The sequence below is a fragment of the Podarcis vaucheri genome (assembly GCF_965113315.1).
Source record: "Podarcis vaucheri genome assembly, chromosome: 9".
NCBI lineage: Eukaryota > Metazoa > Chordata > Lepidosauria > Squamata > Lacertidae > Podarcis > Podarcis vaucheri.
Window position 1 is genome coordinate 78,413,962 of NC_138767.1, and position 101,331 is coordinate 78,515,292.

Genomic DNA, 101,331 nt, shown 5'->3' on the forward strand with positions numbered 1-101,331 from the left:
TAAGTTTTAAGGAAGCTCTGTGATGTGAAAATCTAATAATAAGTATAAACAATGAAATTGAAGCTACCAGAATAAATAACAATAAGTAGGATTGTGTTAAAAGTTATAAAATGAAGGAAGTTCAGACAAATTGAGGGAAGTCAAAAAAATGGAATTAAGAGGTAATTAAGAAGTTTGAATGTACAACTTTGTTTTCTTTTTTTGTATTTGTAAACCAATAAAAATATAATTCAAAAAAATAATAATAACAGAAAGTTCTTCCTGATGTTTAGTCAGAATCTCCTTGTTCCCTCTTCCACGTGACAGTCCTTTAGATATTTGAAGATGACAATATACTTCTGTTGATGCAGCCTTGAACAGCAGTAGGTTTCCCCTGTGCTGCACCACACTGTTGACTCGTGTGCAGCTTGTGGTCAAAGACTCCTAGATCCTTTTCACATGTACTACTGGCAAGCCAGGTATTCCCCATCTTATATTTGTGCAGCTGGTTCTTCTTGGCTAAGTACAGAACCTTACATTTGTCCCTACTGAAATTCATTTTGTTAGTTTGGGCCCAGTTCTCCAATCTGGTTTTCTGTGGCATTGGCTACCCCTTCCACTTTGCTATCTACAGATTTGATTAAAGGTAAAGGTAATCCCCTCAATTCCTCAGTCCAGGTCCTTTATAAAGATGTTGAACTACAACGGCTTCAGGACAAAACTCTGTGGCACCCTACTAGTCGCTTTTTTCCAGCACTCTTTGGATTTGGTCAATCAAGAAGCTACAAATCCACCTAACAATTACATTGCCCAGCCCACATTTTACCCTATAAAGGTAAAGGTACCCCTGCCCGAGCGGGCCAGTCTTGACAGACTCTGGGGTTTGTGCGCCCATCTCACATTTATTGGCCGGGGGCCAGCGCTGTCCGCAGACACTTCCGGGTCACGTGGCCAGCGTGACAAAGCTGCATCTGGCGAGCCAGCGCAGCACACGGAACGCCGTTTACCTTCCCGCTGGTAAGCGGTACCTATTTATCTACTTGCAGCCGGGGGTGCTTTCGAACTGCTAGGTTGGCAGGCGCTGGGACCGAGCAGCGGGAGCGCACCCCGCCGCGGGGATTCGAACTGCCGACCTTTCGATCGGCAAGCCCTAGGCGCTGAGGCTTTAACCCACAGCGCCACCCGCGTCCCATTATTTTACCCTATACAGTATCATAAAAACGTCTCTGCTGTTTGCCCTTTGTAATAGGAATTTAATGGTCTTAGATATATGGTAATGTTCATAAGTGTACCAACCAAGCACATACATAGATCAGCACAGGAAGGCCAACCTGGAACCAATTTGATTCCTAAACTGACTCTCTGTAAGGTCAAAATGGAAAAGCCTCCCCATTGTCTTTTCTTTCACAAATCCTGTCTGTGTTTGAACAGGGTGTGAGCCTGAGACCTGGGCCCAGGAACTAAGTATTTATCAATACAAAAGACTAGCCAGGCTACCCAGGAAATCCAATCAAGTAACCTGCCAGACAGGAGATAAACAAGGACAAGAGATAAACAACATTTAAATTTCTGTTTAGACCGCCTTTTCTGTGATGTAGGTATGATGTATCTGAGGGGTGGTCTTAGGTTACACCCCTTCTGTGATGTAGGTATGATGTTTCTGGGGGTGATCTCGATCTACAGGGGGGCAATTTCAAAAGTCTTTATAAGGCCTTGCACACCATTTTTCTGGGTCCTCCTCCTTTTCTGCGTGTGAGGGGAGCACCCTGTTGCAACAGATCAATAAAGATCAAGCCTACAGGCTGCTTTGCTTCTCAATATTCTCTGGTTGGCCTCTGTTATTCTCTCCTACCAATAGGGAACCTATGTAAGGACTCTATATGGGCTCTTGGATACCCCATAAGGGAAAAAGGCAATTTTTGTTTACAACACCTTCCAAAGGAAACACAAACCCTGGGTAAGCTCCTGGAACTTCGTATCACACAGTGGTGTCCAGCAGTTTTGAATCATTCGCCTTTAGATTTCATAGCCAAGTAGGATTATATAGTTTAATTTAAAGTTTAATTATGGATGTGTGAAAAGCTGGTTTGGCACCATTTCTAAAACTCCCCAAAGCTACTGGCTTTATCGTTAAGGCCTTGGTATAGTACAGGTTAGTGATGGCAGCGGTTGGAGGAATCAGTAGTTTGGATAAAAGCTGGTTCTCCCCATATACAGTGGTGCCCCGCAAGACGAATGCCTTGCAAGACGGAAAACTCACTAGACGAAAGAGTTTTCCGTTTTGGAGGTGCTTCGCAAAACGAATTTCCTATGGGCTTGCTTCGCAAGACGACAATGTCTTGCGAGTTCCTGCTGGTTTTTTCCCCTCCCCCCTTTTTTCTAAGCCGCTAAGCCGCTTATCAGCTGATCCGATCAGCAGATAAGCCGCTAAAAGCCGCTAATAGCACTAATCCTTCAATGGGCTTGCTTCGCAAGATGAAAAAACCGCTAGACGAAGAGAATCACAGAACGGATTCTTTTCGTCTTGCGAGGCACCACTGTAAGACGACAGAGGAGTGGAGTGTCTCTCCACATTTGGTGGGGTTCTGAAGAGCGGGGCTGGGGGAACCTGTGACCCACCAGCTGTTGCTGGATTGCCGCTGTCCTTCCTACTTGTGAGTGACCACTGGAGATGCTGGAGGTGGGGGTGCAATAGGTTTGCACACCCCCTGCAGACACTATTATTTCAGCCTTGCTCTCACCTCCCACCTTCTAGAGTACTTTGCAGTACTATGCTGTGATCCATTTTTCTCTCTCCAAGTCTCAGACCTCCAACCTGGAATATGAGGATAACTTTGTTGCTATGTTATGTATTGTTAAGGAAAAATCTAGGTGTGAGGCTGCTCAGTCACCCAGCTCGTCGGGCAGAGCCCGCGGGTCCCTGCGGAATAAAGGAAGGAGTCCAGCCAACTGGAGCAAATAGCTGTAGACCAAAGTTTATTCCGCAATAGGTTCAAAGAGCAAATTCTGAACCCCGAGGATGGGGTGACAAAGACTTTTAAAACTTTCCTGCCACATCCCAGAATACAGTTCGAAGGGGAGGGCTTAAGCTTGGCAAACATGTCCAGACAAGTCCTTGGTACAAGATTAGCATAAGCAGACATGGGAGGGCAAGACTCAGGTATAAGATGAGCATAGACAAATATGTCTTAAGTTCCCACCACCCAAAAGTACAATAGAAGTTCCTTTGCATGTCTGGAGCCTGAGGCGAGTCAGGTGATGAGATTTGGCTTCCTTTGGCTAACAATGAGCCCAGCAATTTTCACCTCTGAGAACTTCCTGGAGTCCTTTTGCCAGGGGAAAATAGCTTTGGAATGGGGGGAACTGGGAAAGGAGATGATTTTATATTATTTTTAAAGTTAGGTGACTTCCCTGAGCTGTCAAGTTGGAAGGATATATTCAGGCATAATATTTGTAATATTTAACTTTAAAGATGTGCCCCCCCTGTAATTTCCGTAACATGTATTCCGTGTTTTCATATCGCAAACCACTTTGTGATCTTCCGATGAAGGGGTGGTATGTAAATTTAATAGATAAAAATAAAACAATAGCTACACAGCGGGTGGAATTTGCGGAGGCCCATCTTTCAAAAAGTATGTTTAGGGACGAAAAACTTAAGCCCCCAAGTGGAAAATGAGCGAGGTCCCAAGGAAAGAAGAATGGCAACCTAAGCTGATGGAATATGCGCAGCTTGCAGACTTAACACATAGAATAAGGGAACAGGAAGAAAATACGTTTAAAGAAGATTGGAAAATGTTGGACTATATGGGGGGGGGAATTATGTACACCTGGAAATGTTGGCAGCATTAAGATAAATTCAACAGTGTAAATAAGTTTTGATGGAGGTAATAATGGAATACTGAATGGTATAGTTTATATAAAATATGCAGGGATTTATGACATGCAAAATGAACCATGATATCTTAAGGATGTTTAAATGAATATTCTAAATTGTAAAACAGAAAATTGAATAAAAACGATATATTAAAAAAAGAAACCCCAAACTTAAATGTTTAACCACAAAATGAAAACTGATCTCGGAAGAGCTGGAACTTCTCTGTTCACTGGGGTGTGGGTGTAGATCCCTGGATTGATTTCTTCCCACTTCTGCCCTGGGAGACATTGAAACAAACGAGGGGGGGGGGGAAGAGAAGGCTCCTCCATGACACACCCGGAAGCGGCCTATCCAGTCCGCGCGTCTCCTCTACCCTCCGCAGCTCTCGGGTTTGTCCTTCGCGCACGTGACTCGGCGGGTGGAAGCGGGGCGCAGGCGCAGAAGGGGCAGCGTCTCCGGCCGCGGCTGCCGAGCAAGAGAGCGCCTGGTCTCTCTCTCTCTCTCTCTGTCTCTCTCTATATATATGGGGGAGAGAAGATGGCTCCCTTCCCTGAGGAGGTGGATGTTTTCACGGCCCCGCACTGGCGGATGAAGCAGCTCGTCGGGCTTTATTGTGACAAGGTAGGAGAGGGGAGGGGGAGGTTTCTGAGGGGGCGACGCGCCGGGCATAGCGGGGGGGGCGCGCGGGGGGAGGTCGCGCGCCGGGACACGCCCCTCGGCCCCCTCAGGCCTCGCTCGGCCGGCGCTCGTTTGCTGCGTGAGAGGGGATGCGCGCGCACCCTCGGGGGAGCCGGAGGAGAGAGGGGCGCCTGCGCAGCTGCCACCGCCTGGCGCGCGCCGTGACTCCTCTCGGCCACCGTCGTCCGCACAGTTGTTTCCACCCCCCCCCTCCGCGCGCCGCCTTCCTCCGCTTGCAGGTTCCCCCTCTTTCTTCCCCGGTTTTTTTTTTGCGCTTGGTTGCGAACCCCTTTCCTTCGCAGGGCTCTGTCGCCGGCTGCGCTTCCTTCCCGATATTAGCGGAGACGTGATGCAGCTTCTCCGCTGGTGGTGGGGTTTTGTATCTCGGATGAGGCCTTCTCGCCACACGTGTGCACGCACGCACGCACGTGTGTTCCTGGCTTAAGAATCTTTTCCAAAGGCCCCCCCCCCCCCGAACGAAGCGCGGCCAAAGTGCCTTAGGCGCCGACTTTCCCTCCTCCTCTGCGATTCCCAGCTATGCTGCTACATGAAGGCAGAAACTCTGTAGAAGACATTATTGGACTTTTGATGACACGAACCATGCGTGTCGAATATGGACAAAGAAAAGCTCGTTCAGAAATCCAAATGTCAAAAAACATAGGTGCTTGGCATCCCTCTGTGCGCCTCCGGGGTTGAACTCTCCTAGAGTTACAGTGCCTGCTGTGACTGTAGAGACATTGGCATTTCTTTTCTCTGTGCTTCTCCCAGCAGTCCTTCCTCCTCCGGTCACTGCTGTGGATGAACAAGGATTCCCACATGATGAGGTTAATGTTGCCAGCCTTCATGTCACATTTGCAATGCAGAATTGGTGTGTCAGCAGGCGCAACTTAAAGGCAGCTTTTTCTCTCCCTGTATCATTTTAGAGTGCACGTTCCTTGAAGCAGGTGTCTTTGCTTTTTAAGTTGGCAGCTTAATAAGTAAAGGAGAGCAAGGAAATGCAGAGATCGCAGGGGCCAAAGATAACGTATTGCTCAATGTATTTTGGTTATTACAGCTTCCTGATGGCATGTTTGGCTTGACCCAGTCAGTTTAGCCAATGATCAGGGGTTATGGGAGTTGTAATCCCAACAAGCTTTAAAAGCTCAAGGTTGAAGCAAGGTGGTCTAGCACACTCTGTAAAATAGGCAGTCCCACACTGTGAATGAGGAACATAACTGATTTACCTGGCAGCTGCGCACCCCTCTTCGCTCAAAAGTAATTTGCAACTACAGTGGTACCTCTGGATATGAACGGGATCCGTTCCAGAGCCCTGTTCGCATCTAGAAGCAAACGTAACTAGCGACGGCAGATCTGCACACGTCGCTTTTCGTCGCTTTTGGGCATGCGCGTGATGTCATTTTGACCGTCTGCGCATGTGCAAGCGGCCAAACCCGGAGGTAACGCCATGGAGCACAACTCAAATGCGCTCAACCCGAGGTATGACTATACAATTTTTGTTAGCAGTTTTTTCCACATAGCAATGCAGGTTTTGATTATTGAGTGTGTTCATGTGCCTTTATTACAAGTTGCCAGTAAAGAATAACTTAAAACAATATAAACTGTAGGTTTCAGGTGGGTACTATCAAACTGTAGGTCAGGGCACATTCCAGGCTAGCAAGACTTAGTTTTTCACTAGATTCCTGAGGCCTAGTAAGTGGAGAGAGGTACAAAATACAGGTACTTAGAATTAAATCTCAGTCCATGAGCAGTTTTTTTGAACCAGAACTGAATTGAACTCACACACCTTTTTTGAACCAGAACTGAATTGAACTCACACACCAATACACAAATATCCATTTCTGTGTATGCCTCTTCTCCACCCTTCTTCATGTCAGTAGCATAATTGTTGCCATTGCTAATTATCTGGGAGTAAGAAAGACTTGATCTATTTCAGGTCACTCCCACATGTACAGGTATATCCTGATCTACCTCCCCACACCCTGCCCCTGCTCTACTACAGGGAAGCCTTTGTAGAAAAGAGCAGCTCAGGGTAAACATTATTTGCAATTTAATTTTTTTTTCAGGTGAGGGGCCATTTTACTTGGCCACAGAATTTACTGAATATGATCACATGTAGTGTGTGCTGCTATAGTACAGCTCTCAACCCCCAGAGCCCACTTGAGATGACTGAAAAATACTGAGGCCCAACAAGATGTTGGTGCAGGGCAAATGGTGGCAGATGGAAGCGAGGTTTAACAAAATCAACATGCCGTTATGGACATCATTTCCCACTGATATTTAATCCAACTTTTGAATTTGCTTTTTTTTTGTCACATTTCCTTGTGGCAAGATGTTCCGTAGATCAGCTTTTTTCAGGCTAAGTACAGACATTTTCTCTGAAGGGACTGTGACTCAGCCTCTGTGTTTTAGGTAGAACTTCCTGATCCAGAAGCTTCTAGTAGAAACATTTTCTTCAGCCATGGGTATTTCATTTTGTTTTTGTTTGTAGACAGGCGTCACTGTCAAAATATTATGATACTGTAGTTAGAAGTTAACATGGTGTACTGGTCATATTTACACTCTTATTTTGGTATTATATGAAAAGTGTCTGTGGGAAACTTGATCTAAATTAATGGTTTAAATTTGCCTCCCCCCCCCCTTGGTGTTTTAAATCACCACCTTGCCCCTGCACTATCCTCTTAAGTTATGTCGTTTGTTGTTGCCAGTACTAAGGTCACTATCAATGTGGGTTGATATTTTCCTTTGTTTTCCTTTGAGTCATTTGATGGAATGTGCGAGTGGAAAGGAGAGGAGGAGGAGGAGGTCCTCTGAAATTCTTAGTCTTTAATTAGTGCCTTTGCGGGGCTTACACAGTTATGTCAGAACATGCTACATAATCTCTGAAATAAACCTTTGACCTTAATTGTGTTGTTTGCAACTTGCGAAAGGATTTCTCTCTCTTCTTCTTCTCCCTCACCCAGTGTGGGTGCCATTTGAGAAACAAGAGTGCTGGATACTAGTGGCAAAGTTGGCATTGATCCCTACTTTGGGGGTCCCAAGGCGGGAAGAAGTCTTTGTTGTCTGGCCAGATGTTCCTGGTCTGGGTGATGAGGTTTGCCTGGATGTTGCCTCTGTGGTTGTTCTGGGGCTTGTCCTTTGACTCTGGTTGGGAACACTGATACCTCAGAATAGACCATAGTCACATATTTCTAGTGTAGAAGGATGGTTACCAACTTATTGTAAAAGAGCATCATCCTGGGCTATACTCCTGAGTGTAAGAACTGAATTCCTTGAACTTCTTTTTCAAGACATTTCATTTTCTGCCTGCATTGGTGCTAACATTATAGCCTCACTAGCACATCTTAGAGAGTGAGCTGAATGTGGTATCTTTCCTAAGCTAATGATTGAGTCTGTCCTGGATGTGTGGCGATGCCTAGAGAGGGATGAAGCATCCAGCCTCATCTGTTCCAGTATTCTGTCCTTGTATTGTGGGATGACCCCTGTTGAGAGTCAAAGGATGCCAGAGACTGGATATCCCAAGACACTTCATCTGTTATGGAGAGTTTCTGTGACAAAATGAATTTGCAGTCCATAGCTGAGGGTCACTTCAGCCTAGTGGGAGCAGTGTGTGTGTATATATGAAAAGTCTCTGAACCTCAGCACTGAATGACAGCACAACCCTAAAAGCACTTTAAAAGCTTGTGCTCTTACCAGATTTATGAGCAAAACCTTTTTTCCCTATAATTACAACAAAAATAATGTCAATAATAATAATAATAATAAATTTATTTATACCCCGCCGATCTCGCTGGGTTTCCCCAGCCACTCTGGGCGGCTTCCAACAAAATATTAAAATACAATAGTCTGTTAAGCATTAAAAGCTTGCCTAAACAGGACTGCCTTCAGATGTCTTCTAAAAGTCTGGTAGTTGTTTTTCTCTTTGACATCTGGTGGGAGGGCGTTCCACAGGGCGGGTGCCACTACCAAGAAAGCCCTTTACATTTACTACTGAAGTTAAAACTGAGGTTTTGCTATATTTGCCATATGTTAAAATAACTTTCCAGGACTTTTTATCTGTAGTAATAATGTGTTGTCAGGTAGGTTTTGTTTTGTTCTTAATCAGAGTTAGAAACACCTGTGGTGGGGAGGGGAAACACATTTGACCAGGAAAGTGGGATGGTGTCAAATACCTTTTTAGAGGATAACATGGTTTACTGCAGTGTTTCCCAACCGGTGTTCCGTGGCACACTTCTGTGCCGTGAGACATTGGCTGGTGTGCCGTGGGAGGGAGGCGGGCGAGTCGGGCTGTGAGAGGCGGCGGCGAGGATCCGCGTCGAGCCAGGGGCGGCTCCGCGGTGGTGGTGCCGAGCGGCGGGGCAGCGCGTGCAAAAGGGAGGAGCGCGAGACAGCGGAGGAGGAGGAGGCCGGCATGTCCGGGCAGCAGCAGCAACAACAGCAGCAGCAACTCCCGGCGACGGCTCCTCAAGCCCCGCCGCCGCCCCCTCCGCCCGCTATCGCCGCCACCACCACAACAGCCGCCGCCGCCTCAGTTGCCGCCGTCCCTCAGTCCCTCGCTCTGCTGCCTCCTCCCACCCCCAAAGCTTGGAGGTTCCCCGGCAAGGGGGAGGGAAAAAACTTTCACTTTCGTGCGTCCCTCCCAGCGTGACGCTGCGCGCTGACGTCACGGGGCTGTGCCGCGGTGGTGTGCCGCGAGATTTTTTTCATTAAACAGGTGTGCCGTTGCCCAAAAAAGTTTGGGAAACACTGGTTTACTGAGTATTAGCCCAGAAAAAACTGATCATTTTTTGTTTCTTCCCATCAGCTTTCTAAGACCAACTTCTCCAACAACAATGACTTCCGGGCTCTCCTCCAATCCCTATATGCTACTTTTAAGGAATTCAAAATGCATGAACAAATTGAAAATGAATACATAATTGGATTACTTCAGCAACGCAGCCGGACTGTGTATAATGTACACTCAGACAATAAACTCTCAGAAATGCTTAGCCTCTTTGAGAAAGGGTTGAAGAATGTGAAGGTGAGCTTTCTGAAAGAAGAGTGTTTGGTTTCTGGGTGGTACAATGCAAAATCACATTTCTGAGATCATGTGTGAATTTGTGCAATCTCAGCGTAGTTCTGGTGCCACAAGGCTGGTTGTATATATGCTTGCTTAGAAAGAAGCCGTGCTACGCTTAGTGAGGCTTATTTCTTGTAAGTGTGCTTTAGAATTTCCAGCTTAGTCATAACTTTATTGTGCATCCTTGACTCCTCCATGTAGAAGGGAAGCTCTCTAAAAATATGGTTTACTTCCTAGCAAGCAGCTGCTTTTTGTTGAGAGCAGTTTGGGCGATGTCAGCAGCTGACACTTCTGGCAGTGTGACATGCCTGAATAAAGGTAAAGGTACCCCTGCCCGAACGGGCCAGTCTTGACAGACTCTGGGGTTTGTGCGCCCATCTCACATCTATTGGCCGGGGGCCAGCGCTGTCCGCAGACACTTCCGGGTCACGTGGCCAGCATGACAACGCTGCTCTGGCGAGCCAGAGCCGCACACGGAACGCCGTTTACCTTCCCACTGGTAAGCGGTCCCTATTTATCTACTTGCCCCCGGGGGTGCTTGCGAACTGCTAGGTGGGCAGGCGCTGGGACCGAGCAGCGGGAGCGCACCCCGCCGCGGGGATTCGAACCGCTGACCTTTCGATCGGCAAGCCCTAGGCGCTGAGGCTTTAGCCCACAGCGCCACCCGCGTCCCTATGCCTGAATAACACACCTTATAAAACAGGAGTCACATGGGATGTGGATGCATAAGAACATCATAGCTTTAAGATTTGATGGGTGGGGAATCTTTTTCAGTTGGAGGGCTATGTTCCATCTTGACCACATCTCTTGGGGGTCGTATGCCATTGGCAGGAGAGGCTAATTCTGGAGTATGTGATTAAAGTGTCCATGGGCACACCATGCGCTTTCTCCTCTGCACCACCAGAATGCACATATAGCACACTCCTCACACATGTATGTATGCAGATTCTTACTCTTTCTTCCCTCCACCACACTAGGGTGGAAAAATAGCTGCATGGAGGGATGCGTGTGATCTTCATAGGTATTAGTTAGGAAGGGGAAGTTTAAGCCTTCTTTTCCTTGCTGTACTTTCTTTAAAGATAGCCAATTTTCCCAAGTGGCAGTTAGCATTGAAAACAGCCCTCCATTAGCACCAGTAGAAGGTTTTTCCCCTCAAGCCTTATTCTGGCATGAGGGATTCACAGCACAAAGAGGGCAAGCACTTCCCTCGCCAGATGCAAGCCCTGCCTGATTCTTCCCTTCCAAAATTAGACTTGAAAAGCCCCCCTAGGTGTTTTTTTTAAAAAAACCCTAAAAATTGTCAGGGAGGAAAAGGGGGTTCTGCAGACTGAATGGAGGGGCTGCATCTGACCCCTGGACTGCCAGTTTCTGACCCCTTTAAATGTATAGGTATATCAGAGAGACCCATGAGTTTATAGGCTTCTGACTGACTGTATGTTATCTTTACAAAGTGGCATATGTAGTTACTTTTCCATGCTTGTGACATGTCAGACGGTAATCCTTTTAATCTTTTCATTTGTTGAATTCTACTGGTACCACTGCTAGTTTTCAATGCCTGTTAAGTACTTAAATTATATAATGAAATACTCCCAAAATCTGGTCACCTACAAGTTCTTTAAAATTAATCTGAAGCTTCATCTGGGGAATTATTTCAAAATCTACCTTACTGTAATTAGACATCCTGACAACAAGTATTTACATTTGCACTAAAATAATAGCATTTTAGAAATGAAATGCTAACATATTTTATATAAGTTGGTCTCTGGGCATCTGTTTTAAGACATCTGATGAAGAGGTGTGTTGTTTTTGATGGCTTGAACTTACTGTGGAAACTAACACAAACCAATTGGTATTTCAATATTGCTTCATATTTAATTTTAAGGATTTTAGAACTTAATAATTTCTAACAATTGATCATAAGTGTTCAAATGGCACAGATGCTTAGTAATGGTATTTTTTATCATTCTCAGAATGAATATGAACAACTAAACTATGCGAAACAGCTAAAGGAGAGGCTTGAAGCTTTTACCAGGGATTTTCTTCCTCACATGAAAGAAGAGGAGGAGGTGAGCTGTACTAGGAAATGGTTTCTGGCCATTACGTTCGATTGTACCCAGTGAATGGATGGGAATTGGATGGTTAATTAAGCTTCAGAATGCCATGTGTCCAAGCAGGCTTTAGATGTGCTTTTTGAACAGGAGGCATATTTACTTTGTGGCAAATGCTTGAAGCTTTAAGAGCAGTTGGTGGTATACGGATTTTGCTATTCAAAGCAAATAAAAAAAAGGGGGGAGCCTCATTGTATTATCCTAAGTACCGTATTTTTTGCTCTATAACACGCACCCAACCATAACACGCACATAGTTTTTAGAGGAGGAAAATCCGTAGGCATGCCACCCATATGCATTCCCTCCATAACACACACAGACATTTCCCCTTTCTAGGAGGAAAAAAGTGAGTGTTATGGTGCAAAAAATACGGTAACTCTTTCGATTCTGACTGTAGTAGTCAAGAGCCTTTAGTCTTAGATTTGAGTGTCCTCCTCAAAAGACAAAACTGGTCTGCTGCCAAAAATGGCAAGCTCACGTCTGCTTCTCTTCTTTTCCATTTTCTGCAAGGATATTTGGAGCACAGTGCCATCAGTATGTTGAGGACACACAGCTCTATCTCTCCATTCTGTCACTTTTTTCGGGAAAGGCTGTGAAGGTGGACCAGTGTCTGGAAGCCGTGATGGGATAGAGAGGGACTAATAAACTAAGGCGGAATTCTGATAAGATGGAGGTGTTGTGGTCCAGTAGTTCCTGGGTCTAGGAATTGGATGTACAACCTGTTTTCAGTAGGGTTATACCCCACTGAATGAGCAGGTTCGTAGTCTGGTAGTATTCTTGGGTTCCAATTTGTCACTGGAGTCTCAAATGGCTTCCATGGCTGGGAGTTCTTATGCCCAGCCTAGGCTTCTTCATCAGCTTTTCCTGAATCAGGATAGCCTGCCTGGCCTCAGTTGTCCGAGCTCTGGTGACCTCACACCTGGGTTACTGTTATGTGCTCTATGTATAGCTGCCCTTGGAGACCGCAACTAGTGCAGAATGCAGTTGTTAGATTGGTAAGTATGACAGCCCAATGGGACCAGTACCTGGATCACTACACGACTGTCATTGAGCTGCCAGACCCAGTTCAAGAATAGTTTGAGCATTTGTTATTGTTTAGTCATTTAGTTGTGTCCGACTCTTCGTGACCCCCTGGACCAGAGCACGCCAGGCACTTCTGTCTGCCACTGCCTCCCGCAGTTTGGTCAAACTTATGCTGGTAGCTTCGAGAACACTATCCAACCGTCTCATCCTCTGTCGTCCCCTTCTCCTTGTGCCCTCCATCTTTCCCAGCATCAGGGTCTTTTCCAGGGAGTCTTCTCATGAGGTGGCCAAAGTATTGGAGCCTCAGCTTCACGATCTCTCCTCCCAGTGAGCACTCAGGGCTGATTTCCTGAAGAATGGAGAGGTTTGATCTTCTTGCAGTCCATGGGGCTCTCAAGAGTCTCCTCCAGCGCCATAATTCAAAAGCATCCATTCTTCAGCGATCAGCCTTCTTGATGGTCCAGCTCTCCCTTCCAGTTGGAGCATACAGTGCCCTAAATGGCTTGGATCCCAATTACCTACAAGAGCACCTTCCCCAGGCCATACGACCAGCAGGGGAGGCTCTGTTGGTGGTGTCCCCACTGGGGGTTGCTGAGTTAGCCGTGACCTGTGGCAGGGCCTTCACACATTGTAGGGGGTTGGACCAAATGACCCTTGGGTGCCTTCCAACTCTACCATTCTATGATTCTATGTCTCAATTTTTATGAGTTATTGTCTGTCCAGGTTCTAATCTGCAAAAGAACCTGCAGAGCTTGGTGATATATCAATACATTGTCTGAAACTGGTTGGAAGTTCAGATTGTGATAATGGCTTCAGAATTTTTGAGCTAGCAATATATTGCACATCTCCATTTGCTCCCTAGCTGCTGCCAGCAAAGCATATTTCACCCCTGGGCACCCAGTGCTCCCTCGCTCCCTCTGTAGTCCAGTTGTCGAAATTGGCAGAGGGCGCCCAAGAACCTGGGCACCTGTCTGCCTACACCTTTGTTGGAGCAAGCAGGCTGCCTCCTTTCTCCTGGTTGTGCTTCCTGCTTGCTCCCTCCCTCCTCAGTCCACTCTCACCCATCCTTCTTTCAGACATCATGATGTATTGCTATATTGCGATGGTTCGCTGGTGATATTTCATGTTAAAAACCAGATATCGCCCAGCCCTACTGCAGCTAATCCTATGTGTATGTTGTTTCTCATCCTTGTATGTGTATCATATGTATTTGATGATCTTAGACTGAGAAAGTTAAATGTCGTATTTCAAAAACAAGAGCAAGTTGGAACAATTGCGTTATTCAAAAAGTGACGTTTGTTGTGTATCTTAGGTTTTCCAGCCAATGTTGATGGAATATTTTACTTATGAGGAATTGAAGGACATAAAAAAGAAAGTAATTGCGCAACACTGCTCCCAGAAGGAAGCTGCAGCAGAAATACGTAAAGGTATTAGTCTCTGGAATCAAGCCGAGGAACTGCAGAAAGCTTTTAAATATTCTGTGGATGAAAAAGCAGATCAAGGTGAAGGTAACCTTTTATTTGTAGCAATCTTCTGAATTTCTCAGCTGGTTTTCTAGAAAATAATGTCACAAAACTCCATGGCACTTAAAATTATGTTCTTGCAACTTGTAGAGCTTTTGATGTAGGTTGCAGTTACTTTCGGTCTCTTTAGCGATCTTGTCTCTGTTATACTCAACTCAGGTCTGGTCAGTCTTACTCATTGAAACATTTTTCATACCCTAGACTGCACATTTTCACCCCAGACTAGCTTTCATTTTCTGATTGAAGGTAGTGCCGAATAATAATAATAATAATAATAATAATAATAATAATGCTGCAGAGCAGAGTCCTGCAGGAAAATATCTGGGTTGCCAAAACAAGTAGCAGCAGTGCTTTGATGAGCTTTCTTGAGAATAGCAGCATTTATTTCAAAGTACATCTTTTACTTTGTGGTATAGAGATTAATAAGGAACACCTGCAGGATGGTAAGAAAAGGTTGGGAAATATTCTAAAATGGGTTGGTTATGTTTTTAATTTGAATTAAGTCTATGGTGGTTTAATATTCTGATTTTATCCTGTGAACCGCCCTGAGACCTGCAGGTATAGGGCTGTATATAAATTTAATAAAATAATAAAAATAAAGAAAAACACAATGATTTTGCCCTGCATGCTTCTTTGGTTTTGGATGAAGTGGCTAATATGAAAGCCCATTAGATAACTGGCAACAAAGAAATCAAGACTTTAAAAAGTGATGGCTGACTTGACACCAGAGAGCTTGGGAAGTAACATCTAGGCTTCAATCCAGGACAGCTGAGTGTGCTTATGTTTGTTGGTTTTTCACTAGTTATACTTGTTTAATTGCTTAATGTTTGTGCAATTTAGTAGCAGTTGAGTTTGGGGTATTATTTATGTTATTCTTCTGGGAAAGGATGTCAACACTCAGTGCTATGGCTCTGAGAGAGAGATGTAAAAGTTGATGGGCTCTGCCCCTCTCCCCATTTATACATGCTGTCAGCTTTGCTTTTCTGCCACAGCTTCAGTGATGATTTTTTTATTGTAGCATTCTAAACAGAATAATACTCTCCAAGCCACTGCCAAAATACTGAATGTATTCCCATGTATTTCAGAAACCGAAGAAAAAGGGCAAACCACCAATATTGTTGATCTTCCTTCTGAGGTTGTGCTGACTATTTTTAGTTACCTTAGCCCTCAGGAGTTGTGTCGATGCAGTCAAGTAAATAGCAAATGGTCTCAGTTGGCTAAAACTGGATCTCTTTGGAAACATCTTTACCCCGTGCACTGGGCCAGAGGTAAGTGGTTGAAATTCCCAGCTCTTTAGAAGCTTAGATTACCATCCATTTATGTGTAAAAGAAAGGCCATTAAGGAAGAAGGTATATAATTTCTGAGATCAAGCACTCTAAACGTAAATTACTCTTTTTTATGGCATACCTATATTATTTGGCTTGTGTGCACTTGTGAATAGCCCTACATTGACCCGTTACTGTTGATAAACTACATATAAGACAGACAGAATTAATTAATTATGTTCAGTCTTAGTTATTTTAAATCACCAAGTTAAGACTGGGCTTAGAATTATTTATCTTGTATCTAACACATTTAGGGTGGCTAACCTGTGGCCCTCCAGCAGAAATTGTTGGATTCAACTTTCAGGGATGATGGGTGCTGTAGTCATACTATATCTGGAGGGCACCTGAATATAGCAGTTCGAAAGCACGTCAAGTGCAAGTAGATGAATAGGTACTGCTCTGGCGGGAAGCTTAATGGCGTTTCTGTGCACTGCTCTGGTTCATCAGAAGCAGCTTAGTCATGACCCGGAAGCTGTCTGTGGAGAAATGCCGGCTCCCTCGGCCTATAAACAAGATGAGCGTGCAACCCCAGAGTCGTCCGCGACTGGACCTAACGGTCAGGGGTACCTTTACCTATATTACAAGATAATATCACCAAGGCAACTATCTGTAAACAAACAATAAACATCCATAAAAATGCCAAAAGTAGTTTCCTTCTCAAATAGGTTTTATCATAAACAATTGCAAATGCAGTAAAGAGTGTAGTAAGGAGATTAAAATAAGTGTTTCGGTGCTCATTTCTTCTCTTTCCAAAATACAGTCGTACCTTGGAAGTCGAACGGAATCCATTCCAGAAGTCTGTTCAACTTCCAAAACGTTTGGAAACCAATGAGTGGCTTCTGATTGGCTGCAGGAAGCTCCTGCAGCCAATTGGAAGCCCCGTCAGATGTTCGGCTTCCCAAAGAACGTTCACAAACCAGAACAGTCACTTCGGGTTTGCGGCGTTCAGGCGCCAAAACATTTGGAAACTAAGCTATTCTAAAACCAAGGTACGACTAGATTTTATTTTGAACAACTGCAATTGCAGTAATAAAGAGTCCACTTGTGATTAAAATTAAAGAAAAATTAAGGATTTTTAATTTTAATTTTCCTTATTCTACTTGTTAATTCAGTGCAATTCTATTACAACTGATTTTGACACCTCGATGACTAAGCTGTAGCAATAAACGCGTGATTACGGGAATGACAGCCGAGCACTGAACCGCAGGTCTGTTCTGAAAAGGGAGGGCCCTTTTCAGAACAGAAGAGGGGAGATACAAATTCTACATGTGCTACTTTCCCAGTCTCCAAGGATTAAGGACAAGGAGAGCAACATGCATTATCTTTGTGACACCATTGTGTTTTCTGCTGGCTGACACTTCTTAAAAGAGCCTACTCCTTCCTGATAATGTGTGGGTAATTCAAAGGTTGCTGTAACATCATTAAATGCTTTCTTCTTGGCTACTTAGGAGACTGGTCCAGTGGCCCACCTGGTGATCTTGATACAGATCCTGATGAAGAATGGGTAAAAAACAGAAAAGATGAAAGCTGTGCTTTTCAGGAATGGGATGAAGATGCTGATATAGATGAGTCTGGTAAGTTAAGGGGTGAACTGTATATCTTCCCTTTACAGTTTTGTCTTGGGTCGTCTAGAGCAGTGGTTTCCAACCAGTGTGCAATGGAACCCTGGGGTGCCTTGAATGATGGTCACAGGTGCCATGGGTGACACTGGCCTCTGTCCCTCTTTTCTTCCCTCTCTCCTCTGATGCCCTCTTGCGTCCCTGCCTCCCGAAGGATTGCACAACTGTTGTAGCAGCCCTGGCTGCAAGCTTCCCAAGCAAATGGTCCTCTGGGACTGGTCAGGGGTGGGGCAGCTCAGAAACCAGGGGCGGCAGCTGTGGTTGCCCAGAAGACTCCCAAGAGGAGAGAGGAGGCTAAGGGAACACTCCACAAGGGAGGATGTTCAGAAAAGGGCGAGAGGCTGCCAGGTCTGCAGGGAAGGGGTGACATAACAGGGCTCCTGAGCCCCACAGGGGTGCCGCACAAAGTGTAGTTGGTCAAGGGAGCCAAAGCTTGAAAACCTCATCTAGAGTATGATACTTGCCAAGGATACCTTGAGAGCATGGCTTGTTTTTGCAGAGGAATAGGTCTGTGTGTCTGAGGGATGTAGACACTAGTCACCAAAAAAGCAAGTCACCAACAGCAGGACATTTAAAGGGGTTATTCTTTGATGATATTTATTAGTACTGCTGGTCTTTTTGACTGATGTTTAGAGTTAAGTAAGCATACTTCGAATCCCCGCGGCGGGGTGCGCTCCCGTCGTTCGGTCCCAGCGCCTGCCAACCTAGCAGTTTGAAAGCACCCCTGGGTGCAATTAGATAAATAGGGACCGCTTACCAGCGGGAAGGTAAACAGCGTTCCGTGTGCTGCGCTGGCACGCCAGATGCAGCTTGTCATGCTGGCCACGTGACCCGGAAGTGTCTGCGGACAGCGCTGGTTCCCGGCCTATAGAGTGAGATGAGCGCACAACCCTAGAGTCTGTCAAGTCTGGCCCGTACGGACAGGGGTACCTTTACCTTTACATTTTTAAGCATACTTGTACACTTGTACATCTATATAATCTTGATTGTCATATTTCTCATAGACAGTGCTCCTTTTCTGTCAGTTGAGTTGTGCTTGACACTTTCGTTAGAACTACCATGCCCATCAAATTTAAGGCATAGTTTCCTTGATGTTTTGGGGAAAGCTTGGTTTGTATGTACAGGTGAAACTTGAAAAATTAGAATATTGTGGAAAAGTTCATTTATTTCAGTGAATCAACTTAAAAGGTGAAACTAATATATGAGATAGACTCATGACATGCAAAGCGAGATATGTCAAGCCTTTATTTGTTGAAATTGTGATGATTATGGTGTACAGCTGATAACAACCCCAAATTAACAATCTCAGAAAATTAGAATATTGTGAAAAGGTGCAGTAGCTATTCAATCCATAACATCTGCAATGGGTTCCTGAGCCTTTAAATGGTCTCTCAGTCTGGTTCAGTAGGAAGTACAATCATGGGGAAGCTGTGCAGAAAGCCATCATTGAGACCCTCCAAAAGGAGGGAACGCCTCAAAAGGTAATTGCAGAAGAAGTTGGATGTTCCCAAAGGGCTGTATCGAAGCACATTGATGGAAAGTTATGCGAAAGGGAAAAGTGTGGAAGAAAAAGGTGCACAAGCAGCAGGGATGACCGCAGCCTGGAGAGGATTGTCAGGAAAAGACCACTCAGACTTTCACAAGGAGTGGACTGAGGCTGGAGTTAGTGCATCAAGAGCCACCACACACAGACGGATCCTGGAGATGGGCTTCAAATGTCGTATTCCTCTTGTCAAGCCGCTCCTGAACAAGAAACAACGTCAGAAGTGTCTTGCCTGGGCTAAAGAAAAAAAGAACTGGTCTGTTGCTCAGTGGTCCCAAGTCCTCCTTTCTGATGAGAGCAACTTTTGCATCTCATTTGGAAACCAAGGACCCAGAGTCTGGAGGAAGAATGGGGAGGCACACAATGCCAGATGCTTGAAGTCCAGTGTGAAGTTTCCACAGTCTGTGTTGATTTGGGGAGCCATGTCATTAGCTGGTGTTGGTCCACTGTGCTTCATTAAGTCCAGGGTCAACGCAGCCATTAACCCGGAGATTTTGGAGCACTTCATGCTTCCTTCCACAGACGAGCTTTATGGGGATGCTGACTTCATTTTCCAGCAGGACTTGGCACCTGCCCATACTGCCAAAAGTACCAAAACCTGGTTCAGTGCCCATGGGATTACTGTGCTTGATTGGCCGGCAAACTCGCCTGACCTGAACCACATAGAGAATCCATGGGGCATTGCCAAGAGAAAGATGAGAGACATGAGACCGAGCAATGCAGAAGAGCTGAAGGCTGCTATTGAAGCATCCTGGTCTTCCATAACACCTCAGCAGTGCCACAGGCTGATAGCATCCATGTCACGCCGCAGTGAGGCAGTATTTGATGCAAAAGGGGCCCAAACCAAGTACTGAGTACATATGCATGCTTCTACTTCTCAGAGGTCCAATATTGCTCTATTTGAAATCCTTGTTTTGCTGATTTCATTTAATATTCTAATTTTCTGAGATATTTAATTTTGCGTTTTCATCAGCTGAATGCCATAATCATCACAATTATAACAAATAAAGGCTTGACATATTTCGCTTTGCATGTCATGAGTCTTATCTCATATATTAGTTTCACCTTTTAAGTTGAATTACTGAAATAAATGAACTTTTCCACGATATTCTAATTTTTTGAGTTTCACCTGTATATGGTAAGTTAGCTTCAGGATAGAAAACTACCGTATTTTTCACCCTATAGGATGCACCGCCCTATAGGACGCACCTAGGGTTTTTTTTGGGGGGGGGAAATAAAGAAAAAAATTATTTCCCCCCCAGGCACGGGGCTGGCGCAGGGGAAGCCCGAGCTTCCCCCGACCCCAGCCCCCAGAACAGCCTGCTATCCACAAGCCTAGGGAGCCGCACCGGTCTCCCCAGGCTTGCGGACAGCTGTGCCCGAGGCGTTGAAATGCAGGCAGCTCTGCGCAACCCTCCGGAGCCCGGCGCGGTTTCGCGCTGGCCTCCGGAGGGTTGTGCAGAACTTCCTGAAGCCTGTATTCGCCCCATTGGACGCACCCACATTTCCCCTTCATTTTTGGAGGGGAAAAAGTGCGTCCTATAGGGCGAAAAATACGGTACTTTTGCTCAGTGTCGGATTAAGAGAAGGCTGACCTCTTGTGGTGGTTGGCAAAACATGCAGGGAGATGCTCTGCATCTGGAATTTGTCCTTTTGACTAAAGTACTTAGGCTGCAGCTTTTATTATACTAATTAGCATTTGATATATAGATGTTTTTAAAATTAATATATTTGCATACTTTGTATATATGTCCATTTTTTATTCTTAAATTTGTCCTTTGATCCCTTTTATAGAAGAAAATTCAGAAGAATCCTTGGCTATCAGCATTATTCAAAAAGAAAAGGACTTTCTTCAGGGCTTAATTCATAATGTTCTCCCACGTGTAGGCACCTCAGTGAAAACAATTGTGCTCGCATACAGCTCAGCCATATCTAACAAAATGGTACAGTATACATAATGAATACATCTGGGGAATCTGTAAAGAATAATAAGGGTGCTTAAGTGGGTGTTTTTCAATAAAATAATCTCTTTGTTGCTTTTCTGCCTGCTCTGTACTCAAGGTGGATTAACAGTATAAAGACAGCAATATAATCTCTGACACAATTTTTATTGCAACCATAAACTGATACTCCATTTTCTTTTAAACCTAGGTCAGACAGATCTTAGAACTCTGTCCTAACTTGGAGCATCTTGATCTCACTCAAACTGATATTTCTGATTCCGCATTTGAAAGGTTGGTAATCCTTTGGGGTGTCTGTTGCTTACTTTGCCATTGGTAAATTACCAACAGTATAGTAATTACTAGAGCCTTGATAATGTGAACTGTTTTTGGCAGGGAGAAATGTTAGTTTTGGAAGTTGTTACGTATCAGACGCTACCTGCAGAATGAGGAAAAAGAGTTCGACAAGGGTTATTATTCTGTCTAAGACTCTACATTCCATTGCTCCTGTCTCTGATAAAGTGTAGGTCTTTTGCTTCTGCGGCACATTGTTTCTGCAGAACAGACCAGCAATACTTAGGCATTTTGCTATTAATCCTTAACTGATTTCTTTTAGTATTTGATGCATTTAGGGTTGAACATTCATTGATCCGAATATGACTACTTTATCTGCAATAGCTTGAATATGCTGGTTGGGACAATATCAAAATATTGGTTAACAAATATGTTATTATTTGTTTCAGTTGGTCTTGGGTTGGTTGCTGCCAGAATCTCCGGCATCTTGATCTCTCTGGATGTGAGAGAATCACAGATGTGGCTGTAAAAAAGATTTCCAGAGCCTTGGGAATTTTGTCACCCAGTGAAGCAGGATCTCTGAAAAGTTGTCAAAACAGGAATGGAAAAACTGTGTGGAAAAACAAAGACATTGCCATGCAGGCCAGCAAAAAGAATTGTAGTTTGCATGATATTGCAAATGAAAATTTGATTAAAGGAGAAGGAAATGAAAGCCATTGGATTGCACCTGTCAGATCAGAGAGCTTTAACTCTGCCTATATCTGGATGTTAGATGCGGAAGATCTGGCAGATATTGAAGATGCTGCTGAGTGGAAACACAGAAATATTGAAGGAGTTTGTGTGGTAGAACCTTCATCAAATTTCACTTGTTCTGCATCATGCTGCAGCAAAGACATTTTTGGACTAAGGACTAGTATTTGCTGGCAGCAGCACTGTGCTCCTACTGCCTTGACCTACTGCGGTCACTCTTTCTGTTGTGCTGGGACAGCTTTAAGAACTATTCAGGCACTCCCAGGATCCTCTGCACTATCTAAACATGCACCAAGGACTAGTAAACAGTCAGAGGGGAAAGACTTTGCATACTTCAGGAGTGCAAAATCAGACCATGAGACAGCGCGAGTTCTTCAGTTCCTCAGTCTGTCAGGATGTTACCAGATAACAGACCACGGTCTCAGGTATGTAGCCTCTTTGAAACCCCTGCCAAAATCCATTAATGCCATTTAAAAAACAACACAAAATCATATTGTTATCTCATCATTACTTAGCCACTGAATCTGGTGGTAATGCATTGACGATTGGAGGTGGAGAAGTGCTTTGCCCAAAGCAGATGCGATTCTTCCTCTCCTCCCTGCCTTTGAGTTCACATTCCTCTTTTTTGAATTTTTCTTTCTCTTAGACTACAATCCTCTGTAAAGTTTTCTCTTCCAAAATCCAGGGTGGGGAGCGGAGCTTTATTTTCTAAAAAAAACCCCCAACCCTACACTTTCCCCCCTTCTGGTGTCTCCTTGCCGCCCCCCTAGGTATATCTGAAGACAATAAAAGAAAACACGTTTGTCATTGGGAAGAAAGCTCCCAACCAAACAGTGGATGCTAATCTCTCCCTACAACTCAGGATGACCTTAACTGCTCTTCCATCTCAACTGGATCTGGGCATTATCATGTTGCTGATATGTGCTCCCACTGGAGTTCCCATGACTACCATCTTCTATAATACATGAAACCAGCTTCTGGCTTGGAAATTGAAATAGCCTTTGGGATGGATGTGTGCGTCAACATTCACCAGACATTACAAGTTAGAACTACACACATAAACTCAAGCGGTCTTCAAAAGAAGGGTATTCTAGAACAGGGGTCAGCAACCTTTTCCACTGTCTCTCAGACCATGTGGTGGGCCGGACTATATTTTGAAAAAAAGATATGAATGAATTCTTGTACCCCACAAATAACCCAGAGATGCATTTAAAATAAAAGGACACATTCTACTCATGTAAAAACATGCTGATTCCCAGACCGTCCGCAGGCTGGATTTAGAAGGCGAATGGGCCGCATCTGGCCCCCAGGCCTTAGGTTGCCTACCCCTGTTCCAGAACATCTTGCCACCAGTTTAGACAGCTACATTCGTTCTGCTGGGATTCACTGTTAGATGTGACATAGCATGGGAGACATCCACTTAGAGTATGTGCAAAAGCTAACTTGAGAAGGGAGCATTGGTTCATTTACCTTGAATAGGCTTTCTATATTGGCACAGGAAGACATCCGCTGCCTTACCCCTGTCTCTTAATAACTGCTGTCTACTCTCATGCACTTCAAGCCTCATCAAGTTTCTTGATACCAGGTTACTCCTTTTTTGTTATTACCATGGTCAATTTTTTGTGTGATCTAACTCTGATTTGTTTGCTTATTTACCTATCACTACTATGGAATCTCTGCTTTCCTCTAAGCTTGGTTACAGACAAAAGTCAAACGGGATCCTATGTGACTGTAGTATCCCTATTTTACTCCATTGCCCATCTCTGTTCCTTGCATTTCATCCACTGTATTATCTATGGTAGGGCTGGGTGAGCAAGGTAGGTGTCTAATTCTTAAAAAGTTTTTTTTAAGTCTGAACAAACCATATATTCCAGCAGGGCCCTACACTAATAGTGGCAGTCTAGAATTCATTTTGCATGAAGCAGGGTAGTGTTTAATGAACTTTATGGCTGCTATAATGAAGGTCGAGGAAAGAAATGCTCAAATATCAAAAGTTCTGAGTGGTTCAAATGTGTATATCATCTTGCTAAAGAAGCAGAATTCTCCTGCTACCTGTTTGGTTCCTGGCATGGTCTTAATGTGCCTTTATTTTCCACATTAGGATGCTGACTCTGGGAGGAGGGCTCCCTCATCTAGAACACCTCAATCTCTCCGGTTGTCTGACTGTAACCGGTGCAGGCCTGCAGGATTTGGTGTCTGTATGCCCTTCTCTGAATCATGAACACTTTTACTACTGTGATAACATTAACGGTAATGTCTTTTGAATAAAGTACCTTTTAAAAGCATTAATATTTAACCCTTGGAATGTTCAGAATTTGAAGCCACTTCCTTTCTGTAGTTGTAGGTCCTCTGAGTTACGTTAGCCTTTCATTGTTAAAAGTTTAATATGTCTATGAAGGCATAGATTTAAATATTACAAGTTCTTCTATACTGCCCGTTGTACCGTGCTAGCTGAAGAGAGCTAATTTTACCATTATTGAGGAAATTATCTGGCGGTTCAGAGGAAACTTATGTTAAATACCCTTTTGCTGATGAAGATTTGGATATCATCAGGCCTGTTGCGAAATTCTGTTTTATAGCAGCGAGGACAAGACAGGCAGTGGTGACAGTGATAGCCAGGGAATGAGTACTGATTATGATCTCTGGAATACAGATTTTAGCTGAAAGAGTGTTGTTTTTAATGTAAATAAGTTTATAGGGAATTCTTAATTACATCTGCTTCTTTATGTGGTTGTGGCATATGTTGCTGTTGTTAACTTTGCTGTCTGGTCTTAGACCGCAATAAAGATTGATTGATACTATTCTAGACATAGAACAGGGAAGCATACTTGTGGTGGATCATTTAAAATCCCATTTCAGTGAAGTAACTGGCTCCACCTCTTGATAGCTCTCATTTTGATATAAAGAGATTGAAAAAGTTTGAATCAGTTGAAAGAATAATGTTAATATGGAGTGTTGTGTATCTTGAGCAGTGTTCAAAATTCCCATTGTTCTAGGCGCATTTTGTGACAGGGAATAACATTAGTGTGAGCAGTTTCCAAGCTCTGGGCACAGTACTGCGCCTAAGATTTCAGATTAAAACTGCAGAGTGGAAGGCAAGGAGGACCTTTTTCTGCCTCCCCACTTCCAGCTACTTCCTGAAGACTGGAGAAGAGACCCTCTTAAGAATATTAGGGGAGTGGGCAGGGGAAGGACTAGGCCTTGTGAAAAATGAACATGGTATTTCAGCTGCATTTCATTCATTTTCAGCTATGGATTCTTGTTAAAGAAAAGCACACCTAGACATTCTGTTGTTGCACCTGTAACTTGGATTAAGGTGCCATTTAGCTCCTAGCTTTCATATCTCAGTTTCTAACACTGATCTTGAGTTCTTGAAAATGGATTGATTCTGTTTAACATTTGCTGCTAACTTCCTAACTATTGAAATGCCTTTGTTTTAATATGACAAAAGTCATGGTAGTGTACAAGGTTGAAATCCTATTAAGCCTAGCCTACGCCTCCGTGTTCTGTGGGAATCTTGTTGGCACAGGTACTTTGACTGGTTTGTTTCACAGAAGAGGAGCTGTGATACTGGATTAGTTATTGACATGAGAAAACTCTCAAGCTAGTAGACCGCAACCTAAATTCCCCCTTCCAGGTCTGCCTCAGATAAGATTATTGGAACAAACTCTGAATCATCCTATTACTTCTGAACGTTTCACAAGTCTGTATCCGTATTTCTTCCAGTAGTGTTAGCTTTGTGCTCCTCTTTGAAGTTTCTCAGAGCATAATTGGAGAGTTCTCTTTTTTTTAATAATTTGTCCTTAGTGAACAGTAGATGCATGAATGGTTTGTCTTAAGGTAGCTATTGGAGGCTGCTTTTTAGGTTGTATTTTAATCCTGTTTTTATACCTGATGTTAGCCGCCCTGAGCCCAGTCTTGGTCGGGGAGGGCGGGGTATAAATAAAATTTATTATTATTATTATTAATTAATGAATAAAAGGAGTTTGGGGCCAGTTGAAATTAGCCTAAGGAGCAGATTTACACCAACCCTTTCAGTAACAACAACAACAAATCCTCATTGCACAGTTTATTACCTCCCAAAAGATTATGCTGTTTGGCTGTTTCAGGAAAATAAGACTGATTTGTCCTAACTGGTTCATTGGAAACATCCTGGAGCTTATCTGCTATTGAGAGTGGCTTGTCCAGGTTTTGTTTTATTTTGTTCCTCTTGCATGGTACAACAGCGCATTTTGCCTTGCTGACAACCTAAAAGTCCAATTTAACGTGTGTAAGTGACCAAATGTCAGCCACTGAAAAATATTTCACCTTGGCTAATGTTTGAATAAACTGTAACTATTTTGCTGGCATCATCTTTAAGAGTAGATTGTGAAGAACTGCTATAATGGATAGCTCTTAACATAATATCTCTTCTCAAAATGTAAGTACTGGATGGTTCATGCCTTAACAAACATTTCCTTATTTGGATGTTGTTTCCCTTTGGGATGGGTGTATGGGTTTGTTCACTCTTAAGGAGGGGTCCTAAGTGCTAAAGCCCTTCAGTGCCTTTAGGCCAGGCAACTATGGTATTCAATTCCGGCCATGCCTTGCCCTTCATTTTTGGAAAGCCCATATATGCTGCAGCTTCTCACCTTGCTGTATAAATAAATAAAGCGCCACACTGACTGCCATACCTCCCTTATTTTCTCTGAGGGTGTGTGCTCATGCTGCACTTACGACAAGGAAAGACAAGGAAATAATGCTATGCTATCCAAATTTGCTTTGATAAGTACGAATAAGGCTGTGCTGGGGGTGTGATGCTCTTCTCAAGAGTGCAGAACAAGGTGATGGCAAAATGGGGGGGGGGGAACCTCTCTTAGCTGTGTGTTGGAACCAGAGGTCATCATATGCACTTGATCTTCTGGGAAATCTATTTCATCATTATTAGAAAGTAAGTTCATAAACGAGCTCCAAGTTGCTGGATACAACAGGAAGTTAGTTGGTGAATGTGGTAGTGCACAGAAAGTTGAAAGATAATTAACAGATTAATTCAAGTTAAATGGGTGGCACTGTGGTGTAAATCACTGAGCCTTGGGCTTGCCGGTCGGAAGGTCGGTGGTTCGAATCCCCGCAACGGGGTGAGCTCCCGTTGTTCAATCCCAGCTCCTGCCCCCCTAGCAGTTTGAAAGCACGTCAAGTGCAAGTATATAAATAGGTAGCGGGGAAGGTAAACGGCTTTTCCGTGCGCTGCTCTGGTTTCGCCAGAAGCGGCTTAGTCCTGCTGGCCACATGACCCGAAAAAACTGTCTGAGGACAAATGCTGGCTCCCTCGGCCAGTAAAGCGAGATGAGTGCTACAACCCCAGAGTCGTCTGCTACTGGACTTAACTGTCAGGGGTCCTTTACCTTTCCCTTCCTTTCTCTTAACCCTAGTTTCAGTACTAATGGTGACAGTACCTTTTGAAAGAATTTTTCTATACTTATTCCAAGTTGTTAAATTTCTGTAAAGCTGTAATATCACCAACTGCTAGCGCCCTACTACTCTCTGGCCCTTTAGTGAAAGATGATAGACTTGACGGGTGACAGGAACAGGTCTTCCTTGGTCACACATTTTTTGAATGCCCTACCCCCAGATAGTACAATACGCGCTGTCATTGTTGACTTTTAAACAAGCTTTTGTTATTTATAGTTTGACCTGAGTTAACCAATTGCTGTGTTTTATTATTACAGCTCACTTGAAGAGAGATGTGATATGGTTTTAATCTGATGGTCTTATATAGTGCACTGTTGTGAATCTTTATGTGCTGCCTTGTGACGGCAATGTGCCTGAAAAGCAGTTCAAACATTTGCAAATAAATAAAACAATTCCAGCTCTATAGTGTAGGGCTTTTGCATTCTCATAGTGAAAATGTGAAGCTAACTAGCCGAACTGATGAGCTTCATAATACACCCTTTAAATTAGGTACTGCCAAACAGATGTCATCCTTTTCTGTGAAGTGTTAACATTTCCCCCTCCCAAAGTAAAAGGCTTGCTAAATGGCTTTTTTCTTTTTTGAAATATGGAGATAATGATAACATTCCAAATATATATATATCTGTAACACTACCTTCTTACCTGTCTATATTCTTGCTGACAAGGTGTAAGTGCCAAAAAAATCCCTCTCCTGATGGATGTGTTCTGTAAGTTGAGAGTGACTAATTGGATACTACTCTTAATTACATGAATCAAAAACAGGAACCAGTATCTCCTAGAAAGTTTTTTATAGTATACTTCAACAAAGCGTTTGGTGCAGGAGATTTCTTCTTTATTTCAATTTATTCATTCTAAAATTTCCTGTTTATTACTAAAGTGGTGATAAAACCATTCCTTAATAGAAAATATTCTGTTAAGCATACTTCCATCTTTTGACCTCTGAATTGTAACAGCTTCACAAAACCCTTAACTTCATTCCTTTAGCTAAATTGCCATTGTTTAAATGGGGGAACTTATTTTTTTCTGTCACTTTCTTGTTAAAAGTTTATTTCCCTATTTAAAGTGCTTTTTAAAAGCCAAACATTTTATACCTCTAAGGGTATCCTTCTTACTCAAGTTTTTTTGCTGTTTTTCTAGATCCTATTTCTTGAAACATCTGTTTAGTTTTTTCATTTCATTTTATCATTTGTGAATTGGTATCGATTGGATGAAAGAGATCATTCAGTTTTTCCCTGTTTATTGTTTTGCAGCAGCAAATAATTAAATTCTGCCTGCCCAGATTTTCCTGAACTTCTTAAAATTGTAGCTTGAATATAAGATTTGGGATTACTTACCTGGAAAATGATCCTACTGCATTTACCGTATTTTTCGCTCTATAACACGCACCAGACCATAACACGCACATAGTTTTTAGAGGAGGAAAACAAAAAAAATATTCTAAATGAAACAGTGGATGTATGATTTTTGTGGTTCACGCTGTGGCCACAGACATGTGATCTGACAGTGAGTTTGGAGTAGCCCAATGCAAAAATCCTGAGGATCCATGTGGATCCATGCTTTGTAACCACGTTTTTGCACCACTGCGACCCTAGGCAACAGTGGGTGCGTGATTTTTTTGGTGCAGGCTGTAGCCATGGACATGCTATGTTATCTGATGGTGAATTTGGGGTGACCCAGTGCAAAGATCCTGTGGATCCATGCTTTGTAACCACGTTTTTGCACCATTGCAGCCCCAGGCAACAGTGGGTGCGTGATTTTTTTGGTACAGACTGTAGCCATGGACATGTAATGTGATCTGATGGTGAATTTGGGGTGACCCAATGCAAAAATCCTGACGATCCATGTGGATCCGTGCTTTGTCACCACGTTTTAAATGGGGAGGGAAGGAAAGCAAAAGCCCCCCACCCACCCAAGCCAGACAGGATATACGAAGTATGATTTCTTTTTTATTTACAGTATTTCTTTTTTGGCCACCTGTGTCACTGCAACCTTTGCTCTGTGCTTGCACACTTTTGGGCAATAGGGCATGTAACACACTTTTTTTTCATCTGCCAAGATGTAGAAAATCAATTTTAATGTCCCTATATAAAATGCCTAGTGAAGCTGAAGGGTATTACATCAGCCACTGTATTAAGGCTAAACGTTTGAAGAACAGCTCTCTATGGGGGGGGGGAGACTAAATTCCATTTTCAATCAATTGTTATTGTGGCAGCAATTATCAGTGTATAGCACACAATGAGGAAAAGAACTTTAAAATATATATATATATATAAAACATTCTCACGTTATACTTCTTCAAAGAAGAGTATTAGGCTTTTAATGAAGGGGAGAGGAGATTTCCATGTCTCACTCTGCAATCTAGCCTGCTGTTACTTACGAGCAGGGAAGCAGGGTTTCTCTTCCAAACAAGCATACTGTCTCCCTCCAGCAGTACATTGCTTGGAGAAGCTGTAATTTGGAGGGGGCCTGGGGGCAGGGCTCTCTGCTTTTGGAAAAGAAATGAGAAACCTACCATTGTAAAGCAAAAGTCGTTCCCCCCACCCAAGCCAGCCCTCTCTCTCTCTCTCTCTCTCTCTCTCTCTCTCTCTCTCTCTCTCCCTCTCCCCCACCTGCATGCTTTTCGGCTGCCTGCGAGTCCCTAGACTAGAGCACAGAGAGGAGGAAGTGGTGGGCTGGAGCCTGCACGCAGTGTGTGTGACTAGGGAAGATTAGAAGGAAGGACGTGATCATTTCCTTAACCCTCTGCTTGCCAGGAGGGCAGGGGATTCCCTGCTCTTTGTTGAGTTTGAGCAAACGCAGCAACAGAAGCGGGCGGGCAGTAAGACCCTGAGGCAGAATGCAGGAAAGCTTCCGCCTTCTCTCTTCCCTCCGCCCGCCCGCCCGATCTTATTTTTGCCTGATTTTTGCCTATTTTGCCCCTGCGCTCCGGCGAATGAGCTCCAGGGACCACACATTCGCTCAATAACACGCACAGACATTTCACCTTACTTTTTAGGAGAAAAAATCTGCGTGTTATAGAGCGAAATTTACGGTAATTAAACTTAATTCTGAGTTGGCATGTATAGAAGTGCACTGTCAGAGTACTTGGAAAACTAGCAAACACATTGAATATGATTTGTTGGGTAACAGGGAAAGCATTTGTGGTTGGTCTTAAAAAATGCTTCAGTCAACTAGGCTTTCATTCATGACCAAAGGTTTTTTAGTTAAGATTTGTGTTTTGGGGTGGGGGAAGATATATATTTAGTGTTGGACTCTCAGAGAAAAAGAAAATCATTCAACCCTTCCAGAAGCTAGCTAGTTTTCTTCTTGATCATGGAAATTCTTTAATTCTGAGTTTGGGGCGCAAAACCACAGTTTTTCTGATCTTCCAGCATATACTGTATTTTTCTGTGTATAAGACAGAACTAGGGACTCAAAATTAAGAAAATGGAGGGAGATTGCCCCCGTGTATAAGACTATCCGCCCCTTTTAACATTAGGTGTTTTTTTTACTAAAAAAATAGTCTTATACATGGAAAAGTATGGCCATGATTAGATGATGATACATAGCCTAACTTGAACGTATTTCTTAAAATTCTAATTCAGAATTGCTATTTCTCTAGTTTTGTCTCAGTAAATTTCACCTTCAAACTTCTTAAATTAAGGAACTGAGTATCCACCTAAGAAGCAAACTGCATGTTGATTACTGTCACTCACACTTTTAAAAAGCACACTCAACTTTGCTTTTCGAGGAAAACCAGTTGCACTCTCCCAGTCTGAAATGAGACACTGCCTTCATTTCCTGCCAAGAATACCTCCCTCTCCAGTGCTTTTGCCCAAAGAGATGCACAAGGAGCAAAAGGCAGGTTGGGAGATCAAATTTTGGCAGGAAACAAGTGTGACACTGGAACAGGACACTTTGCCTTCAATATAAAAACTGTACTTTGGCCTTATGACAGAGCATGCAGAAAGAGAGACACATCTCTTTATGAAAATTGGTCTATTTAACCCAGGTACATGAAATAAATGATTTTACTTGCAGCCTTATAGAAGGCAAAGCACTGCTGATCGATTCATATGATCCTAAAAACACATTGTTTAGGCAAGCCTTTCCCTGATCTTATGTCTTGGTTATTTTAACTGTTGCTGTTTAAATTGTTGTGCATTTTAATTACAAATGTGCATTTTAATTATGGATTTATTTTATAGCTGTAATCTGCTTAGAAGCCATTTTGACATATAAGCCGATAATTAATTAATAATAGTATTCTGCTGTTACTTGAAGGTGCCCTTCAAATGAATCCTACAAGATGAATAGCCAGAAGTGTGTGTTCGGTGTATTTCCAGAATATTAAATTGTACTAACAGATGTTGGTTTCAGTAATGAAAGAGGTTCATTTTCCCCTTAACTGTTTTCAGACATGTTATTATTTGTTAACACACCCTCACATACTTTCTGTCCAGTTTTGATTATATAAAATACCCTGAGTATTGCAAGGAGACAGCAGGGTTGGTCTGGCCAGTTTCATGGCTTTAATTCATTAAGATGAATGTCCTGTGCCTGAAATAATGTAGGACACCTGTTTTTAAATGCATATGTGGCTTTTGCCAATAGTGCAGTAATTTCACTGTTTATTAAAATTACTTGCAAATGAAGGTAAGTGATGGTTGCTGAAACTTGGTAAAACTTTGGTATGGGACTTTAAAAAATAAATTATAATCTTCAAGCCAGAACTCATCAGAGTATACATTTGGGAAACAGATAATCTATTCTGGAGGCTTTTAAAAAAGTTAGGTGCTTTATCATTTCTTCCAAGTAAAATAGGTAGCTCATACAGGAGCTACTTTTGTTACGCCCAAGGAAACTAACCTGGACCCTCCAGATGCTGCGGACTCTAACACTTATCATCCCCAGCCAAGGATGATGGGTTTTGTAGTCTAGCACCTGGAAGGCCACAGCGCTGCTGTGAAGTCTGTTGGACAAATAATATTTTGTATATTTAAATGTGGTATAATCAGTTGTATACCAGTAAGATATTACAATTGCAATGTGAGACTTTGAATGAATATGAAATATCCCTTGATGAAAAAGGCTATGAATGGCTACTGCACAAGATGAACACCATGCCTTTTTCTTCCTTTCACATTTGTTCTGTCTTTACACAGGTCCTCACGCCGAAACCGCCAGTGGATGCCAGAACTTGCAGTGTGGTTTCAGAGCCTGCTGCCGCTCTGGTGAATGACCTGACTACTTTCCTTTTCAGTCTACTTCATTAGCTCAGCAGGCTTCCTTTCATGCACTTTACTTACAGTCCGCATCTTGTGTTAACAGTTCCCTTCTGAAGTGCAAATTGTAGGTCCTTTCTGCCCCATAATTCAGAATCTTATAAGCAAACTGTGTAGGGTCACACCATTCTCACAATGTTTCACTCTGATTTCGGAAGGTGAGAGGTTTAATTCTTTGTGCCGTGAAACTTACTCAGATTGTTTTTGACACTTTCCCCCTAACGTTTGGCACTTAATATTCTTATTTTGTGTTTTGTGCTAAGCCCTTAAGATTATTATTTTTTAAGCTCATGCTTCAATATAAATATTAAATACATCTGGATAACAATATATATTGTTCAGTAGTGATTTCTCCCATAACCTCTGATCCCAGAATTGTCTTACTGCAGAATTACAGATACTTTGTCTTAGCACTGACTTCATATGTTATAAGCGTAAAGAACAGCACATGGAACATTCCCATCAGCATCTGAATTTGTTAGAGTCTGGATAAGTTAGCAAGCCAATGACAGTTTGCCACATCTTTTTGTGGGCTTCACAAAGTATTTGCTTAACTGTAGTTGCATAGCAACAAGGACCCCCTGTATTGTCTATAGAAATTCATTAAAGACGCTGAATTCTGAAAGGGACTTTCCAAGAAGTGATTTCTCTGCTGTAAGAGCAACTGAAATAAATAAATTTTCAGCTTTAAGGAACTTGCTGGTGGTAATCTGCTCATTTGAATGGAGGGGAAGTTCAGTTGCATTGCAAAATAACAATATTGTTCCAGCAACTTGAAAGCTAAATGTGTTGGTAAACTTTTTAATGCAGTACGGCCACAACTTACATGTGTTTAACGTGTGCAGTTTCAGCTTAACACAGTTGAAGGTTGGTTGAAATCACATAAATGCCTGGAAGGAAGATAGCTTCAAAGTTCTTTTAGCGCAGAGTTTTTTTGGGTGCACAAAGCTTTTAAGCTCTCTGCTTTGCTTATCAGGCTCTGCAGTGCTCTCACGAGAGCATCCCAGGAGAAGAGCAAAACAAACCAGTGTTTGTGGCCAATCCAAGTTGTCCCCTGCATTTTTTTTTGGGGGGGGGGGGCGAGGTGGGCAAGGCCGACTCAGTGCATGGCTCCGGAAAGGTAAGCATGCTTGCACAATGGTTCCAGGGGGGTGGTTTGAGTATACATGCTTTCCCCTGGACGTTTTACCCCAGGAATGGAACCTACGCACAAGACACGGTCAGACTGTACTGCTGCAGTATGAGTAATTGCTGTGTTTGCACATCAAGTGAACTAGAGCTCTCCAACTGTGTATGGCATTAAGCTGAAGATGAATTTGCACAAAACTTTCTGCCACGACTGGAATGAAATTTAGGGACAATGACAGACGTTTCATCCCATCTCTTTAATTTTGTATCTTGACCCTGAGTTTTAATTGTTAGCATATAAACAGGAAAGGTATATGCAGTACAGACACTGTTAAACCAATAGACAGATTGGTCCCACCTCTTGTGTAGTATCTTTAAATGGTCCTTATTATCAACCTTTCTGCATGTGGAAATCATATGCCTGCCCTGTTACGTTTTAGCTGTGTTCCAGCTAAAGTAGCATTCACTTTGTGCATCAGAGGCCCTGGGTAGAAAATATGAAGATGTTCCTTGATATGGGGGAGGGCCAGGGATTGGTTTTACTTCAGACTGCTGCCATGACTAGGCAAATACCTTTTGTGTGCTGATACTGCCATATGGGAGCAGTGAAAATAGGATGCCAGAGCCACATAAGAGCTACCTTGACTTCCTAGAGCATTTCACATGTCAAGTTGATGAGTGAGTAACCCATACAGACATGGCAGTAAGTCAGGAGGAATTTAAACATCTTACATATTTCCTTAGCAGAGGTAAGCAAGTGTTTTCTGCAGCCTTTCTTTGCTATGGCAATTCTTAATCACAGGAAAACAACCTGCTACGCTGCTCAGCCTAATTGTGAATACATAGCACAGCATGGCTTCAGGGGTTTTGAGCACATGATTTCCAGTGTGGCTGGAGCTGAAAGGTTTTATACAACTTTAATGGGGCATTGCAGAAAACTGATCAAATTAAGAGACTCCTTCCGGCATTTTAATCTGCACATTTTAATGATCTAGAGTTTAATACAAAATCATAACATGATACTAATGAATTTAAATACTACAAGTAAAAAGTAAGTCTGAGTAGCTCTTACCTATTACGAACCAGTGAAGCAACATAAACCCACACTGAAAGAATGTTTTTAGGGTAGGCATGAACATACACAGCTAATGCAAACTCTATGTTTGGAACATCAATGCTATGAACTCCAGTACTATATACCGCCTCCACTAAAGGTGTAACTTCTGAAAATGCCATGTGGATAGGAAATCCTGAGACCTGCAAGTAAGAGGGGGAAATGTAAAAAAAATGTCAATTTACCCACAATACCACCTCTGGACTCAGTTGGCCACTAAGAAAACTTCCAAAACGTTCAACTTACAAGGCGTGGCTTCTGATTGGTTGCAGGAGCATCCTGCAGCTAATCGGAAGCTGCACTGGAAGTTCAGCTTCCGAAAATCATTCAAAAACTGGAACAATCACTCGGGAGCAAAAATGTTCAAGTTTAGAGCTGTTTGTCTCCCGAGGTTCCACTGTAGATGCTATGAATGAAATGATACCATATACATTCTGCAATTATGGGCCAGCCCTTCCACTTAAGGCAGGCATGGCCAAACTTGGCCCTCCAGATGTTTTGGGACTACAATTCCCATCATCCCTGACCACTGGTCCTGTTAGCTAGGGATGATGGGAGTTGTAGTCCCAAAACATCTGGAGGGCCAAGTTTGGCCATGTCTGACTTAAGGTAAATTGAATCTCTTGGCTCAAGATGACTGAGAGAACAACAGATCAACTGCATGCCTTTCTCCTGACCACCCCTGCCCTAGGGAAGACCTCTGTTGACTGGGGTATCTTGACAGCTAGCTTTCTCTTAGATTGAAGCATTGTTCACCATTACACTTCTGTGCTTGTCATCGTGGTACAATAGCAGGTAGCACACTTTCCCCCTGCCCAGGTGGACCACCCATGCTGCTGGCCAGTTGATGCCCTCCCTCCCAGCAAGAAAAACTTGTCACGCGTTGGAAAACTTACTGTAAGAGACACATTTCTAGACTACTTTCAAATAAGTCAGCAAAATGCTTTCACTGTATCACAAGCTAGAATGGAGAGATTTCATCATTCACGTGGAGTGAATTACTGCTAAGCCCCAATACAAACATCACCCTGGGGGTAGGCAGGGAAGCACTATCCTATAATCCCACTAAACTCCCAGTTCCCTAGGGGCCGTTACTCTATACATTACCCTGTAATCTCCTAGTTGCTTCTGTAATTCCGTCTGGTGGTCATCCTCTACATCTTTGCCCTGATTTTTTTCCAGCAGAGGTAAGAAGTGTCGAAGGGTAGAGGTACAGTATCTGTTCCAACGTGTCAAGTGTCTTGGCCTCCAACCCATAATCTTTTCTTTCAGTATCTTCTCAAGTCTGCATTTTAAAATGTTTCAAAAGTTGCATTTGAAATTTTGCTGCTCCAGTGCAACTGTGGCTTCACAAGCACACTAGAGAGCTTTAGAATTCCACAATTACAGCCAGATTTGAAATGCCACAGGCATTCCATATTTCAATGACTTCTCCACAACATGCTTACGTAAGAAACCGAGGTGGCAAACCTAATTCTCAAGCATCATTTCAGACTGGAGGAGGACCAAGCCTTACATTATTGAATGCTCCTCCGGTAAAATAACTTATATCTAAAAAACTAGATGCTTGGGAAAAAAGTTTTAAGCTCGTCTGACTTACTAGTTTTCTTCTGCTATTTGTTAGAACAAAGTCAGGATGTTATGGAATGTCAAACTTGGAGAGGGCCAAGCTAAATATATTGCAAGGTAACCAAAATAGCTGCATAATAAAGTACCGTAGTCCAAGTCACTAGAATTTTCCAGATCCCTTTAGAAAGTATTGAACTTAAAAGAGCTATGAATCCAACAATTTCACAGTCGGAACCACCAAGCATTTCAATCCAATTGGAACTGACATTTGATATTGCTGGCATTCATTTTTCTTCAGAGTGTGTGTATGGAGGTGCTGGGCTGCCCAAATAACAAGACCCCCCCCCACCCTTGGCCTCGCTGATGTGGTCCAAAAGTGGACAAACTACCCCAGAAGGATCAGAGGTACTGACTCTGGTCTTAAAACCCCATACACCTGAGATCTGATGTATGTCATGGTTAAATGCGGTTGCAAAACACATTCAATAGACATGGGTACCTGTTCTGCAGTTCTAGGGCAGCTGTCTTGTCCACCCGTTGATAGACTAGTTCGTCAGGCTAACAAAATATGAAGGGGTAAGGTATAATTCGGTATTTACATAATGTGAAATATGCAATCTTGCTTTTAAGATGTACTGGGATATACTGATACTTCAACCCACCTACTCTGCCGCCCACAAGACCTGGAGGAGGAGAAGAGGAGGAGGAGGAGAAGAATAAGAAGAATAAGAAGAATTTATTATTTATACCCTGCCCATCTGGCTGGGCTGCCCTAGCCACTCTGGGCGGCTTCCAAAAAAAATATTAAAATACTGTAATACATCCAACATTAAAAGCTTCAGATGTCTTCAAAAAGTCTGGTAGTTGCTGTTCTCTTTGACATCTGGTGGGAGGGTGTTCCACAGGGCAGGTGCCACTACCAAGAAGACCCTCTGCCTGGTTCCCTGTAACTTGGCTTCTCGCAGTGAGGGAACTGCCAGAAGGCCCTCAGTGCTGGACCTCAGTGTCCAGGTAGAACGATGGGGGTGGAGTCGCTCCTTCAGATATACGGGACTGAGGCCGTTTATACTGGAGAATTGTACCTGTGGTAGGCACCTTAAAGTGGGCACTCTTGCAGCAAGCAGGGAATCTACAAACCTACACAGGAACCCCAGAGAGTCCCTGTAGCCAGAGTTTTTTGTCTTCATCCAACTTGCAGTTCTCTGATTCTCAGTACTGTGCTAAAAGCTGAACTTCAGATTGTTTCTCTACTCCTTCCCATTAGCTGGATAATGTTCCCAAATTCTGATGGACATTAGACTCGAAACGTAGGAGAGAGATTCCCAACTCCCTGATTATTTGGAATAATCTGTATATAGTAAGAAGTAGGCAATGCAAATACAGCAACTGAAGTTTTTCTCTGGATACTTAAGAAGAAAGATTCCCACACTACAAAATATTACCTCATCTCCTTGTTTGAAAAATCATCTCAATGTTAACCTAGGCTTAAGCATCTGCATACTATAATAAGCATTTTGCAATGCTATTTGAAACATTCTGATTTTCCATGCTTATGAATAAGGTAGAAATACAGTCTTAACTGGTATCCAGTTTGTGGAACAAACCACATGTAAATGTTTTCAGCAAGCAAAATTCATTATTGCATTTCCTAAAATAGTAAAATAAGTTTTACCTCTCATTTTGTTACAGTTCTTTAACGTATCTGTCCTGTAATCTCTCCCTTAAGGTCAAAACAATTTCAGATACAGATGAAAGGATGCAGATATTATTTCTATGCAGCCCTATAAAATTAAAAATCCTAATACCTGCACACTGGAGAGACCAGGAAATGGTAAACTTCTTGAAAAAAAGGGTTTCCAGAATTTTGGTTTGCTGACATCAAAGTTTATTCTTAGTGGAGAATCATATTGTTGAATATTGAACCAAACCTGAAAGAGAATTTTTTTAGTTACTTTCTTCATCTTAACCACAAATCAGTACCACTTCTGCCCTCTGTTTGAGTTAACTTTGATTCATGGAAGAGCCAGTGGAATTTCCCCCCACTCTCTTTGAACAGCTGACCAGAGCACCTGCTATCAGTCAACAATCCTGGCCTAAATGAATGGAATGGTCTGACTCACTATAAGGCAGCTTGGTAAGTTCAAAGAATGGCAGATAGAGAGATGTGAATTACTTACGTTGTCACAGGAAATGAGGCAGCCCACACTCTGCAAGGGGCAGAAAGCATCATACTGTCCGTAAAAACGGCCACAACTTGGATTCCAGATCATATACTGATTCTGCTCCCAAGTTAGTACATATGCTGTTGGTCCCTGGAAATAATTGTCAAGTTCCTTAAAACCTTGCTTTTCCAATGCAGAATATATTTACATTTTACATGCCTTTCCTCCCCCTCAGAACTTAGTAGTGGGTGCAGCTGATGTATGTGATATAAGTTTCAGCTCATTTTCTCTGCAGTAGCCTCTGTGAAGGCTACCAAGCACACACTTTGGGGATTATATCCGCAATTCATACGCTGAAAAAATATTATTCTTGCTAAGCTGCTAAACAGGATGAACTATTTCCCCAATTTGCACAGTGAAGAATTCCACGTAACTGGAAACCTGTCTCCTCCATTGCCAACAGAAGTTTGTCCAATGAAACAATACTATTTTGCATATTTTATATCCAGTTCTTTGGTATTAATGAATTCTGTCCAATGCAAGATCAGGACTTTCCAATTACTCACAGCCTTGCAGTTTCACGCTGACTTGGCAGGGGCTGCTAAATGTTGCATAGAGTAAAATCTAGGAGATTCTACAATGTAAGGATTTCTGTAACAGGCTGCATGCACCAAACTTCCAAGTTTTTTAAAAATTAAGTTTTTCTTTAGCAGGCCTCATGTTGAAGCACAAACTGCCTACTAAGATTTAAGGTGTTTTAACTTGGAGGGTGTTGTAAGTATAATGGATAAGGCTCTTAGCTACAGACCAATAATTCCTTGTTTTGAATTATTTCCTCTTTCATGAACTCACAAGATGGCTTTAGGCAACTCATCTCTCTTAGCCTCAGCAGGAGATAAGTATTATCTTCCTCCTATGAGGGTGTATTTGAGAACTACAAGAAGATAGTAAATGTGAGGTGCTTTGAACACCTGAGAGGACTATGTACTTATCTTCAACTCTAGGCAAATATACATATTCTCTGGGGAAATTTGTAGGGCTGAGAACAAACAGTAAATTTGCCATGTAACTTAGACCAGCATTAGGAAGCAGGGGAAAATATCTCTATCTTATTATGGGTCCTTGCAAATAGCCTAGTCTAGTACAACCAGGTATTTGATCCATGCAATACCATTCAATTCCATCTGAAGAAGATTAAGTTGCAACCACTATTTTTTTAATTGATAACAATATCAAAACCAGAGTTTTGCTTGCATCATGCCTTTGTCCGACAAAGTTGCTTTAAAAGTTTGACTACAATATAAATCTGACCATTATTTGTGATGTAATTCATTCAGCGTGTGTACTGCATTCTCAGGCATGTGGAAGTTTGTTGGAGTATAAATAAATTACTGACTTACCTCAGGAATAGCACTTCCAATTAAAAGCCAAGCCTTTTTGCCAAGAGCAAGAAAATAATTGCACAAGAGTACAGCGTGCTCTTCTTCATCTCCAGCCAAAAGATCAAGGAATTGCTAATGAATGCAAGCAAACAAGTTGCATTAACAATATAGCCAATGTTTCTAGTTTATCTGCACTGTTCAGGAATCTTCCTCCCATAAAGTATGGCTCTGTTTGTCTGGAAATACGTTTATGTCCCCAAAGATTTTGGCTCAATTGAAACTACAATCAAAGAAGATGAACTGTGATTTTACATGATGTCTGACTTGGCAAACCATTGCTCCAAACTCCATTCATTTTGAAAGGGTTAATTTAAGAACCATGAAAGGCATATGAAAACTATGAAAAATAAATATATAGAGGAAGAAAAACATTTTCTTATTAAAAAGATACACACCATTTTTCTAGTTCGTAAATGAACCAAACAACTAGAAACAAAAACAGACAAGCAGCTTTTGAGGTTAATGAAGTGCATGCAATGTTCCCATCTCCTACAATTCAAAGTTCTGTGGAGGTGGACTGTAAAAACAGACTGGATAAAGTCTCTCAGATGTCTGTGGAAAGAACCTCTGCCTGCAGTTCTGATATGGAACTTCACCATAATGACAGGATTTGGGATCTATTTATATTTAAGGCATTAGATTCTGGTTCTGACCTAAGAGCATTTCTGGCATAAAGAACCCAGAACCTTTTAAAGAGGATTCATTGCCTCAGCAATTAGCTCTTCATTCTATCTAATCTGGACCTTGAACTGTGCATTCTAGGCACACATAGTAGCCGAAGGATAGTTCTGTAGTAAAAAAAAAAATCGCAATGAACTCAGAAAGGTCAACCCCACAGAATTTAAAAAATCAATTATCAATTTTTCCTCCCAAAAATTTAAATTCTTGTAAGTTTATTGATTCTGTTCTGAGACTCTACTACAACAGCTGATGAATTAATCCACAGATGATAGCTGACATTAAGAAGAACTCTGCACATGTGGTGGGGGTGTAAATATGTACAATTTTTTGGCAAAGGGTTTCTAAGGAGATATAAGAAATCACCGGGTTAAAGCTTACCAAAAGTCTAGAGGTAGCATTATTATCAATTTACGATGGGGTGGGAGGTTCCCAGGCTATGAAGGAATTGCTCACAAATTTATTGACGGCTGCACGAGTTATTATAGCTAGGAAGTGGAAAGGGCAAGCAGAATATAAAATGGAAGAATCGTATAAAGAGGTGTGGGATATAGCTATTCATGTTAAGGTAAGACAGGGAATATGCAGGATAAATGATTTTGAGGAGATATGGAGGGTGATTGTAGAATTTGTACTGTTAAAACGGAAAAGGGTCAAACCATTGCAAGGGGTGTTGAAATTTTGGGAGGTTGGATAGTTACAATGGAATGGTCTCGGTGGTGGAGTGCACATTTTCATTCTTTTCCCCCATTTTTTCCCATTTAGTTCTTACCATATCACAGTATTACAATGATGTGAACAAAAATAGATCAACCTTCTTTTAACATTCTAACAAAACATTCAACATACGTATCTCCAAATACTTTTACTTATTTATCACCCTCTGTGACTTCCCTCCGCCTATGTTTAGCACTATGAGCTTTGTTACGGTATCTTTTAAATTGTGTTTGAACGGTATATTATTGCTATTAACCGTAAAATCTTGTCTCTGTTTCCTTTTAACTTTGTGGATCTCAGTCCAAACATATTAGTACATCACTTTTGGAACATCGTTTTAACATATATTCATCAACACGTACCCATTCTTTCCTTAAATTTTGATTAGTTTGTAGTCTGATTGCCGCCGTCTATTTGGCCAATTCAATAAATTCGCACATTTTCATTCTTATTTATTTATGATTAGTACTTTGTAAATAAGTAAGTAAGTAAAATAAATAAATAAAATAAAATCTAAGCCTTTAACTTACATCTGATGTACTCCACAAGTCACAGATTCCAGCAAATGATACACTGTCAGGTAAGAAAGGAATCAAGGCAACATAGCGAGCCACCAACTCCTATACATAAACAAGCAGAGAACACTCCATCAGTCTGGTGCTGTAGCTGCCAGCAAAACCCAGAGCCTAACTGACTGTATCACGGCAACCACCAAACTCTTAGACATACCGTATTTTTCGCCCTATAGGACGCACTTTCCCCCCTCCAAAAATGAAGGGGAAATCTGGGTGCGTCCTATGGGGCGAATGCAGGCTTTCGCTGAAGCCTGGAGAGCGAGGGGGGTCCGTGCGCACTGACCCCTCTCGCTCTCCAGGCTTCAGGAAGCTGTCCCCCCAGCCTGGCAAACTCCGGGAGTGATGGCAAGGTTGCGCGCAGCTTTGCCATCGCTCTTGGACACGTTCTGGGGGCTGGGAGAAGCTCGGGCTTCCCCCGCCCCCAGCCCCGCAAGTTCTGAGAGCAATGGCGAAGTTGCGCAACCTCACCTTCGCTCCCGGACCCCCAGCCCCGAGGCTAAAAACGAAGCCAGGACAGCCAGCGGGATCCATCCCGCTCACTGTCATGGCTTCTTTGCTCTTTGGGGCTCGGGGGGGGGATTATTTCCCCCCCAAATAAGTGCGTCCTATGGGCCGGTGCGTCCTATAGGGCGAAAAATACGGTATACAGTACACACACTTATTGGATTGTGTGAGGATTCCTAGCCTGTTTTCTGACCCATCACTGAAAACATATTCCTCTATCGCATGAGAAACACTTACTGACGTTTCTTGGGGATTGTCGGCATGAACCCGTAGGAGCTCATCTGGTGGGTTCAGAGGTTTGATGTATCGAGTAATGAAGACTGTTTTCCCATTGATGTCAATTACAGTCGTCAGGCACTGGCGACCTGGAAACTTGAGCGCGCAGTCAGCTTGGTACCTCTCAGCTGCTTGGAGAAGTTGTTCATCTTCCTGGGTGTCAAACTTGGGGAAAAACAAGTTAAGTGCATGTGATTTTGCTTATGAATTCTCCCTTCCACCACCACATCCCCACTTCATGAATAGGACAAATATGCCCTCCATTCAAGTACAAGAAGATGATAACACACTGTGATTTTGGTATGCTGTCTAGATGGAGCCTTCAAGGTTTTTGCGTGCAACTTTCATGTCTCTCAGAATTCCATATTATACCAGGAAGTACAGTATTACCAGTTACAATGAAAACACTGTAATATCTAATTTGTTCTGGTGTTAGGTGGTCAGGAATAAACTGGTAGAACAGCTGACAGGAAGTGGGTGCTGTAATTCTAGATAAAGAATGGGCATATTCCATACATCTTCGTACAGAAAAAGGAAGGAAATGTATATTTAACTATCATAATATAATATTTATCTGGCCAGACATCTAAAAAGGTACTGATGCTTTTCTAGATTCCCATTAAAATAAATACCAATTTACACTTTTCAAATTTTCCAAACAGCAAAAAATGAATCTATGGGATGCACAAAGCATGAATTGTCCAGAGACCTTTCTATGACTGACTTTCACTGTAACATGGTGGCCCATGGGGGGGGGGGAGCACTCAGAATTTCATCACTCCCATCTTTCTTCTAGCTGGCTCTAAACTTTGCAGAAATGTTTGCACCTTTGGTTTAAAAACAGTTTCCTACAGATTATTTGGCAACAACTGTTGCTCATAGTAAACCCATTGAAATGAATGGACCTAACTTAGTCATGTCAATTAATTTCAGTGGGTTTACTGCGAATAAAACTACCACCCATCATTTTTTAGTACAACAATTAAGCACATAGGAATTTGCCCTATATTAATTCGCACCTTATAGATAAAATACTACATTAACAAAAATTGTTAGGCCATGGACACATGAAACAATTCTAACAGATCACCACCACTGTAAAATAAGAAGTATGAACATTTTGTACCTTCTTAAGCATTTCATTCATCTACAAAGATTCAGGAAGGTAAGCAAGAAAAGAGATAAAGGTGTGAACAATGTAAAAAAAAAAGCAACATGAAAGACTATCAAAGTTAAGCAGCTGAGAAAATACAGGCACACATCCAATTGTTTTGTATTAGTGGAAAGCTTAGAAGTACCGTATTTTTCGCCCTATAGGACGCACCGGCCCATAGGACGCACCTAGTTTTTTTGGGGGGAAATCAAGGGAAAATTTTTTATTTCCCCCCCAGGTTTGCGCAGCCATCCCCAAGCTAGAAGAGGGAGAAGGAGCGCTCCGTCTCCCTCTTCTGCTTTCAGGGACAGCTTGCCCCGCTGTCCCCCGTTTGTGGGGCTGGCGGGGGGAGAAGCAAGCTTGCTTCTCTCCCCCCAGCCTCCAGATCAGGTTGGGGAATAGCGGGATGGTGGCGCTCCGCCTCCCCGCTATCCCGCAAGCTTGCTTCTCCCCCCCCCCAGCCTCCAGATCAGGTTGGGGAATAGCGGGATGGTGGCGCTCCGCCTCCCCGCTATCCCGCAAGCTTGCTTCTCCCCCCGCCAGCCTCCAGATCAGGTCGGGGAATAGCGGGGTGGCGGCGCTCCGCCTCCCCGCTATCCCGCAAGCTTGCTTCTCCCCCCACCAGCCTCCAGATCAGGTCGGGGAATAGCGGGGTGGTGGCGCTGCGCCTCCCCGCTGTCCCCCAGCTTTTGGGCTGCAGGCTGCTGCCCGCAAGCCTTGCAAGCGCCCGCGGGACATCCCGCCGGGCTTGCAAGACTTGCGGATAGCTTCCTGAAGCCTGGAGAGTGAGAGGGGTCGGTGCGCACGGACCCCTCTCGCTCTCCAGGCTTCAGCGAAAGCATGCATTCGCCCCATAGGACGCACACACATTTCCCCTTCATTTTTGGAGGGGGAAAAGTGCGTCCTATAGGGCGAAAAATACGGTAATAATGGGGGTGGGGGGAGGTTTAGGTATTCTCCATGGTCTCCATGCTCTGACACATAGCAGGGATTGTGCTTGCATAAACTAGAGGGAAGAGACCTTCTGGAAATTTCAGGAAACTATGAGGTTCTATCAGATATCAGATTTAAAAAGAGAATAATCACATTAAAAGAACTGATGCAAAAAAGAAGTTAACACCCACCGCCCCCTGCAAAATATATTCTATTCTCATTTTACCAACTTAAGGTACAATAAATAGCCGATCTGTGAAATTTCTTACCTGACTTGTTCACTCTGAGTTACTTACTATTTTTAATAGCACTGTCTAGCTAGCATTTTGATAGTAACTGTCTTCCAACAGACTGAAATTTTGGTTCTAGCTACTACTTTTAAAAAGGTTGGTAGTATAGCTTTTTGCTGCAACTCCAGGATCTATGGTACATCCTTTCCTTTCTAACTCTTAAGAGTCTGGATTCTGTCTTGAAGGAAACTAGCTAACATTGTTTCTGAAAGAGAACAAATGAGGTCAGTGAAATCTAAAGAGCTTCTTTTGTTGCTTACATTACTTGGTAAAGGGCCACATATATATGTAAGCATTTATGCATGCATGCTAACAAACTGCCATAGATGTCGAGAGGAGAGCTAAGCTGAGCTCATCTCCTGTGCTTGGCTTGTTCAATTTCTTGCAGTCAGCTACTCTCTCTAGGACCTCTGTAAAGAGAGGAAGTAGGAATCCACCATGTCCCGCCTTACAGCACACCTGAGAGCCTTAAGGAACAGCAGCGCCAGACTTGTGACAATTGCAATTACTTATTTCAAACAATAGCACTGCCACAGTTAATTAATGCATTTGGTCAATCAAATCACCTTATTTACAGTAGTACCTTGGGTTAAGTACTTAATGCGTTCCAGAGGTCTGTTCTTAACCTGAAACTGCTCTTAACCTGAAGCACCACTTTAGCTAATGGGGCCTCCTGTTGCCACTGCGCCGCTGGAGCACAATTTCTGTTCTCATCCTGAAGCAAAGTTCTTAACCTGAAGCATTATTTCTGGGTTAGCGGAGTCTGTAACCTGAAGTGTATGTAACCTAAAGCATATGTAACCTGAGGTACCACTGTATTTCTAATCAAGTTTCCACTCAGTCTAGTTCTAAAAGTGATGTATTTCCTACTTTTTTACTGCCACGTACTCTTACACATGCTTACAGTCTATTAAAATAAGTGTATACACATTGGCTCAGAAAATAAGTCACTCCAGCAGGAACTCACAGGTCATTTATATGACTATTGGCTCCACTATCTTTGGTCAAGCTCAGCAGTTAAGGGGTAAGTAAACTATGCTGTAGATTTTAAAAACATGCCCAGAAGTAAAACGCGAAGAGATTTACCTTTTCGCGAACTGATTCTCCAGGAATGAGCTGGGGTTCAATGGTAATAAACAGTGATAGATATGACCCTTCACTCAGATTTCGAATGGAATCATAGGTTCTTTCAAGTCCAAGATTTTTTCCCTTACTGTATCCAAGAAGAACTGGAGGAATATCTACCTTAAATGTACCATCTATCTACAAACAAAAAACAAAAACGCCATGTAACAATATGCAGTTGAGCATAAGCAGCCACGAATGGCAACAATATTATTTTATTAATAATAAAAAGGATGACTTATTTTGATATATTTTTTTATTCACTGCTTAAGGCTCGAAAAACGTTAATGCTCCTCTGCCTGTTCATGCTTACTTACCCTTGCTTGAAAATATACGGTTGTAAATGGAATCCGAACAGAGCCGAGCCAATGCTTCTCGACCCGCGTATGAACTCCGCCGGATTCTCTTTCACGATCATCCTAAGAAAAGTCACAAAACTCTTGACAAATTCTTCCAGAAATGAAGTGACTACTTCCCATGCCTCTCCCTTTTCAACACAGCTACTCTGCATTATTAGGGACGCGGGTGGCGCTGTAGGTTAAACCACAGAGCCTTGGGCTTGCAGATCAGAAGGTTGGCGGTTTGAATCCCCACAATGGGGTGAGCTCCCGTTGTTCGGTCCCTGCTCCTGCCAACCTAGCAGTTCGAAAGCACGTCAAAGTGCAAGTAGATAAATAGGTACCACTCCAGTGGGAAGGTAAACAGTGTTTCCGTGCTCTGCTCTGGTTCGCCAGAAGCGACTTAGTCATTCTGGCCACATGACCCAGAAGCTGTACACCGGCTCCCTTGGCCAATAAAGCGAGATGAGCGCGCAACCCCAGAGTCGTCCACGACTGGACTTTAACGGTCAGGGGTCCTTTTACCTTTACTCGCCATTATTGCATTATTCTCCCCATTAGAGTGAGGAGGATAGTTTGGCTGGGTGGGATGAATTATAAAAACTTTTGCAGGGGTTGTGCAATGTTAAAATATGAGGTGGCTCTGGGTTTTACTGAAGCTGCTTTAAGCAGTGCCCTGGCTCCTCGTTGCGTTCCCTGAAACAGAAGACTTCCACAAACTGCACTGCATCATGATGCAAAAGCGTTCTTGGGTAGAAAATATTCCTAACCTTATAGCACCAAACCACACACACACACGAGAGACCAGACAAGAGCAGAGCATTTCTTTGTACTTCACACTAGCCATTTAAACGGTAACACCTCTTTGTAAGATCCTTTGCATTTATAACTAAAAGCTAAAATGTTGCAACGTTTGCAGAAGCCCAGTGTGGTTTAGACATTGAACTTAGGCGTTCAGAAGTCAGAATCACTGAGCAACCCTTCCAGGTAAGTTTGCTCTGTATAATAATCATGCCAGACACAAAAGAAACCTTTCGTTAAGGCAGCAAAGGCCTGCTCCTTTGCAAGCTGCCTGCCTTCATTTTTTAATAGCAAAATGTCTTATAGAAACTAAAATAGGCACCTTTAGGTTTGCGCCAGAAAATATTTGAGTTTATACTGAAACCTATGTATCTGGGTCTAAGGGTGGGGGTGGGATTTGTCAAAAGCAGTGGTCCATCAGCCTGCATAATGCAAGTGTCATGTCACTTCATCAGGTACTGTCTGCAGTGAGAAGCACATGCAAATTGTGTCGCACTGCCACAGTGCGACTGAACCAGATTGAGAGACGAATGCTTGGCTACCAAGACTGCCCAACATTTGTTGGCTTCTGCATGACAGACGCTGCGTTCTCTATTTTGGCTCAGCCCTCATCTCTTGCCCCATCTCTGCCAGAGACCAGTGCTTGACAGTTCAGCCCACAAAAGCTGATATGGGCTGGCCACAAGGAGCCAGCTGATGAATCCTGGGCGGATTCCAGAGTCTTTTCATCACTGGACTCCATTCCGGCAAACATGTCAGGCTCTTTATACCTTGACCTCCTTATTATGCACACACAGTCGACATAACTCTTGAGATTTTGGGTTTTTTTACCTCTAGGACATCATACAATACTTCATCAAAAATGTTAATGAAGATATCATCCTTCACTGACTGCAAGCTGGAGGTGCTGTAGTCACCATTTGGGGCTCTGCAACATTATAAAAAATGAGAAAAATGTCTGAAATAAAAACTCTGTACAATTTGCAATCATACAGATATAGTTCCAGTTTATGTGCCTCTTCCCTCTCACTCCTCCCTGCTCCCCCCCCTCTTTCCTTCAGTTCAGTTTATTTATTTGGTACATAGACCATAAACATCAGATAGAGTGTATGAGTACAAAGGCAACCAGAACAAAGAAAGGAAAATATATATACCGCATTTTTCGCTCTATAGGATGCACCAGACGATAGGACGCACCTAGTTTGGGGGGGGGGAGGAAACAAGAAAAAAAAAATCTGAATCCCAGAAGCCAGGACAGCAAGAGGGATCTGGTTTCTGAGATAGCCTCTTGCTGTTCTGGCTTCTGGGATAGCCGCCGGGGTAGCTGGTCTAGCTTTGCGTGAAGCCTCCACAGGGCATGAGGAGCCTTCATCCCCATGCCCTGTGGAGGCTTTGCGGGGCCACCCAAAAGCCAGAATAGCTAGAGGGAGCACTGCGCAGCGCTTCCTCTAGCTGTTCTAGCTTCGTGCGAAGCCTCCACAGGGCACAGGGAGCCTTCATCCCCGTGCCCTGCAGAGGCTTCTGGGACAGCCCGTGAAGCCTCCGGAGGGCAGCGGGATGTAGGCACCCCGCTGCCCTGCGGAGGCTTTGCGCAGCCATCCCCAAGCTAGAACAGCGAGACGGAGCGTTGCGAAGCGCTCCGTCTTGCTGTTTTGGCTTTGGGGACAGCCTTTGAAGCCTCCGGTGCGCACTGACCCCTCTCGCTCTCCAGTCTTCAGTGAAAGCAATGTGTAGCCTCCGGAGCCTGCATTCGCCCCATAGGACGCACACACATTTCCCCTTAATTTTTGGAGGGGAAAAAGTGTGTCATATAGAGCGAAAAATACGGTATAAACGCAAACAAAAAGTGGCTTTTCAAACAAAAGTATAACAAAATCCAACTAGTTAAAAATACAGATAATCTACTCAGAACTCATCTTCCCTTTAACAAAGGTGACCTGATTTTCATGGCTATAGAAATAATCTTTCTGAGATCTTGGTTGGAATCTGTCATTAAAATTGAGACATAAAATTAAACTCCAAGTGAATCTTCCCAAGCTGAGATGAAACAGGTTCTTATGCCCCGCCAAAAAATTGCAGCCGAGAATCACCTGAGCTAACGTTTTCACCAAGCTGCTTTAATAAGGACAATCTGTCAGGTGCTCAGGTAGCCTGATTAACTTTTCATAAATGCTGATGGCAAAAAAGCATTTAACTTAGCCAGTGAAAAAGTTCTCCTGTGTTCAGGAGTGAAATATACTTGGGAGTCAAGTGTGGATTTCATGCTCTTTATTCAGCTCATAGTAATGAGGAATTGCAGTCCCCCCAAAATGTCTGCTTTATATACATTATTTAAGCAATGGGCCCCACGTGATTGGCTAATTCCAGGATTCTCCTGTAGGCCAATCAGGTTGCGGATTCACTTCCACCTGGAGTTGGATTGGGTGGCTCCTGCAGACCAATCAGACTGCTGCATTCTGGATCCTATTGTTCTAGGACCAATCAGACTGCTGCATTTTGGATCCTATTCAACTCAGTACATATCAAGGAATGTTTCATGTTGCTCAAATATCGAGCACATTGATAATCAGTGCTAGGTTGCAGACCAAGAAGGAGCAGTGGTGCGCAAACTCCATTTGCCAGAGCTCTTCCTTCAGGTACATCAGCGCATCTCACTAACTTCTATGGAAAGCAGTTCATGGAATTGCTATCGGAATGCTTATGAGATGGAGTAGAGCAAACCCCCCGCATTTCTCTTGTAACTGGGATTAGCAGAGCTTGGGGAAGGGGCAATTCTATTGACTGCCCATCTCAACTACACATCTTTTCTTTCTCTCTGACAAGCCAATGGAAGCCATCTGTTTTAATAAGAGAAAGCAAAGCAAGTGCAAACAGAGACCTCATGGTGGTGGCAACGAGAAAGCCGGACTCTAGCACCACCATACACTGGTGACACCAATATCAGAAAAAGGCTTGAGGCCTTACCTTGCCGCCTCAACAGTGTTCCTGAATTCAGAAGTCAAAAGCTAGCTATTTACAGTGGTGCCTCGCAAGACGAAAAGAATCCGTTCTGTGATTCTCTTCGTCTAGCGGTTTTTTCGTCTTGCGAAGCAAGCCCATTGACGGATTAGCAGATTAGCGCTATTAGCGGCTTTTAGCAGCTTTTAGCAGCTTATCGGATCAGCTGATAAGCGGCTTAGAAAAAGGGGTGGAAGGAAAAAAACCCCGCAGGAACTCGCAAGACATTTTCGTCTTGCGAAGCAAGCCCATAGGAGATTCGTTTTGCAAAGCACCTCCAAAACGGAAAACTCTTTCGTCTAGCAAGTTTTCCGTCTTGCGAGGCATTCGTCTTGCGGGGCACCACTGTAGTTATATGGAGAGAGCGAGGAGTACTTAAACATTTACACTAGGCTATCATTTGTCATGCCATGAGGCAGAGAATTAAACATTTCAGAAGATGCATTCATACCTAAATGGAAGTTCAAGCTCCTCATTCCAGTTTGGGTTTGGTCCTTCAGCAGTGGTTGTTCGGCAAACCGTTCGCTGAAAAGAAACTTCTACAAAAGGCCGGACTAAGACCTACAATGAAACAGACAAAGCACTCACGTTTTTCCAAAGTTTGCAGAAGGATGCTTGCAAATTATTTAATGGCAAGTACAGTGGTACCCCGCAAGACGAACGCCTCGCAAGACGGAAAACCTGCTAGACGAAAGGGTTTTCCGTTTTGGAGGCGCTTCGCAAAACGAATTTCCCTATGGGCTTGCTTCGCAAGACGACAGCCCATAGGGAAATCTCCGGGGACCTCTTTTAAATGCTAGCGGTGGGGAGCAAAGCCTTCCCCCCCCCTCCGGCCTTCAGAAGAGATCCAGGAAGGCTGGCGGGGGCCGAAAGGCTTTGCTCCCCACCGCCAGCATTTTAAAAGCAGTCCGGGATAGCTTCCCGCTATCCCGGACAGCTTTTGAAGGCAGGAGAGGTCCGCGAAGCCTGGGCGCGCTGATCTCAGTGCGCGCAGGCTTCGGCATGCCGACAACTCTCCGCAAACAGCGGCAGCGCTGCCGCTGCTCGCGGAGAGGTCCGCGAAGCCTGGGCGCGCTGATCTCAGCGCGCGCAGGCTTCAGAATGCCGGCAACTCTCCGCAAGCAGCGGCAGTGCTGCCGCTGCTTGCGGAGAGGTCCGCGAAGCCTTGGCCGGACAGCTTTTGAAGGCTGGCGGGGGGCGAAAGTCTTTGTCCCCCCTGCCTGCCTTCCCAGGGGCTTTTAAATCGCCCCGGACAGCGGAGAAGCCCTCCGCTGTCCCGGGGTTTTTTAAAATGCTGGGGTGGGTGGGAAGAAAAGCCCTTGTCCCCCCCCCCGCCTTCAGAAGAGGTCGGGGGACAGACTGTTCCCGGACCTGGTCTGAAGTCGGTTTCCCTAGGAACGCATTAATTGATTTTCAATGCATTCCTATGGGAAACCGTGCATCGCAAGACGAAAAATTCGCAAGAAGAAAAAACTTGCGGAACGAATTAATTTCGTCTTGCAAAGGCACCACTGTATTAACTTTCCAACCTGTAAGCCACGACGCACCTTTTACTCTCAAGGGGCCTTTTAAATTATTTTATTATGGATGTAATAACTATTATTAATACATTGCTACAGGGGTACAATGAACAATCATTGATAAATAGTTGTTTTATCAAGTTATATATTGTAATTGCCTGCATAACAAAACGAAATCGAACACAATAGTGACCATGGCTCTAGAAAAAAGTGCCAGTCAAGAAAGGCTATAACAGAAATGGGAAAGAATGTGCTTAAGAACAAACATATGGAAAACTTTCAAAAACTGGAAATAATTTGACCCACCAGCCCTAAGGACCTCACCATAATTTTATTATGCTGTCTTAAAAGATAGACTTGGGATTGGTTACCCATCATCTGATTATTGCTAAAGTGTATGAATTATGCTTTCCAGAAAAGGATAAATATTCCATTACTTTCAGATTAGTATAAGAAGATATGGAACCAAACTGAATTACCTTGAGGAGTTGTAAGGAAACAGGAGACAACAAACCCCATTTTTCTATGGTTTTTTTAAAAAAATAGCTGCAAACTCATGAAATATATTTCTAAAATAAATGTTTTGGGGGTTTTTCTATACTGATAGTCAGAACTGAAAGAGCAGTTTCCAAACTTGCGTCTGGCTGGTGCTTGGTGTTACCTGATTAAAGGCCCAGTCGACGCTGTGGGTTGGGCTCTGTGGGGGGGCAGAAGCAGCAAACATCTCATTGAATGACCATGATGATTTAGATGGCTGCTGAAGCTTGCTAGAGAGGAAGAAATTTTTTAAATCACAGTGAATTTCCAAGAAGACCATGAAAAAATACAGGTACACTGAAAACTGAATAAAATATAATTCTGCAAAAAAATTATATATATATATATATATATAAAATTCACTACCTTTGTAAGAAAGCTTTGCAGGGCAGAAGTTTTTCTGCTGCAATGTTTTTCCCTGGGATTTTTTAAAAACATTACTTACAGATGTAATATAATTCCAATCAAAATGAGGCTGCCTGAAGTTGTAATACACTTTTATATAAATATAATACGGTAAATGTATTGTTAGGCTTGCTAACAATAATATGAAAGTATTAAAATTAGCATGTTATATAGCTTTTGATGTCTTCACTTTTTCTTACTATTCAAACAATATAAGGAAATGTATGCTATTGAAGTATGCTCTTCCTATAATAACATTGTCAAGGTAAGCAATACAGGAGTTGTCAAGAGTGTTTCAGAAGCATGAGTAGGCCCTTTAACCAAAATGGGCAGATCACAAATCTCACCTTATGGTGCAACCACACTAAAATCAGTATGGAAGCTACAGAAACCAAAGGATGAGCATTCCCCCACCAGCTCTAAGAGACAGGTACTCCATCTGCCGCTCCTTAAGAGGAAAAGACCCTGGTTGCCAATGGTCTGGACCTGCCAGTTCTGGACAAAGGATGTCAGTGTGGATAGAAGTCGAAAGCCAAAGCGTGGACTGTGAAAAGGCCATTAGACATGGAGACTCAACAATGTACTGAGAGCTCCACAGTGTGTGCCAAGGGGACCCTGAGTAAAAGGAACATCTGTCCTAATCATTATCTTATCATGCCAGATATTCCAGGCTAAGTGATCACACTCTGCTTTTATTTAATTTTATTTAGTTACACTGTTTATATAAAGGGTAAAGGTAAAGGGACCCCTGACCGTTAGGTCCAGTCTTGGCCGGCTCTGGGGTTGCGGCGCTCATCTTGCTTTATTGGCTGAGGGAGCTGGCGTACAGCTTCCGGGTCATGTGGCCAGCATGACTAAACCGCTTCTGGTGAACCAGAGCAGCACGCGGAAATGCCGTTGACCTTCCCAGTACCTATTTATCTACTTGCACTTTGACGTGCTTTCGAACTGCTGGGTTGGCAGGAGCAGGGACCGAGCAACGGGAGCTAGTTTGTTGCAAATGCACCTCTCATAAATGAGACTTTGCAGCACTAAAGACTAAGGTTCTTGATCTTATTTGAAGGAATAGCCATAATCCAGATCAAGTCTCTTCCATGCCCATCTCCATCTTTCAGAGTGGGTAAGTGAGCACAGAGCATATGGAAACGGGGGACTGAGAAAGGTGTAGCACACTCAACTCTCTGCCAGGAAAAGAACCTGTGATTCATGCACCCAAAATATACACTCTGTGAAAGGAAATAATTTTAGAAAACATGGAATTTAAGGTGTATTCAGTCCAAAATAGGCTGGATGCTCCAATATGATACTGATGCATCCACAATATCTTTTCGAGGTGAGTTGACCAGAAGGGTACACATGATTTCAGGTGTGACTGCACCATTGGTTTGTATAGTGGTGTTATGTCATCAGTTTTCTTTTCAATCCTTGTCCTACTGACCACCCTAGTGTGTCATTTGCCTTTTTCAGAGCTGCTGCACACTGACTCTTCCTAGCAGGCAGGGGCTGCAGTCTCCTAGTGCCCCTTGGTGCTTTGGCTAGTGGCAGATGCCAACGTGTGCCTTCCCCTTGCTTCTGCAGTCCTAGGGCTACTGCATTTTTGGACCATGAACAAGAACCAGTTTGAGCAAATAGCCAATAAAACAAAATGGACTTGGATTTTTTTTTTTTTGAGGGGGTCAGAATTGTTTGGACCCTACCAAGAAGCTCAGAGTACAAGAAACTGCTCCATTTTTATCTTCACATGTTATGAGGTTGGTGTTGGTTAGAGTTTAGAGATAGAAGCCCCAAGGGATTTGTACTTTATTTACATTAAGATAGAGATGGATAAATAATTTATACCTTTTTGATAAAAACATCAAAACAGTATACAAAAGATAGTGCTGAAAACAAAATAAACAAATAAATCAGTGCAAAAAAAAAAAAACAACCAGCAGTAAAATCAATCGACTAAGTGATCTACTCAAAGGATCCTCAGAAAATGAAGACCTTGATCAGCCTTCTAAAGACAGCAAAGAAAAAACCCATACATGTTTCTCAGGAAAGACAATTTGTGTGTGAAGAAAAATGGAAAGAAAATTCCATACCTCCCAACAGGCTTTCTAATGGGAATCTCATAAGCTCTAATGATGTTCACCAAGAGTTTTATGTCACCGTCTGAGAGATTTTGCACAGTTACTTTTTTCCTCTCTTTTCGTCTTGGTTTTAAGGGTCTTTTTGTCTCCGCCAATTTAAATAGGCTGAGTCCCAAAATGCTAATTATAAAAAGCAGAGTTAAATAGATTTGCACATGTAACTTTTTCTGTTATTATAATAAATGATAAAATACTTTGTATTAAAAAGGTAATTATCAATGTTATTTGACATAAAAAGTAAAGGAAAAACAGACAGGAAATATATATGGGAAGGTATAAATAAGAGCTTACACCGTATGATACATATGGCATATAAGCAATGATAGTACTCTACAAAACATGCCTGTTTGGATGCATGTATCATAGCAAAAGCAACCACCAACAGAGAAGCAGAAATTAACAGATGCATAATGACATACCCTGGGCCATCAGAACTTAACAGAAGGCAAAGCAGGACAAAAAGAAAAACCAAGAATAAAACACAGTTATGTGGATTTGTATGTTACAAACTCTAGAGAATCCCAAGCAAAAACAAATGCATGCATACAACAGACGAGTTATCTGAAAACTTCCCAGAAATAACAAATAAGAATCATAGTCAAATTCCCATGTTAATGAAAGTGTGTGTGTGAAATCTCAGCTGCTCTCCTTACAAGCCACTTGGGGGAAGGGGGCAGGGGAATGTGTGCCTAATGTTGCCTTTTTCTGTAGCATCAAATACAGCCTGACAGGTGTTTTCTGTCACATCTGCATGTATGGAATGATAATTACCTAAGCATGCATGGATGAACAGTTAAACGTATAAATAAAACTATGCAAGTCTTAGTAAGCTCCTCACTAGCTCAAGGCAGTGGCATAATGCTCTAAAACACAGGTCATTCCTGAAACATTGCAAAACACATGAAACTCCCCACTCCCTTTTCTTGCGCTGAGATTCTTAAGGACAACTCAAGCCTAGGCCAAAGTCACAGAGCACTGGCTGCATGCTAGTGGTGGCTGAAAAAAAGTGGTTGGCGCAATTATTGTAGCTTTGTAAGCAGGTGACATTCCAACCCTGCAAAGGAAAGCTCACAGGTTCCTGCAAGCAGGAGGGCATTCTCACAGTTCAAGGCCACATCTCAGCCAGGGGGCAGGGAGGGGTGTGGGATGAGGGAGTCCTGAGGGCCAGGCAGAGAAGCCTTCAGGGCTGAATTTGGCCCCTATGTTATTTCAAAAGCATACACATTTGTGTAAAAGTCAGATATCATTTGCTTGCAGAGATGTTTGTGACACCTTGCAGAAATCTTCCACTTTAAAACGACAAAAAGGAATTGCAGGTGAAAAGAGAGCTTGGGAAAAATACAAATCAAGAACTTAATAAAACAGAAATGTGTTTGACTTGAACATTATTATGGTTCTGATCTAACTTTCCATTTTCTTCCTTACCCAAGAGTAGGGATCTCATCTTCATTGACCAGATCGGAAAGGAGAAAATGATGCCTTGCAATCAGAAATCGGTTAATGACTGATTCCCTAACCTGAAAAGAAAAGAAAACTTACTTTGAATCTGAAATCACTTAAAAGACATTGGAGTAGCATTTCTAGGGATCTTCATTTACTTCTCAACAAGGCGGGTCAAAGATTACAGCCTGTACTTACATAACCAATTATTTCACAAACTCAAAGCATATGCTAAGAGCTGCTTCTTAGTGTGTAGTGTAGTGTCACCTATTTCACTTTGTAAACACACTTTTATGCATTTTATTCACTACTTTTTCCTCAGCAATCGTTAGGCTAAATTGAAACCAAGGATGCAATCCAATCCAAATCAAATAACTTTATTGTACTAGCCATTGGCCATGACAACGGATGGATTCCTATGCACAAGAAGCGAGTGTAAGGCAGGCTGGTGTAATTTAAGATGGTGAAGGGACGCGGGTGGTGATGTGGTCTAAACCACAGAGCCTAGGGCTTGCTGACAGGAAGGTTGGCAGTTCAAATCCCCACGATGGGGTGAGCTCCTACCAACCTAGATGTTCAAAAGCACGTCAAAGGGCAAGTAGATAAATAGGTACCGCTCCAGCGGGAAGGTAAATGGCGTTACCGTGCACTGTTCTGGTTTTCCCAGAAGCGGCTTAGTCATGCTGGCCACATGACCCGGAAAAACTGTTCGCGTACAAACATCGGCTCCCTCGGCCAGTAAAGAGAGATGAGCGCCACAACCCCAGAGTCGTCCGCGACTGGACTTAACTGTCAGGGGTCCTTTATCTTTAACGTTACACTAGAGGCAAGCTCTGCTCAGTACTGAGCCTGCTCTGCCTAAGCAATGAAAGATGGGGAAATTGGTCTTTAAAATAGTATCTTATGCTAGGTTGCCAGGTCGTATGACCAAGCTGAAGAGGCTTAGGATCCAGCCTAAGTCTCATCTCGTTGGTCTCACCACCACCACATCCCTGGAATGCCCCCTTTGGGGGACTTATACTGGCCATAGCTAAGCCAGGATGAGCAAGTTACACTGAAGTATAAGACTGGGCTGAGGACTAAACGCCAGCTAAGCTGGCCTGAGCTGGAGATACAATGCGTCCTAAACCACTCAACCTGGCAGATCTTCCCATAAGATTGCTCCCCACCCAACCTAAGGACTGTTTGAAAACACCCAATTAGGGAGTTTATTTATCTATATAAATACTCTTAGGCTGCCCAACAACCCATAGGACACGCAGGACAGTAAACAAACGTTTTTAAAAACAGAGTACAGTGGTACCTCAGGTTAAGTACTTAATTCATTCTGGAGGTCCGTTCTTAACCTGAAACTGTTCTTAACCCGAAGCACCACTTTAGCGAATGGGGCCTCCCACTGCGCCACTGGAGAACGATTTCTGTTCTCATCCTGAAGCAAAGTTCTTAACCTGAAGCACTATTTCTGGGTTAGCAGAGTCTGTAACCTGAAGCGTATGTAACCTGAAGCGTATGTAACCCGAGGTACCACTGTAAAGCATCCATGATAGATGGATGTGCCTACAAACTGTATGTGCCTACAAACAAGATAACAAAAGATAACAAACAAGCCTAATAGCTCCCCCCCCCAAGCATAATCAGCAACAGCCAGATAAAATTAGCCATTCAGGCGGAAGAAATTAACCTGCTTTGAAGGCCTTGGCTATCACTTCTGCTCCTGACTACAGCCCCCAGTACACATTTTCATGGGGGAAAACACCCCAAAGAACTAAAAACACATACCATTGGGAGATTACAGTGGTACCTCGGGTTATATACGCTTCAGATTACAGACTCCGCTAACCCAGAAATAGTACCTCAGGTTAAAAACTTTGCTTCAGGATGAGAACAGAAATCGCGCGGCGGTGGCAGCAGCGGGAGGCCCCATTAGCTAAAGTGGTGCTTCAGGTTAAGAACAGTTTCAGGTTAAGTACAGACCTCCGGAACGAATTAAGTACTTAACCCAAGGTACCATTGTATTGTATTTGAAGGAACAAGACCACAAAGCAGAAACTAATAACTGTGAAACTAATAACTGTCTCTGTATTCAGCATTTGAATTATACAGCTCATTGGACGTCCAGGTGTTATCTCTTAATTCATCCTTTTGGATTGGCAGCTTTGCAATGTTTCACAATGTCAGGATACCCAAAAGGAACTTGCTGAACCAAACTGGAGATGTCACAGCTGAGGGAGCGTATGCAAGTGCCTTCAACGTATTCACGTGTCTCCTGATTAACATCTAATTTGGCCCTTTGCATCGAAGGAACCAGAGTGCAGAAGCCACAGAGGGTGGCCGCTGAAGACTTCAATACACACACTCCAGCACAGTTCTTGCCAAAATAAACAATTGTGCATAATAAAAAGAAAGGCTCTATTTTGCCTCCTACCTTTTGGAGGTACTTTGCAACTAATGCTCTGTGCGCATCCAGATGGTCTTTAGTATCAACGACATCCCTCTCACGCAATCTTTTCTCGTACTCCTAAAACGAAAATGCCAACAACCGCGAGCTCTTTAAATGTTCTACATCACTTCTGGTGCTGTCAGGCAGAGAAGGGGGCTCCAAAGGGATTTAAAAGGGACCCTGAGGTATAAACAGAAAATCCCACTTTTTTGGGAGGGACAGGGAGCCCTAAACACCCTCCAAGAAATGCATGCAAACTAATGAAAGGGTGGTCAAGTGATAAAGATGAGTAAGAAACTAGAATTTTAGCGATCCAAGTAAATAGTCAGATTTTTATTTTTTTTAAAAATCTAGTCCTGGACTTTTCTGCTCCAAATGTATTTATACTACCACCACCCTGCAAACCAGTGGCTCCCAACGTGGGTGGTCCTGCCCCCAGTGGAATTAACCTAATTTAATGTAATCATTTTGACTGGATTTAGAAAATGTGCAATTAATAAATGTGCAATTAATTGTTAACTGTTTTGAATTTTACTGTGCTGTTATCTTCCTTACTGGGTTGTGCAAACCGCTATACTAAATGCTGCTTTTTGTAGGACAGGGTAAGGGGACATTGGGAATGAGTTTATGGAACCAGTGGGGCAGTGGTCTTAACAAAGTTTGGGAAGAACTGCTCTGAACACTCTAAAGTGAGGTTCACTGGGTTTTTTACACACTGCAGTAGTGAATCTATTTAACAGGAGGATACTTCATCCAAAAGTTGATGAACTTAATCCCAACCATTTTAGGTGACGTCTGACCTGGAAGATCCTTTCGCTGATTTCTCTTTCCAACAATGGGACGCACTTATAACTTCGAAACTCAGCCACTTCGCTATTTCTGAGCTGGAGAAGCCGGAATCTTTTAGATCTGTCAAACTCCTCATCAGAAACAAAATTAAATTCTTGCTGCAGCTGCTCCAGCCTGAAGAAATCAGGAACGGAAGCATCGCCGCTTGTAGCAACCTAAACAATAAATGTTAAGTTTATGGAAAGGTGTTGCAAATTTAGGTGGCTTCTAACCCACCCCCCTGCACTGGGAATCAGCACACGGTTCCTCCTGGAGGAGGCCCCAGCTTCTACCTCCTTGCCAACCCAGATGGAAGAGAGATATTGAGGACACAGGGAAGCAACACTCTGGCCCACCCCCTCTGCAAAAATTAGTTGCAGACCAAGAACCCAACCTGGCAATCTGTGACTATTCAACCATATGTGGAAATACGGCATAGCTCTGTCAGCACTGGGCAGGAAATTCTCTATGAAACTCCGGAGGCAGAGGGAGCGGGGATTGCAAAGCCAGCACCATGTTTCACGGAGCCATTCTTATACCTTTATGAGTTGCATCAGAGCAGCATTGCTTGGGTCGTTTGGATCGAGCTTTGCCTCTGCTACCCACTTGGCAAGTTTCTTCATGTCAGTCAACCCTGATGTGCCGATTGATGCAATGGCATCAATATTCTTTAAAGCACTGAAATGACAACATTTAGTAATATTTTTTAAAACAAACAAACACAAAGTTAAAAGAAAGAAGAACTTCCTGACAGTAAGAGCTGTTCGACAGTGGAATTTGCTGCCAAGGAGTGTGGTGGAGTCTCCTTCTTTGGAGGTCTTTAAGCAGAGGCTTGACAACCATGTGTCAGGAGTGCTCTGATGGTGTTTCCTGCTTGGCAGGGGGTTGGACTCAATGGCCCTTGTGGTCTCTTCCAACTCTATGATTCTATGATTCTATGAAATTTGCCTATTCTTTCTGGGACCAGATAAGTGACACTTGTCCTACAATCCATGGTTCTAATAGGTATGGGTTTCTGTACTTTGGAAACTTAGTTCATTTGTCTTCTTATTTGTACACCAAAGGGTACATTTTGAAACTCACTTCTCAGTATTCCTAATTGCTTAACTTAAACAACAACAACAACAGCAACAACTAAAATGTCCTAGAACTCCAAGAAGTTTTTCTGTATTGATTTGTCTCCTAAGGAGTCCCTGCGCACTGGGGCATAAATAAAGGGCAAGTTTTAAGTTTACAGAGAGATGAGGCAACTACAGGGACTCTCCACTACACAAGTTCAACCTACAACTCTTGGGGGGCAGTGAAAAAAGAGGCAGCATACGCCCCCTACTCCCTAATTGGGTTAATTATTATTATTATTAATTATATTTATATAACACCCTTCATCTGAGGTAAAGAAAAAGAATATGGTTTTGTGTAGTTCTCCACAAAACGCAAAAAGGTACCAAACTTTTTGTAATTTCAGCAAAACTCTTATATTATTAACATAAGGGAGGCAAATGGACAGACCTTGAGCTTTGCAGAATACCAGCAAACTATATCTAGGGGAAAGGCTTGGTCTTAAGGCATATGATACTGGAAATCTGCTGAAATTTACATCTGAGTCTGGTCAGTGCTTAGATGGAGACAGCCTAGAGACCCATGTGCTGCGCCTTGAGCTCTCTTGATGAATAGTGGTCTATCATGCTAGTCATGTTCAGAGAAGACCCACTGAAATCAATGTACGTCAGTACAGAGATTTCAACAGGCCTACTCTGAGTACAACTAGAATTAGAAATCATGCATAATAAATAAAATGCCTTTTATAGGCAGTGAGCAGACGGGTTTCTATTACTTTATGACCAAACAGATATTAAAATGAAACTGCTTGCCCATAGAATGATTTATCTAACTGCATATACTAAAAATGTTTCTGAAATGCTTACTGAAGTTCATTTACCTTGAGATTCCAGCGTTCTTCTGTGATGCTGGTGGAATTAAGGGTATCCCGTTTTCTCCAACTGCCCAGGAAACACTGCAGGACACTTTGCCTGAGGTCATTAAAATAATTTTATTACTGCCATCGGCTTCAAATGAAAATGGTACACCTGCAATGAGAGACCAAACACATTAGCATGATCAGATGTAGCAAACAAAAATGTGGCTTGTTGTTACATGCATGAGTGGCCAGAAATCTCAAGCTCCACACCCTTTTCACAAGAATAGGAAGAAGATTTAACATTTCCATTCTTGGTTAGCAACAAAATTTTTGTTGCTTTGTCCAAACTCACCAAATGGTGATTTCGTCAAACCAGTTTGTTAACTGTTACATGCCAGTGACATGCTAGATAGTCAGTGGCTCAGATCACACTTCCTGAGTGAATGGATCACTAGACATCAGGGTCACAACAATAGGTGGGCTACCCCACCTATATGTCACAGAGGCCACCAAGGCTGGAGTGGGGATTTAGCCCACCACCCCTCTCCACTCCTGCCCTATAGAATGGCATTGGATACCATGTCAAATTTAGACATGGAAATTCCCCAAATGGGTCATATAGGCTGATCTCATGAGCTCTCCAAAATTTCAGGACATCCTGAACAGATTAGAAACTCAAACTCTAGGAAATATACCGTAGTGAGTCAAAATATCTATTTAGTAAGTAAATAATAAATAAATAAGTAAATAAATAAAAAGTGAAGGTTCCTTGTAAATGCTTATAATCATAAAAGAAACAGGAAAAAGAAAACTAGGGAGTATTTATCGAAAGAAACCTGAAGTGTTTTCCTACATTTTAATCCTGCAGAAAAATCAAAATAATTAATCATGAGTGTAATATGGAACACATGCAGCTCTTGGCTGGCTTGTACCAACAATTGTAAAATAAGACTTTTACAGCCCAATAAAGAAGTAAAGGCAGTATGTATTGAGCTGTTCGACTCAATTAGAGTGTCAGTATAGCGAACAGTGTGTTGGATGTGGACCAGGCAGACTTGGATTTCAATCCTCATCTCCCATTCAACTATAATGCTCACTGGGTAACCTTGGGCACGTCACCATCCCTTAGCCAAATCTGCACTGCAGAACTTGTTTGTGAAAATAAAATGGGTGGTGGTGGGGGGAACAAGGACACACACTTACGATCCAGGGTTCCGTGGGGCGGGGGGGGGAATAAAAAGAGATAAGGTAATAAATGCCTTTTCTTTAACTATATTTATCATCATACGAGGAGCTCAGGTTGCTATATAAATATGATTTCCCCCCCCCCCCCAGATCTTTTAGGCTGAAAGATAAAGATTAACTCATAGGCATGCAGAGAAATGGAGGAAATGGAGGCAGTGAGAGATTTTACTTTTTTGGGCTCCATAATCACTGCAGATGGTGACAGCAGTCACGAAATTAAAAGACGCCTGCTCCTTGGGAGAAAGGCGATGGCAAACCTAGACAGCATCTTAAAAAGCAGAGACATCACCTTGCCAACAAAGGTCCGTATAGATAAAGCTATGGTTTTCCCAGTAGTGATGTATGGAAGTGAGAGCTGGACCATAAAGAAGGCTGATCGCCGAAGAATGGATGCTTTTGAATTATGGTGCTGGAGGAGACTCTTGAGAGTCCCATGGACTGCAAGAAGATCAAACCTCTCCATTCTGAAGGAAATCAGCCCTGAGTGCTCACTGGAAGGACAGATCCTGAAGCTGAGGCTCCAATACTTTGGCCACCTCATGAGAAGAGAAGACTCCCTGGAAAAGACCCTGATGTTGGGAAAGATGGAGGGCACAAGGAGACGGGGACAACAGAGGATGAGATGGTTGTACAGTGTTCTCGAAGCTACCAGCATGAGTTTGACCAAACTGTGGGAGGCAGTGGAAGACAGAAGTGCCTGGCGTGCTCTGGTCCAGGGGGTCACGAAGAGTCGGACACGACTAAACGACTAAACAACAACAACAAAAAATCCAGAGACCTTTGGGGATTTGAACCCAGGTGCAGCAAACAATCCACTATGTACCAACACAGGGTCTGCAACAAGCATGTGAGCAACTTCTAAAGCTTTGGACTTAAAAGACAACTCTGTACCACTTCCCACGCCTTCATGGTCCAGTTGCACACGCTGGTCACTGCTGAATTCCATCTCTTCCACAGGAGCTCTCCCAGTAAGAACCGTAGTCTCAGGGACTGGTATGAACACTTCCACCAACAGGTTAGCGCTGCCGAGCCCAACCGTTTCATAGAGCTGTGTGGCCAAGAGCACAACACCATTTTCATTTCCACACACTATGCCCTCATTTGCATATAATCACAGGCATGCTATGGCTTACCACAAATGAGAAAACACGAGGCCTTCCAGGAAAGAGATGGTGGGCACTGGGGCACTTGGTTTTTTCCAATGCTACAGCAGGTGGATCTCAGCTGGGGTTTGGCTTAGGGTGTCACCCAAACCTAGGCTTATGGCTGAACTATCCCAGATGAACCGCAAGCTGTAAACCATAGGAGAAACCCGGCTGCGGCCTGTGGTTTGTCTGGCAAGATGTTAACCATTAGACCAGTTTTTGATAACACGCTAAGCCAAATAATAATAATGATTTTACAGTGGTGCCTTCTCGCAGTGAGGGAACTGCCAGAAGGTGCAGGTGCTAGGCTAAAATAACAGAACTGTAGAATTGTAGCGATGGAAGGGACCCTGAGGGTCATCTAGTCCAACTCCCTGCAATACAGGGGGAAAAGTCTTTTCTCTGATGTTTTAACTCTCTATGTAAAATGGACTTTTTGTGAGGAATATTCAGTCCTTCAAGTCCGCCACTTGTTGTCTGAAGTGGTACAGTCCAGACAACTCCTTGGGAAAAACCAAAACAAAGACAAAAAACCAACAACCCGGGGCCCAAGTGACTATTCCTTTGAGATGGAGCTGTGCGTAATAATAATAATTATTATAATAATAATAATTTATTATTTGTACCCCGCCCATCTGGCTGGGTTTCCCCAGCCACTCTGGGCAGCTTCCAACAAAGATGAAAAATACACAAAAATGTCACATATTAAAAACTTCCCTGAACAGGGCTGCCTTCAGATGTCTTCCGAATGTCAGGTAGTTGTTTATCGCTTTGACATCTGATGGGAGGGCATTCCACAGGGTGGGCGCCACTACCGAGAAGGCCCTCTGCCTGGTTCCCTGTAACTTGGCTTCTCACAGTGAGGGAACCGCCAGAAGGCCCTCGGCGCTGGACCTCAGTGTCCGGGCAGAACAATGGGGGTGGAGACACTCCTTCAGATATACTGGACCGAGGCCGTTTAGGGCTTTAAAGGTCAGCACCAACACTTTGAATTGTGCTCGGAAACGTAGCCAGGTCCTCATTGCAACTCTTCATAAAACTGGAACTGAAGTTTTTACTTTGCAGTTCTAAGGGCTATTTTAGTTGCTTTATTGCACTGCTTATGTTGTTTATTACCTTTAATTGGTATATTGAATACAGTGGTGCCTCGCAAGACAAAATTAATCCGTTCCGCGAGTCTCTTCGTCTAGCGGTTTTTTCGTCTTGCGAAGCAACCCTATTAGCGGCTTAGCGGATTAGCGCTATTAGTGGTTTAGCGGCTATTAGCGGTTTAGCGGCTATTAGCGGCTTAGCAGATTAGCGGCTAAAAGGCTATTAGCGGCTTAGAAAAAGGGGGGAAAGCAAAAAAAAAATCGGAACACTCGCAAGAAGTTTTCGTCTTGCAAAGCAAGCCCATAGGGAAAATCGTCTTGTGAAGCAGCTCAAAAACGGAAAACCCTTTCGTCTAGTGGGTTTTCCGTCTTGCGAGGCATTCGTCTTGCGGGGCACCACTGTATTTCAATAAGGTTTTGTTTAAATTACTCTGTGAACCATGCGGGGATAAATATTATGAAGTTGTTGTTTTTTACTTTGTAGGAATATAAAATAAATAATGCACAGGACCTCAGTATGTATGTCTATGTACAGTAATACACACACACACACACACACACACAATATGCAACATACCTGCAGCTTCAAACTCTCTGGCCAGTTGAATATTTGCAAATTGAATATTTGCCCAAAATGAACTCTAAAGTCTGAGCCCATCTGCCGGGACACTGTTCTTGACACCTCTTTTGAATTGAAAAGGACTTTTAGGAACAGAGAACGTTTCTTTACATCTTCGCGTCTTGAAACTTCAGCCCTGGAAACAAGTTTTAAAAGATCACCTTAAAATGTGCATATTCACCAGAAAGTTGTCTTTCACTTTTGGGGTGCTTGACAGGACTTCTATTACTTTAAACATGCAGAAACTTGTTATCTATAGAGTATGACAGAGCTCCCAACACGCAGGATGGTGCCTTCCCACCTTCTCCATCAGTGATTATCTGACCACTGGATGACCATGTATAGGTGCGGGTCAGCTTTAACCCTTTGCCTCCCTGCTGTGGTCCTGATCCAGAATGGGGCCCCTCGCATTGCAATTTGCATTGCCCAAAGAAGGATGGGTTGCCTCCAGTGCTAGTTCTACTCAGATCAGACCTACTGAAATCAATGAACATGACCAACTTGCACCCCTTAATTTCTACGGGTAGGACTTAGTCGGCTATAAGCCTTCATATTAAAAACAAATGGATCTCTTTCGGTAGTGCAGATTCCAGGGGTAGGAGGCCTAGTCTTGAATGGGACCAAAGGAGGGCAAAAGGTTAAAGCCCCCCTGCACACACACTTGAACAACAGAATCTTGATCCAGATTCAGCTCTTTGCACCTGCTATCTGCATGGGTGGGGCATCCATCTGATGCGGTCCTCGGGGTGGAAGAACACTGCACCACATCATCCAATGACTTCTTGTAGAGCAAGGGTAACTTAAGATTTCAATGAGTTGCAAATTAACATTTTAAAGTAGGGATGTATGAACCATGAGCTAAATAACTCATTTCCACCTTACCTTCATAAAAATGTTCATGTATAAGCTCACCTAGGACAAAGCTCGTTTGGAGTGACGCTCCCCGTCAAGCTCAACTCAGGAATTAGAATGGATTCTCCTGGTTTCCTTCTAATCTTAGCAGCTTTCTCTCGAACCTCCTGTTCCACCTCCAACCTGTCAACTATGGGCGGCGGAGGAACAGGTTTCATACGTTCCCCTTCCACACACTCGGATGCTTCTTCTGCTTCATCATCTGCATTTGGGCTTGTTTTCTTCTTTTTCTTTCTGATTTTCTGTGTGTGTTAAAAAAAGATTTCCCCCCTTCAGCAGAGAGCATCGATAAAAACTGGACCTATCTTTGGATTAGTTACTTCTGATAATTTTGAAGTGACCAAACTGATAATAAAAAGTGCCAAATATCTAAGAAAAGAAAGTTTTGCTATTTCTAGCATGAGTTGCTTTTTAGTTTCACGCAGAACTTATTATTATGACAGATTTTTCCTATTGCTCCTCATCTGATCTTCTGCCACTCAGATATGTATCTACACAATGTCATTTAATTCACAAACTTGTATCTCACACTCCTTGGGGTGTGGGTGTGTTTGAGATCCAAGGCAGCTAAAGACAATAAAACCTAAATCCAAACACAAATTTACAACACAACACAACATTTTTTTAAAGGCAGATAAAACAGTGAGATAAAAAGTAATTAAACAAGTAGTCATTTTATAAAAAATCTATCAAGAATGTAAAACAAAAAGGGTTCAAAAATTAAAGCTGTACTGAAACTTGTCCTTCCATTTCTCAAAACTTTCCTTCCTTGTGAAAGATTCCATTCTTCTGCCTCTTTCTCAGAGCTCTTTATTTAACGTGACACTGTGTGGTAGCTATGAGTGGTACACCTCTCACCCCACAATCCCATTAAACATTTTCCCACTGCTCTCCAGCCTCCCCAACTGCCTTTGAACTGAAAAAACTCCACAGAAGCAGTTGCTTCATGATTTCTTCCTCTGAGGTTTATTTGAAAGGAAGCCTGGAAGGATGACTGTTGAGGGCCTGAGATATGTGCAGTTGCTGATTTTAAGGAAAGTCCTTCTTTTCGCCCTAAAAACAATGACACTGATTTCTTCAAAAGTAAAAAGACTTTAAGGCAATGATAGACAGCTGTCAGGAACAAAGGAGGCAGTCTCCTCTAAGCCGAGCTGAGGAAAGTCATGCAGTTTTCAAGAAACACAGGCACCCAGGAAGGCTGCAATGTGCAGATGACTAGAGATTTGGAAAATGAAAGAAAGAAACTGCGTTGGCTGTGGTCATAATTTCTGAATGCAAATGATTTATTTTATCATAAAATCACACAAATATTGTGGTACTTATAAATATTATCAATAACAGATATATATGGGGGTGCAGCTGACCTCCCATTTTTGGGGAAATTCTGCAAAGTTCAAGTGACAGTTTTCCCAGCCCTTAAAGATTCCCCAGCTCCTCATGGGCCTCTCTCCTCCTGCACCACCGCCATGACATCTCATCTAAGAAATGCCATTTTGCAAGGAAGAAGGAAGGGCGGGCTTAGATAACTAGTCTTGAGCCTGTCCCATGCATGTTCAAATATACAATTATGCTCTCTCAAACCTGTGCCTTCTTCCAAGATTTCCACTCTTGAAGTTCAGTTTTATATTCTTCCATTTTCTTTTCATACTCTTCAATGTGTTCTTCTGTTAACTCAGATATTTCAGCCTGAATTTCTGCTTCATATGCCTTCTCCTCCAACCTTTGATCAACATCTTCCCTTCAACAACAAGCAATATATTTATTACTTATAAGGTTAATTTAAGGTTATCAGAGTTCTGACACCACAACAAGTTGCGGCAAATCTAAAAATGGAAGGGGGGGAGGAGGAGCTGAAATCCTCCTTGCAGAAAGAGAAGGTTGGAAGGGGGTTGTTAGTTCAGCCTTATGTCTCAATGCCATCTCCTTTCCAGCAGATTCTAGTTCAAATTAAATAGAATACACTGGTGCCTGGAATTTCAGGGGTTGGACTAGATGACCCTTGGTCCCTTCCAGCTCTAAGATTCTATGATAATCGTAGAGGGTTGGATGGGGCTATAAGCAAAAACTTACTCCATACAAGATAGAAGTACTTCTGGCTTGGGGGTGAAAATGATCCAGATTTAGGTGTTTAGACTATTTTGGATGGGGTATGTGTTTTTTTTCTGAAAAAGAAGGTTCATAGTTTGGGAGAGGGAGCCTGACTACAGTTAATGGAGGCCTTTGGTAACCTCTAGGTTAAATGTCAGCAAGATGCTCTTTCTAGGGCTGCTTCTGAAAAATGCTTCAACTGGTACAAAACTCAACTGTTGAAAGTACTAACTGGAGATGTAGCCTGTAACACTAATACAGCGACAACTTTGACCGTTCCATCTGCCTTCTTTGCTCCTTTGGGCTTTTGATGTGGGGTTAAAATTATTGGAAGTCTTTTGGACTTCAGGGTTAGTGTCACCAGCTGTGTTGGTTTTGCCGAGTTACACTTTATTTTGCAACTGATTTACTGTACTTGTTTTTAATGAATATCTTAAACTCTTGTTGGGCACGTTGGGTGTTTCTATTAATGGGAAAGTAGGATACAAAGATTTAAAAATGAACTGAAATAAGTCTTTGGGTTGATTGACATGCTAGATTTCTGTTTGTTGGGATTTTTTATGTTATGGTCTGGAGGAACATTCAACCCCATGAGTAGGCTAGGGTAGTACATTAGACCTTAGAAAGGAATCAGCACCAAATGGAAGCATTAAATCTTATCTTACTGCTACAACGAACAACCAAGTTTCTGTAAAAACATACTTCCTCAGGTAGAGCTTCAGGGGTGTGTTAGTGAACTTCTGGAAATCACGCAGGGATTTAATTTCTTTCCAAACTTTGATAATGGCCTTAAGCAATGTCCGATCTCTTTCTTGCTCAACATCACGAAGTCGTCTTGTCTGCCTGTGCACACAAACACACATGCCATTAGAGGGAACCACACACTGAATACATGCACCATTAAAAGTCAAATGGTGTGTTGACATTTAACTTTCCCGATTGCAATGCGCTGGATTCAATTGAGCCTTAGGGTTCCTGCACTGCAGGGAGTTGGACAGATGATCCTGGTCGCCCCTTCCTTTTTTTTTTAAAATAGTTTTTTTATTGCTTTTTTTCCAGGGTGAGAATACATCGTCAGTAACACAACAAAAGCGATTTTACAGAAAGAAAAGAAATTATAAAAAGAAAAGAAAAATTCACTTTTTCAAATCAATTTTCATAATCAACCGGACTTCCCCAAGTCCTCCATCCCCTGCTTTCTTTACAATAAAAATAAACAGCAAATTAATACCTTATTTTATATGTTTTTGTGTTTTCATTTAGTTATATATTCTGCAATTTATACTTTTCAAAATCATAACTTAGTTTCCATCATTCACCAATCTCAATACTGAAGCATGTTTTTCCCGAAAGCTTAGCAAATTCTCAACATTCATATAACTTATAATGTTTTTGTAAATAGTCCTTGAATTTTTTCCAGTCCTCTTCCACTGCCTCTTCTCCCAGATCTCGGATTCTGCCTGTCATTTCGGCTAATTCCATGTAGTCCATCAGCTGCGAGTGCCATTCTTCCAGTGTGGGTAGCTCCTGTGCCTTCCAATATTTGGCTATAAGAATTCTTGCTGCTGTAGTTGCATATAGAAAGAAAGTTCTATCTTTCTTTGACACTCTCTGGCCTACAATGCCCAGGAGGAAGGCCTCTGGTTTCTTATGAAAGGTGTACCTAAACACCTTTTTCAACTCATTATAAATCATTTCCCAAAAAGCCTTCACCCTCGGGCATGTCCACCAGAGGTGAAAAAATGTTCCTTCAGCCTCCTTACATTTCCAACATTTATTATCAGACAAATGATATATCTTTGCAAGTTTGACTGGGGTCATGTACCACCTGTATACCATTTTCATAATGTTTTCTTTTAAGGCACTACATGCCGTAAATTTCATACCAGTAGTCCACAACCTTTCCCAGTCTTCAGACATAATGTTGTACCCAATGTCCTGTGCCCATTTTATCATAGCTGATTTAACTGTCTCATCTTGTGTATTCCATTTAAGCAACAAGTTATACATTCTTGAAAGCACTTTCGTCTTGGGTTCAAGTAGTTCTGTCTCTAATTTTGATTTTTCCACCTGGAAGCCAATTTTTTTGTCCTTTTTGAAAATCTCTAAAATTTGGGCATAATGAAACCAGTCTCGCACCTTTCCTTTCAATTTTTCAAAACTCTGCAACCTCCAAGTATCACCATCTCTTTCTATTATCTCACAATATTTTACCCAGCCACTCTCCATATTACGTAATTTTATGGCCTTAGCCTCCGTCGGTGATAACCACCTCGGGGTCTTACTTTCAAGTAAGTCCTTGTATTTAGTCCAGACAATGAATAGCGCTTTCCTGACAATATGGTTTTTAAACAATTTATGAGACTTTGCCTTGTCGTACCACAAATATGCATGCCACCCAAGAGCATTACTATACCCTTCCAGATCTAGGACATCAGTGTTTTCTAACAGAAACCAATCTTTCATCCAGCAGAAGGATGCAGCTTCATAATACAATCTTAAGTCCGGCAGGGCAAACCCCCCTCTTTCCTTTGCATCTGTTAATATCTTAAATTTTATTCGGGGCTTTTTGTCCTGCCAGACAAACTTCGTGATATCCCTCTGCCACTTTCCAAAACATTCCACTCTGTCCACGATCTGAAGGGTTTGAAACAAAAACAACATTCTTGGCAATACATTCATCTTTACTGCTGCAATTCTTCCCGACAAGGAAAGTTTCAATCTTGACCAAGTTTCTAAGTCCTTTTTAATTTCCGACCAGCATTTTTCATAATTATCCTTAAATAAATTCAAATTTCTCCCAGTCAAGTTAACCCCCAAGTATTTCACTTTTGTAACCACATTTAATTCTGTTTCCTTCTGGAACCCATCTATTTCTAAAGGTGTCAAGTTTTTTGCCAAAACCTTAGTTTTTTGTTTGTTCAACCTGAATCCCGCCACCCGACCAAACTCAGAAATTAGTTCTAAAGCTCTTTTTGTACTGGTTTCTGGCTCCTGTAATGTCAAAACCAAATCATCTGCAAAGGCCTTAAGTTTGTATTGTTTTTCTCCGACCTGTATTCCTTCCACCAGCTGGTCTCTCCTAATCAAGTTCAGCAACACCTCCAGGACAGAAATAAATAGCAAGGGTGATAGGGGGCACCCCGTCGTGTCCCTTTTTCAATTTTAAACTCCTCTGTCACCACACTGTTTACTATCAATTTAGTCTTTTGATCTGAATAGATTGCTTCGATACCATTTTGAAACGCCCTTCCCACTCCCATCCCTTCCAAATTTTTCTTCATAAAATTCCAAGATATATTGTCAAAGGCCTTCTCCGCGTCTATGAAAATCAAGACTGCTTTCGTATTCATATTTGTCTGTAGTAACTCCAAAACATCAATGATATTCCTAGTGTTATCAGACAAATGCCTACCAGGGAGAAAGCCTGCTTGGTCCTTATGAATTACTTCGTTCAAAACTCTTTTCAGTCTGTTTGCTAAGATATCAGCAAAAATTTTGTAATCCACATTTAGGAGTGAGATGGGACGATAATTCTTAAGTTGAGTCTTTTCAGATTCCAATTTTGGTATCAGAGTAATAAATGCTTCTTTCCACGATTCTGGTGCCCCCTTCCCTTCCATAATCTGGTTACATACTTCCATTAGTGGCTGTGTCAGATATTCCTTCAGTGTCTTATAATATTTGGAGGTAAGTCCGTCTGGGCCTGGGGATTTGCCTGTTTGCATGTTCTGAATGGCTCTTTCAATTTCCTGTTGTGTTATTTTGTAGTTCAGGGCTGTTTGTTTGTCTTGTGTTAACTTTTGCAGGCCATAACTTTTTAGAAAATTATTTATTTCAATCTCTGCTTGTGGTCCTTGGGTATACAATTTTTTAAAGTATCTCTGGAAACACTTTCTAATTTCTTCTGGTTTCTGAATACATTCTCCTTCAACCTCCAGATTGGTAACAAAGTTCAATTTTTGTCTCTTTTTCAGCTGCCATGCCAGCAGCTTCCCACATTTATTTGCCGATTCAAATGATCTTTGTTTCATCTGTTTAATTTTCCATTCAATTTCTTGGTTTATCAATTTCGTATATTGTGCTTGATAGAATTTTATTTCTCTTAAAACTTCTTTTGATTTTGGATTTAGTCTCAGCTTTTTTTCTCCATCTCTTATTTTGTCCAGAATCTTGTCCTTTTTGCCATTCCAGAGTTTCTTCTTAATAGTGTTCTGTTGTATCAGGAACCCTCTCATAACAGCTTTGCTCGCGTCCCAGATTGTTTTCTTTTCCACCGAAGTATTCAAATTTATTTCAAAATAGTCTTTCAACGTTTTTTGGGCCTTCTTCACGATCTCCTGATCTCTAAACAAATAGTCATTCATTCTCCATCTGAAGGATCCAGCTGGTGTGAGTCTCAAGTCCATTTTCAAAGCGTTATGGTCAGAGCAAGTTTTAGGGCAGATCTCTATTTTTTTTGTCTTAGGTGCCAGTCCTCTAGATGTCCAGATTTGGTCGATTCTTGTCCATGATAGGTGGGTCTCAGAAAAGAATGTTCCCTCCTTACCTAGAGGGTTCTTTGTCCTCCAAATATCAATCAGGTCCATATTGTCTGTGAGTTCAAAAAAGGTCTTTGGAAGTCTGCTGTCTTTGTTCAAATTTTGGTTTTGTGACTTATCCATGTAAGTGGAGACTACCCCATTCATATCTCCCATCAAAATGATGTTGGTATAGTCAATATGGTCCAGCATTGTCTCATGCAGCCTCCTATAAAATTCCGACTTCCCGTCGTTTGGTGCATATATTCCAACTATCAAAAATTTTTCTCCTTGTGATTGTATTTCAATCGCCAAAATTCTTCCTTGTTCATCTTTAAACACCAATTTTGGTGCTAGGCTCTCCTTTGCATAGATCACCACTCCTCTTTTTTTAACCTTGTCTGATGAAATAAACTCTTGGCCTAGTCTCTTGTTGATTAGCACTCTCCTGTGGAGCCTAGACACATGAGTTTCTTGAAGGCAAATGACGTCCAATTGTTCTTTTCTTAATATATGAAAAATCTTTTTCCTTTTTTCGGGAGAATTTGCGCCATTAATGTTCCAACTAAGAAGCTGCAGAGACATCCTGGATCAATTTATTTGTCAGTGGGAATGTCTCCTTTGTCTTCTTTATCTGGAGGTGGAACCGGGTTGAGGCCAAACGAAGAAGGTGGCCAGGCTCCTGCTACTCCTTTCCGAAGGTCCTCCCCGTGGTCGTTTAGGAACTTTTCTTGCTCCTCTGCTGTTCTGATTCTTACCTTCCTCCCTTTCAAGGTAAAGGATAGTCCTTGAGGGAATTCCCACCTATAAGGGATTGTGTTGTTTCTCAATAGGCTTGCTAGGTCTTTATATGTAGCTCTTAAGTCCAATAACTGTTTTGGTATATCTCTGAAGATTTCTGCCGTCTTTCCCTGAATCACCAATGAATTTTTAAAGTGCAGGCCGAGTATGTTATCTTTTTCTTGCTTGGATCTCAAAATGATCAAGCAATCTCTTGGTTTATCCTTCTTGACCACTCTTCCTAATCTAAAGGCGGTGACGATTTTAAAGTCCTTCTCTTCTGCCAATCCCCAGAACTTAGATATTTCTGTTGTCAAAAAGCCAATCAAGTCCTCTTTTTCTGATTCTGGGATATTTCTAAGCCTGAGATTGCTTTCCCTATTTTTCAGTTCTGCCAGGGACAGGTACGCTTGCTATTCAGTAACCTGTCTACTCAGTGGTCTTACCTCCCCTCTTAATTCCTCTATCCTCTTTTTATTTTCGTCTGCTTTTATGTTTACTTCTTCGACTAATTTTCGATTTTCTGTTGTAGTCTTTTCGATATTACCTATTGCCTGTGTATTCTTAGTGACCTGGTCTGTCAATTTATTAATTGAAGCTGTCACCTGGTCAAATTTAGCAGATTGTTCATCAAATCTAGCTGCTTGTTCATCAGCTTTCTTATTCAAAGCTGCCAGTTGGTCCAATATTTCTTTAGAGACAGGATCTAGCCCTCCAGCAGCCATCTCCCCAAGAGGTGGCTGTATAGGTTGTCCTTCTTGCAGACCTGTCACAATTGGAACAGACGATCTACGTAACTGCACAGGCAGAGTTGTTTGCAAGAGTTCAGTTTGTTTTGCTTTCTTTCCAGCCCTTGTTTTTGGTGCGCCACTCATTCCACAGCTGTCCCTGATTCAAGGTCAAATTGTAAATCCCATGGGAAACAATCCAAAAGAAAGTAAACATCCAGATATAAAAAGTTCCAAATCAACCGGCAGTTCTCAGAGACTAATAATTCTATAATCCAGTAGGGGGAGCTCCCAAAAGAAAAAAATTAGGAAGGAAGGATAGAAAGTTTCTGCCATTAAGTTCCCACAAAAAAAGAATTAAATAAAGTCCAGAACAGGGGGAACCCTCCATTCAATTTTAACTGCAGAGAATAAAAGTTCTTAACAAAGGTGCATGCAACAGTTCCTTTTTTTCCAGTACAAAGTAGCCCGATATAGCTTTATGTTTTATATACAGTTACCGCAGTCCGATGTTACTTGTATCCATGCAGACCGAGAGCCAGGTTTCATAACTTTGTAATCCACGGGTACATAGAAAGAGGAGCCACAGTCTTTATCCACTTATAAAGCTGTTATAACTTTTTTTTAGGTTTTAAACAGTCCAGACCAAATTTGCAAAGTAAATTCCCACTTCTTTTAGCCTCCTTTCAATGCTTCCGCTTTAGAAAAGTCTTTGCTCGATACTTTAAACAGAGCCGGAAGACTGACTTCCTTTTTAGCGTCTCCCGCTTTCAGCCAAATTTCGCCAAATTAGGTTCAAATAAAGCCTCAGGTTTCTTACTCACGAGTAAGTTGTTTCAGTTCAGTTGTTCGAGGAAGAAAGGTCAGCGCTGACCAGCAGCAGCCGCGCGGCTTCACTTCCGCGGAAAGAGCGATGGATTCACAGCACCGCTACCCCCTCCACGTTCCGATACCCCTTACGGGGTCTCTTCTGCATTTCCGAGGTCGCTTCTGGTGCCCGCCGAACCCCACGGCCACGGGCTCACTCTACCCGTGGTTTCTCTAAGTGGGTCGTCGCTGTGCCGCAGCGCACGACCCTTTTCCGCGGAGCCCCTCTTCAGCAACTGAAGAGGACCGCCATTGCTGAGCGCGCCGCCTCCGGAAGTCCTGGTCGCCCCTTCCAACTCTGCAATTCTATAATTCTATTATTAGGGTAAAGCTACTGGCGAAAGAGCGAAGAGAGAAAATGATTAAAGCATCCCCTCTCCCTTACTACTGCTCAAGTAAAGCGGCCTTGTGGCTGCATGAAAGATAAACAAAACCCAAAACCTTTAGGACTCACGTACACTGTGATGCATCTAGTTTGGTCATCGCTTAAAAGTTTATTATAAATGTATTTATTTGTCCTTTCCACTGGAGGTGCTCAAAACAGCAAATAGAAATGTGACCAAACAAAACATTAAAACGAAGATTTTATTGTATCGATTATTTATTGTATTTTTATCCCACATTTCCTGCTCCAGTTTGCTCATGGTTCTCTCTACCCCATCTATTTTGTTTACACAACCACCTTAAAAGGTAGATGTGGCCGAGAGGTAGTGATTGTTCAATGATTGCCCAGTGAGCTTCATGACTGATAGGGATTTTAATCTAGGTCTTCCCAGTCCCAGTTCAACATTCAACCCACCATCCCATAACTGGATGCAGCTCCTTGGACCTGCACTATGTGATTCTTAATAGCCAATTATCATTTCCCCAACTAGAGATCTCCAGCTCAGATTGAGTTCATTAAAACAAACCACATCAGGAACATGCCAATGGTTGTGGCTGCCAACCAGCCCACAAATATGTGCAAGTCCCATGATGTGCAAGCCAAATATGTGCAAGCCAAAAATTCATACACATGGCTATGGGCTGAATTATAGCCAGCATGCATAAACAGCAATTACAGTGATCCTATGAAGTAATACTTACTGAAGGTATGTATTATTGTGTCAGTTAAAAAAACCCACAAAGTCAATTTATTTATATCCATATATTTAATTATCTATTTTCTGAATAGAGGCACATACAGAATGAAGCCATTGAGAACAACGGGTTATAGCCAACTAATAGTCAGAGTAGACCCATTAAAATACATGGACTTCAGTTGATTAACTGAAGTCCACTGATTTCAATGGGTCTACTCTGAGTATGACCCAGTTGGATGTCATGCCTATGAGGGGCTCAGAACACTAAGACTTTGATCCAGATTTGCATGAGCAGAAAGGACTTTCTCACACAGAGGAGTTGCCAGGGCTGGACTCCATGGCGTGACCTTAGCAACAGGAAACACAACTTCCTTTCTTGCTCTTTTTCCTTTTGAAGGAAAAAGTCCGAACGGACTTGCCCAGCATCTTCATTTCCCACAGGCAGAAAGAAAGAAAAGACATGACAAGCGCCGCCTGGACCACCAGCTAAAGGTATGAGGGGAAAGGGACCAACCAAGAATGGAATGAACTGGACCCTTTTTCAAAACTTTCTACAGTGGTGCCCCGCAAGACGAATGCCTCGCAAGACGGAAAACCCGCTAGACGAAAGGGTTTTCCGTTTTTGAGCTGCTTCGCAGGACGAATTTCCCTATGGGCTTGCTTTGCAAGACGAAAATGTCTTGCGAGTCTTGAGATTTTTTTCCGCTCCCCCCCTCTTTTCTAAGCCGCTAATAGCCTTTTAGCCGCTAAGCCTTTAATAGCCGCTAAACCGCTAATAGCGCTAATCCGCTAAGCCGCTAATAGGGTTGCTTTGCAAGACGAAAAAACTTAATTTTGTCTTGCGAGGCACCACTGTACAAAGGTTGTCAGGCCTGCTGGAGGCAGTGTGCCTGACAATCTTTGTAAAATAGCTTTTGGGGAGGGGCCAAGAAAAGAAAAAAGGCATCCATTTGTTCTTTTCTGACTGCTTGGCAAGTGTCCGGGATAGGGCAAGTAATGAGCAGACTAGAGCAGTGGTTCAGGGAGCTGATCATGTCACAGAAACTAGGCCTTCAAACGTCAAGTTGGATAACCTTTCTACACATGCACAAGACACAGTAAATACAAAAGTGTCCTCTACTTGCCTTATTTCAATCTTGTATTCAGTTCTGCTTTGTTTTGCTACTGGATTAAGAATCCCACCTTCGCCAGGATCTGAAATATTCTCCAAGGCATTTCTCAGAGCACGCAGCTTAAAAATAAATCAGGGGGGGGGGAAGAGTTTAATTGATATATTGTAATTGTGTTACTGTACTCAACCTAAAAAACTGGTAGAGAAAAGAAGATTCTACACTTAGGCAGAACTCAGAGACAGGTGACAGGCGAGCGATAGCTTCTTTCTGTCATATAAAATATATAAAAGTGGATCTTTAGACACTTGCTATATCCTCATCAATAAAAATAAATCATCAATAATTTTTTAAAAAAAAATCAATAAAAATATACCCTCATGAAAAAGGGATGCGGGTGGCGCTGTGGGTTAAACCACAGAGCCTAGGACTTGCCCATGAGAAGGCTGGCAGTTCGAATCCCCACGACGGGGTGAGCTCCCGTTGCTCGGTCCCTGCTCCTGCCAACCTAGCAGTTCGAAAGCACATCAAAGTGCAAGTAGATAAATAGGTACTGCTCCAGTGGGAAGGTAAACGGCGTTTCCGTGCGCTGCTCTGGTTCGCCAGAAGGGGCTTAGTCATGCTGGCCACATGACCCGGAAGCTGTACGCCGGCTCCCTCAGCCAATAAAGCGAGATGAGCACCGCAACCCCAGAGTCGGTCACAACTGGACCTAATGGTCAGGGGTCCCTTTACCTTTATATCCTCATCAAACATGTTATGAAAGGTATATTTGCAATGCTTCACCAGGATTTCTATTTTACTGTGAAGCTTCAAAAAACTATGACATTACCTTATCTGTAAGAAGTTCGGTAATATTTTTCTGTCTCCTTGATAGATACTGATCATACAACTGAGCCAGCTTAGTAGCTAAGACATGCTCACGGCTGAAGCAGGGGTGGTGAGTGAATATTAATCCAGAAATATCGACATCCAGCTGAAACTGCCCCTGAGGGTCCCCGGATCCGACAATGTACTGATTAACAAGCCTCATTTTTATGGCCTAGGAAGCAGATTAAAAATGCAAACACAAAGCAGAGGTTTGAAAAAATTTAAACAGTTCTCTGAGGTGTACATTAGAGCAGGAAAGAACAGAGCCATCAAACCCCAAATGCACATCTTGGCCCCTTTTGGATGTAATGATCCTACAGAATCATAGAATCATAGAGTTGGAAGAGACCACAAGGGCCATCGAGTCCAACCCCCTGCCAAGCAGGAAACACCATCAGAGCACTCCTATAGAATCATAGAAATCCTGGCTTGCTAAACGATGGGTTGCCAAGCTGGAAGTGAGTGTTGAGCCTCGCTCTTCCCCACGCCTCATACACTGGCTTCAGTACTGCAACACTGTTTGAAACAGAGTTCTCCATGTTAGGATATTTCCGTTCCACCTTAAAAGGGTGCAGGCTTTGTGAGTCACAGAGTCTGCGTATTTCCTGTTCACAGGAAGTCTATGTTGTGTCTTTGCTTTCGTTTCTCTCTCTGTGCCAGAGACACTGAAGCTGGCAGTCATGTTTTCTTTGTTCTGACCAACGCTGAATAAACTTGTAAATAATACTCTCCTGCGTGCATATTCCGCTGTGCATTATCTGCTGATAGAGCGTGCAGCGGCTCTGGAATGTGGCAGGCTATTTCTGGAGCTCGTGTCGCTAATTGTTGATACTGCGTGTCTACGGGAGATCGATGGACGTCCGGAGGCGGCTTGGGGGCCATGATGGACTTTGTCTCCCTGGCAGTATCCCAACACTCCACTATGTCCAAAATTAGGAACTCTAGTTTAATGACAATTTACTAACCAGGAACATGGTATAAGTTCCCTGTTAGCAAACCAATTGTCAGGGAACTGCCATCGGAGGGACAGTTGGTGGAAGGGCTCACGGAGGTTGGGAGAGACCCAGCAGCTGAAGCAGGAACCAGCAGGGGGAGAGGTGGGTCTCTGAGGGAAAGCGAGCAAGAGGGAGGGCTCAGGGACACGTCCAGCGAGAACAGTGGGGAGGTTTCTGGACCTCCCATAGGGAGACCCACTCCTCGCCGGAAACTGTCACGCCGTGAGTCCAGAAGACGTGTTTCCGTTAAGGAGCTTTTATGTTGGAAGTGATTCCGAAAGCAGCCACTGTCGGAATCTGCCAGTGACTAGAGGAGCCATGTTTGAGGGGCTCCGTCACAGACAGAGGTTTGTGGACTTGAACAAACTCTGAGGGACTACGATTTTACGCACAAGCAGCTCATCATCCCATCACACCAATGTTAAACCAGAGTTATTGTATTGCATGAAATGGGAAACACTGGTTTTAACTGGCAAGGACTGCAGGCGGAAATGACTGGCAGAATCAGAGACCAGGGAGAGGAGACGGTGGAGGAAGATTGGAAGAAATTTAAAACTTATTTGCAGAAATATTGTAAAATTTATGAATGTTAAGGACATTGAAATGAATTGCAGGGGCTCTAGCAACAAAGTAAAATGTAAGATTGGATTAACAACAGATCAATTAATATGTTATGAATTTGCTGAATTAATTTTTTAAAAAGGGGATATAAGAACGGGAGATGTGAGGAAGTCCGGAAAATAAGCTAATTGAAGATGAGAAATTAAGAAAGAGGGAATTTTTGTTTTTTGTTCTCTCTTTTTTCTTTTTCTTTTGATGTGTTTAATGTTTGTATTTTTGTATTGTATTTTTTGTGATTTTGTATTTTCTTTGTCTTTTATTGTGGAAACTTAATAAAATATTTATAAAAAAAAAAATTAACTGGCAAGGACTGCAGTACCAAAGTCAGCATGCAAAGAAAAGAGGCAGGGGAGGAATAAATGAATCTAGGGCTGATATGTGTCTCCCTCACGCGCCCTATCATATGAAACATGAAACTTTGGTTGTACATCTAATTCATTTGCCACAAAATCCCAAAATTAGTAAGGCGGACAGACTGCAAGCACAAGGTGTACAGAAATCTTTATGTACGCTCCAGGTCACAAAATATTTCATGTGAGGTGAATTGTGCATACAAATCCTAGCCTCCTGCTTGGCTTCTGCTCCTGAAGTCAGTGTGAGCCAGCGCCAAACCAGACCCACTTCAATACATTGCTATGGAGCCTAGAGTCGTTTCAGTTCCACAAGTGTGAATGTGAAACTACACCGATTGCACAGGAGGAGTTGGGGTCTGTTTAAATAGCTGGCTCCAAGGCTGAAAAACTGCCCAGTCTTTTAAGCCAGAATAATTTAATCTTCTTATCCAGTAGGCCACACTGCTCTGACAGATCAGTAAGAGGTAGTAACAAACTCACCTTTTTATAAAATGTCACCAGCTCTGGTTCTTTCCCGTCCTCGACTGGGAATATTGGAGGTCTAGTAAGAGACTGTTTAACTGGATTGGGCAAAGCCCGAATCTGGCCATCATCTCCAAACCACCTTTTCCCCTACAAACAATAGAAGACAATAAAAATGCCTGCACTTCACCCAAAACTATCTTCAATAAATGGAAGTCCAATGACTTTCCATCATTAACCCTACATTCCGCCACTCCCTTCTCTCTGCCAAACATCACCTCTCAGCTGCTTCAGACATCTTGCAAAGTCATCTCTTTTCATTCAGCCTTTCCCTGACCCATAGACAAATTACTAAATCTCTGTTTTTATGATAACCATTTCAAAGCTTTTATTTCTGCACACTGTCTAGATTTTGTAGATACTGCGTAGCTTAGAAAGGCTTTTAATTGGCTAAATAGTTGCCGTGATCCTGCAAGGTGTGTGCATCCAGGATTCATGTGTCCATCACCAGAATTAAGTGCTTTTAAAGTAATGGGATATGCAACATTGGGCACGGCACACTTCCATGCGGTCATAACCACCCACCCACAAAGGGATCGCAGAAAACCCCACAGAGCTTTGTTCCTTTAGGGATTGCCACACACACAGCACAACAGGCCATTAAAGGAACAAATGTTCTATTCCCCCCATAGCTCTTTTGTCTGGCACACAGTACTTGAGGCACTATGCCTGCGCTTAGTTGAGCTCTACGCCTGCACTTTCCTCAGGGCTCAGACAGCACTGACTGACAACTCTGCCCATACAATGACAGATCGTGTTCATTGTTTTATTAAAAAATAAATCGATAAGACTGCATGGTTGAAGATAGCTAAATGTTTAAAATACGGTCTGACCAGCTCTGTCAGTTCTGTATCTGCATTCTGAAAACCTGAAATGAAACAACCAGTTGCCTGTCGTTCACTTTGTCGATTAATTAAGACACACACGCAGCTGATTTTCAGCTCTTATGCCATACACATTTATGTTGTTTAAATAATTCTACCGTGAAATCTTGAATAGATTTGTAAGAATATTTAGTTCACCCTGCAAAACACAAAGCCTTTCCCACTACCAGGGAAACGGAAGTTTTGTTAAAAGGGAAACAAGATGAAAACCCAGCCATTTGAAATCCTGAAGTCAATGCTAAAATGAAAGGGACACAGCTCACATGGATCAACCTCAAGGGCCCTTGGGCTGGATTGCAGAGGAGAGACCCTTGTCAACGTGGCAGGATCACCTAGCCACCGAAAATCACAAGGCCACATCTTTTCCTGCATTGTGTGAAGGAAGCTTCCGCCTGCATTAACTTTTATGATGCTGAAGTGAGGCACTGCTTGAATGAGTCATTTGAGAATCACCAGGTACTGTAGTTGCCTCCCAGAAAATGCCTGCATTCGTGGCACCAAAATGAGAAAAAGAAGAGGACAATGTCACCTGTTCTTGCTTGAGAATCCTGTTCTCTACAATATTTTGGTTTGACAGTGACACAGCAGGACGCACTCCTGTATACAGACCTTCATCTTCAAGGTACCTTGGCTGCATATTTTCTGGTACCTTCAGAGAGGCAGGAACTAAAAGCAAGAGACACACAGTACACAAACATACTATTAGCCACTAGTCCACTAATGTTGCCATTATGTGCTGCACTCTCAACATGCACTCTTCTTTGCAATATTTGTTTAGCTTTGAGAGGAGTTGCTATACCCATATTACAGGCAGAGAACTCAAGACAGAAGTAGTGAATGATCCAAGCACATGGCTGAGAACTAGAACTCTTAAGTGTCCTTAAGTCAAAGGCTCTGTCTAACTGAGATGAACAAGAAATAAATGTTAATAGCTTTTGAGTAGTCCTATACAAATCTACCTTAATAATCTGCTGTAAAAATTGACGAGTCAGAATCATCAAAGAAGAAAAATGCAAAACTATGCACAAACCTTGAGCAATTAAACCTTATTTTTACAGAAAAATGAAGGGAACAACTGGTGGCAAAATTATACTTTTCTTAGGACCAACCACCACAACAAATAGTGGCTTTTTTAAAAAAACAAGAACAATTATTCAGGCTGAATGTTTTATATATATATAGAGAGAGAGAGCGCACTGTAATTTTAATGAAATTTTTTTGGCCCTTCATCATGTACGTTTAGTCTTGGTCTTGCAGCTTCAGTTCTACATTGCAACCACATCCCCTTAGTACCACCCCTCTGAATTCTGCAGCAACAGCAAAAAAATCCCTTATGAAGTTACAGCTTATCATGTCACTTCCATACCATCAGTAAATTACATACCTGACCATATCCTTACTTTCACTGTGATTTGGCTCTCTGACTTTGAATTTAAAAATAAAGAAATAGAGGCTATTTAAACTACCTGTCAGAGCTGCTTCCAGATCCGAGCTCACAGAGGATCACGCTAGCCAGCATTCACTGTATAAAAGTCTTTATTGATTTACAGTTTCCATTTTCAAGCTGTAGCGCGCAACTCTATGTCTTATAAGCTAGACCGGCGAAGCTCCGTCTGAGTCTCCGCCTCCTGTACACCAACTTAATACCCTAGCCTTACTCCACCTTTTCCTCCTGACCGTTCTTCTCTGGGTCCCTCTGCCCCCCGTGGTCTCTTCCTTCCGGGACTCTTCTGACGCTGACCCCCCGGACCCTTCTGTCTCCTTGCGGCGGGCTTTAGGACCTGGCTCCCTTTCCGGGCTGCTTACTGTGCCGCCTTACTGTGCATTTGAACTTGGCGCGCGTGCCCAACCTCCCACTTTCCGTTTGACCGTTTCTTCTCTCTCCGATGGAGGTGTGGCCACTCCTGACTCATGTCCTCCCCCCTGCGGCGAGCCGCCTGATCCCGATGCCTGGTGCCCTTCCTCCCCACTGCGCTCTGTTGGGGACGTTGGCCCCGATTTCCAACTGCTGCTCTCTGAACCCCCTTTTGTCCCTTCTTCCTGGGGTGTCCCCCTAAGCTCCCCCCTTGCTCTGGTCACTGGCGCTCCTTTCTGTGAATCTTCCGATTCACTGGAAAGACTTGGAGATCTCGGGTCGTCGTCATCACTCATTTTTCCTTTGGACTCCTCCCCTTCACTCTCTGTTTCCTCCCTTGCCCTCGCCTCTGCTCCTGAACCCCTGACACTACCGTATTTCCATGTTAACTGTGCTTTGGACTGCAGTATTGGGTACATTTAGTTTTTGAGAAGCGATAGCCAACAGAGATTAATGACAGGTATTTTGTTCTTGGCAGATCAAGGTCTGGATGGATGTTTCCTTGGCAATGTAGGAGACAAACCACCCACCTAGAGCATTTCAGAATTGTTTTGTTGTACACCAAATATATCTTGAATTATTTCATATCCCAATCATTCTGAAAACATGTCAGGGAACTGCCATCGGAGCTAGAGGTGGAGGGAAGGCTCCAGAGGGATGCCGGAGAGGGTCCCAGTAGGGAGAGAGGCAGCCCATCTGCTGGGGAAGGAAATCAGCGTAACACCAGTAGAGAAGGGGGGCAGATGGGGGAATCGGAGAGGATGCTCCAAGACTCCTCGCCGGAGACCAGCGGAGAGAGCACGGGTACTCCGCTGCCCACACCCTCCCTGCGCAGAAGACTTCCGCGCAGGGAGAGTAGGAGGAGACTTGGCGTCAAACAACTTTTATGCTGGAAAAGGTTCAAGAAACGCCCACTGACGGATTCTGCCAGCGACTGAGACAGTCACGATGCTGGAGGCTGTTCAGTCAGAAAGGGTTTAACCAGGTAACCTCGCCAGCAGTGGCGCCAACTTACGCACGAGCAACCCCTAAACCCATTACACATGTCCTTTACTTATAGACCAATAAGCTCGACTAATAATTATTGCAACTACAAGTGGCAAATTAACAACTTGAATAACACACAAAACCTCACAGTAAAAATACGCCAGGCATACCTCTTCGCATACTCGGGGTGAACAATATTTCTCTCTCTTTCTGCACGCGTGCAGAGTAGCTTTCATATTCTGCAGGTTTGGTCACTAGGAAGTCCGGGGCTGTGTGTTCTATAAGGAATAGGTCATCACCCTCTTTTTCAGGAACAAGATGCTCCTCTTCATCCTGCATTTCACATGCAAACATTTTTTTAAAAAAAGTTTTCATCACAATCCCTGGACAAACGACACCATACTTCACAGGTCTGCATATGCAAATGTTTTATTCAGCCACCGCATTGCTGGTATAGTAAAGACTTCCCACTCATTATTTGAATTATGTAGGGATGATCGTTGGGTCCAGAGGGAGGACACTCCCCACCCGCAGGCAGCCTCAGCCTGCCTGCACGCGTGACTTTGGGGTGGAGGGCACACTCCCCCTCACAGACAAGCCACAGCTGTCTGAACATCGTACCCTCTGTCTAACCTTTTGCGGTCTTAGTAGTCTATGGTGTCCTGTCTGTAACCTTTGTCTCTGAGACTTTTTGTCTCCTTCGTCATACACTGTGCAAGGGGAAAATGATGCGGTGGAAACAGGTGCCAAAATAACTTTGTACCACCCCACTATCTCAGGACCAGAAGATGTGTAAAGGTCACAGCCCAAAATGCATATTTTTTGCATATTTGTGTCAATAAAAGGAGGCTCCATAGGGCTGGCCGGCAGCCTGAATGCAGCTCACCTGTGCGCAGCTCACCTGCATTATCAACTCCTGCCTCATGTCCATCACTTCAGAATTACACTCAAGCATCTTCAGCACAAAGGCTATGCTTGCACAAATCACGCCTGTACTCAGGAAACTACTAAGTTAGAATATTGGTCTCACTAGGTCAGCATCGCAGCGCACTTTCTTGCAGTTCATCGCCAGAGTTTCAGACAAAAGTCTGGGCTGGTGGACATTATGTGCTTAAATGTCAGGTGTACCATTAAGCTCAATATGCAAGGACAAGTCAAATAGTCATATAGATAGGATTCTGCTGCCCTTCAGCTGCTGGCTGCACACTTCCAAGTTTCATATACCATACAAAACAAATAATGTAACACTAAAACCTTGCCCAAACTGGTAGGGACACATAATTTCATTAGTACCATTTCATTTTCTTCTTGTTCTTCTCGGGGGCTGAGTGCAGATTCCTGATTTTCCCTCTCCTTGCCATCTAGATTCAACACACCCTTAGTCTTGTCTTGCATGTCATCCACAACATTCTCTGGTTCAGGACCAAAATTGAAAGTGAAGAAATTATAGGCTTCTTCAGAAGAAGGATAACTAGTCTGGAACGAATGGAAAAAAGGTAATTATAGATCAGTTTCACAGTGCAATATTTCAATGAAAACAAAACCGTTAAAATTATTTTTTAATTTATATTTCTACACCACCGTTCACAGGGCGGTTTACAATACAAAAACACAGATTGCTTCCCCCAGATTTTTTATTTAAAAAAACTTGTACACTCCAAACCAAAATATTTGAACTTGTGCATCATATACAGCCAACTCTCTTGTTGAAAAGTCACGTTTCGCAATCTTTTCATTAAACGCAGCAGCTAATATTTCGTAGTCTCTGCAAATATTTGCAGGCTCAGCAAGCCTTGGGATTATACTGTCAACCAACTGATATGTTTATTACTTTTTAATAAAGAACTGTTTTACTTTGTTCATTTATACTGAAGCAAACATCCTGAATGTGCATACTTTTGGAGTTGAGAAGGGAGGCCTCTTTATGCAGAAGAATTGGAGAGACTGCAGGCTGCTTTACAAACTACAGGGTTGATCTGGTCACCTGCCACACACTCCCCACCCCCTCCTCCTGCTGCTGCTGCTCCAGGAATGGGACCACTCCCCAAGAAATCCCTCTCTGGGGAAAGGAAAGCAGCCCATAGCAGATGGTACACATAAAGGACTGGCTGGCTCAGCCTGTCTATTTTAAATTGCAATTATACACCTCACGTTTTATTTCAAAATAAGATCAGCCCTTACCTGTGATTTTTGCTTGACTTTTTTGACAGAATCATGGAACTTTACTCTTGCTGACACCTTGCATTTATTCTCTTCTGTTGCACTCAGTTCACCTTCATCTACCTGCACATACACACACACACACTGTTAATGAGCACTGTTAATTATGAGTGGTAGAATGTGGGGAAGTGTGTATTTTAGGTCTTGTCACATGTCGGCCATGCAACATGTGGAAAATGAGGGGGGATCTAAATAAAATAAAATGTTTTTGTGCATGCATATATACATGCACACACACACACACACACACACACACACACCCTGCATCTCTATCAGCAGAGGCCAGGTTGGCCAGTGTTAGAGACAGCAAATGTGTGTCAAGTTGTGCTCCAAGCTGAAGCCAGTTCATGGCATCACTACATGCAGTGTTACTACAATACATGCCCTCTGTGGCTCTGCAATGGGGCTTAAGGGCTGAGTGCCCAATTCCATTTGAGACCACTGCCCTAGAACATAATAGTTCTGGCAAGCTCTGGAGGGCGCATGATACAGAGAGCTAGTGTAGAGCAGCAGACAGAGTGTTAGAGTTAGACTAGGGAGCCCTGGGTTCAAATTCCCACTCAGTTTTTGGGCATGTGATAATAATAATAATAATTTTTATTTATACCCCGCCCTCCCCAGCCAAGGCTGGGCTCAGAGCGGCTTACAAGCAATAATAAAAGCAAGTTAAATGATTACAACTTAAAAACAAAATTAAAAAATACAACATTAAAATACTGAAACATTAAAATATTAAAATGTAGCCTTATTGCAGAAGGAGAAGGAAAAGAAAAAAGAAAGAGAGGGAGGGAAAGATAAGGCAGTTCCTTGGTGCTTCAGTCTGACTCCGGACTTGTCCCCTTCACCCACTTATTGCTGCTGAGCTGCAGCCACTGGAAGCAGCGGTTAATGCCTGCTCAACTGAAATGGAAGCATCACCAACACAAGCAAGGGTTTTCAACGCTGCAGAGTCAGGTCTCGGTCCTTTTCCATTGGGGATGACAGGAATAGTCAAACCTCCTATCTCTTTATAAAAAACAGCCGGTTGATAAAACACACACTTGTCCAGCCGCAAAATTAAAAACAAAACAATGCCTCCTCAGCTACAAAGCTTACTGGGTGATCTTAGGGCAGGCATCATCTCTCAGCCTGACCCGTCTCACAGACTTGTCAGAGGGGTAAAAAGGGAACAAGGGACATCATGAAAACTGCCCTGAACGCCGTGGAGGAAGGGCATAACAACATGAAAGAACTACAATTTGAGGAGATTTCACCCCTCCCATATCCAAGAATCTCCTGAGGAGTCTGCTGATTCTCCAGAGAGGAGGAGGCGTGTTCTGCTCTCTACTTATTCTGCTCCAGCACCGAGTCAGTCAGTCAGTCAGTCAGTGTTGGGGAGAGAGAGAGAGAGACTGAGTGTTAGAGATCGTGTGTAGAGATAAGGTTGCTGCTAAGAGCAGCTGCAGACACTCAGTGCAGTGCAGCATTCATTTATGCTTAGACTCATTAAGCTCTGTATATAGTTTGTATAGTTGTAGATAGAATAAAAGAAGATATTCTACAGAGCTGCTCTCCGAGTTGTTTATATACTCTGCTAGACTCTGCTGTACTCTGCTGTGCGACGACTGTCTTCTTGTGGAAGTTAATCCGGTGCTCACAACTCTAAGCTGCGAGTCCACAGCACTTTGACCTGTTCCTGTGCAGAAGGTGGTCTCTGGAAGTGCTACCCAGCTCGCCTAGCCCAGTCGGGGCTGAAGTGGATGAGTCCAGTTGGTGGCACTGGCTCAAGGGCGATGCTGACACAATTAAGGGTGACACCTAGGGCACCTGTCTGGTGCAAAAGGTTATTTTGCTCAACCTCACATAGGCTGCAACTTTCATTTGATTCCCTAAAACTTAGTGATTCCTTCTCAGTGTACAGGCTTACCGTGCGCAATTTCTGCTAAACAGGGAATGGTTTACAAAAAAATAAGAGTAAGAACTGGTATAAGTCATCAAAAAGGAATTAAATTAACCTTCCAAATGTCAGACAACCCATCTCTTTCTTGTGAAATATTTTGATGTAATGAGGGGAAAGAACACAGGGATTGACAATCTGCTCACCTCATTCTCCAAACTAGCTTGTTCTTTCCTCCCTCTGAGGCTTTTCAGGGACCGCAGATGATGACCTGAGGCTTCTTGCAGAAGAGCACTTTCTGCTTTAGACTAAACAAAGGGAAGAATCTTAGCTTTCATTAGTTATGTGCTGCTTTCCGTTAACAGTCCACAACCAGGAAGTACAAAAAACAGCTTGGCAGCTTACACAAAACTTCCACACAGAGCTGCTATTAGGGCAGACGAAGAAGAAACTCCCAAATTCTACCCAGATGCTACTCTTGCATACACAATCTCCTGGCTTCAAAGTTGTAGCCCAACTCTTTCAATTTTCTGGTTTGCTAACATGAACACACTGTGTACAGATTGTGATATTATTTCATAGCAGTTTAAGTATCTTGGCAAATCTCAACTTAGAATACAAATATTTCCAACAATCTATTATTAGAACAGGTGAAATTAGCTGTTTAAAATCAGTAACAAGAGTCCTTATCAGAAAGCATGTGGTGTCAGCAAGCAGCACGTTAATAGGTATGTTAAGGAAAAAACCAGAAATGTTGTATATTACTGGGACCAGCAAGAGAATGATGCAGTGTACCCCTCTAACCTAGGAGTGCTCTAGTCTAGTTTACGATACAATATCTTTATTGTCATTGTCCCTTGCATAACAATGAAATTGAAAACTACATAAAACTACATAAAAACTACATAAAACTACCACAAAACTACATAAAACTACTACAAAACTACATAAAACTACTACAAAACTACATAAAACATTCAAAAACCCCTAAAAACTCTAAAACCCCATTTTAAAACACACTATACTACAGAAACCCTTTATGCTGCATTTAGAACCAGAATTGCATTAGCGTAGAAACTGTTTTTCAGGCGGCTAGTCCTGGCCTTTATAACCCTATAGCTTCTTCCAGAAGGCAGAAGCTGAAAGAGATCATTTCCGGGGTGCGTACTATCATGTGCTATCACTGCCGCTTTCTTATGGCACCTGGCAGCATAGATTTGATCTAAGGTGGGAAGAGTGCACCCAATAATTCTCTGCAGTCTTTACAACCCTGGATAGCATTGTTTTTTCCCTGGCCATGCAGCTCCCAAACCACACGCACAGACCATAAGTTAGTACGCTCTCCACAGTGCAATGGTCAGCCTCCAGTCAGCCTAGAGAAGGATTCTTCCAATGAGGTTCAGGTTTGGAGTGGGTACAGCAGTTATTATGCCTTGTTTTCACGCACACCTAGCTTTGGTTGGATCATAGCACCGCTTTCCTCCCACTCAGTCCCTGCACCCCATTCCACAGATACAGGAGTTCATGTCTTCAATGTGATTTACAATGGCATTCAACGTGGACTTGGGAGATCCTCTCCCCAGTTGAGAGGAACAACTCTACTATTTTCTTGACTCTATGTCCTCAAATCAGGAAGCTCACCAAATTGCCAAGCGTTTGGAAACCACGGATAGCTCTGAATGGCTAGGGAGTGAGTCTCCAAGTAGGCAGCCACTTCTTCCTTGTCTTAGGGCAGCCCTGTTCCATTTCCAGACTGATAAGCACTAAACCACCAGAGTTCATTTTAAACTTTTTACACACGTAGTCTCACCCGTGCAGCTTTCAGTTTCTCTCTCATTCGCTCTCTCATGGAAAACTCCGCAAAGCTTGTCCCCGAGGCGCCTGGAGCTGGAGGCAAGCCTGTACAGGAGAGAGCAATACCATAAATTTCAAAAGAATCCTCACACTGGAGATTAATCTGACACTGCGTTCAGAGAACTTTTCAAAACATTTATAGCATTTGGAAATCTGAGTTAGAGAGGAATAAACTTTGAAAGGAGACACTTAAGGTTAAAAAAAAACATGTTTTATTATTGAAATCTTATAGTTTGGCAATCAAGGCTCTCAGTAAGACCGTACATTAACCAATCTAGCTGGTAAGTTCTGCTCTATCAAAACAGAGAATACAAACAATAACTTAAGAACTGGAGTGTTGGATCAGACAACATCTATCCCATCTATCCCAGTAAACTAATTCCAAATCACACTACACTGGGATAGGGAATCTTTTTCAGTCCACAGGCTACATACCCTTTAGAAAACTTTCCTGGGCCGAATTGCTGCTATAAAGATGAATGTATTGCCAAAAATGCTGTTTTTGTTCCAGACCTTACAGATTGTGGATAAGGTGGAGTGTTTCAAGAAGTGGCAGAGAGATATCTCTAAATTTGTCTGGCAGGGCAAAAAGCCCAGAATAAAGTTTAAAATATTAACTAATGCTAAGGAAAGAGGGGGGTTTGCCCTGCCAGATTTAAGGTTGTATTATGAATCAGCAGCTTTTTGCTGGTTGAAAGATTGGCTGCTTCTTGAGAACACTGATGTTCTGGATTTGGAAGGATTTAACAATGCTTTTGGATGGCATGCATATTTGTGGTACGACAAGGTTAAAATTCATAAGGCTTTTAAGAACCATATTGTCAGGAAAGCAGTGTTTAATGTCTGGATAAAATACAAAGACTTACTAGAAAACAAGACCCCAAGGTGGTTGTCACCAATGGAAGCTAAGGCCCGGAAAAGACTCAATATGGAGGCCAAATGGCCGAAATATTGGGAAATACTAGAAAAAGATGGAGATACTTGGAGATTGCAGAGTTTGGAGAAATTAAAGGATAAAGTGCGAGATTGGTTACATTACGCTCAAATTAAGGAGGTTTTTAATTCGGACAAAAAGATAGGATTCCAGGTGGAAAAATCGAAACTAGAAACAGAACTGTTAGAACCTAAGACTAAGGTACTTTCAAAAATGTACAACTTGCTGTTAAAATGAAATACACAAGATGAAACGGTTAAATCAGCTATGATAAAATGGGCACAGGACATTGGGTACAATATTATGTTTGCTGACTGGGAAAGGTTATGGACCACCGGTGTGAAGTTCACGGCATGTAATGCCTTGAAAGAAAATGTTATGAAAATGATATATAGGTGGTACATGACCCCAGTCAAGCTTGCAAAAATATATCACCTGCCTGATAACAAATGTTGGAAATGTAAGGAAACTGAAGGAACATTCTTTCACCTCTGGTGGACTTGCCCTAGGGTTAAGGCTTTCTGGGAAATGATATACAATGAATTGAAAAAGGTATTTAAGTATACCTTCTCTAAGAAACCAGAGGCCTTCCTTCTGGGCATTGTTGGCCAGAGGGTGTTAAAGAAGGACCAAACTTTCTTTATGTACGCAACAACAGCAGCAAGAATACTTATCGCAAAATATTGGAAGACCCAAGATTTGCCCACCTTGGAAGAATGGCAGACGCAACTGATAGACTACATGGAACTGGCAGAAATGACTGGCAGAATCCGAGACCTGGGAGAAGAGGCAGTGGAAGAGGACTGGAAAAAGTTTAAGGACTATCTACAAAAACATTGTAAATTGTATGAGTGTTAAGAAGGATGCAGGACTGAAAATAACACGGAACCAGCAATTTAGTTGAAAGAAATATGAGAATAAGTGAGATTTGAGAAAAAGATAAATTTTGGAATAACATTATGTCTAAATTAAGTGTTTAAGTATTTGATAAAAATATTTGAAAGTCGGAGATATAATATTTGAAAATTACAAAATAGGAGTTGAAACAAGGTGATAAATTGCTGTTTATAATTCTATAATTGGGAACGCAGGAATGGGAGATGTGAGGAAGTCCAAAAGGTTAAGAAAATATGGTTCTTGGACATTTGTTTTTGTTGTTTGTTTGTTATTATATGTTATCATTGCTTCTTTCTGTTATTTTGTTTTTCCTTTGTTTATTGTATATGGGTGATGGTTTTATATGTGTTTGGTGAATTTAATGTTTAAAACTCTCAATAAATATCTTTTAAAAAAATAAAATAGAAAACTTTCCTGGTGGGAGGTTTACATGCCAGTGGTGGCCTGGGCCAGAGGCAAAATTGGGCAGGAATGAAATTAACATGAACATTAACTTTGTACAACATGAGAGTGGGCCTTTTCTGCAGTGGCTCCCCATCTGTGGAATGCTTTCCCCAGAGAGGCTTGCCATCATTACATGTCTTTAGATGGCAGGTGAAAATATTCCTCTTTACCCAAGCCCTGAGCCATTAAAATAATCTATGGCTTGTTAAATGCCTGGGGGGACTGTTATTATGATTATGTTATTATTATGCTGTATAAAGGTAAAGGTGCCCATATGGGCCAGTCGTGTCCGACTTTAGGGTTGTGCGCTCATCTCACTCAAGAGGCCGGGAGCCAGCGCTGTCCGGAGAGACTTCCGGGTCACATGGCCAGCGTGACGAAGCTGCTTTGGCGAGCCGGCACCAGCGCAGCACACGGAAACGCCGTTTACCTTCCCGCTATAAAGCGGTCCCTATTTATCTACTTGCACTTAGGGGTGCTTTCGAACTGCTAGGTGGGCAGGAGCTGGGACCGAAAGACGGGAGCTCACCCTGCCGCGGGGATTCGAACCGCTGACCATGCGATCGGCAAGTCCTAGGCACTGAGGTTTTACCCACAGCGCCACCCGCGTCCCCCATTATGCTGTATATTATGTTTTTATTATTATGGTGCATACATTATGATCTTAATGTTGTACTCTGGGATCTTTTGATAAATGCCTGCATGAAATGTAGTCAAGGGCAGTGGGATCCTCAGGCCATTTTGCAATAGGCAGTGGGTGGAAAAAGCAGACTTCTTACGAAATCCACTCTAACTTCTTTCCTCATGCTTTTGTGAAAGGATGTCTGCGTGCAACAATAATGTTAGGAATACAAATGAGGAGCGGCTCTTCAGGGACAGTTTTCTTTACAGCAATAGAGAAGAAGGAGAGGAGTTTGGATTTGATATCCCGCTTTATCACTACCCTAGGGAGTCTCCAAGCGGCTAACATTCTCCTTTCCCTTCCTCCCCCCCAACAAACAAACACTCTGTGAGGTGAGTGGGGCTGAGAGACTTCAGAGAAGTGTGACTAGCCCAAGGTCACCCAGCAGCTGCAGGTGGAGGAGCGGGGAAGCGAACCCGGTTCCCCAGATTGCGAGACGACCGCTCTTAACCACTACACCATACTGGTGTAACACTTGAAGCCAGGAAAGAAACAGGCCAACATTTCTCCTTTCATTAAAATAAAAATCAAGGACTACGATCAAGATTTGTATCTGACAGACTAAATACAGATCCTGCTCCTTGCGTGTGAACTTGTGTAGACTCCTAAAACCCCCACGGCTCATAAAAATGTACTGAGACACGACCCCTGTGGCCATCTTAACAACAGCACTAGAAATAAAGAATGAACTCCACAATGTTTTCATCTTCCTGCATTTGTCATGGGAATAAATGTCAAATCTTTAACGTCTCCTAAAACACCTTTTCCTCATTATTCACAGCTGTTTTCTATTCACTATTAGTCTGCTTGATTAGGGGATTAAAATACTGCCAGTGCCTTGGAATTAAAATGGTAGTTCTGAATCCAAGAGACTGCAAAGATTAAACAAAAGGGAAATGAAAGATTTTTGCCAAGGGATTTTAGCCTTTGAAAAGGCTAAGAAAACTGTTGAACAATACTCAAAGGGTAAAGAAAGTATCAGGTTACAATTGTTAGTCATTCTATGGATGTAATTTTAAATACACATTGTCAGACGGGGAATGAGGATAACAAAATAAATATTACACTGAGTGGCTCCTAGGGACATTGAGTAAGTTCTGGACATGCCACAATTCCTCCTCACCACCCCTCTACCAAAAAAGAAAAAGAAAAGTAAAGTTTTGAGAATAATCTCAGCATTTCAAAACTGCTTAAAAAATGGGAGACAGCAGATCCCCAACCTTCAAGAACAATTATGATTAAGTTACAGCTATTCAGTGGGGAAAGGAACCAGAATCAGAGTAAAAGCACTCATGAGAAGGCAGAGATCAGAACGCAGAGAGATTTAGTGAGGACATGTTGCATACTGAATATACCGTATTTTTCGCTCTATAGGACGCACTTTTTCCCTTCTAAAAAGTAAGGGAAAATGTGTGTGTGTCTTATGGAGCGAATGCAGGCTGCGCGGCTAAGCCCAAAGCCATAACAGCAAGACGGAGCGCTGTGCAGCACTCCGTCTTGCTGTTCTAGCTTGGGGATGGCTGCGCAAAGCCTCCGCAGGGCAGCGGGGTGAAGGTACCCCGCTGCCCTGCGGAGGCTTCATAGGCTATGCCCAAAGCCAGAACAGCAAGAGGCTATCCCAGAAGCCAGATCCCTCTTGCTGTTCTGGCTTCTGGGGTTCAAAATCTTTTTCTTCTTGTTTCCTCCCCCACAATCTAGGTGCGTCTTATTGTCCGGTGCGTCCTATAGAGCGAAAAATACGGTATGTTTTAAAAGATCAAGTTACATAGTGCCATCTTAAAAGGAACCTTCTTCTAGCTATGCATGTGATCTACTTTCAGGTAGAAAGCAGGGATTCCTAAACCCTCATATATGTCATAGCATCTGTGAGAATGGCAAATTAGCATTCTTGCCTGCAGAGGCACCAATGTGGGTTTCCTGAAAAATTCATTTTAGCAAGGAAAATACATACTTAATAGACAGGATCAGAACACATCTAGTCCAATTGTATTGTGATTCAGTGCTTATTTCTGCTCGGAGCACACTAGAGGGTGAGAATAATCTGGGTGGGAATATTTGTGGGTGGGGACATATGCACAAAACTTAGGTCCTTGTGAATCATGTGGTCCCTTTCAACCTGCTATATTCTACTGTCCATTCTTGACCTACTCCTAAAATCCTAAACTATTTCCATCCCTCTCCAAAGGAACTTCACCAAGGTCCAATTTCAGGCAAGCAGATCTAAGAAGGATTCAGGCAAGGGCCAGGTAAACAGAAGTCATGATCAGAACTCTCCCACTGGGGCTTCTAAACCACAGCTCCAGAATTATATCCTGGGCCTAGCTGCTGCCTCTTAGAGCTTTCAGCAGAGAGCTCCTCACATGTTGAGGGACCTACTCCTGAGTAGCCCTTTACTCCACAAGCAGAGCTGCTTCTGACCAGAGCTGCCATCACTCCTGGGGCTAAGGGGTTGTTCTGCCCCTGCTTCAGATGCTCAGCTCCCTTTCTGCAGAAAGGGTCCTTCTGAGGGTCATGGCTGCTCCTTGGGTGTTGTTCTGGGTTGTTCCTAAGTTTCTGGAGGGTCCAGATCGTCCTGAGCCCGATCCTCAGAGCAGGAGTCATCCGACAGGGGTATGGGAACAATACACTTTCCCACTCCCCATTAGGCCTTGAGCTGAAGGGAAGCAAGTTGCTTCTTTTTCGCCTTGCTGTCATTTGGTCCACTAAGGGCTTGCATCTGCACTCTGCTCAGCGTGATGGAATCATGATGGAAGCAGCATGACAGACGCACAAGAGCACAGCCCTTAAGCTTCCTCGTCTGCTTTCCCACCTCATTTTCTTTCCCACCTTGCTATGCAGCACCTTATGACACCAAATTGGGAGGGGTGGCTAACACCCCAGAGGACAGGATCACACTTCAAAACGACCTTGACAGATTAGAGAACTGGGCAAAAACAAACAAGATGAATTTTAACAGGGAGAAATGTAAAGTATTGCACTTGGGCAAAAAAAATGAGAGGCACAAATACAAGATGGGGGACACCTGGCTTGAGAGCAGTACATGTGAAAAGGATCTAGGAGTCTTGGTTGACCACAAACTTGACATGAGCCAACAGTGTGACGCGGCAGCTAAAAAAGCTAATGCAATTCTGGGCTGCATCAATAGGAGTATAGCATCTAGATCAAGGGAAGTAATAGTGCCACTGTATTCTGCTCTGGTCAGACCTCACCTGGAGTACTGTGTCCAGTTCTGGGCACCACAGTTCAAGAAGGACACTGACAAACTGGAACATGTCCAGAGGAGGGCAACCAAAATGGTCAAAGGCCTGGAAACGATGCCTTATGAGGAACGGCTAAGGGAGCTGGGCATGTTTAGCCTGGAGAAGAGGAGGTTAAGGGGTGATATGATAGCCATGTTCAAATATATAAAAGGATGTCACATGGAGGAGGGAGAAAGGTTGTTTTCTGCTGCTCCAGAGAAGCGGACACGGAGCAATGGATCCAAACTACAAGAAAGAAGATTCCACCTAAACATTAGGAAGAACTTCCTGACAGTAAGAGCTGTTTGACAGTGGAATTTGCTGCCAAGGAGTGTGGTGGAGTCTCCTACTTTGGAGGTCTTTAAGCAGAGGCTTGACAACCATATGTCAGGAGTGCTCTGATGGTGTTTCCTGCTTGGCAGGGGGTTGGACTCGATGGCCCTTGTGGTCTCTTCCAACTCTATGATTCTATGATTCTATGATTCTATGACCCCTCTGTCCGAACTGCCACAATGGACAGTACAGGGACAGTGACAAGGAATGATGATTGTATATAAATACAATTCCAGTGACTTAACACTGGTAGTGCATGCAGGCTTTTGAATTATGCAGGGCTCTGCATAATGTTGAACAGCTCAAACCATCCAGTTATCAAAGATATACAAGAAGTAACTAACTTAAGGCAGCGTTTTATATTTAAAATAGATAAATTAATAGATAAATTAATAGAACTATGACACTATTAGGTAAATGGAATGTCCACTCTCGCTATAAGTAACCTATGCTGGGGGGATAAAGAAGGATGAGCTGATAAATAACATGCCCTGTTTGTGAACTTCTCAGAGGCACTTGGGGGGAAACCACTGCTTGACCCAAAACACCGAGCTAACTTGGGCTTCAGTCTGATATGGCAGGTTATATTCATTAACCTAGAATGAACATAAGCCACACTCAACTGAATTTTGGGGTATTTCATATGGAGGTGGGGAACAGTTAAATTATTTAGTTCCCTCTCCTACGGAATATATAAATATTTGAAAAGGCTCTGCAGAGTTCAGCTCAACAACCCAGCACTATAAACATGTGTCACACAATTACGTTACAATTTAGAAAGCTCTCTGCCCTGTACTTTAGATAAGAATAATGCAATAGGAAGTAACTGCTACCAATTTCATCTTATGAAAAGGATTTTAGTCCTTGTGGCCGCATCAAAGAGAAAAGCTTGAAAGAGTGCAACTTTATTACTTACAAAAGTAGCAAAACAAAAGGCACGCACACAAAATACAGTCGTACCTTGTTTTGTGACCAGGATCCGTCTCGGAGCCCCGGCCGCTAGCTGAAAAGGACGCAGGGCAAAGCGCCGCGTCTGCGCATGCGCAATTCAGCACTTCTGCACATGCACGAGTGGCAAACCCGGAAATAACCCGTTCTGGTACTTCTGGGTTTGCCATGGACATTCTCCGGAATGGATGCCAGACGAGGCAGATGTTCGTGGATGTGTTACTGTAGTTATTTTCATCTTCCTTTTTGAGATAGCTGATTTTTAGTCACAAAGTAGCTAAAGTGTATGGTTAATTTCTGCTGAGCCAACAGAATTGATTCCCCTCTCGTACCGGCAGGCAAATGTGATCCGTGCTCAACAAGGCCCACTCCTGCAGATCAGTCAAGGGAAGTACAGTCCCCTCTCCACCCCTCAGTCCCAAATGATTGGAGCACTTACTGCGTGGTGACCGGTCACTGGTAGTTGCCATAGTGTGCCCCTCTCACTCAGCCGCCTATCTCTTAGGCACTTCTTGTCTTCTCTCTGCAGCTTACAAGTCAGATTGGGCAAGAAGAGAGGGAGGGAAGAAGGAGTGCGAGTGAGAAAGGGTTGGAGATCCCATTGCTAAGCAACAATGGGTGGCTTTTTTTCACTAGTGCACACACACCCATGCACCGCTCATTCCAGGAGCATCTCGCTTGAACACTTTATTCTAGGTACGTGAACGAGCAGCAAGTGGCTGAGCTTGCCAGAGAGGGTTCTCAAGTTCCTTATCTAAATGACTTTAGCTTGCAAAACAAAGATTTGCAATGTTGCTAGAAACAAGTTTGGAGAAGGGACTCAGGGTCATACCTCCTCTTTGTACATCTGAAACTGGAGACAGGTGAGCAGTCAAGCAGCTGAAACACATTAGCAGGTGATGGAAGGTAAATGTGGCATGGGATGCACCTGCAGCTAACGCAGTGGGGCAACAGCTGCTCACCGAGAAGGCACCATGCCAGTGCCGCCATAAAACCAGCTTGCTCCGAAGAAGCTTCTCAGCATAATCAGATGTGCTGACTACATTTCAGATGTATCTGAAGAAGTGTGCATGCACACGAAAGCTCATACCAAGAACTAACTTAGTTGGTCTTTAAGGTGCTACTGGAAGGAACTTTTTTATTTTGACTATGGCAGACCAACACGGCTACCTATCTGTAACTGAATCAATAAACCACAGTAACTACAGTTTAGGGCTCAGGCTGAGATATTTATGATAAACTGCAGCTAGTTGGCATAAGCCAGAGAACAGATGGGGGGAGGTGTCTTTGAAATAATCCTTTGGAACAACTTTACAGTATAGCAGGGGCACAATGGGGTTCATCTCGAATTTCAGAAGAGTCACTGTGTACAAGAACCAACTCCGAGTTGATGGGCATTGCCATTCAAATGGTGTGTGTGCGCGCTGCGTCTTGTATCGATGGTGCGCGCTGGCGCCCCTGCGCCCAGGTTGGAACGGGAATGGCCGGGAACATCCTCGCCGCTTGCCGCTGGTGTGAGACGCCATTCGCAGGTCGGGGTTTTGCCCAGAAATGCCACGGGCCGCCGCCCGAGAAGTGCACCCGGCTTCCTCTGCGCCCCCCTCTCCTTTTGGCACATACCTTTTGCCCCTCTTTCCCCCGCCAACGCGCGGCCGAAGAAGCGTCCTTTCTGGCGGGCCCCGCGGGCCGCGCAAGACCGGAGGAAGCGCGCGCCCGACTCCGTGACGCGGCCCGCCGTTCCCCCAGAGACGGCGGGGCGGGCCGGAGACGCCTGCGCGCTTCGGCTCTCCGGCGCCGAGCTCCTCCCCCCGCCGCCAGCCGCGCGCGCGCGAGGCGCCCCTTTGGGCGCGGGGTCTGGGGCGCCGCCTCTCGGCCCCACCCCAGGGCAGCGCGCCGCCCGGTGAGGGGCGGGCCGGGCCGGGGGGGGGGCTCTCCGTCGTCCAGAGACGCCCCCAGAACCTCCCGTCGCAGAGGGACTATGAAGGGGGAAGAAATGCAAGGGGGGAAACGGAGCCTCCGGGCGTGTAGGTCGCTGGGGTTTTCAAATATCTGACCCCTGGGATTGGGGCGGGAGCTGCCCTTTGAAATCAGATGAAATCGGGGTGCAAACTTCAATAATAATAATAATAATAATAATATACCCAGCCCATCTGGCTGCGTTTCCCCAGCCGCTCTGGGTGGCTCCCAACAGAATATTAAAAACCCCACAATTGATCACAAGATGCAGCCCATGCACGCCATCTGAATGGCAATAGCCATCAACTTGGGGGGGGGCTCACATATTTTATTGGGGGGCCAATGGCCCCTAGTTGGCTCCTATGCATGAAATCATATGAAGGGACAGGCTGCTTTAACCTAGAATCATAGAATCCTAGAGTTGGAAGAGACCACAAGGGCCATCGAGTCCAACCCCCTGCCAAGCAGGAAACACCATCAGAGCACTCCTGACATATGGTTGTCAAGCCTCTGCTTAAAGACCTCCAAAGTAGGAGACTCCACCACACTCCTTGGCAGCAAATTCCACTGTCAAACAGCTCTTACTGTCAGGAAGTTCTTCCTAATGTTTAGGTGGAATCTTCTTTCTTGTAGTTTGGATCCATTGCTCCGTGTCCGCTTCTCCGGAGCAGCAGAAAACAACCTTTCTCCCTCCTCTATGTGACATCCTTTTATATATTTGAACATGGCTATCATATCACCCCTTAACCTCCTGTTCTCCAGGCTAAACATGCCCAGCTCCCTTAGCCGTTCCTCATAAGGCATCGTTTCCAGGCCTTTGACCATTTTGGTTGCCTTCCTCTGGACACGTTCCAGTTTGTCAGTGTCCTTCTTGAACTGTGGTGCCCAGAACTGGACACAGTACTCCAGGTGAGGTCTGACCAGAGCAGAATACAGTGGCACTATTACTTCCCTTGATCTAGATGCTATACTCCTATTGATGCAGCCCAGAATTGCATTGGCTTTTTTAGCTGCTGCGTCACACCTGGCTGGCAGCAGTCTTTGCACTAGGCAGTCCTCTGGGATCCTCCTGTTTCACATACCCTGCGAACTCTAGAACCAGAATCGTGGAGTTGGAAGGAGCTCCGAGGGTCATCTAGTCCGAACCCCTGCAGTGTAGGACTCAGCGGAGAAAACCAACATTTTACAGTGGCAGTGACTGGGCACAAGTGAGTCAGCCGTTGTT

The 101,331-nt window shown here is 43.1% G+C and overlaps 2 protein-coding genes and 1 long non-coding RNA gene across 5 annotated transcripts; 2 read left to right on the forward strand and 1 right to left on the reverse strand.

Annotated features, from left to right (window-relative positions):
- The first annotated feature begins 4,252 nt into the window (after nucleotides 1-4,252).
- Nucleotides 4,253-33,123, forward strand: FBXL5 (F-box and leucine rich repeat protein 5). 2 transcript variants are annotated; one of them, XM_082238533.1, is made up of 11 exons: nucleotides 4,253-4,474; nucleotides 9,333-9,548; nucleotides 11,558-11,653; nucleotides 14,031-14,226; nucleotides 15,327-15,509; nucleotides 17,016-17,141; nucleotides 20,524-20,672; nucleotides 20,881-20,963; nucleotides 21,413-22,138; nucleotides 23,815-23,963; nucleotides 32,309-33,123. In XM_082238533.1, exons 1-11 carry the CDS (start codon nucleotides 4,391-4,393, stop codon nucleotides 32,383-32,385), a joined length of 2,085 nt encoding a protein of 694 aa, XP_082094659.1. In that variant the 5' UTR covers nucleotides 4,253-4,390; the 3' UTR covers nucleotides 32,386-33,123. The 2 variants fall into 2 exon arrangements, with proteins under 2 accessions (XP_082094659.1, XP_082094660.1); XM_082238534.1 differs by having other exon boundaries at nucleotides 4,255-4,474; nucleotides 14,031-14,220.
- On the forward strand, nucleotides 28,526-29,428 carry LOC309541148. The gene is made up of 2 exons (XR_014223640.1): nucleotides 28,526-28,868; nucleotides 29,056-29,428. It is a non-coding gene; the product is annotated as an uncharacterized lncRNA (long non-coding RNA).
- On the reverse strand, nucleotides 32,911-99,885 carry CC2D2A (coiled-coil and C2 domain containing 2A). Of its 2 annotated transcripts, XM_082238499.1 has the most exons (37): nucleotides 99,771-99,885; nucleotides 98,590-98,679; nucleotides 90,630-90,718; nucleotides 89,026-89,127; nucleotides 86,905-87,006; nucleotides 86,017-86,199; nucleotides 84,894-85,056; nucleotides 82,411-82,547; nucleotides 80,956-81,087; nucleotides 78,469-78,678; nucleotides 77,648-77,758; nucleotides 69,253-69,389; nucleotides 68,044-68,200; nucleotides 66,463-66,704; nucleotides 65,509-65,686; nucleotides 63,587-63,743; nucleotides 61,472-61,619; nucleotides 60,072-60,210; nucleotides 59,505-59,708; nucleotides 58,690-58,782; nucleotides 56,250-56,341; nucleotides 54,777-54,944; nucleotides 52,412-52,517; nucleotides 50,682-50,791; nucleotides 48,065-48,161; nucleotides 46,412-46,513; nucleotides 46,056-46,232; nucleotides 43,720-43,740; nucleotides 42,555-42,758; nucleotides 41,769-41,858; nucleotides 39,802-39,915; nucleotides 38,417-38,551; nucleotides 38,045-38,167; nucleotides 36,739-36,797; nucleotides 35,778-35,955; nucleotides 34,629-34,813; nucleotides 32,911-33,318 (listed from the first exon to the last, which is right to left on the reverse strand). In XM_082238499.1, the coding sequence occupies exons 2-37, from the start codon at nucleotides 98,618-98,620 to the stop codon at nucleotides 33,276-33,278; spliced, it is 4,719 nt and encodes a 1,572-aa protein (XP_082094625.1). In that variant the 5' UTR covers nucleotides 98,621-98,679; nucleotides 99,771-99,885; the 3' UTR covers nucleotides 32,911-33,275. The 2 variants fall into 2 exon arrangements, with proteins under 2 accessions (XP_082094625.1, XP_082094626.1); XM_082238500.1 differs by lacking the exons at nucleotides 32,911-33,318; nucleotides 43,720-43,740 and having other exon boundaries at nucleotides 33,774-34,813; nucleotides 99,771-99,883.
- Between the last annotated feature and the right edge of the window lie 1,446 nt (nucleotides 99,886-101,331).

What these genes read in the sequence shown, in the direction of transcription:
- CC2D2A (XM_082238499.1), bottom strand. Translation starts at nt 98,620, where the DNA reads ATGGCAACTACCAGTGACCGGTCACCACGCA. An exon ending in TCAGCGAAAGGATCTTCCAG is followed by an intron (nt 58,783 to 59,504) that starts GTCAGACGTCAC and finishes TTTTCGTTTTAG; the next exon opens with GAGTACGAGAAAAGATTGCG. An exon ending in TATTGTATGATGTCCTAGAG is followed by an intron (nt 46,514 to 48,064) that starts GTAAAAAAACCC and finishes GACTTTTCTTAG; the next exon opens with GATGATCGTGAAAGAGAATC.
- FBXL5 (XM_082238533.1), top strand. Translation starts at nt 4,391, where the DNA reads ATGGCTCCCTTCCCTGAGGAGGTGGATGTTTTCACGGCCCCGCACTGG. An exon ending in CAGCCATATCTAACAAAATG is followed by an intron (nt 20,673 to 20,880) that starts GTACAGTATACA and finishes TTTTAAACCTAG; the next exon opens with GTCAGACAGATCTTAGAACT. An exon ending in ATAACAGACCACGGTCTCAG is followed by an intron (nt 22,139 to 23,814) that starts GTATGTAGCCTC and finishes TTTCCACATTAG; the next exon opens with GATGCTGACTCTGGGAGGAG.